The 121896-nt window shown below is 39.0% G+C and overlaps 2 protein-coding genes across 6 annotated transcripts; one reads left to right on the top strand and one right to left on the bottom strand.

The window, feature by feature from the left end:
* Positions 1-608: 608 nt before the first annotated feature.
* DDIAS (DNA damage induced apoptosis suppressor) lies at positions 609-17481 on the bottom strand. The gene is made up of 6 exons (XM_033121403.1): positions 17405-17481; positions 17125-17292; positions 10759-10887; positions 5752-5913; positions 4552-4669; positions 609-3445 (listed from the first exon to the last, which is right to left on the bottom strand). Exons 3-6 carry the CDS (start codon positions 10869-10871, stop codon positions 854-856), a joined length of 2985 nt encoding a protein of 994 aa, XP_032977294.1. The 5' UTR covers positions 10872-10887; positions 17125-17292; positions 17405-17481; the 3' UTR covers positions 609-853.
* A 57-nt stretch (positions 17482-17538) lies between these two features.
* PRCP (prolylcarboxypeptidase) lies at positions 17539-77355 on the top strand. Of its 5 annotated transcripts, none has more exons than XM_033121399.1 (10): positions 17539-17644; positions 18776-18957; positions 49018-49158; positions 52942-53043; positions 55793-55974; positions 56214-56371; positions 57099-57271; positions 66986-67150; positions 67881-68068; positions 76613-77355. In XM_033121399.1, exons 2-10 carry the CDS (start codon positions 18796-18798, stop codon positions 76827-76829), a joined length of 1488 nt encoding a protein of 495 aa, XP_032977290.1. In that variant the 5' UTR covers positions 17539-17644; positions 18776-18795; the 3' UTR covers positions 76830-77355. The 5 variants fall into 5 exon arrangements, with proteins under 5 accessions (XP_032977290.1, XP_032977288.1, XP_032977292.1 ...); XM_033121397.1 differs by having other exon boundaries at positions 17568-17695; XM_033121401.1 differs by having other exon boundaries at positions 17571-17644; positions 18781-18957.
* Positions 77356-121896: the final 44541 nt, after the last annotated feature.

The following is a 121896-nucleotide window of genomic DNA, read 5'->3' as shown; positions in this document are numbered from 1 at the left end:
CAGGGTGGGGCTGAGGCACTGCTAAGCACCGGAGTGTCCAGAAAACGGCTCATTTTTTCTATTAGCACTTCAAGCTTATCTCCTATCAGAGAACTTACCAGATACTAATTGTTTACCAGATCATGAGTTTCTTGAGGAAAGGGGCTCAGCTTTCATCTTTGAGTTCCCAGCGCCTAATATAGTACCTGGCATGTAGTAAGCATATAATGAATCCTTATTAAATAAAAGCGAGTTTCACATTTAACTCTAAATAGTAAATTTTTATTGACCTCTCTTCTTATCCTCAGATGCTCCTGGGTTAAATGCTTCTCTATCACGATTCCGTAGCAACGTAAATGTTTGTAATAACCATTTGAAACCTCTTTCACTGTATTTGCTGCATTGTAGGGAAATTGTCGCTTACCTGTCTGTCTTCCCAGTAGACTAGAATCTTTTCACATCAGTGTTCCCATAGCTTGGTATCGCAAACTTAGCACAGTAATTGGCCTAATACACAGCAGGCATCTTCTGAGCTAAGCTGAACAATTAAAAAAGACTTTAAGTTTTGGTTTGCAAAAGCTTTATTTCTGAATGTACATGTGTTTTTAACAAACATTTTCATCAAGGGAAATTAACAATATTACTAAAGTACAATCAACAATATAGAATAAAGTGTCAAATGATCTGCATCAGAGTATTCTGGATAAAACACTGAGAAAAATAATGGCTATACAAACATTTAAAAAGGCACAAATAGCACCTCTTTTCTATTTGTGTCTCTTCAAGTGTTCAAAATGGGTTCCATGCCAGTGGAGGACAAAGTTTCCGCACAGACTTAACTGTAAAAGTTCAGCAATTGGGTTCTGGTGACTTTTTATGAAAACAACTCAGGAGACCAAGCGCTTTTAGTTTCAGGCACTGAAGGTGGCCAATTTTCTGAAAATGGAAGGCAACATTTGACTTCTGAACAAGAATCAAGTCCTAAAACAGACTCTTTGGAAATCCAGCCTGAATTTGTACTACTATAGTTAGGAGTTTCCTGTTTTGTAACTACTGCTGAAAGCATATTCTTTAAATTTAACTCTTGAACTAAATGTTTATCAGTTCTTTCTTGGACATATTTCGGTTTCTTTCTCGGTAACTCTTTTTGATCAGGAGTCCAGGCAGCAGGGCATTTCCTTAGACCCATGGTTTGCAATCTGAACATATCTGAAAGAAATACTTTTTTTGTGGTAGGAGGGACCCATTCATCAATGTCAGATTCAAGGCACTCGGCAACAGGACAGTTGTTGAAAACCTCTGGTTGTGCAATATCAGATATAATAGGGCTTCTGGATTTCTGGCTGGATGTTTTTTTATTTTTTGGACAGCTGGAGGTGGCTTGCTGTGCCTCATTTTCAAACGAAATCTTTGTTTCTTTATAGTTAACATCAAGATCTAAATAGAAGGCAGGTAGTTTCTTGAAAGCTCCTTTCATCCCATGAATTCTTGTTTGGTGGAATCCTGCAACTGGAGTTGACTGTGAACATGGAACAAAATCTTGGCTATCTTCAAAATCATTTTCTAAATCTGACTGAAAATGAGGTGGAGAAGAGTATGTTTTTGGGTACATAGTGGCAGACATGTTTTGCAAGGATAATTTTTGTGAAGATTGTCTGGAGCTTTCAGAAAGTGATCTCGGTGAAAAATCAGATTTTGTATGATTTTTTGCCAAAGACTTTCCCCATTGTAACAAAATATCCTGTGATATTTTGGTTATTTCTGTTGCAACATCCATTTCTTTACCACTATCATCAAAGAGATCCGCAGAAGCATTGTAGCTCCCTTCATGATCAGAATAGTTCTGTGTTAAATTATTGTTATTGGTATGTCCATAAGGCATTTCTTTTAATGCATCTGTACTTCTATTTGGACTACTGCAAAGAGCTTCTAAGGGATATGTAAGTTTCCTGCAAATTGTAAGACTGTCATCTTGGTTCTTTGGCCACCTACTATATTGTTTATTTTCTAAGTTGCAAAGGTCAGAAACATCATTATACCTCCAAGAACACAGAGTTGTCAACTTACTACTCATTTCTGAAAGTGATTTTACTCCACATCCATCAAAATATTTGATATCGAGACAAGAATGGTCACTCTCTGGATTATTGTGCTTACGTAAAACTTCAGGCCTATGCGGTGGAATTCTGGTAGACTTCCTAAGAGTAGCTCTTGTTCCTGAGCCTTTTGAAGATGGAAAGAGAGCTGACAGATACGCGTTTGGCAGGAAACAGTCAGAAATATCTCTTTCATGACTACTTATAGAGATCGCCTCTGCTGTGTTACCTGGTTGGGACTTCTTCAGAACATTAGGAGTTGGATTTGCTTCACAGGTGTAAAGGCAGTCATCTTTGCCAGAGTTTGCTTTGACTGTTTCTTGTGATGATCTTAAAGCTATCGGTGGTGTATACAAGGCTCCAGTAGTTCTCGAGGGAATCACAGATATCCCACTGTGGTCTGCATGTAATTTATCGATGTCATTATCCAGATGACATTTCCTACTGCTGGCCTCTGTCTGGGTTATAGCAATCTCACTTTCAATAGCAGCCAGAAACTTGTTCAAGCTTTCAGAGAATGGCAGATCATCCCACATCTCGGGGTCACAATCCTGGGAATCACCAGCTACCTCTTCAAGTCTGAGTGATGAAGGTGGACAATATATAGGTCTCTCCTCAAGGCTCGGGGGGGTACTGACATTGTGATGCTGGTGATGTGTTCGCTCATACTGGAAATACCTATTTTTATTGTCTACTGCACTGTGGAAGGATTTTGTATTACTTGGCTCAAGGACCTTTTGCATTTTCAAAGGGAATAAATTAGAGCCAGTAACTCCAATTTCATGGTGAACTACATTTGGCTGATTAGCTTGTAAGCCAAGCTCTTGATCCAACTTTGGTGCTGTGCTCTTTGCATCCATATATGAAACGAGGCTCCACGGACGCTGAATGACTTCATGGGAGCTACTGGAACCAGTGGCCTCTGCAAAGGAGATGCACTTTCTGTTCTGGTGAAGAGTATCAGTGGCCTGGCTTTGTTCTGAAGCTGAAAAATTATCATCATCTGTTAGTTTTGAAACAATGGAAGTGAGTTCAAGTGATGGCTGCCAGAATCTAACAAAATTATCTCTGCTGTGGGACTCAAAAAAACAAGAACTGCTGTCAGGGCAACATATGCTGCTGAGATCAGTACTTGAGTATTCTAAAGCAGGTAAGTGGCTATTAGGTGTCTGGGAGCCATTGTGAAGTTTCCTGAAATCAGAAAGCTGCAAGAGCTGATGGAAACAGTCAATGACAGTGAGGCCTGCAACAGCCGGGTCTGGTAGAACAATCTGGAACGCTACTAGCGCTTTAACTTCTCTCTTGAGGCCAGGGCACTGCTGTAAGAAGTTATTGGAATTTGAACCTTGCCCAGCTTGGTTTTCAAAATTCTGTGAAAGAAGAAAATGAATTTAAATGAGAATAAAATTTCGTTTCTTTGACTCGAATGTGAAACAGAGATTTAAAAGGTTAAAACAGATACAACTATAACCCCTCCCCCATTATTTCAATTCCTCTATAGTGTTATAGGCAGAGTAGTATGAGAAGTAAGCCTTGGAGTAGAGACTTGTCTTCAAATCTTGGTTCTAACATTTACTAGTGTTGTGACTTTGGACAAGTTAAGATTAAATAAGTCTTGGTTTTCTCATTTATAAAATAAAGATAAAAATGTAGTATTATTGTATTTGCAATAACACCTGGAAAACTGTGGTGCTTAGCCAATAGCAGTTGCTCAATAAATGGTAGCTGCTATTATAGTTCTCATTAGCTTCCATAAACTTTGAGTGTTTAATGGAATGGTTTCATCTGTTTAAAAAAAAAAAGGCAGACAAAGAAAAAGAACCATCTAAGATTTTAACAAAGGAAAGCTCCGTACCTCCTGGCTTTTCCTTTCCTTTGGGTTTTTCCTACTGTACAGTTGTGAGTGCTCTATTCCTGTTTTTAAAACCCTGATTTCAATGTGGACAAAATTTCCATTTGTTCCCTTTGCATAGATGAGACAGAAAATGATTACTCTTTCAGAATCAGTACGTAATCAGTAAGCTTCTTCTGCAGTCACTTTTACAGTTATTTAGGACCATCCTTCCTAACCTACTCTTAGTTATCAATATGCAGATACTTTGCCTTCAGTGGTAGTTTCCTCCTTCTCCTTTTACAGATGATAGAATTCAAAAGGTAAGGATTTGCAGAAAGTTTTACATGGAAGCTGAACAAAGTTTGGAGAGTAAAATAAACACAAAATAGCAAAACAAATATTTAACATTTCTGAATTTATAAAATTTAAAGCTCTCAAAGCATTTGAACTAGGCTCTTCTAACTTTTGAAAGAGGAAGTTGTCACACAGTATTTAACAGATCAGCTAAAGCCTATTTTCGTACAGTGGAAAGTGCTTCTACAGGCTCTCACATTTATGACTCCCAAAAACTAGAGGAGTCAAATCATTTCATTACAACGGACATATTAACAGAATACAAAAAAGAAAGCTAGTCGCAATTACCGTCACTCCAAAAATGAAGCTCTGTCCAACAAAGCAAGTTTCAACTGCTTTAGTTAGTAGGTTCTGAGTTGCGTCACTGCTCAGTGTTTCTGGAATTTCATTAGGATCCTGAATGTATCTTGATTGAAAAGAAAATAGAAAATATGAAGAAATAAGCTTTGAAATTTTAACTTGCATAAACTCAGAAGATATAAACAATTAGTTTGAATATGCAGCATTAACCTTTCTGAGTTACATCTTTTTAAAAAAAGTGACTGGAAGAGCTAGGCATTTTGTGCCCCACATCCTAAAAGACAAAAACAATAGCTCAAGAGTAAATAAGGTAGAAGCCTGCCTAGTAATCAGACCCAGCAATTATTGTAAAAGTAGCAGTGGGAGTAGTGGTGGGATCTCTAGCACCTTCTTCTCAAAGCTGAGGGAAAGCCTTTCCTCTTCCCTGGCAATCATGGCTGTCCCTCTGCTGTCCCTTACTTCAAATGAGTTTGCTCTCCACTGTGAGGAGATTGAGAGATTTCTTCTGTCAAGTGATTAGGGGAGAAGAGTAGAAGACTGGGGGAGAGAAAGAGCTTCAATTGCTTACACTGTGGGTGCCAAAAAAAATGTATTCACATGACTATTCATCTTTTGTTATCAGTATATATTGAGCATTCCAATTTTAATAGTTTTTTCCTTTCTTAAAATGTCTATACATTTTTTTTGGCACCCTCTGTATATATCCTTGCATTCTAAGGACAACATCACAGGTCAAACTAGCCGGTCAAGTTGCAATTCAAGTGAGAAAAATGACAAAATTTCCACTTTTGATATGCAAATATTCCCACAGATGGCTTCTTCTGCCTCAAGGGACTTCTGCCTTAGTCACTTGAGTGCTAAACCTCAATTTGGATAATCCTTCCGTTTGAAACAATTTTACTTTGTAATTCTGTATTTCTCTAACTTGGATTCGAGTTTTATAATTTAATATTTTAATTACAGCTTAGCTGTCCTGAATAAAAGGAGCCTGGTTTAACATCATCACAATATGTATTCAGGAAATAAACATCTTTGTTTTTCCGATTATCTTTTAAAGGAAATGATGATCTGAGGTTGAGTGATCATTTTTTTTACTAAGTGCATATTACCTTAAAAACACATTATCTTCAAATTCTATTAATATACTAAAGGAGGAGCCAGGAAAAAGAATGCTTTAAATATTCTTACCTGTGCAAATCGGTGGCTGTAAGACCAAAGAATGCATCTAAGCATCTTCCAAATATAGTAATGCCAAATAATTTGTTTGATTCTGCAACTTTTATGGAAAGTTTATATCTGTAACTGGCATTTTCAACTTTACCAGTAGAGCCACATTTTGGACAATTAGACCTGCAAAAGTCGGGGGCGGGGGAATAGAAATGTTCACTAATTTTTTTTCGTATGATGAAAAACAAATCTGAAAAGTAAAAATATTTTGTGTTCAAATGTTCCTATACAACTTACATTCTTCTTAAACATTTCAGATCAATCTCTTTGAATATCTCTATTCATAACAGATGCCTTCACTGATTTAAATTAAGTAGCACCAAATTGACAGGAAAGTGAAGGAAAACTGTGTAGGGGGGAGGTGAAGAGGGAGAGATATTCTTATGTTCTTATTGGGTAGCTAAATCACCATTAACAAATTGAAGCATAGTCTGGGGTTGGGGGGGGTACAGACCAAATATGAAATGAGCAACACATCAACAGAAGACCTGAAAATTAATGTCTATCTTCTATTAAGAGAATAATGAATAATCTTGAAACATTTAATAAATATTTATACACAGAGTACCCAGTTACAGTCTCACCATTATAAGAATAACTTTCTTTAATTCACTGGAATATGCTGAGAATTTATCATATTACAAAAAATTGGGAACAAGACATCTTATTTAACTTGTTTTTAGGGTAATGTATAATTATGGTCAATGGCTTTCTTGTCAAAAACTATGTAACAAGTATAACTTTACTGTCATTTACTAACTGTCTGGTCTTGGAGCAATTACCAAATCCCTTAAACCTTGATTTCCTCATCTGTAAAATCCAGGGTGGAAGAAGGATAAAAGGAGACTAAATGAAAAGATAAACCAAGAATCTATTGCAGATATTGCCAAATTAATAGTATTAGTCTGCTTCTCTCTCATTATATTAAATACTATGATTATTGTCACTTCTACCATTTCTCTCCTTTCTAGTTATTTGCAATAGTATCTTATAACTCTGATATCCATCTCACATTCTTAATTTAGCAAACTGATCACTTAAAACATCTTATGATAATGGTTAATCTTAGGACTTTTTTTTCTGTTGCTAATAATCTAGCTTTAAAGAGTGGCAAAATGCAAATAGAAAATAATGTTAGTTTTATAAATTTGATTGCTGACAGATAGCCACTAGGGGGAGCCTAAACTCCATAGATTCCAAGGTGACTATTTTGAACAAAGGTTAATCCTTCAAAAAAGAAGTTACTGATTCAGAATTAGATCTGTCCTAATTATTATTATTTGCTACAGAGGATGGATCTGTGTCAACCCATTCATATAATCTTACCCAAATCTGCTAGAGTTTGTGCTGTAGTTTGGCAATAAAGTGAAGGTATTAATAATTGACTTACTAGGGGATAAAACCTCAATAGCACCAAGCTTTAGTGAAATCAATTATTTAAAATATATATTAAATTATTAAATACCTATTCTTTAAAAGTTATATATTCATAATGCATTCAGGCCTAATGTAAAATCTTAGCAAATCTTAGCGCAATTAACATGCATCAGTATTTTACAGTTTACTGTTTGCAACATATATTCTTTCATTCTGGTAGGTAAACAAGGCCATTTATTCCCATTTACATCTGGGGCAATTGAAGTGAACTTTTGCTCAAAGTGACAAAGTTAGTGAATGTTATGACCCAAATCCAAGGCTTTGGATTCCAGCTACTAGTTGTTTTCCTGTATAATGTCTTATGAAACTAGAAGAACAATATAGTTAATAATGAACTACCTTGTAAATAGTGTCAATGATAGCCTAACAAAAGGTAAATCTAATATTAATGCATAATACACACTAAATTACATATACTTTTATATACTATATATAATAAAGATATTTATGTATATAGTTTCCTCTAATCCTTTGGGAATAAGGCTGTGCTGAAAGAAACAAATATTAGTATGGAGAAACATAGATCAGAGCTTGAATTTTAATATGCATACAAGTCATTGGGCATCTTGTTAAAATGAAGGTTCTGATTCATTAAGTCTGGGTCAAGGCCTAAGATTCTGCATTTCTTTTTTTTTCCCCCTACCCCCCCACACCCCCGTTCAAGCTGCTGTTTCTCAGTCTAGTTGTGTAGGACACAGATCCCTGGCCCATGCTGGTATTATGAACCTTGCGCTCTCCCTGGCTGAGGCAGTTGGTCCCTGGTTGGCCGCTCACAGCAGCTCTCGCTGGCTGCGCCACTCTTCCTGGCCCCCAGCCGCTGGTAGCAGCACACAGCAGCAGGTGGCAGCTCAGCTCCAGGGAGAGCTCTTCACAATCTTAGCTGTAGAGGGCCAGTGAGAGCTGTTGTTCACAATCTTAGCTGTAGAGGGCGCAGCTCACTGGCCCATGTAGGAATCCAACCAGCGACCTTGGCTTAAGGAGCACCGGTTCCAACTACCTGAGCCACCAGGCCGGCCCAGATTCTGCATTTCTAGTAAGCAAACAGGTGATGCAGAGGTAGCTGTTCCTCAGACCACACTTTGGGAAGCAAGGGTAGAAAAAACACACAAATCACAGTCCTATTTAACTTCTAGAAGCACCGCGATTTCCAAAACGTTGTTTATTATGAAATAGCAGTTTTCAAACTTTTTTGGTCTCAGGACCCTTTATATTCTCAAAACTTATTGAGAATGCCAAAGAGCTTTTGTTTATGTGTGTAATATGTATCTATATTTTAAATCGAAAGAGAAATGAAAGTGAGAAATTAAAATTGAAAAATCTAAAAAGTATTAATTCATTAAAAATAACAGACCCATTGCAAGGTTAACAAAAAGAACATAACTTTATGAAAAATAACCATGTGTTCCAAAATAAAATTAGTGATAAGAGAGTGGCATTGTTTCACATTTTGCAAATCTCTTTAATATCTGGTTTAATAAAAACAGCTGGATTCTCATATCTCCTTTTCTGTTCAATGTGTTGTTATATCACATACCGTGTTTCCCCGAAAATAAGACCTAGCTGGACAATCAGTTCTAATGTGTCTTTTGGAGCAAAAATTAATATAAGACCTGGTAATATTTTACCATAATATAAAACTGGGTCTTATAATATAATATAATATAATATAATATAATATAATATAATATAATGTAATACCGGGTCTTATATTAATTTTTGCTCCAAAAGACGCATTGGAGCTGATTGTCCGGCTAGGTCTTATTTTCGGAGAAACAGGGTATGTAGTCTCTCAAAAAAACTCTGCTATGCATTCAGAGAATTAGAGTGAAGGGAGAAAAATGCCTTGGAATTATTATGAAAATTGTTTTGATCTCAAAAAGCCTCTGAATGGATCTGCTTGAAATAATACCTGCAATTTGCTACCTTTTTTGTTTGATACCAGTTAAAATAGTAAGTTTCATTCATGTATTTTTCTATATTAGTGTACTTATAGATATCTCAGAAGTAGAATCGATGAGATTAGTGGTCCTCAGTGTTTGCTTGGTCTTGAAACTCTGAAAATCTGATGAAAGGAATAGACTCACTCCCTCTCCCAGAAAAATGCATACATAACCAGATAACACAGTAATTTATATATTTTAAGAACTGGAGGATTCATACACACCTATAGTCTATCCACAGACCCCAAGTTAAGAATACATAGACTAGATGATTACATAATGTCCTTTCCAAATTTATAGCCCCAGATTAAACTGAATGTATATAATTTAAGGAAAAATATTTTTAAAACTGTATCTTTAAGGCTTTACATAAAACTTCTCTCAAAGGAGAAAACTATGATTTATGTTTGGAAATTTAATTTGACTTGTTTAAGTAAATGACAAACTCTTTGGGTGGGTGTGAGGGGTGAGCAGGGTAGAGGACAGGTAGTCTCTGAGCTATGATTCACATCTAAGCCAGGAAAAGAAAGTTCTTAGTGCCAGAGACAGATTTGTAGACTAAAGGGACTATGGGTCCCATTAAGTACTTAGAAGAGCAATTTACATCTGTTTGGGCTGGGTAGATAGCTTATCTGGATAAATAAAATCCCCTCCCTTACTCATAATTTTTGGGCGAGTACACACACACACACACACAGACACACACACACACCAGGGGTACCAAAAAATGTATACACATGACTTGTATTCATCTTTTGTTACTAGTATATATTGAATATTTCAATTTTAATAGTTTTTTTCCTTTCTTAAAATGTGTATACATTTTTTGGCACCCTCTGTATATATACATGTGTATATATATATATATATATATAATATATTATATATATATTTATATATATAATTATATATATAATATATTATATATATAATTATATATATATAATTTCATCCTTCATATGAAAAATTATATTCATATACGAGCATGTACATATATAAGTATACACACACTTATGTATGTGAATACAATAATCTTCTCACATGAAGGACCAAACTAACTTTCTATACTTGTATTTTTTATATTTCTATGTCTATATCTTTATCTATGTCATGGAACCTGTTCAAATGAAATCTTGGAACCCTAATACCAGGATGAGACTGGAGCTCTTGTTGAAACTAAAGTTGGGGCCCCAGAGCCCATCCTACTTGTCAGCACCATCCACTATTCTTTCTCTAATCCGAATCTCCCTCTAGAAGCAAGGGGACCTAAGGCTCTGCAGAATGTAATTTGAAAACTACCATTGCTCTGAATCTTGGAGGTTAAAAAAAGGAAAAAAGTTAACCCCATGAAACACAAAAAAACTATTATGGTTGTTATCGCTAAGGATTTGGGGTTCAAAGAAAAACTTTAGGTAGCAGTCTTTTGCTCTTTAGTGTCTCTAAACTCTTTTGCAAAGGCTGGAGAGTGGAATTCCTGTCATAAACTTGTTGTGCTGTAGCAGTGAGGAAATGAAAGTGAGGAGTTTCTGACTCCTCCATTGGCTTACAACTGATTTATATTTCTTCTCATGCTTACAGGCTTTACTTTTACCTTTTGGAGAGTAGGATTATCCGAGAGTAGCACTTTTGACATGCAGGATATATAAAACTTGAACTCTGGAGACCAAGAACTGAGGCAAGAAGAAATTTTCTTCTTTTATTCATGTGTTCACACCGTGGCCTGCAAAACAAAATAGTCACTGGGGTGAATGGTGAATCTTTAATTGTAGGTACATAATTCATTTCTTAGGAAAACCTCTTAAACCTACACTGCAAAGCCGATAGATGTCTTTTGTATAGTGTCAATGGATTGGAAAACTAATTTTCTTTTTCTGCTTAATTAAAAGTATTAATAGAAAGAATAAATTTTAAAACATAGTTCAAACTTTCTGCTTCTGAATAAGTACGCCATCTCAGTAATTCAGGGAAGCTGTCATTTAGCTTCTTTTATATCTTTATAAGAAAAGCTATACAGAATTTTTTTCTACCATTAACAGGAACTTAAATGACTTTTTAAGAACCTAAATTGGGCAGCCAGTTTGCTCAGTGGTTAGAGCGCGGTGCTCAAGATACCAAGGTTGCCGGTTTGATTCCCACATGGGCCGGTGAGCTGCGCTCTCCACAAGTAGATTGAAAACAACTTGACTTGGAACTGAGCTGCGTCCCCCACAACTAGATTGAAAACAATGACTTGTCATGGAGCTGATTGGTCCTGGAAAAACATAGTTCCCCAATTAAAAAAAAACATGAAACACTAAATTGGTGGGAAATGGTCCTTTTTAGCTGAAAAAATAATTTTATTAGATCTCAGTGTGCACATTTTTACACAGCTTGAAGAGAAAAAAAGGCAATTCCTATTTTGCAAACAGAAAAAGCAAAATGTTATATGGGGAAGGAGAGTTCAAAGTGCTTTAAGATGCTTGTATAAAACATATCAGAGAAGTAAAACAATAAAATAGCAATGTTCTACTCCTTTATACTTTTTAAAAAATGTCAAGTGTTGGTTTATCTACCAAAATTAAAAAAAAACGATTTAGCTTATTTACAGCATAAAATAAATGTCTCTGTACGTGGTCAAGATAAAGTTATATCAATAATTTTTCATTTATAAATACATGGAAAAACCTTTCAATTTTTGAAAATAAGTGGAACTGTTTCTGAGCCAGGCATCTGCAAATTTTTACAAATTGGAAGTCATCAGTTTAAAAATCATAATATAATCTTTTAGGTATAGCTTTTCATAGGATAATCAGAAATTTAGAAACGTGATGACAATGGAAGGGAGATTTTAAAGTGCTACTAATCCTGTCCAACAATCAAAATAACATTTCTGTAAAAATAAAATCTTGCCCCCTAAGGCATTAAGATGGAAACATGCAAAGATGAAAGATAAACAAATTTATATAAATCACTGACCTACATTATCAAAGGGAGAATAGAAAAAAAATTAATTCTGCCTAATTCTTTGTTGTTATCCTTATTTTGCGATCCTGAAACATACACGACTAGTTACGGTTCTACCAAAAGCAGTTATGTATTCCTAGATTTGGTTTTTATGTTAGGCCATATGACAATCTCCAAGGACAAAGAAGAGTACGGGATATAGGATACAAGTGGAAGGCAGAAAGAGTCACAGAACACTGTCATTATTAATGAAAAAGGGCAATAGGGCAAAGCTCCCTCCTTAAAATGTCATCTCTTACCTGCTTAAAATCCTGCTATTTTGGATGAAGCCTCAATTCCTTACAATGGCCTATGAGGCCCTCGGCCATCTAGCTCCATCTCCTTGACCTCACCTTGTACCATTCCCCCCTTAATCATTGCAAGCCATGCTAACCTTCTGTCTGTTCCTCAAACACACCAAACAATTTCTCTTTTCAAGATTCTGTGCTTACCTTTCTTTTCGCCTAGAACGTTCTTCCCTTAGTTCATCAAATAGAGGGCTCATTCTCATCCTTCAATCTTTAATGTTACCCCTCAGAGAGCCCCACTTTATCTCAAGTAGACCTTAGTTACCATGACATCATCCGTTTTATTCCTTCAGGGCACTTATGCTTGCGATATAAGCAATGATGAAAATGCATATATCCTACATATGCATTTGCTTACTTATTTTTGTTTCTTCTACCCCCACTAGTCAGAAAGTTTCACGAGATCTGATCTATCTTGTACTCTACTATATATATCCCCAGTACACAGCACATAGTAAATTGTCAATAAATATTCAATGAATAAATGAAAAACTATAAGCAGAATCTGGCAATTTAAGCAACTTTTGTAACAGAGTAGCTATATGTTATATAATAGTATTTTCCTCCCTTTTCACTTAAAACCCTCTTCAAAAAGCCTTTCTCTATTAACCTAAAGGATGGCTTTTTTTCCCTACATCTTATACTACTGTACTTCTACAGCCTTACCATTCATTTTGTCTGCTCTGTTCTATTTTTTACTTGGTTTTACTCTCCCTAATGCCTTTTCTCTTAATTCTCTCATCCTTGTTCTTTATGTGCTAGTAATTTATGCTAGAGAACACAAAAAAGCAATCTGAGTTGTGTTCCTTCTTCCCTTCCCCACCCCCAAACACTCCTTTGCCACAATATGTTTCACATTTCTTTGCTTTTTTTACTCTTTCCTGTCTAAAATGTTCTCCTCCTGGCTAAAGCCTATTCTTCTTTAAGATCCTCTCAGGGGTGTTCTTCTCCAGGAAGTTTTCCCAGGTTTAGTTAAGTGATCCTACTTTCCAATTTATCACTTACCATATTATGTTAAACTTATCTATTTAATATGTGTTTTTCTGGAACCAGAGTTAAGATCGTGAATCATCTTTTTATATCTCCAGTGCCAAGCTAAAAAATTGTCAATCTGAACATCAGCTATTAATTTTCTTCTTGATTGTCAGCTTTCCTTTTTTTAAGCCAGTTCTGCCACATACTATTAAAACACAATTTTACCAAATCAAAAAATAACTTTCTATGTGTACATACATTAGAGTACATAGAGTAGTTTCATATATAGCACCTTATTTAAAACTTAATTCTTATTTACATTTTAACCTCATTTCCAAATTTTTTCTTAATTGTGGTCATATGAGCAGAGGTTATCTTATTTAGGGCTCTAAAATAAAAACTTATATTGTACCACAACTATGTCAGCATTCATCAAATCATATTCTTTACAAAATTTTTATCAAATTCAAACTTTAGTAAATGGATTAAACATGTAAGATGACTAAGACACTGCAAAATGTTATGGGGAAATTTGAAAAATAAGACACATCCTGTTCTGAAATGTTTACTGTCTAATTGGGCAGACAACTTACCAATGAATGAAAAACAGATAAGCAGAAATATTTGAGGTTAATTTAGAAATTAATTGTGCAAGCACGAATTGCTCTGTTTTTAAAGGAAAGTTGGTTAAATTGTCTTTATTTAAGGGTTTATTGCCCTCTAGTGGATCAAATAAATATGTCTAGAAAATTACAACAATGGCAAATTTGTGAATTGAAATGAAAAAGGTCATTAAACTATTTTTACTATTTGTGTTTCACCTGGTACACCCCAGCAAATTACAAAAAGACTTCCCATTCATTGTCTGGTGGACAAAAATGCAATGATGTCCTTTCAGGCAGTTACTGTTAGTTATTCTCTTTGCTGTTTTCATTGTACTTTATACTTGTCATGTAGTTTGTTTTGTCTCTACTGCGTGAACTTGCAGTACAGTGGATCCATGTTTGATGGATAACTGAATGAAGCATCAGGAATGAGTAAATACTAAAGTTAGGAAAACATGATGATGGACAAAATAAACAAGGTCCCTACCAGGTCACCATACTGTAAATCTAATGCAAGAGACATATTAAACCAATAATTATACAAAAAGTTTAACTGAAATTGTGGTAAATTCTATAAAGGAAATGAACATAACACCATGAGAAAATATAAGGGGACTGATCTATGGAAGAGGATAGTTAGGAAAATATATAACCTTTTCTTGAAAAGTATTTTGTCAGAGTTGTCAGATTAAAGGTAATTTTTATTTCATTATATATTATACTTAAAATATTTTCTAAAAGAAGTACTTTTATAATTAGAAAAATAAAGAAAATAATAGTAAAAATACTAGGGGGGGAACTTAGCAATAACATATAAGGACAACCTTGGGTCCTCTCAATCTCTCACACATAAAAATAGAAACAAGGGATTTGAGATGGAGACAGAGGGAGAAAAGTATGTTAGCGTAGGTATTGATGGGAAATAATTAGGGCTTCAGATTTTGTTTTGAAGGCCCAAGGATTGCTCAAGTCAATGTCCAAGAATGAAGACTCTGATACTTACACTTCTGTGGGGTGTAGGTAGACACATTACAGTATATTTTTAATTTAACACGGAATAATATGGAATACTTGCTTTCTCTCTTTCTAATCCAGCCATATGGAGAGCTAAACTAAGAGCAATGATGTTTTAGTAATTTGCCATGGAAAATTAACATCAGAGGGAAGGGATACATTTTAAGGCCATATTTTCTTTTGGGTATATCTACATGTTAAGCCAAATTATAAAGAAAGTTGCTTGGAAAGGGTTGTCAGCTGAATCAACGATTTAATGATAATATAGCTGATGCATCCTTTTAACACTAGAGATTGTTTTGTCAGTGGATCCATATACATAAGCTCACTGAATACCATTGAAATGATTTACTAACTTGAATATGAAAATTCTAGAAAAGGAAGAGAGGCAGGGAGTAGATAATTAAATAAACGGAAAACAAAGAGACAAAACTTCTTTTGTTTGGAGAACTATCGGTGAAAAATATTTTTAAAACATTACCCAGGAAAACCTTTTTTGAGTACAACACGCAGTTTGTCCACTACATTTTAATGGGTAAAGCACTATTCTAAGGATAGGGAAGGGGACAGGATTATAGATAGAAAACACAGGCGCTTGTGTTCAAGGAATTTATAATCTATTGGCTAAGACAATATATAATTGCCAATGAAGTGACACAAAGGTACACATATACTCGTATTTGCAAGCTCCAGACTTCCATATCTTTACTTACCTGAGAGCCAAATGTATTTGGATGACTCATAGACATTGTAAGGTTTAATAGGTAAAAAACCTGAATTTTTAGTTCCCTCTCAAACCTCCTTATTGCAATTTTCTCCATTTCAGGAAACGGCACTACTTTCCAACCAGTAACTCAGGCAAGACAGCCAGGAGTAATCCTTCACTCCTGTTTCTCTCAAGTCCCACATTATACCCATCAGTAAATGCTTGAGTCCATTTGTATATCTCAAAACCATCACTCACACTCTCCACCTCCCCTCCCCCACCATATTCTGCCACCACCTTAACCACAACCACCATAATCTCCTGCTGATGTTGCTGCATTAGCCTCCTAACTTCCTTTCTAAGTGATGTAGTCCCTGCCTCTCTCTCCAGAGACATCTCATATACAACTGTTCTTTCTGAATATACTCCAGCAACATTGGATGCCAAGCTCTTTCCTGCCTCAGGGACTTTGCACAACTCATTCACTCTGGAATGTTCTTCCTTTCCTGTTGCATGCCTGGATCATTCTCATCGCGTAGGCCTCAATTTAAGTGTCAACTTCTCAGAGAGGCCTTTCCAGACCAACCTAACTCAAGTTATTCTTCTTAAGTCCACCCATAAAAGGTTTAAATTCCAACAGGCCAGGAATCTATCATGTTAACGATTGTAATCCCAGTACCTAGCAGCTCTTGGTACAGAGGAAGGAAACACTTAAAAATTAACTGCAGAATGAATAACTAACTAGGTGCCTTGTGACCCCAATCTTGCAGGGTCAGAAAACGCTGCCTGAGTTAAAAAAATTCATAAACTGAGTAAAAAGTAGCCAGTTTGGAGAGGGGGTTAGAAGACATCTAGAGGTGAGGGAGAATGGTGCATTTGAGGAACTCAAAAAGACATTCTGTATGGCTGGAGCCTAGGGCTAGAATGATGAAAAACAAAGCTGGAGAGGTAGGCAAAGGCCAGACAAGAAAGGCCCTGTAAATCATGTTAAGGAGATTGGGTGTTATTCTGAAGAACAATGGGAGCGACTGAAAGGTTTTAAGTAGGGGGTGCCACGACCAGATTTGAGCTTTATCAGCCTGACAATGTGGAGACTGGCTTGGGAGGTAACAAGATTGAGAACAAGCTGGGAGGCTACTGTCATTGTTATGTAGCACTCACGATGCTGAACCAAAGTACTGACATCAAAAGTATGGTATGACTAGCTAGATGTGAGAGAAAAGGAAGGAATATAGAACACATTCAAGTTTCTCGTTTGAGCACACCGCTCAGTTGATCACTCTTCCCCCTGGGCCATCAAAGCAAGTTTGCAAAAGTACCCTTTGAGCACGCATTACTTTCGGCAGAGCAGCCAGCTGGTTACGTACCTCAAAAGCTCGATTTCCAGTTCCAGACGCTCATCCGTGTCCAGCTCGGTGGCACAGTAAATGCTCAATAAACGCGCTTTGAGCGATTGCAACGGCACTAAAATTAAAAATGACTGACCTTTCCACACTCTACCCTCATGACCGCCCTTTTACAGAAGAGACTGACTCCTGAAAAAAATAACAAAGAGTGCTCTAAGTCTCATTCATAATGACGTTAAAGGCTCCGTTAGGAGTCTCCGGCCCTTTCCCTCCCCGAGAACCTCTACCCGCAGCTCCTCACCTGAAGCAGAAGGCCAGGAACCTGCCCGGACAACGCTCAGTAACGCAAGCCCGCAGAACTCAGCAGCAAAACAAGCGCCCTCCAATCGAATCTCCCGCGTCCCCTTCCGCCGGAAGTGACGCATGGGCCGTGGTTCCTCAGAGCCAATCAGAAGAAGGCGCCGCCGAGGGTGGAGAGTAACCTCGGCATCTTGTGAGCTTTCGGGAACGACCATTTTCGTCAAACTGGGTGTAGATACAGGTTTGACAAAAGTTCTTCCCCGACTGGTCGAGCAGTAGTACAGTCTGTAAAGTAGGTTTGGAGGCCAAGCTGAGCTGGCTGAGCGTAGGGATCCCGGGAATGGGTGGGGGCTGGGGGAACGCCCCTCCGACGGGTTCAGCCGGGTGGCTGGAAGGAGGAGTGGGAGCTGGTGAAGGGCGTTGGCGGAGCCGTGAAAACGCAAGGGGGTTCTGCCGGAGGGGGATGGCACAGCACGGGGACGGGGGCAGCAGGAGGCGGCGGCGGGAGAAAGAAAGGAGGGAGTTCACCTCACCCAGAGCGGGCTGCGCGGTGCTGGGAAAAGAGGGGGCGTTCCCTGGAAGAAAGGACCTGAACCAAGCTGGATTCCGAGGCTCCGTGGTCCCCTGGTGACTTTCGTTAATGGATGGGTTGTGTGGGCAACACGGAGGTTTGGGGTGACCCCACGGACAGAGTTCCTTTGGAGGTGGTTAGGCTTACATAATGGAGGTGGGGTGCAAGGAGCCAGATAGAGCAGTCCGTGAAGCCTTTTCTGGGTGACCCAGTGCAAGTCCCCACACCTGTCCTAGCCTGTTTTCTCCTCTATAAATGGGAATAACATCATACACGACGCACAAGATTGCTGTTAAATGAGATGATGTGTGTGCCACTATGCCTAGTGGTATAGTGACATGTAATGAACGATCAATAAATTGTGGTGGTAGCTATTATTACCATTATATGGGATTTGCGGAGGGCAAGGGGTGTGGCGATGGAAGTAAGGAGACGGGGTAGATTTTGGCGGTGATGATAAAGGCGGGAATACTGGGTGACCAGGCGGAAAGGGGGACTTGGTGGGCGATACATATAATTGAAGATGGGATTCAGCGGTCAGGTAGGATGGGGCCCTGAGATAATAAAGGTAGATTTGGAGCGTGAGCGAAATGAAGGTGGACTCTAAAGTGGGGATGGCAAGAGAGGGAGATGAAATGTGGCAGCGTCCTCCGGGACGGGGGAGGTGTGGCTCGGGTGCCCTGGGTTTGGGCAGTGCTGTTGAAGGGCGGGATGACTTTGGGTTTCCCCGGGGAGGAGCTTGTTTGAGGCGGGGTCCCGCTGTGACTGCCTGCTTCAGCGGGTCTGCCTCCCCACCCGCAGTGCAGCCGAGAGCCCGAGCCATGGGGCGCCTCTCCCTCCTGTTCCTGGCTTTCCTGACGCCCGGGGCTGCCATCCCGGTACCGCCGGCTCTAAGGGCCTTTAGCAAGCTTCACATGTCAACTAGCTTCACATCCCACTCCGCTATAGATATGAAGTACACGACTCACTACATCGAACAGAAGGTAAGGCTGGGGGGTTGAGGGGAGCATGGGGTTTCACGGCCCCCCACCCAACCAACGGGATCCCAGGCACTGGAGTCTACCGGAATTTCACACCCCTGTTGCCTAAGACTTGTCCGATCTTTGGATCACCCTTTCCAGAGGATGGCCCCAAGTCTCAGTTCTGTTTAAAATTTCTCCTATTATTATCAATAATTTAATGTCAGTCCTGGTTCCATAGCCTTCTGTAATTTGCCACAATAGTCACTTCAAGAAGTTTTTCTGCTCCCAGAGGATGCCCTAATCCAAATTATCTTGCCCTCTCCCCAAATTCAAATTATTTAATGCCAACTCTGTCCCCTACTCCACTTTGACAGTCATCCTTTGTCCCAAAGCTGCCCACAAATACAAATTTTAGGTTTTACCCAATATTCAGCCTAAAGCGCCAGCCTTTCATCTCATGCTCAGCTCAAAGTTGATTTGGTAGCTCTTATATTAAGAATTTTTAACCTTCATTATTTTTTGTAAGACTGAACATAAATGTAGTCCTTGCCTGTAAGGGAAGTTATAGGAGTAGTCCCAAGCTTTGGGAGTGGGGGCGGGGTTTAGAATCTGTTCTTTGAAGCTTGCATTTAGAAATTTAAGGTAGGCTTGATGGCTTTGTACTTGACAGAGAGGCATGCGGTATTTCCTGGTAAGCCTGGATGGAAATGTACATATTGTGTGAATGACAATGATCCCTTACAGTTTTGTATTTCTGGGAGCCTATGTAAAGATAGGCAAAGATTTGGGAAAGGTTGACGTTAGGAAGAGTGCAGGAATCTGAGGTTTGGTTTAGGAGTCAGATATACCAGGATTCCATCCACTCTGCTAACTCTGTGACTTTGGGAAGGTTACAGAACTTCTCTGAACCCAGTTTCTAGATCTCCTGGGGATTTGGTAATGGTTAAATGAGAGCAGATGACATGTCGCTAGTAGAGTACCTGTCCTCCAGTAGGCACTTATTAAATTCGTGGTTACTGACCTATGTGAATTTTGAATAGGAGTTTGGGATAGAGGGGTGACGTTAACTTGTAGAATAATATATAAGAAATGGTTTTAACCCAGAAATTTACATTAGGGTTTATGAGGAAGAGAAACCATTTTAATTTTAGCAGAGGTGCCAGGAAGGAGGGGTCTTCTTCTCAGGCAACTCACTTAAATGAATTCTCTAGCCTACAGTTTCCTTATTTATAAATGTAGTGGCTTGGATAAGGACCAAAATGTTTCACACTGCACTGAGGAAAATTAAGGGCTCTTTGGGGAGACATCTCAGAGGGATGGTGGGTGAAGGCCCAAGTGGAGGCCAAGATAGGGTGTCCCAGTATCCCCTCTCTCCCTGACCTCTTTCAGCCTGAGCTTTATGCTTTCATCTTTTTCATATACTGATTTTGTTTACAACTATTTGCAGGGTTCTATTGCTAAAGCAAAATTAAAGGGGGAACTACTGGAATGAGGAACTCTAAAATCCCTTTAGGAATGATGAGAAAGAAAACTGTCAGCAGAAAAATGGGGAATGAAAGGGCAGAAGAGACCGAATGATTCGTTAGCTCTTAATTAACGTTCCTTTATAGTAGATTCCTTTCTTGATCATTTCTTGACTTCACTCTTTAGGAATGTAATTTAAGGCAAGTTCTTTTTCCATTTTGGTGATTTGCAAAATCTGTTTGGCTTTACTCAGCCATCTCTTGCTCTCCGGCCTAAATATAAAATTTAGTTCATATATTAGGACACAGATTTCACTTACATATTTATTACCATAATAATCATTTTCCTTCCATCAACTCCAATTGAGTTTTATTTCATTTTTTTGAGAAAAATTTCCACATGTATTTATTGCATTAATAATGGTTATAGTAGTTGCCAGTTTATGGACCATAGATTTTTAGTTGCAACTGACTGTGTGTAAACTCAACTTTAATATTTTAGTTAGCACATGAAATACTCATGCCTTTTAATAATAAACATTACTATTATTATTTTAACTGTACGGCTCAGTTTTTATTCAAGGTTTAATTTTAATCAAACTTTATAATGATTTTCTTTATCTGTGGTTGTATCTGTCTAGCTGACCAAGCTATTTCCAGCTGTCCTTATATGTACATAAGCTCTATGAATGGTCTCAGTAAAAAGGCTTGGCCCATGGCCCTGTCCCTCCCCATTTTAGAAATCCTTCTTAACTCTGATTGTTTGCAAGATAAAGGTCAAACTCCTTGCCATTATTCCTCACTACATAACCCCAGCTGGCCTTTCCAGTTTCATATCCTGCCATAGCCTCTCTACCCCCCAACACATACATAGACTTTTAGCAACATGGAACATAGACTCAATTGAATTTTACTGTGTTAGAAATTCTGTCTGGTGCTCTGACTGCTAGCAACTCTGAATGAGTGATGTCCAGTGTCCTGTCCTCAATAGCCCTGCTCAGCTCCTGTAGATGCGTACCTAAGGCTTCTTTTATGGAGTCACTCCATCTCATATTTGCTCTTCCTCTTTTCCTGCTGTCTTCTATTTTTCCCAGCATTGTTGTCTTTTCCTAAGAACCATGCCTTCTCATGATGTGCCTGAAGTAGGACAGCTTTAGTTTTGTCATTTTTGCCTCCAGTGATGTTTCAGGCTTAATTTGCTCTAGGATCCACTTGTTTGTCTTTTTGGTGGTGCAGGATATTCATTAGAGCTCTCCTCCAGCACCATATTTCAAATGAATCAAGCTTTTTGTATCAGCCTGTTTTCTTCACTATCCAACTTTCGCATCTGTACATGTAATTGGGAATATGAGGAAGTGGATTATCTTACCTTGGTCTCTAGCACCCCACCTTTGTTCTTGGTACTCTTGCCTAATTCTTCCATTGTTGCCGCTCTTTTGAGTCTCAGCCTTCTCTTGATTTCTTGGCTGCAGTCTCCATTTGAATTGATGACTGAACCGAGGTAAGCAAAATCTTTACTAATTATTTTTTTTTCTTCTTTCAAAGTCTTCAAACGTTGATTTAGTAGCAATATTTTATTTCTTTATCCAAAATAACTGAATCAGGAGACCAAAGGTTAGTACATCACTTGGACACCTCAAGGCTCTGGGTACATATGTGACACTAGTGTTTGTAAAGGACTCCTTGGGATGTGTGGCTTGTAGTTACAGGGTTTCCGTGTTTCTCACTACCCTCCACCTCCCTTACTAGCCCCTCAAACTAAAATGTGAGTCCTGAGGGCTTTTTACTGAGTGATATAGTGGGAAAAGAGAAAGGGTCCTTTCAGGCTCTTATTTTCCTGAGTGGTGAAATTCAGAGCAATATCTCCTGTATTAGTCAGGGTTCTCTAGAGAAACAGAACCAATAGTGTGTGTGTGTGGGTGTGTGTCTCCACAGAGAGATATTGATTTATTTTAAGGAAATGGCTCATATGATTGTGACGGCTTGGTAAGTCCAAAATTTGCAGGGTAGGCCCACAGACAGGAGACCTAGGGAGTTTGAGTCCAAAGGCAAGTCTGCTTGCAGAATTCCTTTTTGCTTGGGACAGGTCAGTCCTTTGTGCTACTTACGCCTTCACCTGATTAGATGAGGCCCAACTGCATTCCTGCTTTACTCATAGTCCACTGATTTAAATGTGAATCCCATCCAAAAATCACCATCACAGAAACATGCAGAATAACATTTGACCAAATATCTGATTCACTGTGGCCCAGGCAAGTTGACATGTAAAATTAACCATCACATCTACCAAGGTTGTTGTGAGGGTGAAGTATGGTAACATCTGAAAGCACGTGCACAGTGCCTGGAACACGGTAGGAACTTAAAGAACTAAGGAGAGTAAGTGCTAGTTCCTTTCCCATTCTGTCCTAAAAGCACATTCTCCATAGTGTTATGCATTTCAGATTGATCCAAATGCATGACAGCTGTGGAAATGCCTCTTCTAGAAACCTAGTAGTCAGTTATCTATATTCAACTAGTCTTATTTAACTACTGACCAGTGTTTATGTTAGAACTCTGCATCTTGGCTCAGCATTGAGCTCATGGCCACTGACTCCTGCAGAGCCTTTCCACAGCTTCTTCCTGGTCTGCTTTGAGGCAATCATATCAGTGGGCTAAGCTATTTCTATTTATGTACATCCCTAGAGTTGTACTTTCAATTCCTATTCTAGGTTCCCCTTTCTTACAGTGGCCCTAATGTCTAGTTACATGTATGTGTGTCGGCCCCCTTGGAAGGGCCCATTGCTCTTCCTCCTCCTCTTCTTTTTTTCTCTCTTCTACTCTTATTATTGGTTCTTCTACTGATGGCCTTCTCCTTGTATCTGGAATCTACTGTCACAGACACTATGTGAATTCTGAACTGATTTCTGTTTTTGCTCACAGAATCATTGTTAGACGAGGTCTTAGAGATCATGTAGTCCGCCCCTTAGATATGATGAATTGACCTTGATCTAAAAAAAATTATGGAAGGTCAGGAGTTTGATAGAGCTTGAATACCATATAGATTGAGAATCAATTCTATTTCTACCACTACCTGAGTAACTACAGACAAATTACTCTGAGCTTCCATTTTTATTATTAGCAAATAATGATAATTATAGTACCTATCTTACAAATGTGTTATGAAATGAGCTGATATGCGTAGTCCTTATTTAGCACAGTTTATATCACTGGGTAAACACTCAATAAATGGTAAATATTATAATATTTTATCTTGCAGCTTCCTAATAAAATATTTAAATTGTCTCTTACCATATATAAAATAGTTATTTAGAAAAATATGAAAATCCATGTGAACTCTTCTGTTACAAAAATATATGTGTCTTTTTATCAGTGGGATATAACTTAATATAGTTGTAAATAAGGCAGAGAAATTGACTTTTTTCCTCACTTAATATCATTATTTTTTTTACGAGACCGATGCATGAAAAAATACATGAAGCTATTTCTGGTTTTTTTTTCCTATGCTATTTTGAGTTTGGGGAAATTGTGGAGGGGAAAATATAATGAACGTATCCTTTTAGGTTTTTGCAAGTACCTTCTCTTCTCGACAATAATACTAAATCTAACACTGTCCTTCTGATAGCAGAATTTTGAATGTTTTACCAGTTAATGCTAAAACATAGTTTAAGTAAAAATTAATTTTAGGTTTTGCACTGTCACGTTTATATCCGTAAGTATATTGCAGGGACTTTGTGCTTTAGGCAGTTAACAAAACATTTTCAAAGTTTGGGTTCTAGTATCAGGCCTGCCACTAACTCTTGTTATGACCCTGGGCAAGATGCTTAACTCTAGATTTCAGCGTATTAATGCAAGATAGGATTGGAGTAAGAGATGGGAGCGTAAACTGAAATATGCAGTGTATAAGCATCTAATGCATTAATAATAATCTGCTACCATTTATTGAAAGCTTTATATGCCCTAAGTACTCTGCTAAGTACTGAATAGACATTCACTTATTTAATCCCTATAGCTATCCTATGAGGTCGATATTATTATTGTCCAACTTTGTAGATGAAAGAACTATCTTACAGAGAGGTTAAGTTACATGTTCAAGATAAACTGCTTATTTCTACCATTTTGTTTTTCTGAAAATAAACTCTTAACAAATTTCTAGTTCTAAAATAAATGTCATTACTTTACTTACTGTACTAGTCAGGATAGGCTAGGTTATGCTGCTGTAACAAAACTCCACAATTTTAGTGACTTGACCCAATAAAAATTTATGACTCATACTGTATTTACATTGGGTTGAGCAGAGGGTTCTGCAAATTACGTTCACTTAGAGACTGATGGAAATTTCCTTTCAACATATGCTTCCATGATCACTGTAGCTGAGGAAAAAGAACATGGAAGGACTTGTATCAGCATATAAATGCTCTAGCCTGGAAATGACATTTGTCACTTACTTTCATAATTCATTGGCCAGAACAGGTTAGATCACTGCATCTAACCACAGGTGGGGAGACAAAAAGTATTGGCTTTGGAGAGACAGCACCGCTGACTACCAAACTCAATTAGTCACTTACCCACTACCCATCTACCTACTCAGGGTTTATCCAATTCCTTTTATGTCAGGCCCTAGGCTAGGTCCTAGGGAGGCAGAGATGATTATATCCTAGAGGACCTTAGCAAGTAACAAAATCTTGGTAGGTGTGTACCAGACAGGAACAACTGCAAGGAGGCTAGTAAGGCTGGAGGGACATGTCCCAGGGAGGAGGACAGTGAAAGTAAATACTCCTCTAGTAGAGAAGGAAAGTAAATGGTCGAGTAAAACAGAGTTTGATTTCAGAGCAGCTTTGAAGTCTCATGCAGGTTAGTAAGGACACTTGACATGCCTATATGTTTTTCTACTTACATTCAGTTTCTTGGCTATGGCTGTGGAGTTAGTGGAGAATTCTTTTGAACCAGATTGCCCTTTTACCAAATGAGTAAAAGAGACAAAGAGAGACTTGGGGACTGAGGGGTGTATACAAGAGAGTGATTATCCTCATGGACCATGGAATTTAAGCCAAGTAAAGAGCGGAGCGAGAACAGGCTGAGGGACAGTGAAAAGGTGGACTATATGACGTTGAGAGATTTAGAGAATCGTAGTAGTAGAGGAAGTGAGGTCGAAAGATACGAGGGAGTAGAATGAACTTGAAGGTATGTTGGGATTAAAGTTCCTGGGAGTGACAAGATCTAGTGGTGACATGATCTAAGGTTTGACAGTGAGTTAGTGACTGAGGTAGGTGGGGGACAGGATAAACAGGAGCTAAGAGGCTAGGATATTGAAATCACCAAGAATTTTCAAAGGAATTATGTTGGTGTGACAGTGAACAAGGAGCTAAAATCTTGAATGAATGAGGGAAAGTGAACCAGAGGTCAGCTGACGATTGTAGCAAGAGGAGTGGTATAGTTTGATGCCCTAATTTTTAAAGCTAGTAAGTTGGAGAAGAGGGAGGGAGAATTAGAAACAAGGAAAATAATCTATCCCCCTTCAAGGCCCAGTGGTGGGAGAGGTTAGAAAGAATAATCTACTACCACTTGAGAGGGTCAAATATGTTTAAAAGTATGTTTATAGCTGTACAGAGAAAGGATAGAAGAAAATAATACAAAATATTAACTGGTGGAAAGGTGTGGGTGATGTTTCATTTTATTTATACTTTTCTGTATTTTTCAAGTTATCTATAATCAACTTGCATCATTTTATAATCCATTTTTAAAAAGTGTTATTAAAAAAAGAAGCAGTTGTCCTGGCTCACATAGGCAGTATGTGGCAGCATTTAGAACCGGGCCTTCGGACCCAGACTGTATCCCATCACGCCATGCCTCTCGGTGAACACTCGGATTACTCTTGTTCCTCTTCGCTGCCTAGCCATGGGTGCTCTGCCATCCTTTCCTTAAGTGTTCTGCCTCCTTGTCTTCCGTACACAGCGGTGGGCAAGGAGGAAGAACTCATTTGAGTGGAGATGGAGGGGATAAAAAAGAACAATCCCTTTCTCTATTCCATTTCAACCCTTAGGTTTTACTGGATGAAAGAGAAAAGGGGGAAAGGAAGTAAATGAAAGGTTTCCAGAGGAGCTGGTACCCATGTCAAGAAGGGGAGGCATTAAGCATTTAGGCCACCTAAGTAGGACCACAGCATGTGTTTTCCCTAAGCCTCCAACCCTCCTATCTGTCTGCTTGTCACAGATAGGAGCTCATGGTTCCTCTCAGGAATGCTTTTCAGATCATTCCCAAATCCATGGTTGTAGATTTCTCTCTCTCTGTCTCTCTCTCTCTTGCATGCTTTGACCCATTTCTCTAAAAGTAATCAGAATAGTGATAATAAATATTTATTGAGCTCTTACTACGTACTAGGCACTCTTCTAAACACTTTACACATATTAGCTTCTTAATTCTCTCAGTGACCTTATGAGCTCTTGGTACTGCTATCCCGAATTTATTGATGGAGAAACTGAGGCACTGAGTGTTAGGCTTTTTAATCACTACCTCAGTCTGCTTCTTGATGTTTCTACTTGGAGGTTTTGTAGGTCTGACTCAGAAGCAGACTCATCTGGTTAGATGATGACTTGGTCCAGCTTTCTCCTGGTGGTGGTATTATCTTTGAAAAAAATATTTGTTTATGGTCTACATATATGCCAGGCCTGATTCTGGAGACAACACATGGACTGATCAAGTGAAACTTATTTTCTGAGTAGATAATAAGCAAATAAACATTAGATAAAATAATTGTAGATTATAATGATTGCCTTGAAGGAAATAAGCAAGGTGATATGTGTGTTTAAATATGGGGTACGGCGAATGGTAAAGGCTTTCTTAGAGAATGGTAAAACCTTTCTTAGAGGAAGGTTTCTCTAAGAAAGGGACAGTGGATCGGAGAGGGAGCAGAAAGTACAAAACCCCTAAAGCCTGAAATGCCAGTTATTTTTGGCTCTTCTTTCTCCCATACTCCTTGTAATTACCAGGTTGGGTTGATTCCATCCTCAGAGTATATGTTATTGTCATTTGTATGGCCCTCACCCTTTGTTGTGGCCCCTGTTACTGCCTTCCTGAACTGGAAGAGTCTTTCAACTGGGCCTCCTTGCTACCTGCAATTTCCCCTCCACTGCAGTCCCCATGGGTCACGTTAATCACTTCTCCTGCATTCAAGCCATTCTTCTGCTCAGAACCTGCAATAATTCCTTATTGTTTGCTTTATTAAGAACAAAATCCTGTAGCATTCAAGACCTTTCACCCTATGGCCTCAACTTACCTTTCCAGTTTGCTAATCTATTCTCTACACATGCCCACTACTTTTTTGTTTTTATCTTTAGCCCACATTTTTCCTTTGCCTGGAATGCCTCTTTGGTGCCCTTCCCTCCTTTATCATCAGTCCCATCCATCTTTTAAGCCCCATTTAAGACACTGCCTCCTTTTGGAGCCATTTCTTAACCTCCTGAAAGTGTGTGATTGGTCAGATCTCTCTTTGTACTTCTCTTATGGCAGGTGTTTTATTTTAGCCTTGTGTTAAAATTTTTTGTACCTTTGTTTTAATCTCCTTTTAAAGAGGGAACCCTGTCTTGTAACTACGTATCCATACTCCTCCATAGCATATTGCAAATTGTTTTACTTATGAATGGTTATTGAATTTATATCTTCATTCATCTTGAATTTATATATTTCTCCCTCTCCCTTTTCCTACTTATCTACACATTGGTGTAAGGAAGTTGTGTGTGTGTGTGTGTGTGTGTGTGTGTGTGTTGGGGGGGAACAATGTGGAAACTTGATTCACAGCTGTCTAAAGTCCTTTTGGGGAACAAGGTAGAATGTCATGGCAAATAAAAACCGACCTACTTGTTCTCAATCTCTTATTCTTATGATCTGGAAGCTGTGGCTACTTGTCTACTGGCCTTTCTTTCAATGTATCTATAGAGAAAGAGTCATCGGAGGGAGTGTAGCAGTTCCTGTTGTTTTCTTTGTTTTGTGTATGAGTGAGGGCTAAGGGAAGGGAGAAGAAGGAACACATTGGGAAAATGTCTCCTTAAAGAATACTCATGTGGTAATTGTGTACTGCCCATATTGATTTGAGAGCTAAAGTAAAGGCAATTCTTCGTATGATTTTGGTTTTACATTTGCAAACAGGGGCGAATTAACTACATATATTTGTAAATCGTTACTTTTTATTATGTATGTGTCAGTTCCAAGTTGCCCTGTGGTCCTGTGACTGGAGAGGAACAGCTGCTGTGTTTCTTTCAAACTCATGATGTTCTCTTTCTTCCTTCCTTCTTTCTTTCTTTCTTTCTTTCTTTCTTTCTTTCTTTCTTTCTTCTTTCTTTCTTTCTTTCTTTCTTTCTTTCTTTCTTTCTTTCTTTCTTTCTTCTTTCTTTCTTTCTTTTTAAGTTTTGGATATTCACTAGTCACTTTATTTATTTTTTACTATTAGTTTCAGGTGTACAAAACAACGTAATAGACATTTATACCTCTTTCTTGCTGCTAATGTTGTGAGGACTACCCACCTGGGTTAGGAAAAGGCAGATTTATTAAAATCAGATTTCTTTAGGAGCTTTCTCTGAACAGTACTGCAATTTGGTTATGTGGTACAATGCACTATAACCCTCTTATAACATTTATATAGTAAAGCAGCACAGTTACATACTCATTTAACAGATATTTATCAAGCTCTGTGTGCCATACACTGTGTTAATAGCTGGGGTTAAGTGGAAAGCAAAGCCAGATCTCATGAAGTTTACAGTTTAGTGGGAAAGAGGATAGTGACAAGTAGTTACAAGTGTGACATGTACTGTAAGGAAGTAGTTTGTTGTAGGATCTACAGTGGAGCCCTAAGCATTAGGGAATCCTCTAGGCAGCAGTGGTGTTAAAACAGAGACCAGAAAGCTAAGCAGGAGGTAGCCAGGAGAAGGAGATGATCGAAAGTTCTGTCAGGTCAAGGATGTGTCAGGCACAAGATCGTAAGTTAGGAAAGAGCAGGTCATGTTGGAGCAACTGAAAGGAGGTCAGTAAGACTGGGACAGGGCGCTAGAGACGATGAGGCAGGAGGTGAGTCTTCAGCATTGAGGTCAGTTTTGTCACTCTTTCCACTTACACACTCGTGGTGTGGGTATTCCTTCTCGGAAGCTTTCATTGACTTCACTGGTGTGGGGCAGAGCATGCTCTGTTGGCCAGAGTAGCCTTCACCTCGTGACAGGTTCTGCATAAGAGTTCTTCATATATCTGTCTTTCACTGCGGGGAGGTACTACCACATCTTTTTTACAGAGGAATAAAAGGGCTCCGCGGTGAAGTCATATGCGGTCTGACAATTAAGTTCATGAACTTGTTGCAATGATGTTGCTGACCTTTATTTACATCAGAGGGATTATTCATTATGAATTTGTACCAACTGGACAAACAGTTACCCAAGTTTACTATTTGGAAGTGCTGAAAGGCTGCATGAAAAAGACGACATGAACTTTTCACCAACAATCCATGGCTCTTGCATCACGACAGTGCACCAGCTCACACAGCACTGTCTGTGAGGGAGTTTTTAGCCAGTAAACAAATATCTGTGTTGGAACACCCTCTTTACTCACCTGATCTGGCCCCCAACGATGACTTCTTTCTTTACCCGAAGATAAAGGAAATATTGAAAGGAAGACATTTTGGTGACATTCAGGACATCAAGGGTAATACAACAACAGCTCTGATGGCCATTCCAGAAAAAGAGTCCCCAACTTGCTCTGAAGGGTGGACTAGGCACTGGCGTCGGTGCATAGCTTCCCAAGGGGAGCACTTCGAAGGTGATCGTAGTGATATTCAGCAATGAGGTGTGTAGCACTTTTTCTAGGATGAGTTCACAAACTTCAGTGTCGGACCTCGTGTTGCAGTGTCACAGCGCTGGTGACTGGAAACTGGACAGAAAGTCAAAAGCAAAAGCAAAGCACGTACCAGGCCGCATCACGTTTGTGTGTAAAAGGCCCTCACTATCACCAGGTCAGTGCCCTGTTGCTGACGTCAGTTCCAAGATAGCTGCAATTTTTTTGTTTTAATTTGACTTTGCCATTTTGTGGTTTTTTTAACTGAACACTTAGGACCAATTGTTAAAGGTTTATATCATAATTTCTTCCTTGTAAGTGGCAATATTAAACACATAACACATATATTAATATTGTATGTTCGTATGTGTGTTTGGCAGTGTTTTCAGACTTGGCGCATGCTAATAATAAGCTACCAAAATAGTAATGCAAGAAGCTTTTACTTCCCAGAGGCCCTTGCTGGGCACTGGTACATATGTGTTATCTGACTTAACCATCACAAGACCGCTGGGGTAGGTATTATGTTTTCCATTGTATGTATAAGAAAACAAGTCCAAAGACATGAAGCAACTTGTTCAAGTTTAAATAGCTCTAATAGGTGGCAAAATTGTCACTCAAACTCAGATCTGTCTTCAAATTCCCTTCTCTTTATAACACAGAACACTTGTGTTTTTCGGGAGGGAAGAAAAAGTTTTTGAAAGATCCCTTGGTAACTGATTAGATTTTATTAGTACAGAAGTGTGTGTGTGTGTGTGTGTGTGTGTGTGTGTGTGTGTGTGTGTGTTCAAGCTTTGCCAGTGCTGGCGTATGACTAACATGTTTGGTCAGCATCATTGTGATTTAATAACCTAATTTAAAAAAGGAACTACAACCCAAACAATGGCTCTGATTCAACTGATAGGAAAGTGAGGAAGTACTTGTTATCATTTGTCAGTGAATTTTTATTTTTATGCAGTTTGAACCATAGGTCACACTGCAGACACTGTCTGTTAAAACTGTCGGAAGCCTCTGTCACTTCCTGAGCACTGATGGCCTCTTCCTTTGAGGGAGCAGCTCATGCAACAATTTTGGAAAGCAGTGGTGGTAACTCACTTCTCCTTGGCGTCTGATGCTTCCTTTCTCTCGAACAATTGGCTTTAAATGACAATGACCAGTGCAGCTAGTACAAAGCAAAACAAGCTTATTGTTTGCCTTTCTATGTTGTCTAATTTCTAGATGACCACACTTTAAATGAGAGGGGAATCACATTTGCCAAGCACCTCTCTGTCATCTCCTCAAGGGCAGAACCTTGGGTCTCACTCACGTATGGGTCTGGGAGCCCACAGCACCAATCTGGGTACATGTGGAGCTGAGCTGATAGAATGACACTGCATGTTAATGTCCCGTATTATCGCAAACATTAAGTGCAAAGGGCCTATTGCTGTTACTTAGATACCCCTAGTGCTTTGGTCCAACTCTGAAGAATGTGAGTGTAACATGGTAAAATGGATATTGGCTGAGAGGCCAGGGGAGTTATTTGCCACAAAATATGGATCATGGTTTTTAAAGATTTTCAGAAGGACTTTTTGCAGTTCAAATTCTATAACATTGCCAAAACCTTTTATTAATTTGAATTTTTAGTTATTTATCTGTAGTCTTTGTTTCCAGCTGAACTTCTTTCTCCGCTTCACACCCCAGCCAAATATATACATGTATTTACTCTTTCCTTTTGTTCTTCCAGCAAAAATTTATTCTTTAAATACTTCTTTGATTTTCAAGGTGTCTGGCCTGTTTCGTGCTGGCTTGTTCCCTTCTATTAAGAAATGCCCCACTCTTTATTAATTGGAAAAGTAGCAAGGTTCTGTTGTTCCTTTGTTCCTACTTTACACTCCATTCACTGTCCTTCCTTTATCTTTGCTTACGCGCATCTAACAAGTGCAGGTGACTAGTTGATTTGCAGGTTCCATGTGCTTCATTTTTAAAGTCCAAACTGACTGACCCCATACCTCCCAGTGTGCCGTTGCCTGCCCCATCCCTTGCTCAGCTAGGGTAGGCTTAGACAAGGCAAATGAATCAACCTTTAAAAACTTAATCAGAGAAGTAAATCTGCAAGAAAAAAATCTCTAACATTTATTATATATTACTATATACAGGCATTACACACTGGTCATCTATCTCACTGTTTTGTACACACTATGCTGAGATATGGCTCATTTAGTGCTGGTCTTGCTCTGCTTGGAATAGTTTGTCTTCTTCCTTTCTCTGCCTGGCAAACTCCTGTTCATCCTTCACTGCTCAGGTCTCGTATCACCTTCTCCAGGAAACTATGGGACTGGTTTGCTTCTCTCCCACGGGCTGGGTGATTGACTTCTATCTCCTTTGTGACCCCCATTGCACTTTATAGAAACTTCTTCTGGATTTCAGTGATTTGTTTGTATTCGTGTATTGGTATGCTCATAGACTCTGGGCAGCCTGAGTGCTGGGATCACACCCATCAGTGCATACTCAGTATATGCCATCCACAGCTGCTTGAATGAATAACTGGCCCAAGCTGAAGTGAGTACTCCCTCTTCTGAATGCTGTTAGCCTTGCTTTTATTATATTTTGCCTAGTACTACCAATATGGTATAGATCCTGCCCAGTCAGAACAGAACTGGTCATGGAGCTGTGCCATAGGTTAGTTCTTTAGGTCTGGAGAAGGGATTGGAACGGCGGCACACGTGGGCATAGAGAAGGAGTGGGCATCACTCAGCATGCTAAGGCAATTATTTGCCAACTGGTATGGAAGTATTTCAGTATTTTAAGAACTGGCAGAGAATCAGCCTTGGTTCTTCCAGGTAGTAAGTGCCTTAAGAATAGGATGCTGTTTTCACTGCTTAAGATTCCTCATATAGATACCTAAGTGCAACTCAGAGGTATAGTGTTCAAAGCAAGTTCAACTTACAACAAACATTAATGTTTTTATATAACACTCCCTTCTAAAACTCCTGAGTTTTGTCACGTTGCTGTTAATGCCACTGTTCTTCTCCTTGTCACCCAGGATAGAGTACTTTGGAATCATCTCATTCCCTCCTTTTCACCTCCACACCAAAATCCAATCAGAGCTGTAATTATACGTATCTTGGTATATGATGTAACATGTATTTATCCTTTAAGTCGAAAGCATATATGCCCTAGAATTAATACACCCACAGGGTCATATGGTTTAGGAGGTTTAAATTTTTGAAATTTCCCGATAAACATCATTTTAAATTCTGTAGGTAGGTTGCTGAATAATATGCAACTTTGTTAAAGAGAAATGCTGACTATGACGCACTAAATTTAGTTTATAACCCACTAATGGATCACAACCTCCATTTTATATAACACTAACCTAGACTATGTGGGCCTTACAAAAGTGAGTGTTTCTCCTGTAATGCAGAGGTAAGACATGGAATCAAAAATCTTTACTATAGGGAGACAGTGAAGTATTGCAAGAGAAGTATATAGCATGCGGGTTCAGAGGAGGGAGAATTGCATGTGAAAACTACTTCCTATATTAGGAAGATGATTCTGTTTGGGGAGAAGGGATTTGGGTATTAGCAGTCACAGATTTTTTTCCTTGATAGTTAAATCATTCCTTTCAAGGTGTTTTTTTGTTTGTTTGTTTTGTTTTTTGGGGTTTTTTTAGCAATGGAAGATGGGAATAATATACCTCCACTTCCTCTTTATTTATTCACTGTCTTGTTTTGCTTCTCAGTGTTTTTATGCTTGCATAACAGCAGGCTTCGTAATTGAGGTTTCCAGACTTTGATTGTATTTCTAACACCAACGAGCAAAGCAGGTTACCATAAGGAAGAAGATTTATTTCTTGTTTAATACTCATCCATTTTGGGGACAGACAAAAAAGTATATTTTAGAAATGGGGAGCTCTAAGAGGTGGTAGGCTATGGGATAAAAACATCATCACTTCTGAATAGCTGTAATTCTCATTGTAGGCAGCCTGGATTATAGTTTTAAAGGGAGGCAATATCCTATAGTAAGTAGAGTTGGCAGACTATTATTATTTTTTAATTTTTTTATTTTTCAGTTACCGTTGACATACAGTATTATATTAGGGCAGATTATTATTATTATTCCCAAGTAATTTTCCTCAGAATGTGCTGTTTTCTCTCTTTCTCTCCCTCTCCTGTCTCTCTCTCTCTTTGTATCTCTCTCTCTCAATAAATGAGCCTTTTAGGTGAAGGTTTTCTTGGTTAGATTCTTTGTGGCAGTTTGTTTCTCTTCTAGAAGATCCTTTATGTAAAGGCTACCTTACATTATTTTTATTGCATTAATGAGGACAGAATTGTACCTGGGGAAAATGTATCATCAAACTGTTTCTTAGGTTCCCTAGGGTCATATGCCAAATGTTGTGAAAATATTAATACAGTGGTAATATACTTCTCTGTGTGTTTTTAATACCACAAGATAAAATTATGGATCAATCATCAGGGGGCATTTGCTATAATTCAAATTTGAGCCTTTACCATGGTCGGGGATTTGTATACACAAGGTACTACCTTGAATCCTTGCAACCTCGTAAGGAAGATATTTGTAGCTCCTTTTACAGATGAATCAGTCGAGGTTCAGAGATGTGAAAAAGTTTGCTGGCATTCCCCCAATTGGAAAGGGGCACAATCAGCATTTTAACCCAGGACTGTCAGGCTACAAAGTGGGTTCTTTCCACTGGAGAAGGAGCACTCCCCTCTGGACCTGGGGTTGTCCTGGAAAGCTTTATGGAGGGGACAGTGCTTGAGCGGACACTTGGATGGACGGAGGAGAGGTAGGAGTTTTCTGTAATGATATGAGGGAGGAGGATATTCTATGCAGGGGGAAAATCTGGGCACCGGCCTGGAGACTTGGGAAAGCACACTATGTCCTAGGGGATTTCTGCGTTGTGAAGTAGGAGCGGGGCAGGTGGTAGAAGATGAGGTTGGAAAAGAGGTGGGCAGGGTCCTGGTGTGGGTACTGTCAGCTCCTCCGAGTTTGCCTTCACTGCAGCTTCCTGTACAAGAATTTGGTGGGGCTGCATCTCCTCCATGCTGCCATAGCAAACATCTGTGCTTACCCGTATTCATAATGTGCATCTTCTGCGTGGAAATCGTGTCTTTGCTCGCTTGTCTCCACTAGACTGGCCTCTTTGAGAGCGAAGACTGAGCCTTTTATCCTTGTGTCCAGTGTAGTCGGGCACATGCAGCAGGCGCCTGGGAAGTGGGGGAGGGGGGAAGGGCCTTGCCCTCGCTAAGGAGAATCGGTATTAATCAGACTCACTTCTGTGTTTATCACTCTTCTACCCTTTCAAGGTTCAGTTGGATTTTAACTTGATAATTTAGGATCTGTTCATGTTTCCTGAGGTTGTTAATACACCTGATGGAAAGAGAAGAGTCTTACTGGTGTCATGTTACCCATCTCACTTCTGCACAGTTCAGCTCAACAGTCTGATGCAAGAAGTCTTGTGCCCATTGTGTGCTTTGTTCTGTGGGGGTTCAGGCAGGAACAAGAAGGGAGGGGCAGTACGGTGTGGTGGGGAAAATGCAGCCTCTCCACTTCATAGGGTTCCTGTGAAGAACACATGGGGGACATTTAGCCCTTACGTTATTCACAAGGGCAGTGGGAATACTACACATGGTTTGATCAATAGATTCTAACGTCTCATATGGGGTTACTTAGTGTTGGGGTTTATGATAGGATAGCAGGTATACAATATGTATGTATAAATAACTATAGTGCAAAGCTACATTTGAAACGCACTATACTAGAACTAAAATAACTATGGAAGTGCAAAGAAGGCAGAAAGGCTAAGGTATGCTTCATGTAGGAAGTGGCATTGAATAAAACCCCCAGGGCCTTTTCACACTGTTGACATATCTACCTAGAAGGCTGTGGATGAACGGCTTAATTAACTACTGCCTGCTCTGAGACCCCCTCTAGGTCTCCCCTATTCAGATTAGGTCTACCTGTGTTTTCTCTGCCAGAATCAAACCTGCACAATCACAGGTTCTAAGTGTTTCTTTATTTGTGTATCGTTTGTTGTCTGTTTCTTTTATTAGACTATAGCACTGTCTGAGCAGTGACCATATTCAGCTTGTTCACTATTATATCTCTAGCATTTATCCCATAGTAGGCACTCAAGAAGTACTTGTTGAATGAAGGAACGAATGAATGAATGACTACCAGCACTGACCGTGATTTCTTTGTACATCGTATTAGCTCTGGGCATTTGCTATGCAGGATGGTGACGTAGTGGCAAAAGCACCTGAAAGTAATCAAAGAAGCAACTTGGTCTTGTTTGAACTTGGTGTCATTGTTCTGAGCTTTTTGGTTTCAGCTGAGGATATCCTTTTCCCTTCCTTTATCTTTTCTATAGTGTCCTTATCATTCAGACCGGATGAATGCTGAAAACAATGAGTAGTCTATAGAGTGTATTTTTAAGTTGATGATAAAAAGTCTCTAGAGGCCATTGTGTAGTGAAACCCTGACTGAGAATTTGATGTTGGAGTTCCCCAGGAGGAAAAAGCTTAGGCAGCTACTTTCTTCAGTTGCTTCCTTTTGTGGAGACTCTTCTTGTGGAGATTCTGTAAAGTTTAATTTTTCAGAATGCTGAAAGCCTTTAAAATCATGTGTTAATTAGTCAGTATAATAATAATAATTCATTTTAAGGCAGTCTCTGAAAAGAGAATGCCGTAGGTTTTGTTGCAGTGGTTCTTGCAATGTGTGATTCACAGAAGGTCCTCCATGCGAAAGGAGGAGATGCATTTTAGCATTATGTTTCAGTATCTTGTTTGCATGTCAGACTTTTTTTTTAGAAAAGTAGTTTATTAATTTAACAGAGGTAACCAGGTCAAAATTGTGATCCCTCATTTCTTCTGTCTCACCAGAGGGAAACAGGGACTATAAAGTTTGAGAACTGTTAGATTCTCACTTTGTACAATTTCTTTAAATAGAATTTGGAGGAAAAAAGTGGAAATAGAATCTACTTTGTTAACTTCCGTTCAATGCTGGGAGGAACCTGATGGCCTTGGAACTCTGTCACCAGTTTCGTAGGGCTCTTACCCTTCAAATGCCCACAGTCAGGGTCAGTGCAGAATCCGTTATTAAAGGGCAGTAGTGTTGGTTACAACTTTTCAAAAGACTTGTTTTTGGTGTTTGCTGTTATCTGAATGCTGCTGTTGTCAGACATTAGGTCCTTTTATATTCTGATCTTTCCTGGGTGTATCATGATTTTGGAACGTGAACATTGTTATATGTATTATATACATATGTACCAATTGAAGAGAGACTTGGGGTTGAAACCTGGCTTATTTATGAGTCTTACCATGATCTCTCTCCTGGACCTGTCAGTAGCCTTCTGTTTACTCTTTCTCCCTTTCTTGACCATCTCTCTCCAAGTCATCATCCACAGAATAGCCAGAGTGAGCTCTTTAAAATATAGATCAGAACAAGTCTTAAAACTCTTTTAAGGCTTCCCCTTGCTCTTAATATTAAATTGAAACTCCCTACCATGGCCGACCTGGCCACAAGCCTCATCCTATACCATTGCTGCCTTGTTTACCGTGCTCCAGGCTCCGGGATCCTTTCTGTTTCTACAGCATTCCAAGCTCTTTCTGGCCTCTCAGCCTTTGTATTTTTTTGTGCCTTCTTTCTGGGTTTTTCCCCTTGCTGGTTCCATCAGGCTTTACCTCTAATGCCACCTCCATGGAGAGGCTTTCTGTGTTAGTTTCTTAAGGCTGTTATAAACAAAGGACCGCAAACCGGGAAGCTTAAAAGAACAGAAATTTATTTTCTCACAGTTCTGGACGCCAGAAGTTCAAAATCAAGGTGTTGGCAAGATTGGTTCAGGTCCTTTGGGGAGCTCCAAGGGAGAATCTGTTCAGGGGCCCACTCCTAGCTCCTGGTGGTTGTGGGCATTCTTTGGCTTGCGGCTACGTAATTCCAGTGTCTTCTTCCGTCCTCACATAACCATCTTTCTTTTGTGCATCTGTGCTTGACATGGCATTCTCCTTCCTCTCGGTATCTGTCTTTGTGTCTCTTCTCTTCTTATAAGGACACCAGTTACAATGAATTAAGGACCCACCCTACTCCAGCATGACCACATCTTGACTAATCACTTCTGCATTGACCGTATTTCCAAATGAAATCACATTCTGAGGTTCCAGGAAGGATATGAATTTGGGGGCACACTATTTAACCCAGTGCACCTTCCCTTACTCTCAGTTTGCAGTAGGCTGTATTAGTGGAGCTGTATCTATAAACATACAAGTTATTTACTTCTGGCCAGTGGTGAGCAAAGCACTTAGTTATAGCACATTTCATGCATTGTACTCCATTCTGGGCACACCATCCATGAGAGAGAATGTAATTGACGTAGGATATGAACAGGGTTATGGAGATTTTAGAAATAGTGTTGTATGGTTAAAACCCAGGGTTGCTTAGTTAGAGGATAGATTTGGGGAGTCATTGGAGCCCTTTGCAGGAGGACTGTCTCTTCAGAGGAGGGGTAGTGTGGATGATAGGATTATAAGTTATATACATCACAGCATTTATGCAGAAGGAGGATGTACAGCATTACATAACTTTTATAAGATTGCCATTGAAATGCTTACGCATTGTATATATGAGTTCTGGCAACATTTTTCATTCCTTAAAATGGGGTAACTGCAAAATAGTTTAAATTCCCTGGCAAATCAACAAGCACTTTTGGCAGCATCTGTCTGTGGTGGGCGAGGCCCTCATTGCTCTGTGTATTCATGGTTACATGGAGATAGGGATGACCGACTCGCTTGCCCCCTGTCCTTCTGTCACAGCCTCTTTATGAAATTCCCATCCTGGTTTTATCCAGCCATTAAACTTCTCTACTCTGGATTTCTGGTGAAGTAAATCCACAGCTAGGCAGGTGGTTGTGCCTGCAAATTCAGTCTCCCACCTCAGGGACCCTCTGGAGACTTAAACATCAGTTTTTTCTTCCATGCTACACTTTTACCTCTATGTCCAAATCATTGCCACAGTATGCTGTTTTACTCTCTTTTAATAGATAGCCTTGCCCCCTACTTCACTGATTAAAAAACGAAGATGTTGTATGAGAGGCATTTTAGTTAGAACCCCTTCAGTTTTCTTCCCTTTCCACCTTGAAATGTAACTCCTTCTTCACCCATCTCTTTTCCAACGGAGGCGGGGTTCCTCTCCTGTCCAAGTCAAATCCCTCCATTTGTGCTGTGAACCCCATTCCCTCCTGCCTCCTCGGAATCTCCCTGCATCACAGAATCCCCCGTCACCTGGAGTCTCAACTAATCCCTCTAATCATCTTTTTGCCCTTGGACATAACACCTTTCCCATGTTTTTTCCTTCGTCATAAAACTCTGTTGTTGGAAAATTTTGTTTTATACGTAGATCAAATCAACATTTTGCATTACATTTAAGTTTACTGAACTCTAGAATGCTCCTCGATGAGCCATTCTGATGCACATTTTACAGGAAGCTGTCATTCGTGTTAAATACTGTGCATTGGCTGAAAGCCACAGCTGTAAGTCCTTTCCAGTCCTGAAACTGTGACTATAACCCTGTCATAAGGTCAGGTATATTTTAGGTTATACATGTCAGTAAAATGCTGATTAGTCGTCCTTCCCTGCCCCTCTACCAAGATGCTGGCATAATTTGTAGTTACCTTCCTGTTTCTACCTCCAGCAGAGGGCATGCAGTTCCTGCTTTCTCAGCAGCCTGGATAAGGCTAACTTGTTATGACTCAGTTTTAGATTTTATGCTTGGGTTCTCCGTTAGGCATGTGATCTGCCAGTGGGCAAAAGGCACATCCAACTACAGCCAGTAACAGACCCATGCAATGAGGAAACCTGCACAAACTTGATCTAGGGAACTTTGATCTCTATTCTCATCGCTTTGAGTCAGGCTGTTCTCTGAAGCTCTGTTGGGTCTGTTTTTATACCAATTGCAGAGCTAGGATGTATGCATGCATTCATTCCTTCTCTACATAGTCACTGATTTTATACTATGTGCCATATATTTTTCTAGGCCCTGTCTTGTACAGGAGCACTGTGGGATTTAGCAGTGGACAAAACAGACAAAAGTCTCTGCCTCATTAAGGCTCTACTTCTAGTGGACCTATTTCATTTATTGTTGGTTTAGAGAGGCAATCTCAGGTCAGTGTGGTATCTCTTCATAGGAAGGTTTTCATATCTACGTCTGGTGGTAGCCTGATGAATTTAATCTTCTCTCTCTTACCCTGATAAACTATATACCTCCTGCCATAAAACAACAACACGTCTTGAATATGTTTGTTATGCATAGTTCATCATGCTCCCTTTGCTTGAAGTTCTCTTCTGTACCTGCAAAAATTCTTGTTATTCTTCAGGGTTCAGCTCAGATGTCACCTTCTTGGTGTAGCCTTCCATGATTTCCTTAGGCTGAGTAGTAACTTCCTCTACTGCCCTCCCACAGCCCTTTGTTTACAGAACTTAACCACATCATCATGGGATTGTTTATTAGTATGTTCATCACTTTTGTTAGATTCAAAATTTGAAAGGTGCAATTGTGTCTTACGCAGGTCTCTTTCCTTAATGTCTGTCATTTAATAAGTTAGTACTCAATACTCATCTTTAAATGAAGGAAAAATTAGATGTGATTTAGTGTAATATAATTTACGTGTAACTAGTGAACTAGAAATAATACATTATAAAGTAAATCATAAAGTACAAAGTATATCTCAAAGGTTTCCCCCCCCTTCAAGCCGTTGTCTCTCAGTCTAGGTGTGTAGGAAGGACACTGTGCTCCCTCCCAGCTGAGGCAGTCTGCAGCCCACTGCAGCCCAGCTCCAGGGAGAGCTGTTGTTCCCAATCTTAGCTGTAGAGGGCGCGGCTCACTGGCTCTTGTGGGAATCGAACTGGCGACCTCAGCATTAGGAGCACGGCACTCCAACCACCTGAGCCACCGGGCCAGCCCCAAAGGGCATCTTAAATGCTTACAAATCTATGTGTTAATTATTTTATTATCCATATAGAAAAATACACTGTCCTCATTCTGTTTTAGAGTCACTTTTCTCCTACAAGGGTAACCACTATCCTGACTTCTAACAGCACAAATTTTGAACCCTGACTTTAAAAAGAAGGGTGATGAATGCCCTATTTAAATTATGTGGATATACCTTTATTTTAAAAAGAAAGATTTAAAATAACTGGCATCTCTGTATCTCAGTTTTTTCATTTAAGAGTTCGGACTTATCTAAATTCTGTTCCTGTCCTAAAATTTTATGAATCTAGTATTTAAAACTTGTCTCTCCCTTTACTTTTTATACAATAGCGCCATCTGATGGTGTAACATTTCTTAAAATTTATTTTTTTCATAATCACAGCAGCCGTTTCTCTCTAATTTGAGAGCTTAAGCAGTGGCCAGGTAACTCCAGTGGTACAAACCTCCTGAAGCCGGCAGGTGGTATTGATCATGTGGTGCTTTCACAGTTGTTTAACCAACAGGTGATGCTTGAATCGTTGATGAAATACTTAACTGTTCTTTGACAAAACATGTTATTTCTTGATTTACTGGAGTGTTTTCAGTGTTCTTGAAGACAGGATATCTCCCTCTCTGTTTTAGCAGTAGAGCAGAGAGTATTTTGATTTCACGGCATTTTGGTAATTTAGAATGTGATTCCCTCTTTGGGGTCCACAGTCCTTGGTCAGTGAAAAGGGGGTTACTGATGTGGATGGGAAAGGGGCCACATATTAAACCTGACAAACTCAGGAGACTGAAAATAATTACATGAGATGGCGTGAGCATAAAAAATTTCATAACTAAGTGGGCCATGGCGGGAAGTCATATCTTTAGCTTCCTTCATAAAGTTAATTTGTGCCTTCAAGTGTGCCTGTCTATTGTCTTTTTGTACCTAAAATGACATCCTTGGAATGTCAGTAATCCCTTTTTTCTGGACCACAGAAGGAAAGTACAGAATCCCTCATTATGATTCTTGTCCCTTGATTAACATCTCTATGTGAACTATTAACTATCCTGTACCACCTGTGTGAAAGAAGTACCTGTCTCTGCAATTTACTTTTATCCAATCCCAGAGATTTCCCCGCTTTGCTTTCTCCCACCCGCTTAATCTGTCACCAGTGGATTTCACGTAACCCTCCTCCTTTGAGTCTACGTATAAGATAAACTGCAAACTGCCATTTCGCTGGAGCATTTTCTCAAGCAGTTGAGATTTTGCTTCCCGGCAATTGTCAGTTTGGCTCAAATAAACTCTTATAAGCTTTAATGAATGAATGAATAAATAAATGGAACCACTGATTTAGAAGATTTGAACTACATTTATTTAATAATTATTTATAAAGTATCTGTCTGGTACAGGAGCACTGTGGTAGCTGTTCTGTCCTTGCCTTTCTAATTATCCATTTGTAAGTATAAGAGGCTAGATCGCCACACTTTTTCCATGGTGGACTCGCCTGTATCACTCCTTTTCTTCCTTTCCCATTTTGTTATTTCCTCTTTAAATAAATAATTTATTTGTAAGAATCTCCTTTTTAAGATTGGGGGCACGTTACTAAAAAAGTATAGAAGGAGTGAATATAATTGTCTCCTCGTTAATATGGATACGTGAGTGTCTGCCATGTATGAAGAAGAGCAGTGCCTTTATTACGTAGAACGATGATTTCATTTGAAGGGTATATCTGAGGAAACTTTCACTTCCCTTGTCAAAATGGAAACTAGACCTGCTAAGATAGGCAATGAAGAGAGCATCCCTGTGGGGAGGGAAGGCCAATCCTGTTCCATATGCTCACCTTTCTTTTCAAGGGACTTGAGATCGTTTCCCCTGTCACCAGCACACTGTCCTCAAGGAATACTGTTTTAATTCTTTAAGTCAAATTTAGCCTTCAGTTCTTCGTGATATCTTCATAGGGCAGATGAACAAAGGTAGAACATTTAAGCAGGAATTTTTAATGGCTGTGACATAAAGAAGTAGAAATAAATGGTAGTCACACGTGGCCTGACTCGTAAGATATGGCTTGCTCTTCCATCCTTGTCCTAGCTCTGGGGCTACCACTGTGTGAGGGACAACTTAACTTAATAGGACTCCACTTGTAGACATCTACTGTCTCCAGCTGGAGACCTAGGGCCTAACTAAATCCCACTTCCCTTCCAAGTTTTGGTTGCTTCTCTGACAACTTGTATCTTTCCAATGTGAAGATGTTCCCCATTTCAGGAGAGATCAAGTTTACCTAGAAATGATGTCAGAATTCATTTAGGAACCCTAAAAATGTAATGCCACAATTCTAAAATTAATATAGGACACACACATCAAATGGAAGAAAAGGGGTCTTATTTCATTTTAGCACCTCTGGGTTAGAATTGGAAACCAGAACGCCCTTCTTTAAGGTACTTTAGTTTATTGGAGATGTGAGTCCATTTTTTTTTGTCCTGTATATCTGTGAGTCCACTTTTCACATCTTTAGTAAAATTTCAATTAGCTATTATATATCTGGGTGCATCAATAAAACCAACTGTATACTGAGTTTTTTAAAAACTCTTACCGAGTAAGAGTCAATGCGATTTTGTTTATCAGTAACCTAATGAAATGAGTTAAAAATAGTAGTATTTTAGCAATTATTGAGTCAGGTAAGTGAAAACACCACCATTCCACATATTCTTCAGTATAAATATTGGTAAATGGCTGGGAGATATGTTCTTTATTTTGCAAATTTAGGGGAAAGATACTCTAGTGTTCCTGCTGAAGTTTGGGTTCGTAGTCAGCCCTAGCTGTAATATATGTTATACTGACAAAGCAGGCTGGCTTTTGTTAGAAGTAGGATTGGGTAGAAGATAAAAGCACATGAAAAAGAATTGTATTTGACTTTTAGTTATTAGTTATGTCACCTTGGGCAAGTTATGTGACCTCTTTGAACTTCAGCATCCTAATTGTAAGACTGGTGAGGGTTATTGGGAGGATGATGAAGCAATCTGTGCAAAGCACAGTGCCAGGCACGTAGTAGGTGCTCTGTTACCACCCCCACACCCCATTGCCCCTACATTGCCACCAAAACTGTGTCTACCAGATGTAATGTTCTTCAGGCTTTTCTGGATGTGAGCTTCATTTTCAAATTTTAAAGTCCAAATAATTATTGCCCAAATAAACTGTATTTAAAGGATGTTCTTTTTGTGCCTTCTTGCCTATCCATTCTCATGGATTTCTTTCTCTTCTGCAAGGTGAATGAGGGAAGCATCACTTAAAGTTTCTTGGACCACATTCTAGAAATAACTACTGTATGTGAGCAGAGGTTTCCTTTTTGAGGTCGGTCATGCCTGTGTCACTTTTACAGAACTATTATTAATTCCAGTTATTTTGATAAATCAAATTGCAAAATAAGTTCCAGCCCTGCCTCTGACTTGTGACCAAGTCACTTGACCTTTGAGCCCAGTTTCTTCAGTTGGACAACACAGATCAAATGGTTTCTAAGACCCTTGTCCCCTTTTGTGTTGTGATTTATAAAATCTCTATTTAGGAGCACAGAGCTGGAAAAGGTGTGTAGGTCCCTGTTCTCAACAACAGAGGGCACAATGCCCCAGTGTGCTGGGCCATTAGGTATGGAAACTATACATCTACTATGTAGCTGGACGTTGATAAATACGGTTATCGGAAGGAGCCAAGAAAATTCTGTAATGTTTTACAAAGGAGATTTCACTGCCTGTTTCTAGCTATTTAATGTTTAGGTGAAGCACACAAAAAGAGAGAGAGAGAGAGAGAGAGAGAGAGAGAGAGAGATCTTGACCTTCTGAGGGTATTTCCTGTAATTCTGTGAAGAGCTTCATCATCTCTTCACCTCACTGACCCCATCGAAGTACTCTATGCTTACAACTGGTGTGCAGATTGAATGGAGAAAACTAATATTTATTGAGCACTATATATCGAACTATATCTGGTACTTCAGGTACCTTTTCTCTATTCCTCGCAACAATCCTTTGAATTATGTGTTATTATCCTATTTTACATAGGAAGACACTAGGGCTCAGAGAGGTTAAGTGACTTGCTTGAATAGAGATTCAAGTTCAGGCCCCTTAACTCTCAGACTACTTTCTTTCTATCATACCAGGGTTCCTACCCCTTTCCTCCAATCTAAACGGTTAGGGATGATGGCTAGGAGCAGGTGTGCCCTGAGAGTGGCCACAGAGCAAGTGTGACTTTCTCTGGTTTTGAAGTTCTTGTGGCCCTTGTTTTTCTAGATGGAAGCTTTCCCTCTGGCAAGAATTTTTTGCCATTTACGTTTAATATGATACAGACAAACCCATACCATGTTTTCAAATGTGAAAACTTTAGACTGGATTATTGAAATGTTTTTCTTTATGGGATGCTTTTAAGGGTATAACCATGTCTCTTTTGACAAGAAGATTAGGTTCTAAAGTCAGTAGGTAAGGTGAAAAATCACTATGGCAGAATTATCTTTGAAAATCCCACAGGAAAGCATCTTGTTAGAGAGCCCTGTACTTCTTTCTTTAAGTCCAGCACAGCCAAGCTTTCCTGCCCTATTGAAATAGATCATGATTTTTTCTGTTCAGTTTCAGATGATACAGTTGGCTTGTATTTGGGGGCAATGTTGGGTGATAATTTACATCTTTAAACATCATAGCCTCATTCAGTGTGGTGAGATGCTTACAGTATAAGAGATGTTCTAAAACCTAGATCAAAACAAGGAATAGTGGATTCATGTCTTATTTGGGGGCTTCTGCTAACTCAGTGGTTCTCAAAACTTCAGCCATGCATCAGAATCACTGGAGGGTTTGTTAAAATATAGATCCCTGGGTTCTACTCACACAGTTTCTGAGTCAGTAGGTTTGGGATTCAGCCAGAGGATTTGCATTTCTAACAGCTTCTGAGGCGATGCTGTTCCTCCAGGGACCTCACATGGAGAAAAACTGTGCTTGTTGAATGGAAGCAGGTGGAATCACTTGTCTGTCTTCCCTTCGCTGTCTGTCTCTCTTGCTCTTTTATTTTTAGACTGACTGGTACCGTGTTTCTTCGAAAATAAGACCTAGCCGGACAATCAGCTCTAATGTATCTTTTGGAGCAAAAATTAATATAAAACCCGGTCTTATTTTACTATAAGACCGGGTTTTATAATAATATGATATGATATGATATGATATGATATGATACAATATAAGACCGGGTCTTACATTAATTTTTGCTCCAAAAGACACATTAGAGCTGATTGTTTGGGTAGGTCTTATTTTCGGGGAAACAGGGTATTAGTTTAAGTTAAATGCAGGGATTGTGGCTCAGCCAACTCTATCCTTTTGCGTACTGCTTGGCCCAGAACAAGTACTTGGCCCATTCAATAATTGCTATTGAATGAATGATTGAGTGAGTTTACATATATAATGGGAGGGGTTTTTAACACATGGACATCGTTATTATACAGCTCCTCCATACAAACTGCTTATTTTTCTGAATGTAGGCAGTCGTTAGTTTAGGATAGCTTATATTTTAGGACTATATGTGGCAATGATCATAAAAATCAAGAAGTATGTAATTAGATGCAGTTTTGTGAAACTTGCATTTGGGGGCCTTTGATAAGAATGTGAAAAGTGTGTATATGTAGATGTAGCTCAGTGTGGGGGGGTCCCATTTGTTTTAGAACGACTTAAGAAAGTCTTAGGTCAGAACCAACACCTGCCCCAGGGAGGCTTGAGCAGCACTGGATCAGCCTATGTCTGCCCCAGACCAGACACTGCATTCTCACTCCTGTCCCCCGAAAGCACTGTGACATTCAGCTCCCATGATCCTAAAGGGTCAGTGGGGCTCTGTACTGTGGGGTAACTGTCAATTCAGATAGTTGTCTGTGAATCTTACTGTGTTATAGGACCTGATAATTATTTTTTAAATGGTGAGTTCATTAGGTGAGGGAGGAAAATCTCAAAAAAAAAATGTATTCAAAGTTCAATTTAAGCTTAACATCATTTTTGATATGTTTAATGTTGTCTGTCTTGCAAAGTCTCAGTATTCTGTGTGTTTTGTTTCTTTCAGTATAGATTAAATTTTCTTCCTTTAAATTCATTTTACTTTTTTATGATGAAGTATTTTCAAGTAAATTACAGACAGCTTGACATTCTAATTCTAAATTCTTCTGTGTGCAGTTTTAAAAAATAAAAAAATCATTTTCTATGTAGCCAAAATAATATAATCACTCCTAACAAAATTAACAATGCCTCATTATTATCTAGTACCTAGTCCGTATTCAGATTAACCTAGTTGTCCCTAAATTGTAATTTATATCTTGTATGTTCAAACCACGATACACTCTGGAGTCATGCATTGCGTCTGTTTATTATGTTCCTTAAAATTTATTTAATCTAAAACGGTCCTCTTTTAATGACATTACCTTGCCATTGTCTTGTAAAATGTCCCACTTTTGGATTTGTCTCATTGCCTCTTCAGAGTGTCTTCAGCTTGTTTTACCCTGTGTATTTCCTGGAAACCGGAAATTAGACCTAAAGGCTAGATTAAGACACAATTGAACATGTTTGGCCAGAATTCATCGTAGGTGACAATATGTGCTTTGTGGTGTCCCACCCGAGGAGATGCGTACTCCCTGCCTACCTCACCATTAGTTATACTAACGTTGATCACTAGATTAAGGTGATGACAGCCTGATCCTTCCGTTGTGAAGGACATAGTCCCCTTGTTACGAGACAGTATTCTCTGTGGTATTACTTGGGCACGAATATGAAGAATTCATTTCTCTATCATCCTTTCTCCTAATTTAACACCTTTTGGTAATTTATGCTGAATCATAACTCCGTTAGGGTTTACAGAACTATCATTTTTCTAATTCTGTCATTACTACTGCCAATAGATGACATTTGATTAAACAGAGCTCTTTTTCATCAACTGGGACTATTTGGTCCCTGAAATACAATTCTGTTGGAAAGGCTGGTTAAATGATGAGTTCTTTACTTTTTTATTCCTAATTTCTAACTAAGGAATTGGTTTAATAGACACGTTAAATGGTGAGAAATGAATGTTTTTCTTGATTTTTCTTTTTTATCAAAGAAAAAAGATTAGACTAATGGATTTTCATGAATTGAATATTTTAATCAACTATAATTATTCTTTTTATGTTCAATTTATTTTATATTCAATTTATTAAAACTTTAGCCAATGATAATCGTTTGTAGTTGGCTCTTATTTCTGTTAGACATAACTCCATTCATATTTGAGTACTTCCTTGAACAGCAAGATGCATAGGCCCATCTAATCGCTTCCTTGTCCCGAATGTCACTCAGCCATGTCACTGACAAGCCCTAGTTCCTTTTAGTGGGGAAAGGTATTAGACACCAATATACTGGCCCTTGGAATGTCAGTTTTTACTGGGCTGACAGTGTTTATAGAACTTTTCAGTGGTCTTTTTGGTTTTTTAATTTTGAAATTGAAAGTTTGGATAATGAAAATTCAGATAGTAATGATATCTATATTTTAGAAATTAATGGATTCACATCACTATTTCCAACTCAGTTTAAACATTACTGTGTTTTAAAGTAACTACTTGATTTTATAATTGTATCTTTTCTCTAACACTGGAAATCTTGATCACCAATAACATTGCTTTATCTTACAATATAAAGAAAATAATTTCAAGATAACAGTGTCAGTATTACCACTACTAATAAAATCAAATGAAGTTTAAACTTTTTTGTGATTTTTGTAGCATAGGTAGATTTTAATGAAAGAGCAAATTTAAAGACTTTTTTTTTGAACTCATTAAATTACTTTCCTTTGAAATATGTGTTGTCTGTTTTTGTTTTTTTGCCATAGGTTGATCATTTTGGATTTAATACTGATAAAACTTTTAAACAGCGGTACCTAATAGCTGATGAACACTGGAGGAAAGACGGTGGATCAATACTTTTCTACACTGGTAATGAAGGGGACATTATCTGGTTTTGCAATAATACGGTACGTGCAGATTTGTGAAGTTCCTATGCTCTATTTACCTTTTGTTATGATAAACTGGAAGAAAAATATTTTGCAGTATCTATGACCAAGTTTTACTGTACTTAATTGTTAAGTTCTTTAAAAAAATAACAAAAAAGGTATACTCACTAATAATAGAAAAACAGCAAAAAAACATGAATAGGCAGTTCATAAAATAATAAATAGAGATAACCAACAAACCTGCATGTTCAGCATTAAAGAATTACACATAAAAAGAATGACATACTATTATCGGACAATTGAATTTGGAAAGATATTTTTAAATTCCCAGCTTACTTCTAGAATGAACAAGGATATGAGGTAAATGGGAATAGGAATGTTATGGCATGTAGTTTTTTATTTTATTTTTATTATGGTCTTTAGAATGTAAATACAAGGGCAGGAATTTTTTTTTTCGTTTTTAATTGGGGAATATTGGGGAACAGTGTGTTTCTCCAGGGCCCATCAGCTCCAAGTCTTTGTCCTTCAATCTAGTTGTGGAGGGTGTAGCTCAGCTCCAAGTCCAGCCGTTTTCAGTCTAGTTGCAGGGGGCGCAGCCCACCATCCCATGCGGGAATCAAATTGGCAACCTTGTTGTCGAGAGCTCCTGCTCTAACTAACTGAGCCATTCTCCCACCCCAAGGGCAGGAATTTTTGTATGTTTGTTCAGTAGTGTATTCTCACAGTCCAGGACTACTAGGTATATAATAGGTTCTTAGTAAATATTTAATGAATGAATGAAACCTAATCAAAGCCAATGCAAATGAGAAAAAAATACAAGTTTAATTAAATGGGAATGGACAAAAGTATAGTTGAACCAATGTTTTAATTTGCCTTTACTACTGTTCTACCATTTTTCTTATATTTACGAGGGTAACAAATGGTATAGCTGTTAGTTTACTTCCCTGACTATATTTTCTCTTTTATAATCCATTAACAAAACCTAATTTAGAAGGACACATGAAAGGAGGAAATTTTCCTCTTTAATGTGCCAGAGCTATGACTAGAAAATACCAACTTTCAGAGCGGATGGGTGACTCAGTTGGTTAGAGCGTGAGCTCTGGGCAACAGGGCTGCTGGTTTGATTTCCACATGGACCAGCAAGCCGCACCCTCTGAAACTAGAATGAAGACAATGAGCTGCCACTGAGCTCCTGGGCAGCCGGGTGGCTCAGTTGGAGCGTGTGCTCTCAACCACAAAGTTGCCGGTTTGACTCCCGCAAGGGGTGGTGGGCTGCGTTCCCGCAACTAAGATTGAACAATGGCAACTGGACTTGGAGCTGAGCTGTGCCCTCCACAACTAAGATTGAAAGGACAACAACTTGACTTGGAGCTGATGGGTCCTGGGAAAAACACACTGTTCCCCAATAAAGTCCTGGAAATACACACTGTTCCCCAATAAATTCATGTTCCCCTTCCCCAATAAAATCTTTAAAAAAAAAAAAAGTCAACTTTCTACTAAAAACCTGGTCTGTGAATTACCTTAAAGTGGGAACTGAATCATATTTTCTATACTGCTAATTAATGTCTAGCTTGATGCCTGGTATTCAGGAGGTCTCAGTAAATGTTGAACTGAACTAACTACATTGAACGCAAGGATATGAACCCAATTATACTGTGTTATTGCTTGCCATATTTCTGAGTATTTCCTTAGGAATGTTAAGAGTCTAAATATGTTAGTTGAAAATAAAGTAATTCCCTGAGAAATGAGATGCTAGGATGTCTATTTCTCTTAGATCAGTGACCAATGAAATCAGAATTTATTTTCCATCAGATTCCTACTGTGGTGTTCCGTGAACCAACCGCGTCTGCCTTGTGTCCCTTTCTCTTTCTTGTGTGACTTTCCTTTTGTGCCAAGATGATAGGGCAGCTTCTCTTGTCCAGTTATTTTCCCCGCTCCTCTTCTTCTTTATTATAGGCAGGCAGCTGTTCCTGCCTCTTACCAGACCCCTCCCCTGCTCTGACTGGCAGCATAACTGAAGGCTTGCCAGGGAATCTCTGACCTAGAAGTGGTAAAAAGGAAGAGATTCTCAGCGTAGGAACAATTCCAGAGAACTGACTAGACGCAGATCTAGAAGGACAGATCCTGGTCCTTTCCCAGCCCTACACAGCTTGCTTTACATGCTAAAATGTTCCAGTTGCGTATTCACATATTCTGGACATTCCTTTATTAAGGGGCAGTATATCATAATGGTCAAGAGTGAAGACTTCAACCAGACTCATCAGGTTGAATTCCGGTTCGGCCACTATGCTGTGTGACTTTGGACAAATTTCTTATTTTGTGCCTCAGTTTTCTCATCTGTTAAATGGGTATAGTAATGTCTCATTTATAGAGTTGTTGAGGGCTAAATAAGAATGAGGAACTTAGAACAATACTGGCACATAATGTTATTAAATGTTAATATATTGCATAAACCTCTTTTGAAAATAAAAATATCCCTGAAGTAGAGGCAAAATAATCACTTATTATAGTGTGAATCAGTTCAATTAAATTGCTTTCTCTCAAAGTCTGGGGTCAACTCCACAGAGGTTTGCTGTTTTGATGGATGGTCCTTACCCTTAAGAAGCTCATAGTCTGGTAGGATAAGACACACATGTAGGCCAATATTGCATAGTAGTAGAGATCTATACTTTGCACAGTGGTGTTGAGAGGAAGGAGAGATTGGGGTGTGACAGGCCGAGGATGGCATGCTTGAACTGGGTGTTCCAGGATCTATAGATAAATGGCAGGGAGTAAGCAGGATGTTAAGAGAAAAGGTGGGGTTTTTGAAATGATCACAGATATCAGGCTCTCCATTCTCACATGCGCACACCTCTTTAAAATTGCTCGTTTATTGATTAAAAACAAACAAAACATTTTAGACTTTCTTAGTTTTTGTTAGGGAGCAGCAGCTCATTAAAAAGCAAAACTCTGCACTGGGAATGACAAATAGTTTTAATGTATGCTAAATCTAAATCTGATTGATGTTGGCTGCCTACAGTGCGTTGTTGAAAAGGATTCTGAGGGCACCACTGAGATAAGTGACAAAATGCAGTGCTTGATTAATGACCAGCATTGCATGTGGAAGTAAGGATGTCTCACAGCGCTTGATGATTGTGCTCTGGAGCCAGACAGCCGATGGTTGAATTTTGGCACTGCCACGTTCTAGCTGTGTGACTTTGGCAGGAAACTCTTGTGCCTCAGTGTCCTTGAATATAAAATGGGGACAATCGAAATGCATCTCTCTTAGATTGTTGTGAAAATTAAATGAATTAATACATATAAAGTGTTTAGAACAGTGCCGGACACATTGTAAGCACTCAATTAATATTAGCTATTGCTAGTTACTATTTATTTTCAAGTAAATAAGGTTAATATAAAATTGAGTCTAGTATGTTTATTTATACTGTTTTCGCTTTTATGTTGTAAATGTGTATGAGTAAGCATCAAACTTAGATATCTAGCACTTAGAGTATTTGGCTCACAGTACATTTTGAAGACTATTTTTGACATAATGTTGATTCTATGGCTAGAGTGTTAGAATAAGGAGAGTTGGAATGACTCGTGGTTGAGCAATTTGGGCTTACTTTTAATTGTTTCACTCTATGAGATTAATATGTGACAGTGAAACAGCACTTACATAATTTCTCTGTTAAATATAAATTATGTGGCTTCTCAGCGAGCTCGTTTTGGTCTGATTTAACATCTGTTTCATATGAGTTAAAAAAAGGTTCAGTGACTTTTTTCATGTCCTGATTTTATCCTCTGAATCTAAATTTTTCCTAGGGTTTCATGTGGGATGTGGCTGAGGAACTGAAAGCTATGTTGGTATTTGCTGAACATCGGTACTATGGAAAGTCTCTGCCCTTTGGCGTCAACTCATTTAAGGTAAGTATACTTTTTACTTCTAAGTTTAGAAGTTTTGTTTTTGTTTCTTTAAAAATTTTAGAACATTTTCTAATTACAGTTCCCACTGTAAGAAAGAAATAATAGCTTTAACTTGAATTGCCTGAAATTTCAGTAATTTGTATTTAATCTTTCATTTTTATATACAATTTGAACAGATTGAGACTTTTTAAAACCGTATTATTTTCGTTTATAATGTTGATCAGTTTTTATTGAACTCAGTGTAATGAGGCTAGTCTTCACAGGTGAATCTTAATTTATGGCTGCAGAGACTGTGGCGGGAACTTTTCATTGTTTCAAAAATGTCAGTAAACAATTCTGCTTTATAAATTATATACTTAAATTATTGGGTCTACCACTGGAAAAAATGTTATGAGCACTGAAGTGTTTGTTTAATCAAGTGTTTTTAAGTAAAATAAGGACAAACAATCTCTACGATTCACTGAGGCCAACTGGCCACTTGGATTTCCTCCTGGCCTTTCTTATTCTCACGAGGAGCTTTGGCCTTGGACACAGACTCTACACCTAATAAACCAGGACACTTTTTCTTCAACTGAGTCATTCATGTACTATACTTGTGATTCTGGCTGTATGATTTTGCCATCTGTGCTATTAATATTTTTCTTTAACCAACTCTCTCTTCAAATTTAGTATTAGCTTAACAAAGGTTTTATATACCAGTTATTTTTTCTAAATTACATTAAAATAAAAAAGTATTAAATTAAAAATGTTCGTGTAATACCTAATATCATCGTACATACTGCCAGTATACACATACCATGCTTTTGGGGAACTCTGAGTTAGAAGAATTTAAGGTCAATCATTTTCTAGGCTGCCTGTTTTGAGAGAAGTTTTTTTTATCAGAGGTTTTACTCTCTCGTATTATAAATAAATTAAATAAATAAAAGTCTTATGTTACAAACGAAAAGCAGAACAATTTGTTGGTATTTACTGGGCTGCATGGGAAACTCTATTCTTTAGCTTATTATTTTTCATAATTATGTGATTAGTTAAGTTGACAGATCCTGAAACCATTGAGAAGTATTCAGCTTGCTGCAGATAGAAATGTAACCTCCTCCCTATCGTTCATACTTTGTTAGCAAAATGGAGCTAAATGCACTCTTTGATATGTTTTTTCCCTTTGTGTGTTCACAGAATTTATTAGTATCATGGGACATATTACAAATATTATGCAAAGACTTGGGGGGGGAAATTGCACTCAAGTATACATAGTGTCATGAAAGCCAAGTAAAGAATAGCGACAGAAAATGACAGGTGGGGAGGTAATAAGTCAGAAAGCATGCATCTTGGATCAGGGGGAAGGCTGAGGAGTAGGTGACATACCTAGGAAATATGGGAACTGTGTGATTCCAAATGTGCCAAATCAGGGAAGGAGTCAAACACGTTTGAGTGGTGAGGCCAAAGCATGAAGACCAAATAGGATAATATAATACAGGTATGTAGCTATATTAGTTATCTTACTATGTAGCAGTTTACCTCAAACCTTAATGGCTTAAAACAACAATGTTTATTATCTCACAGTTCCTGTGGGTAAGGAATTAAGAGCGGGTCAGCTAGGTCATTCTGTTTCATGGGGTCTCACGAGATGAAGATGTCAGCTGGTGCTGCTTTCATCTGAAGGACTGACTGGGGCTGGGAGGATCCACATGAGTGACAGACTGGTACTGGGTATCAGCGAGAGGCTTCATTTGTCTCCTCCTGGGTTTCTAAAAAGGCCTGATTGAGTGGCCTCATGACATAGCAGCTAGCTTCCCTCAAATTTGACAATCCAAGAGAGCAAGGTGAAACTGCACTGCTTTTTATGATGTAATTGGGAGTCATGTATCACTTGTTTTATTCTGTTCGTTAGCACCAAGTCACTAAGTCCAGCCCAAGTTCAAAGGGAGAGGAGTTAGGCTTCACCTTTTAAAGAGAGACACCACTTTAGTTTTTCCTGCTTAGCAGGACTCTTAGCTTCACCTCCCTACACATTTTTGACATACATATTTAAATATAACATACAGAAAATTACACAAATCAAAATACAGAGCAGTGAGGAAATTGTCCTTAGTCAGAGAGCTAGATGGTCATAGAATTTACTTCATGAGTATCCTTCTCTCAGGGATCAATGTCTCATGTTGCAGTTTTCTAATCCCCAAATATCGTTGCTCCATAGGTTTTTCTTTTTTTTTTTAACTCCAATTTTATAGTTGTTTACAACAGGCAGGCTAATTTGTTCCAGTTGCTGATATATGAGACATAATAATAAATTCTCTGATGAAGAAGGATGAGTTTTTTACTAATGAGTCTTACGTCAATGTTCCACAGGATTTAGTTTACTTTTGCCTCTATGGTAGCCATTTTAAATGTTTGAAGATTTGAAATAAAAGTTATAATACAGTAGTTGTCTATTAAACTTAGTATTGTGTTCCATCACATTTGCTGCTAAATGTTCCTTACTGTGTTTCTGTTTCTACAACCTCAACAAGGTCTTTGGTAAATTGCATTTAATAGAAATTATATTTAATGCGAAATACATTGTTCTTTCCAAAAACTTAAAATCACTTTAAATCAGCATTGCTATTGCCTTTAACTAGGCATTTTAACTCAATTGCCTAGAAATTCTATTTGGAGAAAAGCTAATCTGACTAGCTTTTTTCTGGATGTATGCTATGCCTGAGTTGCTATTATGTGCACATTTATACTCATTTTCTTTGTTATTTTCCTTTAGGATTCAAGACACTTGAATTTTCTGACATCAGAACAAGCTCTGGCTGATTTTGCAGAGTTAATCCAACACTTGAAAACAACAATCCCAGGAGCTGAAAATCAACCCGTCATTGCCATAGGGGGCTCTTATGGTGGCATGCTTGCAGCCTGGTTCAGGATGAAATTTCCTCATATGGTGGTTGGGTAAATGCATTTATGTTGAACATGTGCACTTCTTAATGATTGTCAAGCCAAATTTTGAGATTTCTTTTGGATAAAACATGCTCCATTCTATTGTACTGAAATTTCTACTTTCTAGTTCATTAACAGCTGTTACTTTTCTCACCATTTTTGTTCAATATCAGTTTCAATTTTAAAACTTAAATTAGATGAGTTACTTTTTTTTTTTTCTTTTCTTCTTCCTCGTTTTTCTTACCATTTAGAGCTCTTGCGGCCTCTGCCCCCATCTGGCAGTTTGAGGATCTGGTACCTTGTGGTGTATTTATGGAAATCGTAACTACAGATTTTAGGAAAAGTGGCCCAAATTGTTCAGAGTGCATCCGCAGGTCCTGGGACGCTATTAATCGACTCGCAAGAATGGGTAAGCTTTCATGAAGAGAAAGGAATCCTGGGTTTTTTTACCTTTCACTTGTTAAATTCAACATTTCCCATTTTTTCAGTCTACTTTTTATTTAAGTACAACATACGTATTTAAATATACAGAAAATTATACAAATCAAAATACACAGCTTGGTGACTTTCCTCAAAGCGAATACGTAGTGTCATCACACCTGGATAAGAAATTTCCTCAGAAATCTTCTTGTGCCCTTTACAGTCACTGCCTCTGCATTTCCTAGGCTAATAACTATCCGATCTTCTAGTCATAGAACCATAGATTAATTGTGCTTGCTCTTGAATTTTTCAGTAATTGGATTTGCATAGTATGTATTTTTTGTGTCTGCTATCTTTCGCTCAATGCTATGTTTGTCAGATACATCCATTTGTTTTATTTCGTTGTAGTTAATGCATTTGCACTGCTCTATAGTGTTCCATTTTGCTGATTTATTTATTTCAATAGTATCTTTAAAACGGAATAATTCAGAATACTAATTCTGGTTACGCTCCATGAGGATAGGCAACTTGCCTATCATGGGGTTGTCCAGTTGCTCTAAAAATATCTTAGTGAATGTTGACAAAGTATTCTTAGAGAAATTATGTAGATGATTGATGATTGAATTTTCTAGAATACCAAGTGAGGAGAAAATGATCTGTGAAGCCTTATGTTTAGCAGTACTTTTTAGATTTCAACATTGTGATTCTATTCTCAGGTCCTGGCTTGCGCTGGCTTTCTGAAGCTCTTCACTTATGCACCCCATTAACAAATTCTCAGGATGTTCAGCATTTGAAAGACTGGATCGCTGAAACCTGGATAAATTTGGCAATGGTGGACTACCCTTATGAGTCTAACTTTTTACAGCCTTTGCCTGCTTGGCCAATCGAGGTAATAGGAAAATGTCCCTTCATCACTTTTAATAACATACTTTTCATTTGTGTGTGTGTGTGTGTGTGTGTGTGTTTATACGCACACTCTCTGACTTTCGACATCAAAAGAAATCCCAGTGACAAAGGGGCTTTGGAGTTAGTCACACCTGGGCAGGAATCCTGGCTTCTGTCACTTTCTGGTTACGGAACCTTGGACATGTTCCCTAACTTTTCTGAACCTCAGTTTCCTCATTTGAATACTGGAGATAAAATGCATAGATTACAGAGTTACATGAAGTAGAAATAAGACCAATAGTTGCTGTTAATGGAATAATCACCATGTGCCAAGTTCTGTGCTATGCACTTTGCATATATAATTTATGTAATTTTTATAATGTATGTGAGACACATAGAGCTATTAATATGTGGTCAGTGTTTAATAAGTAGCAGCTGCTATCACAGTGCTATGATTTAGTCAACTGCTTACATATTCTAAGTGCTGCATACGTCATAAAGGGGTGATCCAGTGCAGCAAGGTGGAGTGGAAAGAGCACTGACTCTGGATCCTTAATCCAGAACTACTGTTCAGCAGCTGTGTGATCTTAGGCAAGGCTCTCTTCTTCCCAAGCCTCCATGTCTTCCTCTGCGGTATGAGATAATGACACTTACATTCTTGATAGGGTTACACTGAGGATCAGATAAAATACTGGATGTGAAAACACTCTGGAATGGGTAAAGACACATTACACCATAAATTTTTCTTTAAACTTTGAAATACCTTTATTCACAGACATTCATGTAAACTTTATATTGTTTGTACCAAGTTGTTCAGACTTGTTTCCTGATCTTTTTACCCAAAGGACTGGTGAAAAATGTCCAATTGGGGTTAGAGGTACTGCCTGTTAGCACAGAACACTTTTAGTGAAGAAGGTAGGAAAATCAGCATTGGCTGCAAGTTAGATGTCCTCTGGGCTACTAGTAGTATTGAAAACTTACGGCAAATCTTTTGATTTTTGATACAGGATGCTTCTACACATTTGATCTGAATCTCTGAAATTTTCTTTTTTATAGACTCTTAATTTTGGAATACTTTTAGACCTACAGAGAAGTTGTAAAGGTCATCCAAGAGAGTTCTCATGTCCCCTTACCCAATTTCAGTTTACCCCTAATGTTCTAATCTTCCATTACTATGGTATGCTTGTCAAATCTAAGAAGCCTGCATTGGTATGTTACCATTAACTCATTTGTCTATTAACATCCTTTTTCTGTTCCAAGATCCAATCCAGAATGCCACATTGCATTTAGTTGTCATTTCTCCTTGGTCTCTTGTGGTCTATAATGGTTTCTCAGTCTTCCCTTTGTTTTTCATGACCTTGACAGTTTTGAGGTATATGGAGGTATGTTGTAGAACATCCCTTAGTTTGGATTTGTGTCATGTTTTTCTCATGATTAGGGAGACAGGTTCTTGGAAAGAAGACCACAGAGGTGGTCTCCTCATCACATCTTGGAGGTTAATGATCCCCACATGATATCACTGGTGATAGCTTTCGTCATTGTTTAAGTGCTGTCTGCTAGGTTTCTCCACTGGAAAGTTACTGTTTTTTCCCTTTCATATGCTAGTTTTTCAAAGTAAGTCCAGCACTTACTCAAGGAGAGTGGGGATTTAGCTCCATCTCCTAGAGGGGAGGATATATATATATATATGAATATATAAATATAGATATATAGATATTTGGAATTCTTCTCTAAGGAAGATGTGTTTCTTCTCCCTGTTTATTCAGTCATTTTTTTATATCTGCATGGACCCATAATCTAATACTATGTTATTTATTCTGTTATTCAAATTACTCCAGCTTTGGCCATTGGGTGCTCTTTCAGATTGGCTCCTATAAACTTTTATTATGCCCCATCCTTTTTTTTTAAATTAAACTTATTGGGGTGATAATGGTTAGTAAAATTGCATAGGTTTCAAGTGTAGAATTCTATAATACATCTTCTATATATCACATTTACACCATAAATTTTAAGGTTCTTTTTGTACCAGAGCTCTTTATTGTGTGTGCTGTTTTTAAAGGCATTCCTTTGTAAAGAACATTCCTCTTAGTTTTAAAAACAAAGGCTGGCCAACTTTTTAGTTATTAAGTTTAGATAATATAACTGACTCAATAGCTTGAATGAGTGCTGGAAATGGAAATAAAATTGGTGATACGAGAACAGGTTTCAAAAGCACTTTTAATTTAACTGTCCCTATGAACTATTAAATGCACACCTTGCTTAAAACTTTGTAACCCAGGTGGAACAACATCATTTGCTATTAGAAATATTTTCTTCATCTAAAAATTAGAATAACCAGTGGATATCTTGCAAATAGCAAGCCAAAGGTAAATGTGTATTGAATTAAATTGAATTCTAACAAACAGTTATTTAAAAAGCAGATCTCTCTCTTGATAAGAAAGCCTGTATAAAAATAATGAGAAAAAACTAAATCCGAACCAGTTAGTCTCCATAAATGTCTATGTGCTAATAATGCCTTATTCTTTTATATTGTTTTACTATTTACAAAACACTTTCATATACACTGTCTCATTTCATCCCCACAAAAAATACTGTGGAAAAAAGAGGTGTAATCCGGTTTTGTGGAGAGGAAATTTAAGCTCAACTAAGAGGTGGTGGGATTTGAACTTGGGTCTACCATTGTTGGAGCCTATGATCTACCACATTGCACTGGATTAGGAGAAGACTTGACTAAAGGTTTGGGTGGATTGCTGGCTACAATGTGACAACTATCAGATTTAACTCTGTATTCTGTAAACAAAGTGAGGATTATATTTGCATCTTTATGCCCACTGGAAGAACAAATGAATTGTCAGATGATAAAAACATATGAGGAATTCCCTTGTTATTTAGAACAGGGATTGGCAAACTTTATCTATGAAGGACTGGATAGTAAATATTTTATGTTTTTGTGAGCTATAGGGTTTCTGTGATAGTTACTGCAGGTAGCAAGAAAGCAATCATAGACAATATATAAATGAATGAGGGTGACTGTGTTCCAATAATACTTTATTTATAAAACAGGGAGTGGAATGGATTTAGCCTGGGGGCTGTAGTGTGCTAACCCTGATTTAGAAAAAAAGTCAGAGGAACATAGCTTTTTAGTATTAGATTTTTAATGAAATGGAACAGTGAACAGCCTAACTTTGGTTTTCACCTCACTTCTTTAATTTTCCTTTTGGGATATTTTGCTGTTGAATCTTAAATGTAACTAAATGTTTCATCCTTTCTCTCTCCTAAATACTCACTCAAAATGAGTGCCACACAATCACCTTTTATTAATATTTCTTTTATCCAGGACTAGTTCTTGTCATTTTCTTCTGTTATTTGTTACCCACTTTATCCTTCCTTTTGACATAGTAAGGAATTCTTGATTGTTTATATTTATGATACTGTGTCCTGCCTGTATGCCACCAAAAGTAATTTTCTCTTTGCCTCTTGCTTGCGAAACTTCCATTGCCTACATCTGTCTTCAGTTTCAGCCTATCTGATTTCAGAATTTTTCCACTACATGTCTCCCTCCCAAACTTTTAGTTTCAGATCACTTTCTTTCACTGTTCATTCTATTTCTCCTTTCTTGACCCCCCTTTCTGTTCTCCCAACCCACTAATCCCTGGAACACTACCCAGTTGGGGACCGCTCTTTCACTTGGATAGTTCCATTTAACCAGGACTCCTCCTCCCTCTGATACACTTCCTCCTTTTTAAAGGGCTGACAAACAGCCGTCCTTTTCTGAGTCTGTAACTCAGGCTTAGGATGGTGAGATAATATGTAACAGTTGCATTATAGAAAAAAAGCAGGTAATTTCCAATTCTGTCTGGACTTGTGTGGTTCTGAAGGATCCATAGGCAGCGACATTTTCTGTGTCAACTTAAGTATCATTCTTTTAAATTTGTCTTTGGGCTTTGCACACTCGGACTCTGTTTGCTTTTGTTTACTGTTAACAGAAGCTGCAACATTCATGCAGAAATAATCATGGACTTGGCTGATAGAACACAAAGAAGAAGAGAAAAGGGAAATAGAAAACCCTCTGTCATTTGACTGCTCTGGCAGCATAAAACTACTAGGTCTCTCTCAGCTTAAAGAGCAGTTTTAAAGGATGCTGTTGAGTTGTTTATTTTGGAATCATTTTTCAGCTGATAATTCACCAAATCTTTTAGCTTAGCCTTCTGAGTATGCAGATAGATATTGTGAAATAATAAGACGTAAAATGGAAAATTTCTTCCGTTTGTCTTGGTGTTTGATAATGTATGCGACCTCTCTGGGTGGTTTAAGCGGTTTAGGTGCATTCTATGAAAGGGGAGCTTTTAATGACAAAACTAATGTGATTATCTGAGTGAGTGTGAGAGAGGTATTGAAGCCTTAGAGAATGAAAATCTGTTAGAAAAGCTGAATGTATCTGCTTAATCCTTCCTCTAATGTGGATGGACCATACTCTCTGAGAGGAGATTGGTCTTTTTTTTTTTCTTTCTATTTTTAACCTATCTTCTTTCCTTCTTCTTTTTTTAAACATTTTCCTTTGCCCCCTTTTTCTTTCTCTTATTCAAATGCTTATCCTCATAGGTGGAGGAACACTGAAAGCTTTTAGGCAAATCGTTATCTTTACTGCTCGTGGGCTCAAAGGGTAGAACCTAAATATTTGGTGCAGAGCTGATTAGTTTGGTACTAGGGTTGGATGTTCTCTCTCTCTGGCTTCTATACTCTTTCAAACCAGAATCATTAAAATGGACGCGTAAGTCTCCTTTTAAGCTTTTCTTAAGTGCTTTATCTTTGTTCTAGGAATTAGAGAGTGAATTAATGCAAACAATTGTCACCCCAATAAACTTTAATTAAAAAAAAAGTGAATTAAATCTGTCCGTTTCATATGATTCTTGAGACTTACATTACTATTTTACAGTTTTGACTAGTGCATAATAAAAAAGTTTTATGATTTTTGTATTATCACAGAATCCCTTCTAAGTTTTTACCTGAAACAAATAAACTTAGAAAAATATAAATACAATCTAAAAACAAAAAAATTTGTTGAAAAAATTGAGCATGAGATTACAGATATATTTAGGCACTATTCGTGTTGTCATTTGTCTCTTACACTGTAATGTCAAAGTTGAGTATGTGTAGTGTAGTAGTTACAAATGGAAGGAAGCTTCAGAGTGAGTCTGTATTTGAATCCCACCTCTGCCACTTCCTGGCTGTGTGGCTTTGGGCAAGTTTCTTAACCACTCTGTTTTAGTTTCCTCATATGCAACATAGGGATGATAGTAATTGTAATTTTGATTAGGGTTATTATGATGATTTAATAGGACCTGGTATATAGTAAGCACTAAATTGATGCTAGTTATATAATAATGACAATAACTGTAAGTGTTATTATATAATATCAGGGAGAAAGATTGTTATACCAGGACTTTGTGGTCAAAGTGTGGGTTGAGAACCTATATTCACAGTTTTAAATTGTATACCTGTGGCCAGACCTCTCTGAGCTTTTCCTCCTCAGTGAAATAGGAAAGGTCATTTCTATGTTTCTCCGTGGGTCATTGTAGACAAAGTCACTGACCTCAAGGAACATTCACTAGTTGTATTAGCAGTCTCAGCCCCGGCTGCCCCCGTATCAGTAAATTTACAGCATAAGTAGGAGTGTAGTGCCTTATGTAGAAATTGTTTAGAAGACACTGTTTGTTAGTATCCACAAAATAAATAGAAAGTATAGTACAAGGGCTACCTCCATGTTGAATATTTGAATGGAAGTGGTTAGCCGGGACTCTTTCCTTGTCTGATTAGATCATAGCCCCTATGTAAACAGTCATCAGATTGCCCTCATCAAGTGAGTAATACCTGTAAATTATGAGAGTAATATCTGTAAATTAAAAGCTGAAGTATTATATAAGGTTGAACCAAACCTGCCAGTATTTGACTGTGTTTGACTTATAAATAAGGCAATTTCATAGGGTTCAAATTAACATTTACGTAAGTGTTGTGTGCATCCTACAGACCTTTAATAAAAGTATATGAATATCTCTTTTTAAATTACTATAGTCTTTGAATATGTATGGGAAGTATGGGAATAGTCCTGAGGTTTTGCCACTATGACGTCAGTACTTTTTGGAAAACTTCATTCACTCCTTGCTACCAAATTTGTTAAGGAAGTGCATAGAAATATTAATATGTGTTATGTTTTTATGCTAGAGGATGATGTTTGGACTCACAAAATTTTTGAGTTACAAAGGAACTTTAGAACCACCTAAAATTTAAAATTTTCCTTAGTAAATTTGCAAAAAAATTTTAGGTGGTATTTTTCTGGCCTTCTATCTAGCATATTGTTAGAATTATAAATTGGTTCTGTCTATAAGACAGTTTAACAGGATGTAGCAAAGGCCTTAAAAACGTTTATTTCCTTTGAACCAGTAATTCCTCTAAGAACTTATCTCAGAAAACAATTAAGGGTATATGTAAAGATTTAGCCCCATGGGTATTTATTTTAGCCTTATTTGTAATAATGAAAGATTGTGCATGATACAAATGACCAATAGTAGGGTTTCTTTAATTTTTCCTCAGCTCCGCATCCTGATTGCTGCCCTCAGGATTTTTTCATGTTGGCTCAGTGTCCTTAAAGTGTGGTGCTGAGTACTGGGTACCAGGGAGATCTGACTTCACAGAGGACGGCAGGCCCAGGGTAGCCCTTAATCTGGACATAGAATTTCTGTCTTTAGAGGCCAAGTTTCTGACCATGATCTTCCGTTTGTATAACTGGGGCTGCAGAAACCCAGGTATTGTCAACTGGTGCTGGTCCCCAGCCATGCTTGTGTCTTTTCAGGAGTGACAGTAACTTCTGTTTGCAGAGATGGCTATTCATGGGGACTTTTTTTCTTTGCCTGACAGAAGCCCAGTGTTCTAGCTCTGAGAGGAGATCTGATGCCAGCCTGTGAGTCACACTCACTTGCTACTGTTCTTTTCCAGAGTTTTAGGCCCCTTGTCGCTGCACTTCAGCACCCAGCACCCCCCTTTCCGCACGCCCAGCTTGCATGGTCGCCCTGCCTCATCTACCATGCTGCACTTGAACATAATGCTCTTCTCTGCATTCCCTGTGTCTACTCTGTAGATCTGTGCTGCATTTGGAAAGAGCCGAGTCCGCTATTTGTGTCCACATTCAGGAAAGAATGCTGATTGGCTGTTGGCAATAGGTAGTTTAATAAATTCTGTGATTGGTTTTGATTTCCATATTTTCTTGGGTATTTCTGATTGGCGTATTTCTTTGGAATATTTTCTGAAAAAAGTGCTATATTTTAGGTATTTTTTGACTTACCATGAATAATTGAGAGTTGTCAGAATAGTAAAACACTGTTTTGCCTTTTTCCTTCAACTTGTATTTCCTTATTACTTTAGGCTTCGGAAGCTCTCAGTTTAACTCAATTCTGTTTCTTTATGTACACCCTAAACTCTGGTATGTGAGCTCACAGTTACTTTTTTAAGGTACAGTATATTCTGTTATTTGGACATCTTAATTTCTGACTTTTTTCAAACTCAACATTTCCAAAAACTTATTGGGAATAATGCATACTCTATCCATCTCCCTTTTGGAAAGTCACATTGTAATTGACCATGTTAAAGCCTCTGAGAAATCTTACAGCCAAGAAAACTGTTCACATTTTCTAAGGCATTTCTTAAAATTGACATGAAACCTTTTTTTTCCACAAAGTATCATTTAACGTTCCTCAGAAATATTGTTGTGCTGAATACATTTGGGGAGAGGCGTTCAGTTTTTTCTATGATTCATTTCATTTGTCTTTTCAAGTTTCCCTTTTGTTCAGGAAAGTGTTGCTGGAAGCTGGTCCTAGGCAGAACTGTGATGAGAGACTGGGTTTGCTTGTGGCCACTTACCTCCTTTCTCAGTGTCCTGCTTTCCTGACCGGGAGTATATCCCTTGCCCAGGCCCCAGGCCTTGTAGCTCCTGATGCCCAAATCTCTCTCTGAAGTGGGGTTACTGGGCCCTTTCTTTCCTGGCTCCTCCTCTGGATTTATCTCCCTTTTTTTTGGTCAGAACTTGCCTGTTGTGTATATCTTCCCGTATGAAATGAGCAGGGACCGGATCACTGAATTCATATGAAGGTGTTAATAGAGGATGTAAACTTAATGAGGTTTCCTTGCCATTGTGGCTATTTGCAGTTTTACAAGGGGATACTACCTAAACTTTTTAGCGTAATGGGTAAGATGTATATTTCACGACCAGCAAGACCTGGGGTTGAATTTAGGCCCTACATTTACTAGCTAGATGACCTTGAATAAGCTGATTTAACCTAAGAATCGGTTTCTTCATGTAAAATAGTCGATGATTATATATCTCTTTGATAAGATTGTTTGAGGATTAAAAGATATAATGGTTGTAAACCCAGGGCTCAGTAATTAGTGTGGTTATTATTCAGCTATGATTCCATTGTGTGTGATTTTCCCCCAATAGTTTATTGTGAAAATTTTCAAATACACAAAAGTTGAAATTGGACAGTGAACACCCATAAACCTACCACCTAAATGCTATAAATAATAGTTTGCTATATTTGATTTATCACATATACATTCACCTATCCATCTTTCTATCTATCCTTCATTCCATCTTATTGTTAAATGCACTTTGAAGTAAGTTGCAGACACCACTACACTTCCTAAATGCTTCAGCTTTAACATCATTAACTAGAGTTCAATATTTATGTTTTCTTTGAGGTTCAATTTGAATACAGTAAAATATACAAGTTGTAAGTGTAATGTTTGTTGTGTAACCCAGACGCCTGTGAAGATATGGATTAATATGGATTATGGTATTTCCATACCCCCGAAAGTTCTCCATGCCATTCTCTATTCAAGTCCCTTCCTTCACCCCCAATTTTGAGTATCGTCTATGATTTTTAGTACTAAAATTTCAGGCACTGATTATAGCCTAGTGATGGGGAGTGTTTCGGAGCTGGGGGGCTGCCTGACCTGCTTATCACACCATAGGCATTGGAGCTTGGTGTAGTTGTTCCATAAGAAATTTTATAAATTTTGTATTTTTATAAAAATGTAGTCATTCATTCAGAAAACATTTAGTTGCTAGGTAACCTTGCTAAGTGGTGAAGGAGACATTCTGGAATCAAATGAGTGCTGTACAGCATTACAGGGGCTCTGATAGAAACAGGCACAGGGCATAGTGGAGGCATAAAGAAGGGAGTGATTTGGTTTTCCTGACTTGAGGGCATAGGCACTGATGACTCATAGGGGAGGTGATACTACTTGAGCTGAGTATTGTGGAAGAGGAGTTGGTGTTCGCCAGGCATTAGTAGAGTGAGAGGGTGGGAAAAGGGCATTTCTGGGTGAGCCAAGGCAAAGAGGAAGGAAAGAAGGAGCTTGGTATCTGGAAATGGTTTTGCTAGGCGGGAGCAAAGGCTGCAGGAGGTGAAGCTTCAGTGGTAGGTGGGGAAGACTGCATGCCATGCAAATGACTTTGGTTTCAATTTCTGTGGCTTGGGAAGTAATTTAAGAGGTTTATTCATTAGTGAAGTGATTATACTCAAAAGGTAATCAATACGGTTAAGCAATGAAGTTAAATGCTTATGAGTTTTGCGATCAAATCAAAATCATGTCTTCTTTGTTTTATTGCACTGTAATTTTATATTCATATTCTGACTCTTCTTTTATCTCTCTAAAATGACAGGTAGTGTGCCAGTATTTCAGAAATCCTAATGTATCTGATGCACAATTGCTGCAGAATATTTTCCAAGCTCTGAATGTATATTACAATTATTCAGGCCAGGCGAGATGTCTGAATATTTCAGAGACATCAACTAGAAGTCTGGGATCCCTGGGTTGGAGCTATCAGGTAAGTATATATAATTTTCCCAAGTGGAACTTAACTTTTTACTGATATGGTTGTGCTGTCACAGAGTTCACAAGATGTTGTCACCTAAATTGGATCTCGATCTGGGCTCTGTAACCTTACACTCTGAGACCATGGATAAATGTTTTCATTCATTCATTCATTCATTCAGTCATCATTGTGAGTACTTACCATGTGTCAGGCACCCGTCTAGACTCCAAAGATAGAAAGATAATTAAAACACGATCTTACCATGAAATGTTGCTTGTTGAAAAAGAAGAGTAACTAAACTAATATTACAGTAGGTCTTGATAAGTCCTATAAAGGAAGCATTTTATGAATAAATAAAAGAAGAGGAGTCTAACTTGACTCTCTCTGAGCCTCTGTTTATTAATCTATACAATGTGAATAATAATAGTAAATAATAATAAATAATAATAATAGCACTTTCCCTCCAGAGTTGTTTTGAGGATTAAATATGAAAATAGATGTGAAAGAAAGCAGTTTACAAAGAAGGAATATGTAGCCCTAACTTCTGTGACTTCTCAACTGTGCCTTTCCTGGAATAATGAGAGGTAATTGGCATAGAGGTGTAAAGAGCATGGGCTCTGAAGCCAGACTGCCCGAGTTCAAACCCTGGTGTGGCTGCTTACTGACTATATGACCTTGGACAACTTATTTAACCTCTTTGTGCCTCATTTTTTCACTGGATTCTTCTGGTTTGCTTTTCTAGGTCTGCACAGAAATGGTCATGCCCTTCTGTACGAATGGTATTGATGACATGTTCGAACCTAGCTCGTGGGACTTGCAGGAATTTTCTGATGGTTGTTTTAGACAGTGGGGTGTGAGACCAAGGCCCTCCTGGATCACCGCTATGTATGGAGGCAAAAACATCAGTTCCCACACAAACATCATTTTCAGGTAAGTTTTTGCCGGTTCAAAGAAAAACTTGGGTTGATGGAGACATTTGTAGAGTAGCTGAGGACATAGAACCAGGAAAGTGTTGGACAGTAAAATAATACAGGATACTATAGTGGTATCCATCATGTTGTCCTACTCCTTGAAAGACAGAAGATGCTGAGAAAAGGTAGGATTTTACACTCTTTACCAGTGTGCTTTTTAAAGGCTTTAAAACAACATGGCAACAAAATTAAAATATTGAAAAATGTTCCCTAGCACAAAATAAAGCATCATCTGTTTTTCTCAATTGGTCTTACTATTGTTACTGTTATTAGCAATGATAATAAAAAATTTTCAGTATTTAATTTAAATACTGAAATTTATTGAAAAAACTTTCAGTATTTAACAAACACTTTTAAAGTGCCCCATGTGTTCTGTTCCAGGTACTCACTATATGAGACACTTTAAGTAAATTACCTGAAACTGAATCCTCACAACAACTCTGTGAAGTAATGGTTATAGTCCCTCTTCACTGAGGGGGAAAGTGAAGGTCACTATGTTCATTCACTTGCCCAAGTTCCTCCAGGTGTGTTTTAGTTCCTAAGTGATAAAGCCAGCTTTCAGCCTTGGCCTGTTTGACTACATTACACTGCTCCTGTAGTGACGTATTTGGTATTGGTTCATATCAGAGTCCATCGAGTAGACTCTATGTGGGTCTGATTGTGACTTTAAAATTTCCTTGTTTGGGCTTGTGTATTAGGTTGTCAGCTATTAAGAACAGCAACCAGTTAATCAAAAAATTTCCCCAAATCTCTATGGAAATAGTAGAGAGATACCCATACATCCCTCTTAACCTAGAGCTATTGTTTAAATTGTAAATGTCATTCTTTTACAAGCTCTTCTACACAACAGTCAGATTTGGTCTTTGTGATGCTCCCCAGCTTTTAGGAGAGACAAGTGCTATTCTGAATGAAGGATCACTCTCTGCGTTCAGGCAGGTAGCACTGCCCACTTTGCAATCTGTTTTATTGCTTTCTTGCCACTTTCTCACCCAGCAGAGTGCCAACCCAAAATAAAAGGTGAAACACTTCAATGGAAAACTTAAAGATTGTTTTTGTTTGATTTCCTTAAATTGTGTTCCTTGTTCTCAATAAGATTCTTCAAAAGTATACTTTTCAACTCAGGCTTATAAATGTAACAGTTGAACAAACAAATCTATTTAGGGTCTTTCAGGAAACTGTGCCAAACTAGGGTGTTTGAAAGCAGGGACACATGAAAGGACTGAGAGGACTGAAAAAGACGAATAACAAACCTTGGGTCTCCAAGCCGGTCTTTGTTCCTCAGAGGGGGAAGTACTTTGTTAATTCCTTGTGTTTCTTTAGGAGCTTATCTCCGTGTAGTATTTATATAGATTCTCTAGCAGGCTGACACGTTAAGCTCATCCTTCCTTGCTTTGACCTTATAGAGCTGCAGTTCAGTACCGTCTTTAAATCTTAATATGGAGGTTTCAACATGAGTTTTGGTCAGATACATTGTCCTTTTTTTATTATTGGATTCAACCATTACAGATAAGTATTTTAGGTATCCATTTGTCCTCTTACATTATTTTTCTCTGTCCATTAAAATAACAATAATCATCATTATCATCACCACCTGGGAGGGGTACAGATTGTGTGAGAAAAGTTTGGATAATAGAACTGAAGGCCATGGGTAGAAATTATAGCTGAGTGTTAAAAACTTTTAGTTCAGTGTTAAGACAGGACTTTCTAATAGAGCTGTGCAAAGGTACAATGAGCTGTCTTAAATAAAATTACTCACGCTCTTTGATGCTCAGTTTTCTCTTCTGTAAAATGAGGATGATAATACCACTCACCTCATCAAGTTGTGATGCTTCAAAGAGTTAACCCAGTGAAGTTCTTGGCCCTGAACTATATATGCTCAAAAAATATTTGTTGAATGAATAAATGGAAGTACACTCTCTACCTTGCACTTTGCGTTGAAGCCACAGGGAACTGTTTATTTGTCTGTGAGTGTCCTTTCCCTCCCCCTTTCTCTCCTTTTCTCGTAACCCAGGCATCCTCCAAGATACCTTCCCTGACTCCTCCCGGGGGGTGAGGTTTCCCCCACCCCCTAGTGCCTGTGACTGTCACTAGTGTTGTGTGTGCAGATTATCTGTGTTTCAGTCTGCCCCGTGACATTGTTGACTTCTTAATGACAGAGACTGTCGTAAGCGTCTCTGTGCCTTGAGCACCTGCTGCAGTGACTGGCACGTAATAGATTCCTGATAAGGGAGTGTATTGATGAGGCTGAGGAGTGAAACACAGAGCTCAGGAAGGCTTCAGACGCTTTGTGAAACTTTAAAGGCAGGACTGTGAAGACGCTGGCTTATCTTTCCGCAGTGGCAAGTCTACTGTTAAAAAGAAATCATTTCCCATATGCTGCTAGGTGTGAAAAAGCCAACGTAAAAATTTTAAAGTTATTTTAAAAATTCAAAATTCTGCTTTTCTGAAGAAAGCACATTCCCAAAGTAAAGCAGACGCCTCAGGTGTCTCTGTTCTGTGTACTTAGTGGCTCCCAGGTAGGAAACACTTCTGGTTGATGAGGAAGAAAATGTCCAAGAAACCAGGTAAAAATATCTTTATGTTCATGCTTCTCTCCTTAGATTGCCTCACACAAATCCAAGCGTGACTGCTTCTCTGAATGGAAAGTTCAATCTGTAATGGTTGGATTGGAGATTTGCCAGTTAAGAGCTTGGGCTTTGGAGTCAGAGAGACCTGGGTGCTGTTCTGTTTCTTCACTGAGTTAGCTGCGTGGCCTCAAGCAGATGGCCAATTTGTATGAGTTAGAAATAATGACTACCGAGCGGGGTTATTTCAGGGAGTAGAGAGACTATTATGGAAGTGAACACTATGGGGACAGAGATTTTGTCTGTTCACTGCAGAAACCCCTGTGCCCAATCAGTGCCTAGCACATAGTAGGCACTTAGTAAACATTTGTTGAATGAATGAGGACTTAATAAATAGTAGCTATTAATAGTTCCATTTCAACAGTGATTTTGCTGGAAGGATTAATTTCCCCCCCCAAACCAAGCTGGTAAGAAATTATCTTACCAATGGTCATTCTCAGTTATTTAAATATAAATTCAAAAGGGAATTCCTGAGAAGCTGGTTAATTTAGCATCATTTCTCAGGCAAATTAATTGTTGCTAGCAAATAAGGGACGCTCACTGTTGGGATTTTATCCAGGCACCTGCATTCTCCTGTGAAAGCCATTATTATGTTTGTTTTGTTTTGTTTTCATAAATTTCCTAGTGACTGGTTTAGCTTTCACGTGTCTAGGACCAAGAAATTCAAGTCCGTGTGCATCTTAGGTTTCTCAGCAACTCCAAACACTGTTGCTAAGTCACTAAGTTGATTCAGATGACCTTTTAAATCAAATGCAGTTTGCTTATTATGTGGCTGTTAGGATAGCTTTTTTGTTTTGCAAATAATGGAGTTTCCTATCTGGGTTGGTCCTGTCAAATTGGAATAATGATAAAGGCAATTTGTTCACTTAAGAGAATCTAACCGCTTGTGTAGTTTACTTTAAAAATTTATCTGGTAGTTAAAAAGTAAAGATCCTATTTGTGAGTTTTCCCTTTTGTTTTTAATAAAACGAAAAAAGTGCATTTTTAGAGTAACTATTTTTTCAATAATGATGTTATTAAGTTGCAATTGAATTACTTTTTTTAAAAAAGTATGGTGAGAATTTGTGTTGGGAATTTAAACTTGCATTTCAAACACACACATATTTAATGTACCTGAATGCATATTTTCTCTTTTAATTTGTACATTAGAAAAGATTGCATTAGCTTTTCTGAGTGAATTTCCAGCAGAAATGCTTTCACATTCCTTTAGCTCTCAGAAATAACACTTCTCATGCTTACAGAATATAATAATAACTGTAATAATACTGCATATTCATGTAGTATTTTATAGTTTATACCTTAATTCCATATGTATTATTTAACTTGTACCTTATAATATCTCTGTGAGGGAGGTGCATTATCTTTAAGAAATTTTGGTGGGGAGGTAATAATTGTGTGATTTGAAGGTCAGAGAGGTCAGGTGACTTACCCAATGCCATGTGGCTAGTAAGAGTGTGAAACTTAGATCTGCTGGCTTAGTTCATTGTTCTTGCCACTTCTGTACACAGCTGAAGGTCAGTTTCTACATCTTTATATTAATCACTTATATCAAGTCTTTTTTCTCATGTAAAAAGTACTGAAGTCATTTACATGTTTTGGAACTTGCATGTATGTATGTTTTTATAGATCTCTCTTAGGTAGGCCCTGTGGTATAAGGCCAAAGACAAACTAGACATTTACATTCCCTTTTTACTCAGTAAATATTTTCATGGCTCCTACCATGTGCTATAGTAATAGACAAAACAGACAAAAGTCCCTGCCCTTGGGGAGTTCTTGTTTGAGAAATAAGTAATAAACAGATAGCGCCTAAAAATACATTAGGAGATAAGTGCTAAGGAGAAAAAAGTAAACCTGGGCTATCTGTGAAAGGTCGGGGGGAGGGACAGTGTGAAATTTTCCATAAGACTGATTAAGAAGACCTCACCAGGGGTGACTTTTGGAAAATGATCGCTAGCTATGAGTTTGGTGGGGTCAGAACACTCCAAACAGAGGAGTAAGCAAGAACAAATGCCTTGAGAGGTAAATGTCCCCCACATGTTCTCCTCCGGGTACAGTAAGGAGGTGAGTGTGGCAGGAGTAGAGTTAATGACGGAGAGAGTAGCAGGAGTTGCAGTCAGAGAGGTAGCAGAGAGCTCAGATCATGTAGATAGAAACTTGTAGAACCTAATAAGGACTTTGGTTTTTACTCTGAATAAGGTGGGAAAACTTGGAGAGTTCTGAGCAGAGGAGTGACGTAATCTCATTCAGGTTTTAATAGAATCAAAGTGCCCTGTATGGATAGCAGGGAGACAAGAGTAGAAGCAGGAAGGTCAGTAAAAGTCTACGCAGGCTAGAGATAGCGGTGACTTGGACCATAGTGGTGTCAGTGGATGTGGTGAGAGGTGTTCAAATTCTGGATATATTTGAATATATAACTGACAGAATTTGTTGACAAACTGGATGAGACAGAAAGAGGAGATTAAAGAGTGACACTAAACTTTCTGGGCTGAGCAACTAGAAGGATAGCGTTGCTGTTAACAGAAATTGGGAAGATACGGGGGTGGGCAAGTTGGGAGTTGGGGAGAAGCAAGAGCTCTCTTTTAGACCTGGTAAGTTTGAGAAGTTTTGTGAAAAAATGTAAAGTAGGCACTTGATTTTGGTTCTGAAGTTTAGGGGAAAGGTCCTGGCTAGAGACATTATTTGATAGTCATCTGTATAGATTATACTTGTATGTTAAGTTTTTTAATGATTATGCAAATTATGGGAATAATCTCATCTGATACTGTGACCTTGAAGATTTGTTATTTCAGGCTTTGTGACAATATCAGCAAAATGGAATGTGCATTAACAAATGTCAGAACATACATAAAACTGTTCTATAAATGATTTCAAGTGATATGTAGATGAAGATATATCAAGGTGTAAAGGTGCCATGCAAGGGGAAAGTGATCTAATAGCCGCCATGGGTCAGGCACTTCAATTTCAGTCCCTATTTTATCCTGAGGAATCCAAGTTTCCGTGAGATTAGGAAGCTGAGAGGGAGACCTGGGACTAGAACCCAGGGATGTCTGACCCCAAAGCTTGTGCTCTTCTTACTCTGCACCACGCAATTCAGGAGGGTACGTGCTGTTGGTTTCCAGCAACAATCACTTGTCCATGAAATACAATGTAGTATAAAATCGCGCATTGGGCTAGCGTTATTAAGACCTGAGTTTGTATCTCAGATTTGCCATTTCTAGCTGAATGATTGGGGCAAGCCTTTTAACTTCTCTGGACCTTAGTTTTTTTCATCTTTTTTGTAAATGAAATTCTTTTAGAATTGTAATTAAACCTACCTCACAGGATTATTATAATATAATGGTCAAATGTAAAAGGCTTTGTAAACTCTAAACCAATCTATGCATATGTGGAGTTAATAGTACCAGGCAACAATTCAATTGGCAGTAGCATCAAGAATAAAGTACTTAGGAATAAGCTTCACAAAAGAAGTTACAAAACATTGTTGGGAAAAATTAAAGATCTAAACAAATGGAAAAACGTCTTATGTACTTGTGGAAGAGGTAATATTGTTAACATGTCAATATTCCACAAATTGACCTACAGGTTCAGTGCAATCCCAATCAAAACCCCAGCTGGCTTTTTTACAGGAATTGACGAGCTCATCTTAAAATTTATGTAGCCAAAATAGTCCTGAAAAAGAAGAACAAATTTGAAGAACTCATACTTCCTGGTTTCAAATTCATACTTTGTACTTTCAAACTTATAAAGCTTCCTTAATCAATACAGTGCAATACTGGCATACAGATAGATATATACATCAGTGGAAGAGAATTGACAGTCCAGATCAACTTTTACATATATGGTCCATTGATTTTCAAACAAAGAGTGCCAAGATACTTCACTGGGGAAATAATAGTTTTTTAAAGAAATGATGTTGGGAAAACGATATTCACTTGAAAAAGAATGAAGTTGGATCCCTATTTCATACCATACAAAAAAAAAAAAACGAACTCAAAATGGATCAAATGATTTAATTGATAATTTAAAAATGGGCAAGGATCTGAATAGACATTTTTTTCAAAGAAGATGTGAAATAGCCAATCAGCACATGAAAAATTTCTCAATACCATCAGTCATTTGGGAAATGCACATCAGAACCACAATAAGGTTCATTTGACATCCCCATGGAAGGGCTAAAATCAGGAGATGGGGAATATGGGTGAAAAAAAGTGAAGGGGAATATAGTCAATAATATTGTGATAAATTTCCATGGTGACAGATGTTTACTAGAAAGAGTGGAGTGATCACATTGTAAGGTATAAAAACGTTGAATGGCTATGTTAATCACCTGAAAGTAATATAATTAATGTAACATTGTATACCAATTATACTTAATTTTTTTTTTTAAAGTGAAAAAAAAAAAGACAGGTAAGTGTTGGCGAGGATATAGAGAAATTGGAACCCTCATATGTTGCTAGTGGGAAGTGTAAAATGATGCAGCCACTTTGGGAAACAGTTTGGCTATTCATCAAAAGGGTACATCACCATATATACCAGAAATTTCATTTTTAGGTATATACCCAAGAGAAATGAAAACATGCATCCATGCAAAAACTTGTATACAAATGTTCATAGGAGCAATATTCATAATAGCCAAAAATGGAAACAACACAAATGTACATCTGCTGAATGGATAAATAAAATGTGGCACATTCATACAATAGAATTTTATTTGGCAATAAAAAGGAATAATATACTGATATGTGTTATACAATATGGATGAAACCTGAAAACATTATGCCAATGTGAAAGGAGCCAATCAAAAAAGACTACCTATCGTATGATTGTATTTATGTGAAATGTCCAGAATAGGCAAATCTGTAGAGACAGAAAGTAGATTAATGGTTGCCTGTGGCTAAGAGTGAGGAAATCTGGGATAACAGAATGGGGATTATTAACTGCCAGTGAGTATGGATTTCTTTCTGGAGTGATGAAAATGTTTAAAATTGTGGTGATGGTTGGAAAACTCTAAATGCACTAAAAATTATTGGATTGTACATTTTAAATGGGTGAATTTTGTGGTAGGTGAATTATATCTCAACAAAGCTGTTAAGTATTAGGGATGCTGTCTATGGTTCTAATGGATTCTTATTCAGCTAAATAGCCTATATCAGTGACTGATCCTGTTTACATCGTTCTGAAAGGTTTTGTGTGAACCAGCCAAGACTGGTAACCTAATAGCATTTCCTTAACTTTAAAAGCTGATGTAAAGTGGGGATCTTTGAGTAATGACCAAATTTTCTGATTCAGTTTCAGAGGAATTTTTTCAGTTATACCACCCTATTTCCCAAAGTACTGTATTACAAGGGAAGTATTATTTAAAAAAAGGAAGGTTTTTTGTTTGTTTGTTTTTAAAGAGCTAAGAGATAATTAGCATTTCGAAAATGGGAGGTTTTCTTTATCACTTTGGTAGTTAGGTCCTGGGAAAGAAAGAAAGCGGCATTAATTGAGGGGCTCCTATGCGCCTGACACCTGTGCTTACCAAACACCTCCACATAGGCCGTCTGGTTTGACCCGTACAACAGCCTCGTGGGGTAGGCCTGTGTTCTCTGTTTCCTAAATTCCAAGTCCTGATACCATCTGGAGTATCAGGACTTGGAAAGTTGGGGCACCACTTTCACTCTTCTCTCTGTTCCTATTTCTTGCACTTGGTTGCAGAAATATTGTAAAACTCCAGTATGAAGCTGGATCCCTATTGACAGGTTAGATCCTTAGATCAAATCCCCCAGGTTATAAGCTTGTAATTTTAGATGTTATATATAAAAGAGGTTTCTTCTATCTGACCTGCGTGTAGATATGAAAAACTGACAATGTTATTTTTTCTTCTCTCCCTCACTTAGCAATGGTGATCTAGACCCCTGGTCCGGAGGTGGAGTAACCAAGGACATTACGGACACCTTGGTTGCCATCACTATCCCCGATGGGGCCCATCATCTGGATCTCCGAGCCAACAATGCCTTTGATCCCAAGACTGTGCTATTAGCCCGCTCCTTGGAAGTTAAATACATGAAGCAGTGGATCAGAGATTTCTATGCCAGCCCGAGAGGGAAGCACTGAGCAATTTTGGACCATTTTCAGTTTCTTCTTTTGTGTTCAGTCCACCCACATTCCCATTCACCTTGCTTTTCTACACATAATTACTTTCCCTTGTGTATCATTAGGTTTGGTGGGGCAAAGGTCGAGCTAAATAGAAGAGGGTGATGATGACAGCAGCCATCCCACACCCAGGCCCTTGCCATCTTTGTGCCACTCCCAGGAAGTGTCTCTTCGTGACAGCTTTCCCGCACTATCAGTGGCCTCCTAACGAGCAGAGTTCCTGACTGCCTTTCACAAGAGGGAGAGTCAATTCCTTTGTTTCTCTGCAGGCAGGGATTTCTCTTGGTTTTGAAACTGAAGTCTTTTTGGCCCATTTCTCATTCCTCACCCTTGCCCTCCCAAAAGGAAAAGCAGAAGACAGATAAAAATGATGTAATTGGGTTGGTTAAAAGGATGTACGATGCCAATCCAGGAAATAGCCATTTCTTTTGTACTTGATTTAATGTCTTTGAACTGTGCTGTAAATAAAGAATAAGGCTGGACCTTATACCTGTGTGTTGCTTCTGAAGCTCACTCCAGCTGATGGGAATACTGTGTGCACGGGGGTTGGCTGTTTTTGGAAAGTCCTTTAATTTTCTCTCCTCCACTTGGTCGCTTCTCTTAGTTCTGGGATATTTGCCACTGTGATACTGCCAGTAAGAAATCTGGCCTTTTTCTGCTCCGTTTCTCTTTGTTTCTAAGGTCAGTTTTCTGGTAATTTGGGTACATTTTGCCAGTTTAGGAAAATGACTGTTTTGCTTTTCCTTTTATATCAGAGCAAGCTTTTATATGCTATGGTCACTGATGATACTTTAGTAAGAAGCCTTTAAAAATTGTTGAATCAACTACTCAGAAGGTGGAATGTAGTTATGTGTAGCATTTTGTATTTTTTAATTTTGTTTTCTGGTGGTGGTTGCTGCTGTCATTAAAACCAAAAGTGTCAGGACAGCAAGAGGCAGGTGCATGAGAACTTTTCTGTATGGCTTCCAAAAGACAAGCTGACTAATTCATGCGGGCAGCATATTTGACATTAATAAATGGCCGAGCCGGTCCTATTTCCAAAGGGTTGCCTTTCAAGCAGTTCTTACACTGAAACCTTTCTTCAGAAGAGCTTTTCTAGGATAACAAATAGGGTTGGATCAAAACCTTTCAGGGGCACAGAGAGAGACTAACAGTTTCTACTCTGTTAAAAGATTTCTTCCCCCTTATTTCTTTTCATTTTTCTCTCAAAAATTTTTTTTCTTTGCCCTGCCTTGGGAACATTTTCTGCTTTTTAAAAACTGTACCTTGATCTCGATCATTCTAAAGCACTCATTTTTTTCATTTTAAGTGCAGATATAAAGTTAATTCTTGGATGAGAGAGTGAAATATTTCCCTTATTTCCCCTGGCATCTGGGAGATACAGAAAAATCTTTGTCTGGTTTCAGAAGCCTTCAGCTCTCATTGTAATGAGTTGTCCATCAAAGCATTTGGGCACTATTTTCATTTCAGCATCAGAGAAAAGTCTGCTAGGGTGGGAATTTAAGGGTCAAAACAATACTAGTTTTTATTCTTTGTCAACTAAGAAGTTATATAATGCAGGGTATATGGGCTTAATAGAGGATATTAATGTTTGTTTTAAGATACTATTGATTTTTAAATATCTTCCTTGAAACCTTTTTACTTGTTTAAAATCTTTAAAATACTTTAGCACTTCATTTGGTGTTAGTTCTTTGGATGAGTTGCAATTTTGTAAAGAGAAAAATTGCCAAAAAATGACTTTTTTTATAAGTATAATTTGATCCTATGTACATGTTTTTTAATGTGCATTTCATGACAGACAACAATCTTAACTATAGTTAGCCTAATTATAATATGCTGACATTTAATTTTAAATTGCAAAAGAATTGGAACATCAAATAAACATTGCTTAAAGCATCCCTCCAATTATTAGATGATGCTTTTGAAAGACAGAGAGACAGAGAATTGGGGTGGGTTTTATTTTCTGTTTTTGTTACTTTACCTGGAGTCAATGGATAGAACTAAAGAAAATTAGGGATCTTTCTTAAGAGGTCTAGAGTCGAGATTATCCAGAGGAGTCAATACCTAGCCTAGCATATTAGACAGTGAAGGCTCCTCAGATATCTAGCCCAGCCCATCATTTGTAGGTGGTAGCATCGCTGCACAGAGAGAGAGGACTTGCATAAAGCCTCGCAGCTCATTTTTGGAAGAACCAAACCTTGAATCCTGGTTTATTTGTTGTTTTCATTTTATTGGTGTAGCTTAGTCTTTGGATTCAAGAAACAAAACCTCACGAAACCCATTTAAGCAAAAGAGGGAATTTATTGAAACTATAGGAATAGCTCCAAGACTCAGGTAACTAGGAATCGTTGAGAGAATGGAACTGGGGTCTGGAAAGTCATTAAAAGTCAAGACTGCTATTTCTCTTTTTCACAAATTGAACGGCAATCACCAGTTGTCAGCCTGTAGGTCAGATTTGTTCCTCAGATATTTATAGTTTGGCTAGCAGTCTAGAGTGTGCTTGGGCATAGGATGACCTGAAGGGCTGGTGAAAACATTGTTTGCTGAGCCCCACCCAGGCATCTGTAATACGTCTTAGAGGGGATCCTCGGAAGTTGCATTTGTAACAAGTTCCTAGGTGATGCTGGGGATCACACTTTGAGAACCATTAGTAGAAAGACTTCTGAATTTCAGTGTCTTCACAGCGGGTAGGTCCCTTCAATTCATGTCCCTCCTGTTGTCTTGCTTGATCCCGTTTGAGTTTGGGAGCCCCGCTTAACATTTCTCTTCCCATGGCTGCGTCCTCTCTGTAGACCAGCTTCCTGTTCTTTGCTTGCACAGGGCCCGTGATGATTTCTCGAGTGCTGTCCTCAGACCCCCGAGACTGCATTACTTCACAAACCCACGACAACCCTCAGGTGGTTACGGAGGGACGCAAGGTCACGAAAACATGGCTTCAGAGATACTCTATTTTAGATGGGGGGGTGGGGGCAGTTCACACAACTCAGTATATATCACACAATGTTTCTTAAAACACAGCTGTCCAACAAAATGCCAATGACTTACGCGGTAGAAATGCACAGTTAAGCAAGGTTGGAAAATAATGGTTTAAACAAAGTTAAATATATTTTTTTAAATCTATAAATATACATTATAACTCTTCAAAATGGTAATTGAGAATTCAACTTTGTCTTCTCTGACTTACAGAGCTATAAGGAATGAAGCGTTGTTCAGGAGCCTGGAGAATACAGCCATGAAAAAGAAGACAGTATCTGTTCTAATAAGGTTTACATTCTTGTGAGGGAAAGATGAAATGTCATATTATACAGTGAGTTGGTACAAATATAAGTGCTATGAAAGTGGGGGCTCCAGCGGGGAATCTGAGATAGTGTGTGGGAATACGAATGCTTTTTTGAAATGTGACATTTTAGCTGTCACCTAAATGATAAATGGAAGCTATACTAGGGAGAGGAGTGGAGAAAATGGCACGTGCAAAAGCCCTGAGTGTAGCATATTCAAGGAACTGAAAGAAGGCCATCATAATTGGGCAGCAATGACCACAGAGGAAGTGATATAAGATGAATTTGGAGACATGGGCAGGGAGAAAGCTTATTCCAGTCGACCGTGACAAGGAATCATAAAGAATGAGAATACATCAATGTTCCTTAATCAGGGCAGTGACGTGAACAGATTTTCATTTAAAAAGATCCATCTGGAAAAATGTCTATTCAGATCCTCAGCCCATTTTTAAAATATTTTATTTATTTATTCAATTTATTGGGGTGACATTGGTTAGTAAAATTACATGGGTTTCAGGTGTACATTTTAATAATACATCATCTGTATATCATGTTGTGCATTCACCACCTGGAGTCAGTTCTATCACTATATATTTGACCCCCTTTTCCCTCTTCTACCACCCCCTTCCCCTCTTACCCTCTGGTAACCACTAAACTGTCGTCTGTGTCTGTGAGTGTTTGTTTCTTTATTTTTGTCTTGTTCGTTTGTTGCTTTCAGTTTTATATACCACATATGAGTGAAGTCATATGGTTCTTAACTTTTTCTGTCAGACTTATCAACAAAACAAAGGTAACCAACTGAATAGAGAAGATATTTGCAAACAACACCTCCAATAAGAGGCTAATATCCAAACAATATAAAGAACTCTTACAACTCAACAACGAAAAACAATCCAATTAAAAAATGGGCAGAGGACCTGAACAGACACTTCTCCCAAAAAGACAAACAAATTGCCAACACATATATAAAAAACTGCTCAACTTCACTAGCTATTAGGGAAATACAAACTATTTTTTAATTGGGTTGTTTGCTTTTTTGTTAGTTGTGTGAGTTCTTTATATATTTTGGATATTAACCCCTTATTGGATATATAATTTGCAAATATCTTCTCCCATGGGTTGCCTTTTTGTTTTGTTGATGGTTTCCTTTGCTGTGCAAAAGTGTTTTAGTTTGATGTAATCCCACTTGTTTATTTTTGCTCTTGTTGCCCTTGCCTGGGGAGACATATCCAAAAAAATATTTCTAAGACCTTTGTTAAAGAGTTTACTGCCTTTGTTTTTTTCTTGTAAGAGTTTTATGATTTCTGGTCTTATGGGGGTGAGAATAAGAATGAAAAGGTGAAGGAGAATAAGAAGTACAAATTTCGTTATGAAGTAAATAAGTCATGGGAATGTAATGTACAACATACGGAATACAGTCAATAATATCATAATAACCTTAAAAAAAGATTACTCTGGCTATAGTGTTCATTGTAGGGTGTTCATTGTAGGGTGCAAGCATATGATGTAGGAGACCACTGTTGCTGTTGTTTAGGTAAGAGAATAGATAACTTTGACTAAGGTTGTAGAGGTGGAAATGAGAAGTGGATGATTTGAGAGATTTAGTAAGGAATGTTAATGAGATTTGGTGATGGGTTCTGTATGAGTTGGGCAGGAGTCAGGGATAATTTCTGGCTTGTGCACTTTGATGGATGGTTGTGTCATACATTGGAAAAGGAGCACCAGAGGGTAACCAGGTTTGGTGGGAAGATTATGAGTTCAGTTTAGTTTTGTTATGTGAGTTTTATGCACTTTATTTATTTATTTAGTTTCAGGTATACAAAGCAACATAATAGTTCGACATTTAAACCCCTCATAAAGTGATAACCCACCCCCCAAACTACTACCCCTCTGACATCTTATATAGCTGTTACAATACCATGGACTATCTATCGTCCCTATGTTGTACTCCACATCCCGTGACTATATATATCTATATATTTAGTTATAGTTGACACTCAATATTATTCTACTTCAGCTCTTCAGGTATATAGCGCATTAGTCAGGCATCTACACAGTCTGTGACGTGATCCCCCTGATAAGTCCAGGGCCCATCTGGCACCTTACATGATCTTTACAACATTGTTGATAATATTCCCCACACTGTATTAACTATCAATTTATACTTCTTAATGCCTTCACCCTTTTCACCCTGCCCCCAACTCCATTCCCATCTATCACGCTGATAGATCAAGTACCTATCTGGCACCATACCTGGTTATTGCAATATTATTGACTGTATTCCTTATGCTGTGTCCTACATTCTCATGACTACTGTATAACACCCAATTTGTACTTCTTAATCCCTTCCCCTTTCACCCATCCTTAACCCCGCCTCCCATCTTAAAGAAGTCCCTCTAAGAGTCCTTGTAATACTGGTTTGGTGGTGATGACTCCTTCAGCTTTTTTGTCTGGGAAGCTCCTTATCTATCCTTCAATTCTAAATGACAGCCTTGTTGGGTAGAGCAAACTTGGTTGTATGTCATTGCTTTTCATCACTTAGAATATTTCCTGCCACTCCCTTGCCTGCAAAGTTTCAGTTGAGAAATCAGCTGATGGTCTTATGGGGGCTCTCTTGTAGGTAACTAACTGCTTTTCTCTTGCTGCTTTTAAGATTCTCTCTTTGTCTTTAACCTTTGCCATTTTAATGTCTTGGTGTGGGCCTCTTGATTTATCTTGTTTGGGACTCCTTATGTTTCCTGGGCTTGTATGTCCATTTTCTTCATCATGTTAGGGAAGTTTTCTGTCATTATTTCTTCAAATAGGTTTTCAATTCTTTGCTCTCTCTTTTTTCCTTCTGGTACCCCTATAATGCAAATGTTGGTATGCTTGATATTGTCCCGGAGGCCCATTAGAGTTTCTTCAATTTTTTGGATTCTTTTTTCTTTTGCTGTTCTGGTTGAGTGTTTTCTGCTACCTTACCTTATACATTGCTGGTTGGATCCTCTGCTTCATCTAATCTACTGTTGATTCCCTTTAATATATTCTTCATTTCCATTATTGTGTCCTTTACTTCTGACTTTTTTTTTTTTATGGTTTCCATCTCCACTTTTATGAGATCACTGAGCATTCTTATAACCAGTGTTTGGAACTCTGAATCTGATGGATTGCTTATCTCCGTTTCACGTAGTTCTTTTTCTGGAACTTTGTTCTGTTCTTTCATTTAGGACATATTTCTTTGTCTCCTCATTGTGGCTGCCTCCCTGTGTTTGTTTCTATGTATTAGGTAGGGATGCTATCTATGTCTTCCGGTCTTAATAGAGTGACCTTATGTAGTAGGTGTGCTGTGGGGTTCAGTGGCACAGTCTTTCTGGTCACCTGAGCCACGTGCTCCAGATGCGTCCCTTGTGTGGGTTGTGTATGCCCTCCTCTTGTATGTTGAGCTTCAGTTGATAATTGCACATCATTGTGAGGGACTGACCCTTGGGCTCACTGGTTGTGAGGACTGGTCTTGACTACAGTGGAAGAGTTGTTGTGCAGGAGCTGATCCTACAGAGCAGGATCTGCCTCAGCAGGATTCTGGTGCCTGCCCAATCCATCCCTTGGGAGTGTTGTACTTGGAGATGGCTAGGTGATGCTCCAGCTCATTTTGAAGCTGGCCACTGGGGGCTCCAGCCCCAAGACCACCTTGGAGGGGATCCACTGTAGGTCTATTTCAGCCACAGCTCATCCCTCACCCAGGGCCACCTAGCAGAAGCCAGAAAGAAATCCTCAGATGTTGGCCGCCCATCTGTGCTGTGCTTGGAAGTGCCTTGAGAGGCTAAGCCGTGAGGCTAAGTCTGTTGCCACTAGTGCTGGCTTAAGGCTGCTCAGCCAGAAGTACAGAACATGCTCAAGCCAGATGCTGCTTGTCTGGATTCCGCGAACCTTTGAGAGACCCTAGGAAAGTACAGCTTGAGCCAAGGCAAGTTTTCTGCATGGAAAAAGCCACTGAAAGCAGATTGGCTGGGCCCGAAAGTTGGGCGGGGCCAGGTCTCAAATCACCAAGGCAGAGTGAATGAACGGTGGAGAGTCAGAAATGATGGCCACCTGCGTTCACCTACCAGGAAGGGGAAGGGCTCAACAAAGAAACAATGGCCTCTGCCAGCTCCCCTCCCCCGTCCAGGAGAAAGCTGTCTCTCCAGCCCCCGTCCCCAGCCAGACAACTCAGTTCCCACCATTAGTCCCTGCCGCCTTTCCAGCTGCTGCCCCAGCACTGGAGCTCAGGGCAAGTGATTCCACCGGTGGGTAAGTCTGCATGCAGTCCCTTTAGGAGGAGGGCCTGTGAGTGCAGCCGCACTGTCTCAGTCACAATCTCCTCTGTTTTTCACAACCAAAAATTATGAGGACTTCTCTCCCTGGCACTGGAACCCTGGGCTGGGATGGGCTGGTATCTCTCGCTCCTTTAGGGGATGGGAAGACCCCCACAGCCATAATAGCCCTCCTGATCTTTAATGGTCATATGCGGGTGTGGGACCAGCCTGTGCCGCCTCTGACCTTCCTATCAGTCTGGAGGTGGCTTCTTCTGCAAGTGCTCAGTTGAAAGGCTTCAGTTCAGCTTGATTTTAGGTGATTCTCAATAACGGTTGTTTTGTAGATTAGTTGTAATTTTGATGTGATTGTGAGAGAAGGTAAACAGCGTTTACCTACTGCTCCATCTTGGTTGTCCGGTTTTATGCACTTTTGAAATAAACACATGGGCCAGCCCGGTGGCTCAGGTGGTTGGAGTGCCATGCTCCTAATGCTGAGGTCACAGGGGCCAGTGAGCTGCACCCTCTACAGCTAAGATTGTGAACAACGGCTCTCCCTAGAGCTGGGCTGCCATGAGCAGCCCGAGGACGGCTTGAGCTGCCGTGGGCTGCTGTGGGCTACTGTGTGCTGCCATGAGTGGCCAGTGGCCAACGTGAGTGGTCGGCAGCCGTTGAGAGCTGCTGTGAGCGGCCTACCGACGACTGGCGACTGACTGGGGAGCGCAAGGCTCATAACACCAGCATGGGCCAGGGAGCTGTGTCCTACACAACTAGACTGAGAAACAATGGCTTGAACCAGAGTGTGTGTGTGTGGCGGGGGGAAGGCAGAAAAAGGAGGGAAATAACTAAGTAAATAAATAAATAAACTAAATAAATTATTAAATCAGAAGAAATTTCTATTTAAAAAAAAGAAAGAAGGAAACACGTGGAGCTAGCTGTCAAGTAGGGCTATTGGATGTAAAGATCTGGAACCCAGTTTGGGCTGGAGAGCCGTAGTGAATAGATGGTAATCAAAGCATGGAAGTGAGCTCAAGGAACTTGTGTTCAGGAAACATACTGTGGGGACAGAGCCAGGAGTGCCTTTTCCAGGCTCTCGGCCTCACGTGGAAAGTTGCTCACTCGGATAGTAAATGGCCATCAACTGTGATTGGATGGCCATCAGCTGTGGCTAGTTGGCCGTCAGCTGTAACCAGTGAGCCATTGGACACTAATATAACTGCCATGGCTACGTTAGCAGCAAATGGGGGCTAGCAAGGAGATGGTGGCTGGCAAGCACGGATTGCATTTAGGACAGCAGGTTGCGGACAGGGTGGCTCCTGCTTCCTGTGTCTCCAACCCAGCTGCCAGCAAGAATACAGTGGTATGACTCCCCTACCTATGGCTCTGTAGGTGTTCCTTTTTGGCCTCACCATGCCCTGGCTTCTTATGTGGGGAGCGGGACTAGAGACCCCACAGGCCGCCCTGCATGACATACACTTCAGGAGCTTTTACCCTACTGTACCCACCATGATACATTCCTCGCAATCCCCAAACATCCTAATTGTCCTGGAGCTGTAGTACGTATGACTCCACTGAGCCTGCACCACTTGATCGCTGGTCAAGCCTTTGCTTAAATTGGGATCTACTTTTCTGCACGCATTTCCCATTCTTCCTGCCACCTCTCACTTTCCTAACACCTTGCAATTCAGCCACACTAAACTTGCTGTCAGTCTAAAATAAACCCTCTCTCTGTCTAAAATTCCCTTCCCAGCACTGTCCTCCAACATGCTTTCACTGGCAAACTGCTGTGCATCTTTCAAAGCCCACATCAACTCAATTACTTCCTTTGTGAAGTCTTTCTCAGCTTTCCTAAAGGGAGGGGTTTCTTATCTATGTTCTCACAGAGCAAGGTTCACACCTAGTGTATCAGCGAGAATATAAACTCCATCAAGGTAGGGATTGTCTATTGTGTTCATCTCTGCATCTCCAGTACCTTAAATGGTGCCTGACCACCTCTAATTTAGCACACATGCCCTAAATTGTAGTTTTTGCTAAATGTTCTTACCCTTTGTTCAGGAAGACCAAGCTCTCTGAGAGCGGGGACTCTTGTCTTATTCCTTCTAGTAATCAGCATCTAGCATGGGGCCCAGCAGCCAGGTCTCCATAGGCCTTTGTAAATTTATATGAATGGATCTGTTTCAGGGTAGGAAGGCCAACCTTTCTATCCATCTCTCTGTGCTCACTCCCTCTGTGACCTCTTCCCCTGGATTTCGGAAAGGGGATCTACTAGTATGTGGACTTAATTGATTTCCCTTGACTTCAACTGCCTGTGCCCCTGTCTCCTTCTCCCGCTCCATCAGCCTGGAATTCTTTGTCAAAGGGGCTAAATGTAACTCTGCCTTATGTTAGGGGGGAACGGAACATTGACTAGAAACAGTTATTCAAGTGGATGCATTTCTCTGGACACACTCTTCAAGGCAAGGGGTCAGAAAAGAGGCTGCTTCCAAGATTTTATTGCCTAATGAGATAGGAGGATAGAAGCTTACAATAGCAGAGCTGGAAAGCAATCTTGGGATCATTTAGTTTTACTCATGTGTGTAACATGGCTGCCATCTTTAATAAGAAATAGGCCTGGAGTGTGTAAGTTACTTGGCCAAGTAACTGGGTTCATACAGCTAACATGTTTATTAATTTCTAAATTTTTGTCACACCTGGTTCTGAAAGGATTTCAGGTGATCTAAAGATAAACATTAAACACAGCATAAGTGGGACAGAAGAGATTTATAAGAAATAGAGATGTAAAATGTATCTAGGAAGGCAAACCATAAAGGGACATTTATCAAATAGGTTCTGTAGACTTCTGGTAAGGCCAGATGTTAGTGGGTGTCACATAAAAAAGGGGGTACAAGATCAAAATGTTTGAAGGTGGTCAAAATAAATTTAAACAGGTTATCTTTATTTCAGAATCTCTCAAAACTTTGACATGCATGTGCATTGTGAATCAAGAAGGTGACATTTTCCAAACTTACTTGATCTAGAACTGGTTTTTCAACAACATTTGAGGGACTACTGCTCTGCCAAACCCCCACTGGGAAATGTTGCCATGGAATTCTATATACTTTCTGAAGATAGGGGTCAAGGCAATTTGGCTCTGAGCTTTCTAGCAGCCATCTGCAAAGGGGAAAGAAAAGTTGGTTAAACAGTTCACACTGTGAATAAGATAAAACCAGACCAATCAATCTGGAGAAGCCTAGGCAGGAACTTCCTGAAAGAACCTCAGAAAGGGGAAAAGTGTAATATAATAAATGAGATCTTCACCTTCTCTACACATACTGCTAAATTGCGCTGTGTTCATCCCATATGACCCTTCAGTACAGAGGAAAGTCATAACATCAAAGCATAACAATTATTCTATAATGAACTAATGAAACACACCACTGGTGTATATACTATATATGCTGATTTGGCTTACTCTAGAAATAGATTTCACAGTGTTTGGAGGAAGACTCTCAGCCAAAATTTTTCCAGGTAGATAGTGCACATGCTATAGTAGATAGTAAAACAGGGGGAAGGAAGGATATAACATAAATGAAATAGTTTGAAAAAAATAAGCTCAGACACCTGAATTTCATATCATCCTACTTGGCTCATGGGTGAACTACCCGACCAGTTGTAGCTCACCAGCCATGACGAGGCAGAGCGGAGACAGTCAGGTGCTTCTACTATGAAGGTGTTTGCATCTGTTACCAAACATCTGTGGCTTTGGGAGAATGCTTTTAACCGGTTTTGTTTTGTAACTCCTGAAATGTGAGGTAAATAGCAAAAGAAAGGTTTACAGAAAACCAGCAATCACTAACTCCAAGATATTAAACTCTAAATGAAACTTTTTGCTGAGGTTGGATGTAGAGTGCGATTGACACTGAGGGTGTACAGGAAGTACCCATGAATAAGTGCAAGTAGCCAGCTGATTTGATAAATGGCTTCCTTCTCTCATCAACAAAAGCCATTGAATTATTCCTGTTTCAGAAATCTCCATTACATTTGACAGAGGACATTTCATATGTTACCATGATGTCAGTTCATTTGGTCAATCTACCTACCTTTAGAATGGATGTTACAATATAAACCGGTAAAATATAGATCTGCTTTATAATCAAGGAACTCATGGTCAGAGTTCCGCCATCTTTTTTGTCTCCTTTTCTGATGTCACAAAACATTCACCTGCAGGAGTTTACTCTTTAAGTCTAAGCCAGTGATTTTCAACTGGCAGCACTTTTGTCCTTCAGAAGACAGTTGGCAATATCAGGAGATGTTCTTGTTTGTCACAACTCGGTCGGGGAAGTTGCTGCTGGCATGTAATGAGTAGACACGAGGGATTCTGCTAAGCAATCTACAGTGCAAAGGACAGCTTCCCACAACAAAGAATTATGTGGCCCAAAATGGCGATACGGTTGATGTCCAACCTAAATCTCTATCATAACTGAAGGCCCTTTCCTCAAGATTTACCTTGCAAAGGAGATGAAAATTTGATTTGTTAATTCAATTCATCTTGATAGTCTTACACTCTAAACAACACAATAGAACAATGTTTAGAATGTACAGTCTAAGCATTGTAGTACAGATACCCTGTTATCTAAAATTTAATAATTTTTATTTTGGAGACTGGTTCTTAAGTTATTCTTTGAATTTTTCTTCCTTGGGCCAAGCAACCCCAATTCTTTGGATTGTTTGTTCATTTATCTTCTGTTCATTCAGATATTTATTGAATGGCAACTCTATGCAGGTACACTGTGCTGCTGACCTCTTCTAATTTGAGCCCCTCGATAACCCTGGGTGGGAGGCAAGGCAGAGAATACCTCCATTTCACATTTTTTATTCTGTTTTTTATTTTTTTATTTTTTAAATTAGTTTCAAGTGTACAAAACAATGTAAGAATAAAAAGGCAAAATCCAGTTTTCCAGAAACTCAGTGTTAATGAGAGGTGATCACAATGTCAGATTAAATACATTGGGCTAAGATTTTGTGTTGCATTCAGGACGCTGTGGGAGGATGAAAGTAGGAGTGATGAATTCATCCTGGAGGTCTGAGGAAAGCTTTAAAGGAGAAGTAACATTTGAACTGAGACTTGAAGGATGAGAGTTTGCAGGGTGGATGGGGCTTAGTGAGAAAGACAATAAAAACACTATTTATAAAACAACAACAAAAATAAGCTCCCATTGTGAACCAAGGGTAAGGCACCACTCATGTTACTGTGAATGAAACAGACACAGCTCCTATCATTATGAGGGTCATAAAAAGGGCTAAAGGAAACCTCCCCTCTAATGCTTATATCATGCTTTACAGATCTCAGAACTCTGCTGCTGAGCTCTTCTAATTTGAGCCGCTCAATAACCCTGGGTGGGAGGCAAGGCAGATAATACCTCCATTTTGCTTTTTTTATTCTATTTTTTATTTATTTATTTTTTAAATTAGTTTCAGGTGTACAAAACAATGTAATAGTTAGACATTCATCATTTATACCCTTCACGAAGTAATAACCCCCCTCCCCAAACTACTACCCCTCTGACATCGCACACAGCCATTACATTTCCACTGTCTCTATTCCTAATGCTGTACTCTGCTTCTTGTAACTACATATATATATATATATACACACATACACATACATACATATATATGTATATAATTGTAGTTGACATTCATTATTGTTCCATTTTATAATGTAGAACCATGAGGCCAAGGGAAATGAAGTAACTCTCTTCCACCCCCAGCTATGGACACAAATCTAGTAAGTGGCAGTTGTCTGATCCCAAATCCTATGCTTTTCTACTCTTTCTTGGTTCCAAACACAGTTTCCTGTAGCAGGGAGACAAGCTCACTTTTTTTACCCTCTCCTTGCACTGCTGTCTTCATCTGGGTCTTCACTTTTGTTTTTGGCTGGCCCCACGGCTGAAGGAGTTTTTCAGTCTTCCCAATTCCGATTACTGAGGGATGCTTAGGGAAGGAAGGAGTGAGAATTGATGTCCTGAGACTGTCCATTTGCAAACTCATTTCTTCCTTGATTTCCCCACAATTTTGAGGAGGAAGAAAAACTGAGATGTGGAACAGAAAATTCCTTTTGTTTGTCTTGGTGTTTGATAATGTATGCAACCTCTCTGGGTGGTTTAAGCGGTTTAGGTACTTTCTATAAAAGGGATCTTTTAATGACAAAACTAATGTGATTATCTGAGTGAGTGTGAGCGGCGTATTCAAGGCTTAAAGAAAATCTGTTAGAATAGCTGAATGTAACTGCTTAATCCTTTCTCTAATGTGGCTGAACAATGCTCTGGAAAACCATTGGTTCGTTCTTTCTTCTAGTAAATGCCTGTCTCCAGAGGTAGGGACTGTTTGCAGCTTTTGATACCCTTACGCTTCATCTTCTCAGCTGCACAAAAGCACAGGAAAAGCCTGGAAAAGCCCAAAGCACTCACAGAAACCAGTGTCTCCTCTAAATGCTGAGGACAAAACATGCAACACACGCATGCTTTCTTCACAGCACGAGCACAGGCCAGGGCAGCGGCCACCAGCAGCAATGGCACCTTGGAGAAGGTTCCCCGGCCCCGTTCCCAGTGCTTGATTTCATTGGGTGCTGGGTGAGGGATCATTGTGGAAAGCTTAAAATCTAACACCTGAGTTTTACAAGTGGCCTAGCTACTACTTTTGTTTTTTCTTTTTGTAGGTTGGTGGGTGGTGGTCCAGGGAAGCATAAAAAGGGAGAAAAGTAATACAGATTTAAGTTCTGCAACTTGCTCTGTGACTTTGGGCCACAATGAAATCCATCTGAGTATGTTCTCTCATTTGTGAACTCAGGATAATAATATCTGTCACACATAATTAACTGAGAGAACAAAAGCAAACATGTGAACGTGGATGTGAAAGTGTCACAGCCAATCTAGAATATTATCAGAGAACATGTTGTACATTTTTATTTATATTTGATGTTACTTTATTTAAAGTATTATTTTTAATTTTTCTTCTTTTAAAAATGCTCTTCTTTTCTACATGTATAATTCACTCTCACTCAACAAAAACATTTGTCGATTATTTACTATATACAGAGCTCTATGTACAGCTCTGAATTAAGTCTCTGAACTTTAAGGAGGTCACAACCTTGTAGGGGAGACAGGCATGTAAAACCCAGCTTGTTAAATGTATCTTAGAAGTGATTAATTCTACCCTGGGGTCGTTGATAATAAGGGCTTCACCTTATACAGTGCTTATTATTTGCCAGGAGCTGAGCCAAAAGCTTTACTTGTATTGCCTCATTCAATCCTTATAGCCTTAAGAGGTATCATGCCTGTTTTACTGGTAGGGAGGCTGAGGCTCAGCCAGATCAATTAAGTTATTTTTCCACAGAATCGCAGCTGGTAAGTGGTGGGCACATTCGAATCCCAGGTCTGTCAGATGTTCCAGTCTAAACTCTTAGTCATCGTGTGTGCCGCATCTCAAGTCAAGGAAGACTTCCCAGAGGAGTTGGCTATAGCTGGCTTTCAAGACAGAACTAGTGTATAGAGGAGGAAAAGCATTCCAGCTTTCCACATGCATTCCACATGCAGATGGAATTGCATACGTAGGTCAAAGTACCGCTGGAAAATGCGTAGAGAGGAACTAATTTGTGATTAGTGATCACAAATTAGGAGTAGGGCAGGTTGGAGGCAGAAGTAGGGGTCAGATTATGATCTCACACTGTACCCTTGTGGAAAAAAGTAGGTAAATTATTTAATTAATTACTTGGTTTATATCCTATTTGTCCAAAAGGTTTTTGTAGCAAAGTGGGAACTGGTGTCATCCATGTCACGCAGAATCACAAAATATACTTCAAATTTTAGAATCAGAAAACTGATTCTAAGGATGGAAAGCATAGAAAACGAACTCATTCTATGCAAGGCACATCAATGCTGAATATATATACATTCAAGGTTATAAAGCAGTTTAATCAGCCAAGCCAGGAATATTTGTTTGTTTGTTTTTTAGATGAATTATGGAGTTAAAGTGAACATTAAATGAGAATTACAGGATTATCTTCATGTGCACTTATGGAGTGAATAATTCTAGGGAATTGGAATAAAGTCCTTAGCTGAAGCTGTAGGTGCGCACTGGGAACTTTTGTGACGGCTCTGTTTGGAGAATGGTGTTGGATATGTACATGAGTGTCTTGGCTGAGCTGAAGCTGGGAATCACGTTCTCCTGGAGGTAGAGGAAGGGGTTCTCTTCCTTTGTCTGTTGATTTTCATTGGTTGTTTTAAATGGGGGCCTGGGACACATGGGGGCTGGTCTTCCTCTCACTGAGTTCACAATCTGAAAGACAGAACTAGCAAAAAAACAGGTAATTGCAACAAACTGAAATTAGTCATGTAATAAGGAATAAGAAAGCTATGGTAGCTCAGAAGGGACATGAGTAAGCTCTGTTCTGGATGATTGAGGAAAAGCTTCCTGGGAAGAGAGTGCCATCTAAGATAGGCCTGAAAGATGACTAAGTATGATGAATAGGAGGGCAAAGAGTGCTCTAGATATGAGGTGTGATTAAACAATACAGTGAATGTTTCAATAAAAAAATTTCATTACAATAAAAGACACATGGCCATTAATCCCCCTCAAAATACTCCCACTCACTGCGAACACACTTATCCCATCATTCTTGCCACTTTCTGAAGCAGTTCTCGAAGTCTTCTTTTGTGAGTGTCTTTAGTTTTGCTGTCATGGCTGCCTCAATGTCCTGAATCATTTTGACTTTGGGGAAGAGCCAAAAGTCCCAAGGTGCCAGATCTGGTGAATAAGGTGGATGAGGGCACATCTGTGATGTTTTTATTTGACAGAAATTGCCATATATCGGAAGCGATGTGTAACATGGAGCATTGTCATGATGGAGGATGATTTATGGCACACTTCAAAAACACCTTCTCTCAACCATAGCTCACACCCAACTGACTGCATGGAACAAACTGAAATTTGTCAAACACTGTTACTAAGGTTTGACACACCGCTTCCCGTATTGAAGATCCCTGCCTTTCCATTGGATGGCACTCGGCAGCAGCATTCACCATATTTTGTGGCCATAACAGAAAGGCTCCGTGTCACACATCAGTTCTGGTATGGCAATTTCTGTCAAATAAAAACATTACAATGTGTGCTCATCCATCTTATTCACTGGATCTGGCACCATGCAACTTCAAAGTCAAAATGACCATGAAAGATAAATGTTTTGAATGGATTCAGGACATTGAGGCAGCCACAACAGCACTAAAGACACTCACGAAAGAGGACTTCCCGAACTGCTTCAGAAAGTGGTAAGAATGATGGGATAAGTGTGTTTGAAATGAGGAGGAGTATTTTGAGGGGGATTAATGGCAATGTGTCTTTTATTGCAAAATTTTTTTTAAAGTTAAGCATTTACTGTATTGTTTGATCACACCTTATAAAGAGAATAATTTATGCAAATGTCTCAAGGACAGAGATGGCTGCATTTGGGAAAATTAACTTGAATGTGCTAGTCCCACTTGCTATGGCCGAAGTGTAGTGTGTGCACAGGTGGGAGTGACATGAGACTTTTTTTCTCCTTTCACCTCCCTTCCCTAAACATGCAAGGTTACATATTTAGGCAGTTTACTAGAGAGTTACAACTCAGACAGAAAAGATTGAAATATGTTTGGGAGTGCCACAGAGAGCAGGCGCTGATGTGCTGGGGCCACACTAAATGGTTGCACAAAACAGAATCTCCAGTTTTCCCCCTCCTCAGGTCACTCCAGCTATCTCACTAACCTGAGAACCAGTCTCCCCAAAGGCGCTACTTCTTACCTCTAAGACGAAAAACAAAAAGCCATGAAATCAGTGCTCTGAATGTAAACTAGACACATCAATATCAGTGCAGCAGGAGGGGAGAGCAATAAAGTAAGCAGGCCTGAATGATGATGGTAACCTGCTGAATTCCCAGGTCACAGAGTAATTTACTGACTGGTCCTGGGCCACTAGATAATTATCCAGACAGCCCCCATTCTGGTGCAAAGCCTCCTGCTGCTCATGTTATTAATACTGGCAGCAACCAGCGGGCGTTGGTGGGAGCAGAGAGGAGCAAACCAAGTCCCCAGGCTGCTAGTGAATGTGGAGACACCTGCCAGGGCCCTCTGAGCTGGACCTCACCAGGAAAAGCGATTGGCTCCAGCATTCAGCTTTTAGCCCAGCTGTTGCACAGTCCCCAGGGAGAGGCTCCTCGAGAATCGCTGAGGGCTTGGACAAAGGAAGAAGACACCCAAGTCCTGGAGTTTATGTCACACTCGCTTATGTCACAGAATCTCTCTGTCCTGTTCCCCGTTGGAGCTGCCTGGAAAGTGATGTTGAGACCTCCTTAGAATAACTTAATATCCGTGAAGCAGTGTCAAACACTCCTCTTTGACATGGTGTGGGAATTAGACTTCACTGCACTCAAATGGGGCCAGGGAAAGTGATGGTGTCTGTTCTAGGGTTTAATCATTTGGGAGCTTGACCTCAGATAATGTGATTGGTGTGGAAGTGGGGCTCTCCGATCCCATATCCCTCTTTAAAATATAAAAGGAAGTCCCAGCACACAGTAGACATTTTCAATCAATGTGAGTGTACTTCCTTTATCTTCCTTCTATAACAACGATCTAGTGAATAGCCTCACTGAGCTTTCATTTTCTTTTCCCTCCAGAACAGGGCCAATTTTGCTTCCCAGAGAACATTGCTAATGTCTGGAGAGACATCTTTGGATGTGATATTTGGGGAAGGGAGTGCTACTGGAACTTAGTGGGTACAGGCCAAGGATGTGGCTACACATAATACAAGGCACAGGATAGCTCCCACAGTAAAGAATTAACCAGTCCAAATACCAAGAGTGTTGAGGTTGAGAAAACCTACTGTAAGAGATTTTGCACACTGCAGCCAGAGTAACCCTTTCAAACACAAATCTTAAGTTACTTTCTTGCTTGAAATAGTCCAAATGGTTTAGTCATAATCATCATAAATGCAGTTCTAAATATCACTCAGTATGTATGGAGCACCTGTTCTGTAACAGGCATTGTGTGACTTTGCAGAGATACACCAGGGTAAACTTGCCCTCGAATTGATGATTGAAAACACTGACTTTCTGTCATCTCCAGGGTAAAGTCCAATCAACTGAGGGTAAAAAGGGAATGTAGGGGAATGAAAAAGAAGAACTTGGTTTAGGAACATGAGGAGCAATTCTGCTGTTGGACATCCAAGCAGATTGAGCAGAAAGGACAAGAAATAGCAGTCTAGATGCTGCAGAACTTTCTATCCCCAGAGGTGTGTGGGTGTGGTATTGTGTTTCTTGTTTCAGTAAATAGAACTCCTGGCCTCTCTGGTTGGAAGCCTGAAACTCATGTTTCCTTCTTGACCCTTCCCTCTTCCTCAGGCTCTATTCAAGTCTTTCTCATGTATTTCAGGAAACCATTATGTCCCAATGCTTAACGTATCTATTTGTGTAATGAATTAGATTTTCTCCATTGCACCTAGAAATTGATCCTAGTTATGCACCATTCCTAAGAAAATTTTTTTTTTAAAGTCATTCAAAATGTTTTTCTGTAGGACTTAACTTTATCAGGGGACTCTCATTGAGAAAGGTTGTCAAGCATTGCTTTATTTTAATTGAACTCTTAATACGACCTTTAAATATTTTATCCTTTATAGAAATGTCTATGCAGTTTTTTTTTTAACTGGGTTATTTGTTTTTTGCTATTGAGTTGTAGGAGTTTCTTATATATTTTCAATATTAATTCTTTATTAGTTCTATGAGTTGCATACATTTTCTCTAGTTCCATAGGTTGTCTTTTCGTTTTGTTGATTGTTTCCTTTTAGCTTGATGTAGTCCCACATGTTTATGTTTGCTTTTGTCGCTTTTGCATTTGGTGTCATATCCAACAAATCATTGTCAGGGCCAATATCAAGTAATATTTTCCCCTATGTTTTCTTCTACGAGTTCTACAGTTTCAGGTCTTACTTTTAAGTCTCTAATCTATTTTGAGATGATTTTAGTTATGGTGTAAAATAGGGGTCCAATTTTATTCTTTTGCATGTGGATATCCAGTTTTCCCAGCACCATTTATTGAAAAGACAATCGTTTCCCCATTGTGTATTCTTGGCACCCTTATCAAAAATCTATTTACCATAAATGTGTGGGTTTATTTCTGGGCTCTTTGTTCTGTTCCACTGGTCAGTATATTTGTTTTTATGTCAGTACCATACTATTTTGATTACTATAACTTTTTAATATATTTTGAAATCAGGAAGTATGATGCCTTCACATCATTTTTTTTTTTCAAGATTGTTTTGGTTATTTGAAGTCTTTTGTGGTTCCATATACAATTTAGGATTGTTTATTCTATTTCTGTGAAAAATGCCATTCAAATTTTCATAGGGATTACACTGAATCTGTAGATTTCTTTGAATAGTATGGACATTCCAGCAATTTAATTCTTCTAGTCCATGAGCATGTGATATCTTTCCATTTATTTTTGTCATCTTCTGTTTCTTTAATCAATCTCTTATAGTTTTCGGTGTATAGATCTTTGACTTCCATGATTAAATTTATTCTTAAATATTTTATTGTGTTTGATGCGATAGTAAATGGGATTGTTTTCTTAATATCTCTTTCTGATAGTTCATTTTTAGTATATAGAAGCAAACTGATTTTTGTATGTTGAGTTTGTATCCTTCAAATTTACTGAATTTGATGGTTAGTTCTAATAGTCTTTTGGTGTTTTTAGGGTTTTCTATATATAGGGTTTTCTATATCATGTCATCTGCAAACAGAGGCAGTTTTACTTTTTCCTTTCCAATTTGGATGCCTTTTATTTTGTCTTGCCTAATTGCCCTGACTAGGACTTCCAAAACTATGTTGAATAAAAGTTGCGAGAGTGAGTGTCCTTGTGTTGTTTCTGACCTTAGAGCAAAAGCTTTTAGCTTTTCATCGTTGAGTAGAATGTTAGCTGTGGTCTTATCATATATGGCCTTCAGTATGTTGAGATATGTTCCCTCCATACCCATTTTGTTGAGAGTTTGTATCATGAATGGATGTTGAATTTTGTCAAATGCTTTTTATGTGTCTTTTGAGATGATTATATGATTTTATTCTTCCTTTTGATAATGTGGTATATCACATTGATTTATTTGCATATGTTGAACCATCCTTATATCACAAGGATGAATCCCACTTGATCATGGTTAATGATCCTTTTAATGTATTGTTGAATTTGGCTTCCTAATATTTTGCTGAGAAATTTTGCATCTAAGTTCATCAGCAATATTGGACTATAGTTTCCTTTTTTTGTAGTGTCCTTGTTTGTTTGTGGTATCAGGGTAATGCTGGCCTCATAAAATTAATTTGGAAGTGTTTATTCCTCTTCCATTTTCAGAAGAGTTTGAGTAGGATTGGTATTAAAAGTCTTCTCTCTCTCTCTCTCTCTCTCTCTCTCTCTTTCTCAATTGAAACTAAAGGGTTTCAACTTTGTTTACCTTTTCAAAAAAAAACACACCCACTTACTTTCATTGATCTTTTCTATTGTCTTTTTAGTCTGTTTCATTTCTTTCTGCCCTCTTTTTTGTTTATTTTCTTCTTTCTACTAACTTTGGGCTTAGTTTGTTGTAGTTTTCTAATTCCTTGAGGTTAAAGTTAGATTGTTTATTTGAAATCTTTTTTCTTAATGTAGACTTTTATTGCTATAAATTTTCCTCTTAAAACTGCTTTTGCTACATCCCATAAGGTTTGCAAATATATATTGTAGCCATTTTCATTTGTCTCAAGATGTATTTTGATTTCTCTTGTTTCTTTTTTGACCCATTTGTTGTTCAGTAACATGTTGTTTGATCTCCACATATTTGTGGATTTTCCAGTTTCCCTCTTGTAATTAATTTCTAATTTCATATCATTGTAGTAGGAAAAGATGCTTGATATGAATTCAATTGATATAAATTGAATATATATAAGACTTGTTTTGTGACCTAACATATGATCTATCCTGGAGAATGTTCCATGTGCATGTGAGAAGAATGTATATTCTGTTGCTGTTGACTGGAATGTTCTGTACAAGACTGTTAGGTCCATCTGGTATAACATGGAGTATAAGCCCAATATTTTCTTGATTTTCTGTCTGGGTCATCTATCCGTTATTGAAAGTGGAGTACTGAAGTCTCCTACTACTATCGTTTTGCTTTCTATTTCTTCCTACAGATCTGTTAATGTTTGCTTTATGTATTTAGTTGTTCTGATGTTAGGTTACATATACATTTACAATTATTATATCTTCTTGATGAATTGACTCCTTTATCATTATATAAAAGGTGCCAAAAAATATATACACATTTTAAGAAAGGAAAAAAAACTGTATTAAATTATGCTGATGGTAACCACTTTGAGCACTTCTTATAATTGCAGAAGTCAAACATGACTTGTATTCATCTTTTGTTATCAGTATATATTATTACAATTTTAATATAGTTTTTTTCCTTTCTTAAAATGTGTATACATTTTTGTGGCACCCTCTGTATATGACCTTTGACTCCTATTACTGTCCTTGCCTTAAAGTCTGTTTGATGGTATAAGTACAGCTACCCTTGATTTCTTTTGATTTTCATTTGTCTGGAATATATTTTTACATACCTTTACTTACGCTTTATGTGTCTCCTTAAAATCAAAATGAGTCTTTTGTAGGCAGCATATAGTTGAGTCTTGTTTTATTTCTTTAATTTTATTTTTTATCCATTCAGCCACTGTATATCTTTTGATTGGAGAATTTAGTCCCTTTACATTTAAAATAGTTATTGATAGGTATGGACTTACTATTGTTAATTGTTTTCTGGCTGTTTTGTAATTCTTTTGTTCCTTTTTCCTTCTTTGTTGTCTTCTTTTGTGGTTTGATGATTTACTATAATTGTATGCTTTGATTTTTTTTCTCTTTATCGTTTGTATATCTATTATAGGTTTTCACTTTGTGGTTCTCATGAGGCTTATGTAAAATGTCATATATCTATAATAGTCTAGTTTAAGCTGATATTAACTTCAAATGTATACAAAAGTTCTACACTTTTATACTCCCCTCCCACATTTTATGTTTTTGATGTCTCAATTTACATCATTTACATTTTTATCCATTAACAAACCATTGTAGTTAAAGTTATTTTTAATACTTTTGTGTTTTAATCTTCTCACTAGAGTTGTAAGTGATTTACTCAACACCATTACAACATGAGTATTCTAAATTTAACTATATATTTACTTTTATTAATGAGTTTTATGCTTTTATATGTTTTCCTTGTACCAATTCTTTTATTTCAGCCTGAAGAATTTCCTTTAGCATTTCTTATAAGTGTGGTCTACATTGATCTACTCCTGTAGCTTTTGCTTTTCTGGAAAACTTTTTTTCTCCGTCAGTTCTAAAGGACCATTTTGCTGGGTAGAGTATCTTAGTTGGCAGGGTTTTTTTGTTTTTTTTTCTATCAGTACATTGAATATGTCACTCCCTTCTGGCCTGTAGTTTCTGCTGAAAAGTCTGCTGATAGTCTTGGTGGGTGAGGGTATCCCCAGTATGTAACAAATTGCTTTTCTCTTGCTGCTTTTAAGATTCTCTTCTTGTTTTTAACTTTTGACTATTTATAATGTGTCTCAGTATGGATCACTTGATTTATTTTATTTGGTACTTTCTGGGCTTCCTGGATCTGGATGTCTGTTTCTTTTCCCATTGTTTCTTTGAATAGACTTTCTGCCCCTTTCTGTCTCTCTTCTTCTGGGATCTCTAACATATGTATAATGGTCTGTTTAATGGTGCCCTATAAGTCCCTTGAGCTAGCTTCACCCTTTTCGTTCTTTTTTCCTTTTTGCTCCTCTGAGAGGATGAATTTTACTGCTCTGTCTTTAAGTTTGTTGATCCTTTCTTCTGCTTAATCTAGTGTGCTGTTGCACACTTCCATTTAATTTTTCAGTTCAGTGATTGTATTTTTCAGCTCTGTGATTTCTGTTTGGTACTTTCTTATATTTTTTATTTCTTTTTTGGAATTCTCACTTTTTTCGTCCATGTTCTCCTAACCTTGCTAATCATTTTTATGACTATTATTTTGAACTCTTTATCAGTTTAATCACTTCTCTCCAGTTCATTAAGTTCTGTTTCTAGAGTTTTATTCTTTTGTTTGGAACATAATCTTATGTTTCTTCCTTTTTTCCTTGACTCTTTGTGTTGTTTTTTTGTCCATTAGATAAAACAGTCACCTCTCTCAGTCTTGATGAAATGGTCTCCTGTAGGAGGTGAACCTCATTATTCAGCCTGGCCTCTAGCTCCAGGTTGTCCCTCTCAAACCTTTGTGATTGTCCAAACTACCTCTTTGTTCTTACTGGCTACCTAGTAATAGGTGTTCCAAGACCTGTCAGTGTCCCAAAGGGGAGGATTGCATTCAGTACTTAGATATAGGCTGATTGAAAGTCAGAACCTCAGGCAGCAGCTGAGAAAGTATGTATTTAAGCCCTTTCTGGGAAGAAACTGGTAGATGGGAATTTTTGCCTGCTTCTTCTTGGCCCGAATATGTAGCTGTGGGGGTGTGCTCCTGCACCTTCTTTGTTTGTTACAGTTGCATGAGACTTGTGAATGCAAGCCACATTGGCTATGAGAGAAAGGCAGTCTGCAGTCCATCCCTTGGTCAGCTGTTGCAAAAGCTGAAGCACCAGATATGTATATAAGTTTCTTCTAGGGATATACTGGCAACTTAAAGCTCGCTAGAAGGAGAAGGTGGGAGAGGTGTTTGTTGGATTTCTTGGACCCTGGGGAGGATCACAGCCAGCCCCTAGTTGTGTGCTAAATTAGAAGCCTTACATTCAGGTAGCATATTTTATTAATTTTTTATTTGTAAATTTAAAAAAATTCAATTACAGTTGACATTTGATATTATATTAGTTTCAGGGGTACAGCATAATGGTTGACATTTATATAACTTAGGAAGTGATTCTACTGATAAGTCTAATAGCCCCCCGCCCCGACATCATACATAGGTATTACAATATTATTGACTATATTCCCTATGCTGTACTTTATATCCCCAGGACTATTTTGTACATGCCAATTTGTACTTAACCCCTTCATATTTTTCACTGAGGTCCTCAACCCCCCTCCTACCTGGCAAACATCAGTTTGTTTTTTTGTATCTATGAGCTTGTTTCTGCTATTTGTTTGTTTATTTTGTTTTTTGTTCCACATATAAGTGAAATAGTATGGTATTCGTCTTTCTCTATCTGACTTATTTCACTTAGCATAATATCCTCTACGTCCATCCATGTTGTTGCAAATGGTAAAGTTTCATTTTTTTCATGGCCAAGTAATATTCCTTTGTATATGTGCCATATCTTTTTTATCCAATCATCTCTCGATGGGCACTTGGGTCTTGGTTTCTTATCCATTCAGCCACCCTATGTCTTTTGTTTGGAATATGTAATCCATTTACATTTAAAGTAATTGTTGATATGTATGTAGTTATTGCCATTGTATTATTTCTTCTTCTTTTTCTTCTCTTCCTCCTCCTCCTCCTCCTTCACTTCCTCCTCTTTCTTCTTCTTCTTCTTTTCCTTCTCCTTTTTCTCCCCCTTCCTCTCTCTATCCCTCCTTCTCCTCTTCTTCCTTCTCCTTCTCCTTCCTAAAGAAGTCCTTTTAACATTTCTTGTAATACTGGTTCAGTGGTGATAAACTCCTTTAGTTTTCTTTTGTCTAGGATAGATAGCATCTTTTAAAGTATGCAGATAGACCCCTTTCAGGTAAAGACTAGGAGATAAACATTTTGCTTGCTTCCTCTGCTTAGCCCTGGGGGGGATAGTTGGTTGAAAACTCTTTATTTGTTTGCTACAGGCCTGTGGGACTCGAAGGGAAATCTCCTTGGCTGTCAGAGCCAGGCAATCTAGGGACCTTTCTCTTGAGTGTTGGCTGCAAATGTTGAGGTGCAGACACGTGTGCAAGCACCTTCCAATACTGGTGATTTGGAACAGGCTAGAAAGAGATGACTAGGGAGGTGTCCACTGCCTTCTTTGGTCTCTGGGGAGGATTGCAGGCAGCCCCTTGGTGTGTGTTACATTAGAAGCCTGACTCTCAGGCAACAGCTTTCAAAATGTGCAGATGGACTCATTTTAGGGAAAGATTGGGAGATGGGCTTATTTTTTTCTGCTCCCTCTTCACTGAGACCTGGGAGGTGTTAGTTGCATCAAGTGCTTGCATACCCATTAAGAATTGCTTCTTTGTTTGCTATTATTCTGTGAGACTTGTGAACAGTTGGATGTTTTGGTGCTCATCCCTCAGGTGGGAGTCTTAAAAGTTAGAGCTCTAAATGTGAGGTCCAAACCCTTTGCACCTCAGAGAGAAGCTGGAAGTTGGGAGTTCCCTCCCGAATGCATTGCACTGTGCTGGAGTTGAAGTCTACAGTGAGAGTGGGTTCCAGCCTTTTCTATCCGTTTTGATGCAGGTATTTTCTCATTTGCTCAATACGTAAGAGTTCCTCAGCTAGTTCTTGGATTTCTGTTGAAGAGAATTTCTTCATGTGTAGCTGTATATTCAGTGTGTCCATGGCAGCAGGGGAGGTCAGGAGTGCCCTTTCTCCATCTTGGTTGATGTCCTGAATGTCCTGGGTGTTTTTTAAATTAAAAAAGAGAGAGAGGGGCCGGCCCAGTGGCTCAGGCAGTTAGAGCTCCATGCTCCTAACTCCAAAGGCTGCCGGTTTGATTCCCACATGGGCCAGTGGTCTCTCAACCACAAGGTTGCTGGTTCAACTCCTTGAGTCCCGCAAGGGATGGTGGGCAGCGCCCCCTGCAACTAAGATTGAACACGGCACCTTGAGCTGAGCTGCCGCTGAGCTCCCAAATGGCTGTTGGTTGGAGCGCATCCTCTCAACCACAAGGTTGCTGGTTCAACTCCTTGACTCCCACAAGGGATGGTGGGCTGCGCCCCCTAAACTAACAACGGCAACTGGACCTGGAGCTGAGCTGCACCCTCCACAACTAAGATTGAAAGGACAACAACTTGAAGCTGAACTGCACCCTACACAACTAAGATTGAAAGGATAACAACTTGACTTGGAAAAAAGTCCTGGAAGTACACACTGTTCCCCAATAAAGTCCTGTAAAAAAAAAAAAAGAGAGAGAGAGTGAGAGAGAATGTAATCAATAATATTGTAAAGATATTATAGGGGATCTGATGGGCACTTGTCTCGTTAGGAAGACCACCTCAGGGATGATGTAGATGCCTGATCACTGCACTGTACACCTGAAGCTGAAGCTGAACAATAATTAATGCCAACTACAATTATCTATATATATGTGTGTATATATATATATATATATATATATATTTATAAGAAGCGGAATAGAGACAGTGGAATTGTAATGGCTGTGTGCAATGTCAGAGGGGTAGTGGATGGGGGAAAGGGGGTTGTCACTGTGTGAGAAATATAAATGATAAATGTCTAACTATTACATTGTTTTGTGCACCTGAAACTAATAAATAAATAAATAAAAAGAGAGAGAGAGTGAGTGAGGGGTCTGGGGAAAAGATATGTGTGTATTTTGTCTGAAGGATGAAGTGGTGTGTGTGTGTGTGTGTGTGTGTGTGTGTGTGTACATGTGCATGTTTGTGTTAAGGAAATGGGAAGATGGTGGGTAGGTATAAAAACCTTCCCTTTTTACACAGAGAGTTGTTGTGATAATACAAATGGCATTACAGTGCTTCGGAAACGTTTAGGTGCTATACTAGTGTAGTTGCAGTTACTGTTAGTACCTAGAGCGATATAATACAGGCTCTTAGAGATGGAACCACATTGGGTCAATCACCAGGATTTTTTCTCTTACCCCTTCAAGCTTAGCTTCCTCTGGGCTGTCTTTCCAGGGTTTGTCCTTGGCCTAGAAACATATGGGGAGGACAGAACTTATACCATCTGTCCATGCCAAGGCAGATTAGAAAGGGAGGCAGGGGAGCTTACCTAAGCACAACAGCTGGATGATACCTGCTTCTTCACTTTCCTCCTCGTAGCAGAGAGTGAGGTGAGGGCCCTGGAAAGGCTCCTAGTAGTCTTTGGTGTTTGGCTCAAACTGAGATGGTCATGTTGACTCCATCCACACAGATGCTGCCTCCTTAACGTGCACGGTATCCAGGCAGTGAATTGCAAGATAAGATCCTGCTTCTTCAGATATGAATGATAGGGCTTTATTGTCTCCAGAAGGATGTTGGAAGTGAGGGGGTCAGGAGACCTAAAATCAAGTCCAAGCTTTGCCATTCACCCACTATGTGACAAGCTCTTTCATCTTTCTGGACCTCAGTTTCCTTTACTGTGAAATTAGGGACTAGGGTTTAGATTTTAAGGGTAAATCCACATTAAAAATAAGAGGTTCTCCAGAATTAAACCCATGTATATTTGGTCGACTCATTGATGACAAAGGAGTCAAGAGTATACAGTGGGGAAAGGACTGTTTGTTCAGCAAATTATGTTGGGAAAATTGAGCAGCCATCTACACAAGAATGAAACTGAACCACTATTTTACACCATACACAAAAATTGACCTGAAACCATAAAACTCCTAAAAGAAAACATAAGTGATAAGCTCTTTGATATAGGTCTTGGCTTTAATTTTTTTGAATCTGACACCAAAGTCAAAAGCAACAAAAGCAAAAATAAACAAGTGGTTCTACATCAAACTACAAAGCTCTGCAAAGCAAAGGAACCCATCAAACAGACAAGCGAAAAAAATAAAATGAAAAGGCAACCTACTGAATGGGAGAAAATATTTGCTAATCATGTATCTGATAAGGGGATAATATCCAAAATATATAAAGAACTCATACAACTCAATAGTGAAAAATAAAAAAATAAAAAAAAGAGAGAATTCAATTAAAAATGGGCAGAGGACATGAATAGATATTTTTCCAAAGAAGACATACATGTACAGATGGCTGACAAGTACATGAAAAGATGCTTTACATCATTAATCATCAGGGAAATGCTAATTAAAACCACAGTGAGATATCATCTCACACCTGTTAGAATGGCTATTATTAAAAAGACTATAAATAGCAAGTGTTGTCAAGGTTGTGAAGAAAGTGGAACCCTCATGCACTGTTGGTGGGAATGTAAATTGGTGCAGCCGCTGTGGAAAACGGTATGGAGGTTGATGAAAGGAAAACTGACTCTGGGTGGTGAGCACACAATGTGATATACAGATGATGTATTACAGAATTGTACACTTGAAATCTATGTAATTTTACTAACCATTTCACCCCAGTATATTTAATTTAAAAAAATTAAGAATAGAACAACTATATTACCATTCTGGGTATTTATCTGAAGAAAACAAAAAATAGGATCTCAGAGAGATATCTGCATTTCCATGTTCATTGCAGCATTATTTACAAGAGCCAAGATATGGAAACAATCTAAGGATAAAGAAATTGTGATATATATATATATGATTATTACTCAGCCATAAAAAAGGAATCTTGCTATTTGCAACAACATGGATGGACCTCAAGGGCATTATGTTATGCAAAGTGAAATAAGTCAGATAGAGAAAGACAAATACTGTATGACCTCTCTTATATAGTCTAAAAATAAAATAAAGCTAATTTATATAATAAAGATAATAATTAATAAAATAAAGATACAGAGAACAGATTGGTGCTTGCTAGAGTGGGGGGGCGGCATAAGAGGTGGGAGAAATGGATGACCTGTTTTTGTTTTTAGTTTAACTATATTGACTATAAAAAAATAAAATAAGAGGCGTAATTCTCCCTATTGAGAGTAAGAGATGAGACTTCTCCCCTTCCTTTTTCTTATTTTCTTTAGAAAACAAATTCTTTTCCTACCCCTTTGAGATGTAGGTAAATGTTTTAAAAAACATCTTACCAGTTTTTCAACCCAGGAATATCTTTCTCAAAGACATGAGAATAATCTCTCTCTTCTTCTTTTATTGTGATATATATATATATATATATATATATATATATATATATATATATATATATAAAATTTACCATTTTAACCATTTTAAGATGTGTGGTTCGGTGGCATCAAGTACATTCACGTTATTGCATACCACCACCACCACCATCCATCCTGTGAGCCATCTCTTTGAAATGTAGTCATCATGGGAGACAGCATCCCTATCTGTGGGAGGGTAGAAACCTAACTTCAGTAAGTGCCTCACTCAAAGTTGTAAAACTACCTCCTTTCATGTAGATTTCAGAAGTTCATTTTTCGTTTAGATAAAGCCAATTAACAAACACAGATGGCCCCTCAATTACCAGGTGAATCTAGGATGAACCAGTTGTAATAAATGGTGTCTTCAAGTCCTCTTCCCTGAACATTAGTTGTTTATTTTGAGAACATGTATGAAATGGATTATATTTGCTTAGCTATTGGTTTGCTAAGGCTGCTATAACAAAAGAACAGATTTGGTGGCTTAAGCAACAAAAAATTATTTTTTCATTGTTCTGGAGGCTAGAAATCCAAGACCAAGATGTCAGCAGATTTGGTTTCTTCTGAGGCTTCTCCGTGGCTTGCAGGTGGCAGCCTTCTCTCTGGTTTTTCCTCTGTGTACAGCATCTTTAGTAGTAGCTTTTTGTGTGTTCAAATTTCTCTTCTTAGAAGGCGACAAGGTAGATTACGTTACAGCCCTCCCTAAAAGCCTTATTTAAACTTTAATTACCTCTTTAAAGGCTCTATTTCCAAATAGTCACATTCTGAGATGTGGGGGGTATGGCATCAGCATATAAATTTTGAAGGGAAAAATTCAGCTCATAATGGTTACATAAAAGGGTGAGATTTCTTTCTGCCTGTCTGTGTAATCTCTTAGGGATGGATTGTGATGTGCATCATATTTTGGTTTAATGCTGATTCGATAATAAAATTGTTTTCTTTCTCTTTAACCTTGTGGAGAAGTTTTCTAAATTGGGAAGAGATTTTGTTTCAATTCTATTTCCCCAACAGTGTAAGAAGTATGGAGATCTGCACCAGAGTCAGAGGTTTGAGGTCTGGCCCCTGTGAAAAGGAGCTTTGTGAGTCACTTCTTGTTTGGGGGTCTTGATTTCCCAATCTCGACGGGCAAGTAGAAGGTTGTTCATGATTGGGCTTCAAGTTATTGCTTTAAATACTGCGTCCTATTGCAATAAAAACTCTGAATCTTTCTTTCTTTCCTTCCTTCCTTCCTTCCTTCCTTCCTTCCTTCCTTCCTTCCTTCCTTCCTTCCTTCCTTCCTTCCTTCCTTCCTTCCTTCCTTCCTTCCTTCCTTCCTTCCTTTCTTTTAACAAATATGCTGCATTAGAGAGAGTGGGTTGGGGAGAATGGGGGAGGGGGAAAGACTGGAGTGAGAGCAGCTTATAGGAGCATATTCTCCAAAAGACAGAGGCTCCAGTTAACTCCAGACCTCTGTTAAAATACCTGGAAAAATGAAGCTCTTCTTATAGGACGCAGGCAAATTACCCTGGGCCTAAGGACTCACTGGATGTGAGATGGCAAGAGCTTGATGATTTTCTCTAAACCAATTTACCAACTTCTCGCCTTCCTTTTTGACAGAGCACAAAGTGAAGCACCTTTTTTGTTCTACGTAGTCCTATCCCTCCCATTTTGGTCTCCCTACTGGGTTAAATGTCAGTTTGTGCCTCTTTCATCTAGTGCCACGTAGTTTGTGGAAGACATGGGATAAATAAATACAAGAGTATTGTGTAATGGGGTAGCTAACACTCAGGTCCAGAGCCAGACTGCCTGCATTCAAATACAAACTCTGCCACTTTGTGGTTGTGTGACATTGTGAAAATTACTACCTCTCTCTGAGCTTATGTTTCCTCATTAAAGAAAATGGGGATGCTTACCTTTTGGGGGATGTTATTATGAGGACCCAGAGAGTTAATTTATGTAGCATGCTTAGAACTGTGCCTGCACGTAATAAGCATATAAAAATTACCTGCAATTCACTAAGATCAGCAATCAGGATATACCATTGATAGATAAGGAGTTAGAAGTTGTTATTTAGTATGAGAAAATGATCAACCTCACTCATAATAAGACATCATTTTTACTTACCAGACTAACAAAAATGGGGTTGTTTGATAACACATTGCATTGGTCAGGGGGACGGAAATTAAACACTGTAGTAAATTGCTAGTAGGAATGTTAACCAGAGAGCAATCTGGCAATACCATATTTCTCCGAAAAGAAGACCTAACAGGAAAATAAGCCCTAGCATGATTTTTCAGGATGCACGTAATATAAGCCCTACCCCAAAAATAAGCCCCAGTTAATATAGTCAGCCAGATGGACACATTTAATATGTCCATTGCAACACACGATGGACATATTGAATTATAAAATAATAATATTAACATATAATTAAATATAAATAAATAATATTATTGACATTAACACTTAAAATAAATGATAATATAAATTATAATTAAGTATTTGTAAATACCCAAGTGGGTGCCTTTGGATGAGAGGTAAACGCCTATGTAAACAGATGAACACAAGACTTATTGCCAGATGACCAACTGGAGTACACAGACAACACACGAATAATGTGCACACTTGATAATGAACGGACGTGCTTCTGTCTAATATGAATCTTAATAATTCAATATTGTCATGTGTTTTAATGGACAAACTTAATGCAGTCGTGTGAAATACAGAAATGTTTTCTGAATTTTGGTGCCTGCAATTTTTTGTCACTTTTGTGTGGACCATCATTCTTAACTGTCATCATTGTCATTGCCACTCCTGTCTTATAAGTCTTCAATTAACATTTGATTTAATGGTAGATTTAAAGGGAATAATATTTTGACTCCCAGACAAGATGAGTGCAAAAAGAAAGAGCTATTCCATTGAGTACAAGAAAGGAATCGAGGAGGACTCCGAGGGCAAGAATCTTACGGTTTTCTGCAGAGAAGAAGTTGGATCTCCGAATGGTCTGAAAATGGTGAGCAGAGTATGATAACCTCAGTCAACAGGTGGACTAGGGAAATGCTAAGAACCACAAGTGTGGATCAGATCGGCAACCATTGTTTCCTGAGCTGGAAGACATCATCTGTGAATGGAGAGCAAAGGCTTTGCTCATGTGCAGGGCTGATATTCAAGCATCTGCCCTTGCAATGGCACCACAGTTAGAAATATCCCCAGAAGAATTCAAAGCATCACAACACTGACTGGATGGCTTACTTCAGCGATATGAACTGTCTCTAAGATCGACAACACTGTTCAAGCTGGAAGATACTGAAGTTATTAAACATGCACTTGCATTCAAGTCCTTTGTTGATGGTATCGACTTTTCTAAATACCAACTCTCCAACATGATTGCTATGGATGAAACTGCAGTGTTTATGGGCCAAGGATCTCAAATGACAATTGGTCAGCGGGTGCCTCGTTAATCTACATTCCCTCCACTGGTTACGAAAGTGCAGGTGTTATCTATATTTTGGCGATTCATCTGGATGGAAAGAAAGCTCCACCTCGAATCATCACTAAGGGCAAGAAAGATAAGGTTGAACATGTTTCAGGCGTTTATGTTCTTGAAACAGAAAAGACTTGGTGCACACAAGCAGTTATAAGGAAGTGGGTCGATTTAATGCTGCCACTTGTTTTGCAAGGTGGCCAAAGAGGTCTGCTAATCTGGGATTCAGCCAGCACTCACCATGCTAAAGACATGAAGAGCTTCCTTGCAGAAAGAAGAGTAGATCAAATAACGATTCCCGCAGGAATGACTGCCTATCTCCAGACTCTTGATATTGCAATAAACAAGCCATTCAAGAACCATTTGCACATGGAATTCAATGACTACATTGAAAACAGAATGGAGAGAAATCAGCATGGAAACTTTGTGAAGCCCAGCCTGCAAGAGGTCGTGACTTGGGTGAAGAATTCCTGGGATAAAATCACTGACAGCTGTGTTGTCAATGTACTACGAGCAGGCTACATGGACAAGAAGTGCTCATTTAAGGAGAGCTCCATTGCTGGACATGAGAGATTGGGGCTGATGGTTCTACAAGAAATGGAGTCGCAAGAAATTCAAGCCGGAATTTGGGGTTTGGAGAGTTATGACGATGTTCCAGAAGAAGATGACAGGACTGTATTTGAATAAATATAGATTCTTGTACATGAATAAATGTAGATTGCTATACAAGAAAAAATAAGACATCCCCTGAAAATAAGCCCAATGTGTCTTTTGGAGCAAAAATTAATATAAGACCAGGTCTTATTTCCGGGGAAATATGGTAACTATAAAAAGTAAAAAGGCACATATCCAATTTCCATGAAATACCACTTCTTGGACCTTATTTTACAACCTATAAAGTGATTTGTATACCAGAATACTTGATAAAGCATTTCTTTTTTTTGTAATGGCAAAATGATGAAAAAGAAAGAACAACTCTATCTCTACTGATCTGGAACAATGTCCAAGATAAATTGCTAAATCAAAAACAAACAAACAAACAAAAAAACAGATGCAGAACTGTGCATACAGCGTAATATCATTTATGTAAATAAAAGGAACTATACAAACAAGCTTTTATTAATGTAGAATATATTTTATAAGAGAATACATATTTTTTTTAAAGAAACACAAAAAACTAGTCGTATCCTCTGGAAAGGATAAATGAGGGTGGCTGGGGTGTCAGGTAGATGTACTTTCCATTGTAACCGTTCATACCTTTAGAATTTTGTTTTTATCATGTGCATGTATTTCCTAGTAGAAAAACTATCTTAAAAAGTAATTTTTGTATATGTTTTAACTTTATATAGACTTGATTTTTTTATTGGAAAATGATTTGGCTTATTAGTTTCAGGTGTTTTCACAAAATTCAGCAAAGTGAATCCCTGGGTTTTAACTCAAACACAATCAATTAAGTCACTTTAATTAACAAACGTATACTTTTTCAGTGAAAGACTACTCATTTTTCCTTCTTTCTCATCTTTAAACAGACAGCAAGTGTGCTCACCTGCTTGACAGGGTTACTAGAGGAATATCTGATGAGTTTCAAATAATTCATAAAAGTGATGGAATTACAGAATTGCTATAACTTGAGGCTGGTATGCCAAAGTTTATCAAGTGTCCTCTCTCCAGCTCATCACTTCCACAAGCACATGAGCATCGAAATGAGCTTAATTGGTTTGGATTTGTGGATCCAGTCCATCTGTTCTTCCACATTTGCCCTGAAAAAGCAACTCTGCCCTGTTCCTGGTGAGATTAATTTGGAGCATTATCCTCCTCCTACCACCCAGCCCACCTCAGCCACCTTTGACTGCTTCCTCTGCCCTTAACCACATGCCCAATCCACTGCCAACTTGGGTTGATTTTGTCATCCTGATGTCTCTCTCTTCTGTTACTCAATCTACTCATACAGCCCACATAGCAGCTTGATGTGTTTGCTGGTCTCTCCCCTCCCACCATCCTTCCAGCTTCCTTTACTTGGCGAATTGTTACTTAGTATTCAACAGATTCAATTTACCTTCTTTGTTGAACCTGTGCTGAAACTTCCCCTTGAGCACGACTATACTTTGTACACTATGCTTTATACTTATATTTTTTTACCCAATATTTTGTGCCCACCTCTGGTGGCCTTTGGAATATTACAATGTGCTGTGTCCCATCCCCCAATTTATATATTGAAGTCTGCAGTCCCAATGTGATGGTATTAGGAGGTGGGGCCTTTGGCAGATAATTAGGTCATGAGTGTGGAGCCCTCACCAATGAGTAAACAGCGAAAAGGCAGCGGTATGCAGCCCAGAAGAGGGCCTCCCCAGAATCCGCCTATGCCAGCACCCTTGATCTTGGACTTCCAGCCTCCAGAACTGTGAGAAATAAGTTTCTGTTGTTTATAAGACACCCAGTCTATGATACTTTGTTACAGCAGCTAGAATTGACTAAGACACAATGTAATTACTTGTTTTTCATGTTTGTGATTCTGGCTAGGCTGTAAGGACCTCTAGGAAGAAGAGTCTATCTCCCTACCCCCTTTCAAAACTATCATTTATTAATTAATTTCTATGTGTTAAGTACTATATATGAATTTTATGTATGTTATCTCATTTTATCACTTCCTCAGCCATCCCTGGAAATAGTTATTTTGAAATGCCTTTTAGAGGAGTAGATTCTAAGAGCAGAGAGTTGAAATGACTTGCTGAGCTGTGATTTGAACCTTTCCTCTTTATATGCTGTTGCATTATCCCGCTCCATAACCAGGCACGTGGCAGACACGGAATGCTGAGCCAACGTGGCAGCCAACTAAAATTACTGAATGTAAACCTCAGTTTAGATACCCTCTGTTCTAGGAATCCTTCTGTAACCTAATGCTGCTGCTTTTGCACATGAACCCGGATGGGACCTCTGTTATCACACTTATCGTGCTGACTTGTGATCTTTCAACACGCCTGTCAGTTTTCCAACTCTGTTGTGTGGACTAAGTGGATTATGCTTCTCTTCTGGCAAGAGTGAGCAGAGCAGGAGTGGGAGGCTGGCCTGTGAGCCAGCTCTGGAAGAAATGCTCCCAGAGCACCCAGGGCTGAGGTAGTTAATTTGCCCCAGTGGTGAGGAGGAAATTTCTTGTAAAAGCTAGCTCCCCTCAGAACAATGTGGCCTTTTATTTTTTAGCTTTGGAATGGAGCCTAGCTGTCCATGGAAACAAAGAGAGGAGAGAATCACTGAACCAGTCTCGCACATAAAAAACTGACCATGTCTGTCTTTGAAGTCTCCTTTATGTTGTTTAGAAAACTTTGGATTATAGGGGTGTTTTTCCCTCCTTTTCTTCCTCAGTTCCTTACCCCACCCCAATTTTTTTTTTTTTCCAGAGAAAAGAGAGAACTGGGTGTAAGGGAACCTTTCTTTGAAACAGGGCAGAAGTCATTAATTAAGGCTCCCATTCATTCCTTCTGACACTTGCTCATCAATCAGATTTCCTCTTAGCATTCTGATGACCCTGCTGACCTGGAGTCCTCCATACTGTCTGCCAGACAGAATTGAAACTCAGACCACACACCAGAAAAGAGGGAGTGGGCTCTGGCTCCTGGCTTCCTGGGATTGAGGAGAAAGAGTCCGGGGACAAAGCTGGCTGATGGGGATCTCTTCTGAGTTGAGGTGAAGGTGAATAAAGAAGATATTTTTTTTGCGGAAGCAAGTGTTGCTCACTTCACTGAAACAGTGATCTATAGTTGCCCTTCCCTTTCTCCCCCTAACCCAGGGCCAGCCACAGAGCTCGGAGCCCAGCCAGCTGGGCCCGGGAAATGAGGCTAGCAGTTTCTCTGTGCCAAGTCGGCACTGCTGAAAGAAGTTAATGGCTCTAAGCCTTCTCTCAGAAAAGTACAGGGAGCTGTTCTGGAGATGACAGGGACATTTTTGGGGGTGAAGGGTAGTCTGCCTGAGCTCTGGGACCTTTATTTCATTACTCATTTGTTCATTCATACAATCATTCATTCATTCATTCATTCACAGCCATTTACCTAGCACCCACTGTGTATGTAGTAGGCAACATGCTGGGTATTGAGGATAGAACTGTGAGTGGGGCAGTTGTAATCTCTACCCTCATGGAGCTTATAGTCTAGTTGGGGGATGTACCTGGCAAAGGAAATGTGGGTATTTAGGAGGACCCACTGTGGTCATGTAAGATTAAAACTCAATCACTATTTAATGGTCTCCTTCTATGTACAAGGAGCTGGTGCTAGGAGCTGGGAACAGTGAAACGAAAAAGAAAACCATGCGTGCAACCCATATCCTCAAGGAATTAACAGAGTAGGAAATAGTAGACTGGTAAACAAGGTCATTAGTATTCAGCATGACTAGTGTGATTACAATAGTACCTGTAGGATTCAGAGAGAATAGAGAAGACTTTATTCTACATGGAACTCCTTGGCTCTTACTCTGAGTGAGCGAGCAACCACTGGAGGGTTTTGAGCAGAAGACTGACACAATCTCACGCATTTTAAAAAGTTTGGAGAATAGATTTAGGGGGCAAAGGACAAAATATAGACACTGGTTAGTAGGTTTATTGCAATAAGCCATGTGTGGTGTCTTGGACCACAGGTAATGATGCAGGTGTGGAGAAGAGGTGGGTTTTAGATATTTGGAGAATGAAGCCAGCAGAATTTTCTGATGGATTTGATGTTTGGTTTTAGAGAAAGGAGTCAGTGTTGATTCCAGAGTTTTCGACCAGAGAAGCCAGGAGGTTGGAGTTTTCATTAATTGAGATAGAGAAAATTCTGGGAACAGAGGTTTTAAGGGAAAATCCGGGCTTTGGCTTTAGACATGTTAAGTTTCAGATGCCTTGTAGGAGACTTGGTGATTGTATTTAAAATCCTGAGATTGGTTGAGATCACAAGGATGTGAGTACAGTATTCCTCCCCCCCTTATTCTTGGGGGACACAGTCCAAGACCCCCCTGCCCGCATCCCCAGTTGATGCTGAAACCATGAATAGTACCAAACTCTATATCTACTGTGTTTTTTTCCTATATAAACACACCTATGATAAAGTTTAATTGATAAATTAGGCACAGTAAGAGATTAGCAACAACAACAGCTAATAATAGAATAGAACAACGATAACTATATGCTGTAATAAAAGTTATATGAATGTGGTATTAATAAGTAAAATAAAGGTTACCTGAACACAAGCACTTCAATACTGTGTGGCAGTCAATCTGGTAACCAAGACAGCTCCGGAGTGACTAATGGGTGGGTAGAGTATACCGCGTGGATATGCTGGACAAGGGAATGGTTCACATCTCAGGTGGGTCAGCCGGTTGGTGCAAGATTTCATCATGCTACTCGGAACGGTGCGCAATGTAAAATTCATAAATGGTTTATTTCTGGAATTTTCCATTTAATGTTCTTGGACCATGGTTGACCATAGGTAACTGAAACTATAGACAGTGAAACCTTAGATGGGGGCAGGGAGAACGACTGTACATGAAGGAAAGGGAGCAGATCTAAGGACCAAGTCCCGGGGTGTTCCAATGTTTAGAGATTAGGAAGATAAGGAAGAAACAGAAAAGGAGACTGAGAAGTAGCAGACAGTGAGATTAAGAAGATTGTAGTTTCCTGGATCCCAAGTAAATAAGATGTTTAAAGGAAGGAGTAAACAAGAAGTATCAAATACTGATTGTCAAAATAAAACAATGACTAAGAATTAATCATTGGATTTGGTAATGTTGTGTGTTACTAAAGATCTTTCTAAGAGCCCTGTCTATGAAACGGTAGTAGTCAATTCTTGTTTGAGGTGGATTCCCTAGGGAACAGAAAGGGGAGAACTGGAGGAAATGAACATAGACAAATCTTTTCAAGAATTTTATTACAAAGGGAGTAGAAAAGTATGTTGCTAGGTGGAAGAGGATGTGGAATTGCATGGGTTCCTTTTTAGTAAATGGAAGAATTTTGGGTGTTTTTATGCAGATGGGATGACTTTATAGAAAGATAGTAATCAATGATATAAAAGAGAGAGAAGAGAATTTCTGGAGTGATGCCCTTGATTAAGGGAGAGGAGGAGGAATCCAGCAGAGGAGTAGACAGCTTGGCCTTAGGTAGGAGTACAGTGTGCACTCACCGGAGCTGGAGGGAAGGCAGAGAACATGGGACAGATTCATCCATGAAGGTAAGTGTGGTGATGTGGCTTCTAGAAGTTCTATATGACTGTTTCTACATCCTCAGTGAAAGAGGAAGCAAGGGGATGGATGGAAGAAGGGATGGAGCTTTAAAGAGAACAAAGTGAATGAAATACTTACTAAGAAAGAGGGAGAGTGAAGCGGTCGGAGAGGTGATTCTTGAGCAGCAACAGGGTCTGCTCCAGGTCAGGAGTCATACACCGAAAACCAGAGCAGTCAGGATGGTTGCATGTTGCTCTCCAGCCAGGTTCAGCTGCTCAGGTGCAGGCTGGGAGAAGTGAAGAGGTGGGTCTCACTGAGGCTGGAGGTTTTAAAGAAGAGCACAATAAGGCAATAAAGGAAAAAGATAGTTGAAAGTGCATGTAAGGGAGAAAGTATAGTGATGGTCAGACTCTAACCTGCATACAGAGGGGAGTGAAACCACAGCAGGATGCTACACCGAAAGGGAGACAGTGAAATGGTAGCATCTGTAGATTGTAGGTCTCTTGTTGGAATGGGGACATTAAAACCAAAGATAAGAGATGGTGGTGATCAGAGAGTGTTGTGCTTGGAACTGACATTAGGTGCAAGTTGCCATTACTGGTAACGATAAGGTGTGAGATATGACTGGGGGAATGAATGGCTGGGTTAGGGCGTAGGACAGTGTCCCTGGAGGAGATGAGGTCAAGGAGCACAGAAATCAGGACACAAGAGGAACATCTATATGATTACTGGCACAATGTCTCAGTGAAATTGTTGGATGATAACTAAGGGAGAGTACAAATGAGCTGCAATCTCCAAAAATGAGGGGGAGTTAACGGCCACTAGAGAAGAGCAACAAAGAGGGGGTAGTGGGTAGTGTGGTTGGGCAACACTACTGAGAGCTGGGAGTTTTAGGAAGGAAGGAGGAAGGATGGTGAAGAGGCACCACGATGGGTACCCCACCTGGGCTGTGGAGTATAAGGAGTTTGAAGATAAAACAGCCACCACGGGAGAGGGTTGCTGGGGAAGCAGTGTCCTCCCAGGAGGGTCAGGTTTCTGTTAGAACAAGGAGGCAAAGGGACAGTGAAAGATGGAGGATGTGTGGGGTTTGCTGATGACTGGCCTGGACTTCCAAGGGGATATAATGGAAGAGTTTCCTCAGACATCTTCTGAGATCGATGGCATCAGAAAAGTGGACATAGAGAGCCAAGTGGGGGAATGGGAGCCCAGAAGATGAAGATGCCCTGAGCAGAAAATGTCAGACTTAAACAGGTATAAGGGGGATAGGAGATTAACCCGGGGGGTCTCAGGGCAGGTAGTGCTATGTGGCCCTAGGGTTTTTTTGGGGGGGGGCAGAGGGAGAGCTCAGGGTCCCATCAGGAGCACAGAATTCTGAAGGTGGTCTTGTCTAGTCTGGATAACCCAGATTCCAAGGCGTGCTTCTCATTTATGTAGCTCGAAGTGCTCTGAGGCTTTCTCCTGACTCTATTGGCGGGTTTTTCTTGTGAAACTGGGCTGCTGTCACTTGTTTAAAACCATCTGTGTTGACATTGTAGGATGGACATTTACCTCTCTTTATAAATTAGCGTCTTGGGAAGTGGCCTTGCTGGACCACCCCTAAATTTGACTCTAGGAATAATAAATAACTCAATTTGGCTGAAGATAAACACTGGATTAAAATAAACCATTTAGGATAGGATATAAGTCAGCCAGGATATCTTTGATTCTGAGATGTGTGGCAGAACACTAGGAAATAACAGGTCATTGAATCTTAGTGCGTTCCTTGGGCCAGGTCTGCTAGTGGTATACATGCTGTAGAAGGTATACTGGCGATCCTACTTTTTGGAGTATTCAGATGAATTTTAATATAAATCTTGTTGCCTTGTAACTCCTTACTCAATTACTCAATGTCATTTTGTTTCATTTGAAGGGCAAATGCTACCTAGCATAGTGTCCATTATTCAGCTTTTAGTTTCAGATCTGAATTCTTTGATGAATCCTTAGAAAAACAATAGTTTTGAGAATCAGGCATTTTTAAAAGAAGATTGATTTCTAAAGGTTTTAAGCTACTTTTACATATCAAAAGCAAAGCTTAGATTTCTTAGTATGAACTTTTAATTTTATCTAGTGGTTTTCAGATTTGTGGACCACAATCCATGGTAGGAAATACATTTCTTCATCATTACCCAACACACACACATGTGCACACACACACACAAGTGTGAGCACATATTTGTGTAAAATGGAAACAAAAATTTCAGGAAATACTATTTCCCTTACTTCAGGGGATGCCCCCTAATATTTTCTATTATGTTCAATTCTATTTTATTTCATTTACAAAAATGCTGGTCTTGACTCACAAAATTGATTTGGCAGCACATTAATAACTTATAATATGTAATTTTTGAAAAAAAAAAGTGCTATAAATCATAGTGCAGGGATAGTCAAGGTACACAGGGAAAGTCCAAGTCCTTCGTGAGACTGAAGAAATCCCACCTCTCTTAGCATTATTATTGTTGGAAGGAAAGGAGCCACCATGGAAGAGGTAGGGTAAGATGGACATGGGAGTCCTCATTTCCACCCTTTTTAAGGTATAACCTTGAGGAGTGTGTGAGGGAGTGTGTACATGTGTGCGTGAGTGCACTCATGTGCGTGTTGTGCCGTAGAAGTCTTCATATAGGTATGAGGAAACAGAAAGCATTGGAACTAGTGGCCTGGGTCCAGGGCCTAGGGATGCTCAAGCCTCCAAAAGTTGTGTATTTGGGTTAGCCAGAGTCTAACCAGAGCCAGGAGCTGTATAGCGTACACATAGCTGAGAAGTAGTCTAGGTAGTTGATGTGAGATAGCACTGCTGGTTCTCTGAGCCTGTGAAGAGCACACAGGGAATTCAGAAGTTTCTGCTTGGCTTGGTGACGGGGCTCAGATGTCCTGAGAAGACTGGTAGAATAACAGAGTTGGGATTGAGATTTGGGGGGGGGGGGGGAAGCGACATATGAATAGGAATTCTGCAGCCATGAACAAATTGCCAGTAGCATGAACGTTCACAGCAGTAGACACTGGTATCGTATTCCAAAATATTTTATGGGGTCAGCCACACCTCCATGCGTACCAGTCTCGGGACTAGACATGAGGCTGAAGCATAGGGAACTTCCTCCCCAACTGCCCCAGACCTGCATAACCCCTTCTCACTGACCCAAATGTCCGGGGTGGATTAGAGGAAGGGAGGAAAGCCAAAAGCCTGAGCGTTTACCCAACAGACACCAAAGGCCATGAAATAAACTGTTAAACCAGAAGAGATATAATTTAATTGAAACTTTTAAGTCTGCTTGGTCCTGAAAATTTTGCTTTTTTACATTTTTTGGGGGGAATGTTGGGGAACAGTGTGTTTCTCCAGGGCCCATCAGCTCCAAGTCGTTGTCCTTCAATCTAGAGGTGGAGGGCACAGCTCAGCTCCAAGTCCAGTCGCCATTTTCAGTCTAGTTGCAGGGGGCGCAGCCCACCATCCCATGTGGGAATGGAACCGGCAACCTTGTTGTTGACAGCTCACGCTCTAACCAACTGAACCATCCAGCCGTCCTGGTCCTGAAAATTTTGAGGAAGATTGGAGCAATTAAAGAAAATATGAAATGGTGGTTTATTAAACCTGCATTCCCATTACAGGTGTAATAATTTCCAGATATTTTGTATTAGTGCCCTGGGCAAGCAAGATCGTACTTATCTTTACCTCACACTATGATAAGCTGGGCACTTAAAACTGTATGTCACTTAAACTTCAGCTTGAAGGCGTGTGTGATGAGCCCTATGTTACACAGAATCTTAGGACACAGAAGTTTTGAGATAAATCTTGTATCAGAAGTCACATAGCTGGTAAGAGGCAGCACTGGAACCCTAATAACCTGTCAACCTTTAGAGCCTTATGTTACACCTTGCAGCCTACTGTGGTGATCTGATTAGGCTGTTGTCTCAGGCAGTGCTGAAGTCACTGATTCCTCCAATCACCTGGGCAAACATGGTCATACGTGGGAAGAAGCAGAAACAAGGGGATGCTAAAATGATAGACACTCAGAACCAGATAGTCTCCAGAGAGTCTGTAGATACCCTTATAATCATACACAGTGCTTTATAGTTCATAAAGCTCGTCACATTTCTTAGTTGACCTTCAAAAAACCTTGAAGCTGGTGTTCATGTTATCCTGCTTCTGCAGATGACGGAACCAGGTCTTAGTAGAATCGAGTAAGTTTGCAGAGGGCATTCCCTTAAGAGGTAGAATGGAGACCCTCAGCCAGATCTTTTTCTTCCTAGAGAAACACACATCGGAAGACTCTGCCTTCCTATTTAGTTCAAGGACAGGAAGATAGTGGCAAAACATTGTTACGCTCCTGTCTTCTCATGTCCTTCTTATCCTCTGATTGGTGGTTGCGTTTTCGTGTCGGCTGTGCTGTTCAGGACAAGTGGAGTCTGAATCTTTGACAGGTAATAGATGGCAAGGGTTTATTTCCCTTTCTCTAATCTGAGGGTTGGCAACCACTGTAGCTGGGAAGCAGCTGCCCAAAGCTGGGGTGTGATGGTAGAGGGGGGGAACTCTGGAGATGCTTGGCCACAGGCGAAAGCAGCTACACAGGCTGCTGCTCCCAAAGCCTTTGAAAGAAGATTCTGCTTGAACTCAGACTTTTCTGACCAGCTGGTTTGGCACCTTTTCCTCTCTGGTTGTGAGGAGTCAGAGAGGATGAGGGATAAGGGACAAATGCCCCCCTGCTGACTAGAGACATAGTTTGGAAGTCTGAATAAATTGGCTTTCACATTAAAAGAGAGAAAGAGAGAGAAGAAAAGCTCTAAATGAATTGTGAACAGAAGAACTGATGTGTCTCTTATCGGTCTGCTGCCTGTGGACTTTGGCTGGGAGATAATCACCATGGTGAATGAGGGTCCTGGCAGCCAGTTATTATTCATTTCTGATCATTCTTCTTCACCATTGTTTTGACATATAAAACCCTGCAAGAATATCAAATCCCAGTGCTCTGCCGCATCGTGGTTTCTCTTTATGAGAAACCTCCTCATCCTCCCCAGCTCTCTCCCTGCCTGCCCTCTTGCCCCCACTGCTACCAACTGCAAGACACAAGGAGGGGGCAGAGCAGGTAGCCTTCCAGACCTCCTCTTCTCACTCCCGCCACAGGAGTTCTCCCACCATCTGCTTTATGAAATGACCTACTGGGCTCCATTTATTCCTCAGGGTTCCTCTGTGAAACAGTTGAAATCCGCATGCTCTCACATATTCAGGATCTCCAGCTATGAGCTCTGACAGGGGTGAGGCGGTTCCATCCAAACGCCCTATTTTCCAGCCATTGTATAAGTCAGTGCAAATTATTGTTTGTCCTTATTGTCTGTTCTTCCCTCAACTGTGACACCAGAAAAAAAAGGTGAAGAACCCCTGGCACATCCTGTTTGTACAGGTGTCCAACAGCCGACCAAATTCATTTTCTTAGTTAAGCTAAGTCCACCCAGAGCTAATATTCCTGTCAAGGAAAGGGTGACCACTCTCAGGTTTACTCAGTCTTGGTCCAAATTTTGTTTGGTCCCTGGGGCAGGTGGGAGGCTCCACAGGTTAACAGTGTCCACGTACTTCTGTTCCTTTAACTAATCTAGACCCACTTACTCAAGTACATGGTGGGGGGGAAACAAAAGGAACAGCAGGACTGGCTTCCGCTCTCCACAGTTAATTTGGGCATCACCATGGACTCGCACCAATCCACCATTCCTGGTACCCACTTTGGCTCTCATCGATCACTTGGTTCTCTTAGGTTGACCTACCATTTTGGACTCATGTTTCTGTGACACATCAACACTTTTTTCATATATATAAATTTGCTTTCTGAATCCATAAA

The sequence above is a fragment of the Rhinolophus ferrumequinum genome, chromosome 11, assembly GCF_004115265.2.
Source record: "Rhinolophus ferrumequinum isolate MPI-CBG mRhiFer1 chromosome 11, mRhiFer1_v1.p, whole genome shotgun sequence".
Taxonomy (NCBI): domain Eukaryota; kingdom Metazoa; phylum Chordata; class Mammalia; order Chiroptera; family Rhinolophidae; genus Rhinolophus; species Rhinolophus ferrumequinum.
The sequence above is the reverse complement of the archived record's forward strand: the minus strand, read 5'-3'. Positions and strand labels throughout refer to the sequence as shown.

What these genes read in the sequence shown, in the direction of transcription:
- DDIAS (XM_033121403.1), bottom strand. Translation starts at nt 10,871, where the DNA reads ATGAATAAAAGAAGAAAATTTCTTCTTGCCTCAGTTCTTGGTCTCCAG. An exon ending in ATAATCCTACTCTCCAAAAG is followed by an intron (nt 5,914 to 10,758) that starts GTAAAAGTAAAG and finishes CGACTTTTGCAG; the next exon opens with GTCTAATTGTCCAAAATGTG. An exon ending in ACAGCCACCGATTTGCACAG is followed by an intron (nt 4,670 to 5,751) that starts GTAAGAATATTT and finishes TTTTCAATCAAG; the next exon opens with ATACATTCAGGATCCTAATG.
- PRCP (XM_033121397.1), top strand. An exon ending in TCTGGTTTTGCAATAATACG is followed by an intron (nt 49,159 to 52,941) that starts GTACGTGCAGAT and finishes AATTTTTCCTAG; the next exon opens with GGTTTCATGTGGGATGTGGC. An exon ending in TTGGCGTCAACTCATTTAAG is followed by an intron (nt 53,044 to 55,792) that starts GTAAGTATACTT and finishes ATTTTCCTTTAG; the next exon opens with GATTCAAGACACTTGAATTT.